Source organism: Heloderma suspectum, chromosome 2, assembly GCF_057233095.1.
Source record: "Heloderma suspectum isolate Gila_16-S chromosome 2, 16-S_ref, whole genome shotgun sequence".
NCBI lineage: Eukaryota > Metazoa > Chordata > Lepidosauria > Squamata > Helodermatidae > Heloderma > Heloderma suspectum.
In genome coordinates, this window is record NC_139459.1 from 147704991 (window position 1) to 147848645 (window position 143655).

A 143655-nucleotide genomic window follows, 5' to 3' on the forward strand; every position below is an offset into this window, starting at 1 on the left:
GTTTCACCAAGCTCGGCTTCACAGAGGGTCTGGTTCCCTCCAGGGAAGCCTAGCCTCCCCAACCTTAACCCTAACTAGAGACTTGGCCCTAATTTTGTTGTGCAACTGAAACATTCCCCCGTCCAAACGGTGTACAAAAAGAAAGTAGGCAAGCTATCCCGATGGCCCACTCAGTCTTTTTCACCAAGCTGGGCTGCACCGAAGCCCAGGATTACGTTTGGGATCCGCAGTCTCCCCAACCCTAACCCTAACTTGAGTTTTTACACAAATTTTCTTGTGCAACTGAAACGATACCGCGTCCTCACAGTGCACAGAAAGCCAGAAGGAAAGCTATCCCGATGGCCCACTCAGTCTGTTTCACCAAGCTAGGCTACACCGAAGCCCAGGATCCCGCCTGGGAAGCCCAGTCTCCCCAACCCTAACCCTAACTTGAGTCTTAACCCTAATTTTCTTGTGCAAGTGAAACATCCCCCCGTCCATACGGTTTAGAAAAAGTCAGTAGGCAAGCCATCCCGATTGCCAACTCAATCTGTTCCACCAAGCTATCCTTCACAGAGGCCCTGCTTCCTGCCTGGGAAGCCCAGTCTCACCAACCCTAACCCTAACTTGCGTCTTCTTAACCCTAATTTTCTTGTGCAAGTGAAACATCCCCCCGTCCATACGGTTTAGAAAAAGTCAGTAGGCAAGCCATCCCGATTGCCAACTCAATCTGTTCCACCAAGCTAGCCTTCACAGAGGACCTGGTTGCTGCCTGGGAAGCACAGTCTCCCCAACCCAGTCCTACCTTGGGTATTAATCCTAATTTTCCTGTGCAACTGAAACATCCCCTCGTCCATACAGCGTACAAAAAGACAGTAGGCAAGCAATCCTGATGGCCCACTCAGTCTGTTTCACCAGGCTCGGCTTCATCGAGGCCGTAGTTCCTGCCTGGGAAGCCCAGCCTCCATAACCCTAACCCTAATTTGGGTCTTAATGCTAATGTTCTTCTGCATTGGAAACATCCCCCCATGGATACGGTGTACTAAAACGGAGTAGGGAAGCCATCGTGGTGGCCCACTCAAGTCTGTTTCACCAAGCTAGGCTTCACAGAGGGTCTGGTTCCCTCCAGGGAAGCCTAGCCTCCCCAACCTTACCCCTAACTAGAGTCTTGGCCCTAATTTTCTTGTGCGACTGAAACATTCCCCCGTCCAAACGGTGTACAAAAAGAAAGTAGGCAAGCTATCCCGATGGCCCACTCAGTCTTTTTCACCAAGCTAGGCTGCACCGAAGCCCAGGATCACGCTTGGGATCCGCAGTCTCCCCAACCCTAACCCTAACTTGAGTTTTAACACAAATTTTCTTGTGCAACTGAAACGATACCCCGTCCTTACAGTGCACAGAAAGCCAGTAGGAAAGCTATCCCGATGGCCCACTCAGTCTGTTTCACCAAGCTAGGCTACACCGAAGCCCAGGATCCCACCTGGGAAGCCCAGTCTCCCCAACCCTAACCCTAACTTGAGTCTTAACCCTAATTTTCTTGAGTAAGTGAAACATCCTCCCGTCCTTACGGTTTAGAAAAAGTCAGTAGGCAAGCCATCCCGATTGCCAACTCAATCTGTTCCACCAAGCTAGCCTTCACAGAGGCCCTGGTTGCTGCCTGGGAAGCACAGTCTCCCCAACCCTAACCCTCACTTGAGTTTTAACACAAATTTCCTTGTGCAACTGAAACAATACCCCGTCCTTACAGTGCACAGAAAGCCAGTAGGAAAGCTATCCCGATGGCCCACTCAGTCTGTTTCACCAAGCTAGGCTACACTGAAGCCCAGGATCCCGCCTGGGAAGCCCAGCCTCCATAACCCTAACCCTAATTTGGGTCTTAATGCTAATGTACTTCTGCAACGGGAACATCCCCCCATGGACACGATGTACTAAAACGGAGTAGGGAAGCCATCCTGGTGGCCCACTCAAGTCTGTTTCACCAAGCTAGGCTTCACAGAGGGTCTGGTTCCCTCCAGGGAAGCCTAGCCTCCCCAACCTTAACCCTAACTAGAGTCTTGGCCCTAATTTTCTTGTGCAACTGAAACATTCCCCCGTCCAAACGGTGTACAAAAGGAAAGTAGGCAAGCTATCCCGATGGCCCACTCAGTCTTTTTCACCAAGCTGGGCTGCACCGAAGCCCAGGATTACGCTTGGGATCCGCAGTCTCCCCAACCCTAACCCTAACTTGAGTTTTTACACAAATTTTCTTGTGCAACTGAAATGATACCCTTTCCTTACAGTGCACAGAAAGCCAGAAGGAAAGCTATCCCGATGGCCCACTCAGTCTGTTTCACCAAGCTAGGCTACACCGAAAGCCAGGATCCCGCCTGGGAAGCCCAGTCTCCCCAACCCTAAACCTAACTTGAGTCTTAACCCTAATTTTCTTGTGTAAGTGAAACATCCTCCCGTCCTTACGGTTTAGAAAAAGGCAGTAGGCAAGCCATCCTGATTGCCAACTCAATCTGTTCCACCAAGCTAGCCTTCACAGAGGCCCTGGTTCCTGCCTGGGAAGCCCGGTCTCACCAACCCTAACCCTAACTTGAGTCTTCTTAACCCTAATTTTCTTGTGCAAGTGAAACATCCCCCCGTCCATACGGTTTAGAAAAATTCAGTAGGCAAGCGAACCCGATTGCCAACTCAATCTGTTCCACCAAGCTAGCCTTCACAGAGGCCCTGGTTCCTGCCTGGGAAGCACAGTCTCCCCAACCCAGCCCTCACTTGGGTATTAATCCTAATTTTTCTGTGCAACTGAAACATCCCCTCGTCCATACAGCGTACAAAAAGACAGTAGGCAAGCAATCCTGATGGCTCACTCAGTCTGTTTCACCAGGCTCGGCTTCATCGAGGAGGTAGTTCCTGCCTGGGAAGCCCAGCCTCCATAACCCTAACCCTAATTTGGGTCTTAATGCTAATGTAATTCTGCAACGGGATCATCCCCCCATGGACACGATGTACTAAAACGGAGAAGGGAAGCCATCCTGGTGGCCCACAAAAGTCTGTTTCACCAAGCTAGGCTTCACAGAGGGTCTGGTTCCCTCCAGGGAAGCCTAGCCTCCCCAACCTTACCCCTAACTAGAGTCTTGGCCCTAATTTTCTTGTGCAACTGAAACATTCCCCCGTCCAAACGGTGTACAAAAAGAAAGTAGGCAAGCTATCCCGATGGCCCACTCAGTCTTTTTCACCAAGCTGGGCTGCACCGAAGCCCAGGATTACGCTTGGGATCCGCAGTCTCCCCAACCCTAACCCTAACTTGAGTTTTACACAAATTTTCTTGTGCAACTGAAATGATACCCTTTCCTTACAGTGCACAGAAAGCCAGAAGGAAAGCTATCCCGATGGCCCACTCAGTCTGTTTCACCAAGCTAGGCTACACCGAAGGCCAGGATCCCGCCTGGGAAGCCCAGTCTCCCCAACCCTAACCCTAACTTGAGTCTTAACCCTAATTTTCTTGTGCAAGTGAAACATCCCCCCGTCCATACGGTTTAGAAAAAGTCAGTAGGCAAGCCATCCCGATTGCCAACTCAATCTGTTCCACCAAGCTATCCTTCACAGAGGCCCTGCTTCCTGCCTGGGAAGCCCAGTCTCACCAACCCTAACCCTAACTTGAGTCTTCTTAACCCTAATTTTCTTGTGCAAGTGAAACATCCCCCCGTCCATACGGTTTAGAAAAAGTCAGTAGGCAAGCCATCCCGATTGCCAACTCAATCTGTTCCACCAAGCTAGCCTTCACAGAGGACCTGGTTGCTGCCTGGGAAGCACAGTCTCCCCAACCCAGTCCTACCTTGGGTATTAATCCTAATTTTCCTGTGCAACTGAAACATCCCCTCGTCCATACAGCGTACAAAAAGACAGTAGGCAAGCAATCCTGATGGCCCACTCAGTCTGTTTCACCAGGCTCGGCTTCATCGAGGCCGTAGTTCCTGCCTGGGAAGCCCAGCCTCCATAACCCTAACCCTAATTTGGGTCTTAATGCTAATGTTCTTCTGCATTGGAAACATCCCCCCATGGATACGGTGTACTAAAACGGAGTAGGGAAGCCATCCTGGTGGCCCACTCAAGTCTGTTTCACCAAGCTAGGCTTCACAGAGGGTCTGGTTCCCTCCAGGGAAGCCTAGCCTCCCCAACCTTACCCCTAACTAGAGTCTTGGCCCTAATTTTCTTGTGCAACTGAAACATTCCCCCGTCCAAACGGTGTACAAAAAGAAAATAGGCAAGCTATCCCGATGGCCCACTCAGTCTTTTTCACCAAGCTAGGCTGCACCGAAGCCCAGGATCACGCTTGGGATCCGCAGTCTCCCCAACCCTAACCCTAACTTGAGTTTTAACACAAATTTTCTTGTGCAACTGAAACGATACCCCGTCCTTACAGTGCACAGAAAGCCAGTAGGAAAGCTATCCCGATGGCCCACTCAGTCTGTTTCACCAAGCTAGGCTACACCGAAGCCCAGGATCCCGCCTGGGAAGCCCAGTCTCCCCAACCCTAACCCTAACTTGAGTCTTAACCCTAATTTTCTTGAGTAAGTGAAACATCCTCCCGTCCTTACGGTTTAGAAAAAGTCAGTAGGCAAGCCATCCCGATTGCCAACTCAATCTGTTCCACCAAGCTAGCCTTCACAGAGGCCCTGGTTGCTGCCTGGGAAGCACAGTCTCCCCAACCCAGTCCTACCTTGGGTATTAATCCTAATTTTCCTGTGCAACTGAAACATCCCCTCGTCCATACAGCGTACAAAAAGACAGTAGGCAAGCAATCCTGATGGCCCACTCAGTCTGTTTCACCAAGCTAGGCTACACCGAAGCCCAGGATCCCGCCTGGGAAGCCCAGCCTCGATAACCCTAACCCTAATTTGGGTCTTAATGCTAATGTACTTCTGCAACGGGAACATCCCCCCATGGACACGATGTACTAAAACGGAGTAGGGAAGCCATCCTGGTGGCCCATTCAAGTCTGTTTCACCAAGCTAGGCTTCACAGAGGGTCTGGTTCCCTCCAGGGAAGCCTAGCCTCCCCAACCTTAACCCTAACTAGAGTCTTGGCCCTAATTTTCTTGTGCAACTGAAAAATTCCCCCGTCCAAACGGTGTACAAAAGGAAAGTAGGCAAGCTATCCCGATGGCCCACTCAGTCTTTTTCACCAAGCTGGGCTGCACCGAAGCCCAGGATTACGCTTGGGATCCGCAGTCTCCCCAACCCTAACCCTAACTTGAGTTTTTACACAAATTTTCTTGTGCAACTGAAATGATACCCTTTCCTTACAGTGCACAGAAAGCCAGAAGGAAAGCTATCCCGATGGCCCACTCATTCTGTTTCACCAAGCTAGGCTACACCGAAGGCCAGGATCCCGCCTGGGAAGCCCAGTCTCCCCAACCCTAACCCTAACTTGAGTCTTAACCCTAATTTTCTTGTGTAAGTGAAACATCCTCCCGTCCTTACGGTTTAGAAAAAGGCAGTAGGCAAGCCATCCTGATTGCCAACTCAATCTGTTCCACCAAGCTAGCCTTCACAGAGGCCCTGGTTCCTGCCTGGGAAGCCCGGTCTCACCAACCCTAACCCTAACTTGAGTCTTCTTAACCCTAATTTTCTTGTGCAAGTGAAACATCCCCCCGTCCATACGGTTTAGAAAAATTCAGTAGGCAAGCGAACCCGATTGCCAACTCAATCTGTTCCACCAAGCTAGCCTTCACAGAGGCCCTGGTTCCTGCCTGGGAAGCACAGTCTCCCCAACCCAGCCCTCACTTGGGTATTTATCCTAATTTTCCTGTGCAACTGAAACATCCCCTCGTCCATACAGCGTACAAAAAGACAGTAGGCAAGCAATCCTGATGGCTCACTCAGTCTGTTTCACCAGGCTCGGCTTCATCGAGGAGGTAGTTCCTGCCTGGGAAGCCCAGCCTCCATAACCCTAACCCTAATTTGGGTCTTAATGCTAATGTACTTCTGCAACGGGAACATCCCCCCATGGATACGGTGTACTAAAACGGAGTAGGGAAGCCATCCTGGTGGCCCACTCAAGTCTGTTTCACCAAGCTAGGCTTCACAGAGGGTCTGGTTCCCTCCAGGGAAGCCTAGCCTCCCCAACCATACCCCTAACTAGAGTCTTGGCCCTAATTTTCTTGTGCAACTGAAACATTCCCCCGTCCAAACGGTGTACAAAAAGAAAGTAGGCAAGCTATCCCGATGGCCCACTCAGTCTTTTTCACCAAGCTAGGCTGCACCGAAGCCCAGAATCACGCTTGGGATCCGCAGTCTCCCCAACCCTAACCCTAACTTGAGTTTTAACACAAATTTTCTTGTGCAACTGAAGCGATACCGCGTCCTCACAGTGCACAGAAAGCCAGTAGGAAAGCTATCCCGATGGCCCACTCAGTCTGTTTCATTAAGCTAGGCTACACCGAAGCCCAGGATCCTGCCTGGGAAGCCCGGTCTCACCAACCCTAACCCTAACTTGAGTCTTCTTAACCCTAATTTTCTTGTGCAAGTGAAACATCCCCCCGTCCATACGGTTTAGAAAAAGTCAGTAGGCAAGCGAACCCGATTGCCAACTCAATCTGTTCCAACAAGCTAGCCTTCACAGAGGCCCTGGTTCCTGCCTGGGAAGCACAGTCTCCCCAACCCAGCCCTCACTTGGGTATTAATCCTAATTTTCCTGTGTAAGGAAACATCCCCTCGTCCATACGGCATACAAAAAGACAGTAGGCAAGCAATCCTGATGGCCCACTCAGTCTGTTTCACCAGGCTCGGATTCATAGAGGCCGTAGTTCCTGCCTGGGAAGCCCCGCCTCCATAACCCTAACCCTAATTTGGGTCTTAATGCTAATGTACTTCTGCAACGGAAACATCCCCCATGGACACGATGTACTAAAACGGAGTAGGGAAGCCATCCTGGTGGCCCACTCAAGTCTGTTTCACCAAGCTAGGCTTCACAGAGGGTCTGGTTCCCTGCAGGGAAGCCTAGCCTCCCCAACCTTACCCCTAACTAGAGTCTTGGCCCTAATTTTCTTGTGCAACTGAAACATTCCCCCGTCCAAACGGTGTACAAAAAGAAAGTAGGCAAGCTATCCCGATGGCCCACTCAGTATTTTTCACCAAGCTGGGCTGCGCCGAAGCCCAGGATCCCGCCTGGGAAGCCCAGTCTCCCCAACCCTAACCCTAACTTGAGTCTTAACCCTAATTTTCTTGTGCAAGTGAAACATCCCCCCGTCCATACGGTTTAGAAAAAGTCAGTAGGCAAGCCATCCCGATTGCCAACTCAATCTGTTCCACCAAGCTAGCCTTCACAGAGGCCCTGCTTCCTGCCTGGGAAGCCCGGTCTCACCAACCCTAACCCTAACTTGAGTCTTTTTAACCCTAATTTTCTTGTGCAAGTGAAACCTCCCCCCGTCCATACGGTTTAGAAAAAGTCAGTAGGCAAGCCATCCCGATTGCCAACTCAATCTGTTCCACCAAGCTAGCCTTCACAGAGGCCCTGGTTGCTACCTGTGAAGCACAGTCTCCCCAACCCAGCCCTCACTTGGGTATTAATCCTAATTTTCCTGTGCAACTGAAACATCCCCTCATCCATACAGCGTACAAAAAGACAGTAGGCAAGCAATCCTGATGGCTCACTCAGTCTGTTTCACCAGGCTCGGCTTCATCGAGGCCGTAGTTCCTGCCTGGGAAGCCCAGCCTCCATAACCCTAACCCTAATTTGGGTCTTAATGCTAATGTTCTTCTGCATTGGAAACATCCCCCCATGGATACGGTGTACTAAACCGGAGTAGGGAAGCCATCCTGGTGGCCCACTCAAGTCTGTTTCACCAAGCTAGGCTTCACAGAGGGTCTGGTTCCCTCCAGGGAAGCCTAGCCTCCCCAACCTTACCCCTAACTAGAGTCTTGGCCCTAATTTTCCTGTGCAACTGAAACATTCCCCCGTCCAAACGGTGTACAAAAAGAAAGTAGGCAAGCTATCCCGATGGCCCACTCAGTCTTTTTCACCAAGCTAGGCTGCACCGAAGCCCAGGATCACGCTTGGGATCCGCAGTCTCCCCAACCCTAACCCTAACTTGAGTTTTAACACAAATTTTCTTGTGCAACTGAAACGATACCCCGTCCTTACAGTGCACAGAAAGCCAGTAGGAAAGCTATCCCGATGGCCCACTCAGTCTGTTTCACCAAGCTAGGCTACACCGAAGCCCAGGATCCCGCCTGGGAAGCCCAGTCTCCCCAACCCTAACCCTAACTTGAGTCTTAACCCTAATTTTCTTGTGTAAGTGAAACATCCTCCCGTCCTTACGGTTTAGAAAAAGTCAGTAGACAAGCCATCCCGATTGCCAACTCAATCTGTTCCACCAAGCTAGCCTTCACAGAGGCCCTGGTTGCTACCTGGGAAGCACAGTCTCCCCAACCCAGCCCTCACTTGGTTATTAATCCTAATTTTCCTGTGCAACTGAAACATCCCCTCATCCATACAGCGTACAAAAAGACAGTAGGCAAGCAATCCTGATGGCCCACTCAGTCTGTTTCACCAGGCTCGGCTTCATCGAGGCCGTAGTTCCTGCCTGGGAAGCCCAGCCTCCATAACCCTAACCCTAATTTGGGTCTTAATGCTAACGTTCTTCTGCAATGGAAACATCCCCCCATGGATACGGTGTACTAAAACGGAGTAGGGAAGCCATCCTGGTGGCCCACTCAAGTCTGTTTCACCAAGCTAGGCTTCACAGAGGGTCTGGTTCCCTCCAGGGAAGCCTAGCCTCCCCAACCTTTCCCCTAACTAGAGTCTTGGCCCTAATTTTCTTGTGCAACTGAAACATTCCCCCGTCCAAACGGTGTACAAAAAGAAAGTAGGCAAGCTATCCCGATGGCCCACTCAGTCGTTTTCACCAAGCTAGGCTGCACCGAAGCCCAGGATCACGCTTGGGATCCGCAGTCTCCCCAACCCTAACCCTAACTTGAGTTTTAACATAAATTTTCTTGTGCAACTGAAACGATACCGCGTCCTCACAGTGCACAGAAAGCCAGTAGGAAAGCTATCCCGATGGCCCACTCAGTCTGTTTCACCAAGCTAGGCTACACCGAAGCCCAGGATCCCGCCTGGGAAGCCCAGCCTCCATAACCCTAACCCTAATTTGGGTCTTAATGCTAATGTACTTCTGCAACGGGAACATCCCCCCATGGACACGATGTAATAAAACGGAGTAGGGAAGCCATCCTGGTGGCCAACTCAAGTCTGTTTCACCAAGCTAGGCTTCACAGAGGGTCTGGTTCCCTCCAGGGAAGCCTAGCCTCCCCAACCTTAACCCTAACTGGAGTCTTGGCCCTAATTTTCTTGTGCAACTGAAACATTCCCCCGTCCAAACGGTGTACAAAAAGAAAGTAGGCAAGCTATCCCGATGGCCCACTCAGTCTTTTTCACCAAGCTGGGCTGCACCGAAGCCCAGGATTACGCTTGGGATCCGCAGTCTCCCCAATCCTAACCCTAACTTGAGTTTTTACACAAATTTTCTTGTGCAACTGAAATGATACCCTTTCCTTACAGTGCACAGAAAGCCAGAAGGAAAGCTATCCCGATGGCCCACTCAGTCTGTTTCACCAAGCTAGGCTACACCGAATGCCAGGATCCCGCCTGGGAAGCCCAGTCTCCCCAACCCTAACCCTAACTTGAATCTTAACCCTAATTTTCTTGTGTAAGTGAAACATCCTCCCGTCCTTACGGTTTAGAAAAAGGCAGTAGGCAAGCCATCCCGATTGCCAACTCAATCTGTTCCACCAAGCTAGCCATCACAGAGGCCCTGATTCCTGCCTGGGAAGCCCGGTCTCACCAACCCTAACCCTAACTTGAGTCTTCTTAACCCTAATTTTCTTGTGCAAGTGAAACATCCCCCCGTCCATACGGTTTAGAAAAAGTCAGTAGGCAAGCCATCCCGATTGCCAACTCAATCTGTTCCACCAAGCTAGCATTCACAGAGGCCCTGGTTGCTGCCTGGGAACCACAGTCCCCCCAACCCAGCCCTCACTTGGGTATTAATCCTAATTTTCCTGTGCGACTGAAACATCCCCTCGTCCATACAGCATACAAAAAGACAGTAGGCAAGCAATCCTGATGGCCCACTCAGTCTGTTTCACCAGGCTCGGCTTCATCGAGGCCGTAGTTCCTGCCTGGGAAGCCCTGCCTCCATAACCCTAACCCTAATTTGGGTTTTAATGCTAATGTTCTTCTGCAATGGAAACATCCCCCCATGGATACGGTGTATTAAAACGGAGTAGGGAAGCCATCCTGGTGGCCCACTCAAGTCTGTTTCACCAAGCTAGGCTTCACAGAGTGTCTGGTTCCCTCCAGGAAAGCCTAGCCTCCCCAACCTTACCCCTAACTAGAGTCTTGGCCCTAATTTTCTTGTGCAACTGAAACATTCCCCCGTCCAAACGGTGTACAAAAAGAAAGTAGGCAAGCTATCCCGATGGCCCACTCAGTATTTTTCACCAAGCTGGGCTGCACCGAAGCCCAGGATCCCGCCTGGGAAGCCCAGTCTCCCCAACCCTAACCCTAACTTGAGTCTTAACCCTAATTTTCTTGTGCAAGTGAAACATCCCCCCGTCCGTACGGTTTAGAAAAAGTCAGTAGGCAAGCCATCCCGATTGCCAACTCAATCTGTTCCACCAAGCTATCCTTCACAGAGGCCCTGCTTCCTGCCTGGGAAGCCCGGTCTCACCAACCCTAACCCTAACTTGAGTCTTTTTAACCCTAATTTTCTTGTGCAAGTGAAACATCCCCCCGTCCATACGGTGTAGAAAAAGTCAGTAGGCAAGCCATCCCGATTGCCAACTCAATCTGTTCCACCAAGCTAGCCTTCACAGAGGCCCTGGTTGCTACCTGTGAAGCACAGTCTCCCCAACCCAGCCCTACCTTGGGTATTAATCCTAATTTTCCTGTGCAACTGAAACATCCCCTCATCCATACAGCGTACAAAAAGACAGTAGGCAAGCAATCCTGATGGCTCACTCAGTCTGTTTCACCAGGCTCGGCTTCATCGAGGCCGTAGTTCCTGCCTGGGTAGCCCAGCCTCCATAACCCTAACCCTAATTTGGGTCTTAATGCTAATGTTCTTCTGCATTGGAAACATCCCCCCATGGATACGGTGTACTAAAACGGAGTAGGGAAGCCATCCTGGTGGCCCACTCAAGTCTGTTTCACCAAGCTAGGCTTCACAGAGGGTCTGGTTCCCTCCAGGGAAGCCTAGCCTCCCCAACCTTACCCCTAACTAGAGTCTTGGCCCTAATTTTCTTGTGCAACTGAAACATTCCCCCGTCCAAACGGTGTACAAAAAGAAAGTAGGCAAGCTATCCCGATGGCCCACTCAGTCTTTTTCACCAAGCTAGGCTGCACCGAAGCCCAGGATCACGCTTGGGATCCGCAGTCTCCCCAACCCTAACCCTAACTTGAGTTTTAACACAAATTTTCTTGTGCAACTGAAACGATACCGCCTCCTCACAGTGCACAGAAAGCCAGTAGGAAAGCTATCCCGATGGCCCACTCAGTCTGTTTCACCAAGCTAGGCTACACCGAAGCCCAGGATCCCGCCTGGGAAGCCCAGCCTCCCCAACCCAGCCCTCACTTGGGTATTAATCCTAATTTTCCTGTGCAACTGAAACATCCCCTCGTCCATACAGCGTACAAAAAGACAGTAGGCAAGCAATCCTGATGGCCCACTCAGTCTGTTTCACCAGGCTCGGCTTCATCGAGGCCGTAGTTCCTGCCTGGGGAGCCCAGTCTCCCCAACGCTAACCCTAACTTGAGTCTTAACCCTAATTTTCTTGTGCAAGTGAAACATCCCCCCGTCCATATGGTTTAGAAAAAGTCAGTAGGCAAGCCATCCCGATTGCCAACTCAATCTGTTCCACCAAGCTAGCATTCACAGCGGCCCTGGTTGCTGCCTGGGAAGCACAGTCTCCCCAACCCAGCCCTCACTTGGGTATTAATCCTAATTTTCCTGTGCGACTGAAACATCCCTTCGTCCATACAGCATACAAAAAGACAGTAGGCAAGCAATCCTGATGGCCCACTCAGTCTGTTTCACCAGGCTCGGCTTCATCGAGGCCGTAGTTCCTGCCTGGGAAGCCCAGCCTCCATAACCCTAACCCTAATTTGGGTCTTAATGCTAATGTACTTCTGCAACGGAAACATCCCCCCATGGACACGATGTACTAAAACGGAGAAGGGAAGCCATCCTGGTGGCCCACAAAAGTCTGTTTCACCAAGCTAGGCTTCACACAGGGTCTGGTTCCCTCCAGGGAAGCCTAGCCTCCCCAACCTTAACCCTAACTAGAGTCTTGGCCCTAATTTTCTTGTGCAACTGAAACATTCCCCCGTCCAAACGGTGTACAAAAAGAAAGTAGGCAAGCTATCCCGATGGCCCACTCAGTCTTTTTCACCAAGCTGGGCTGCACCGAAGCCCAGGATTACGCTTGGGATCCGCAGTCTCCCCAACCCTAACCCTAACTTGAGTTTTTACACAAATTTTCTTGTGCAACTGAAATGATACCCTTTCCTTACAGTGCACAGAAAGCCAGAAGGAAAGCTATCCCGATGGCCCACTCAGTCTGTTTCACCAAGCTAGGCTACAGCGAAGCCCAGGATCCCGCCTGGGAAGCCCAGTCTCCCCAACCCTAACCCTAACTTGAGTCTTAACCCTAATTTTCTTGTGCAAGTGAAACATCCCCCCGTCCATACGGTTTAGAAAAAGTCAGTAGGCAAGCCATCCCGATTGCCAACTCAATCTGTTCCACCAAGCTATCCTTCACAGAGGCCCTGCTTCCTGCCTGGGAAGCCCGGTCTCACCAACCCTAACCCTAACTTGAGTCTTCTTAACCCTAATTTTCTTGTGCAAGTGAAACATCCCCCCGTCCATACGGTTTAGAAAAAGTCAGTAGGCAAGCCATCCCGATTGCCAACTCAATCTGTTCCACCATGCTAGCCTTCACAGAGGACCTGGTTGCTGCCCGGGAAGCACAGTCTCCCCAACCCAGCCCTACCTTGGGTATTAATCCTAATTTTCCTGTGCAACTGAAACATCCCCTCGTCCATACAGCGTACAAAAAGACAGTAGGCAAGCAATCCTGATGGCCCACTCAGTCTGTTTCACCAGGCTCGGCTTCATCGAGGCCGTAGTTCCTGCCTGGGAAGCCCTGCCTCCATAACCCTAACCCTAATTTGGGTTTTAATGCTAATGTTCTTCTGCAATGGAAACATCCCCCCATGGATACGGTGTATTAAAACGGAGTAGGGAAGCCATCCTGGTGGCCCACTCAAGTCTGTTTCACCAAGCTAGGCTTCACAGAGTGTCTGGTTCCCTCCAGGAAAGCCTAGCCTCCCCAACCTTACCCCTAACTAGAGTCTTGGCCCTAATTTTCTTGTGCAACTGAAACATTCCCCCGTCCAAACGGTGTACAAAAAGAAAGTAGGCAAGCTATCCCGATGGCCCACTCAGTATTTTTCACCAAGCTGGGCTGCACCGAAGCCCAGGATCCCGCCTGGGAAGCCCAGTCTCCCCAACCCTAACCCTAACTTGAGTCTTAACCCTAATTTTCTTGTGCAAGTGAAACATCCCCCCGTCCGTAAGGTTTAGAAAAAGTCAGTAGGCAAGCCATCCCGATTGCCAACTCAATCTGTTCCACCAAGCTATCCTTCACAGAGGCCCTGCTTCCTGCCTGGGAAGCCCGGTCTCACCAACCCTAACCCTAACTTGAGTCTTTTTAACCCTAATTTTCTTGTGCAAGTGAAACATCCCCCCGTCCATACGGTGTAGAAAAAGTCAGTAGGCAAGCCATCCCGATTGCCAACTCAATCTGTTCCACCAAGCTAGCCTTCACAGAGGCCCTGGTTGCTACCTGTGAAGCACAGTCTCCCCAACCCAGCCCTACCTTGGGTATTAATCCTAATTTTCCTGTGCAACTGAAACATCCCCTCATCCATACAGCGTACAAAAAGACAGTAGGCAAGCAATCCTGATGGCTCACTCAGTCTGTTTCACCAGGCTCGGCTTCATCGAGGCCGTAGTTCCTGCCTGGGTAGCCCAGCCTCCATAACCCTAACCCTAATTTGGGTCTTAATGCTAATGTTCTTCTGCATTGGAAACATCCCCCCATGGATACGGTGTACTAAAACGGAGTAGGGAAGCCATCCTGGTGGCCCACTCAAGTCTGTTTCACCAAGCTAGGCTTCACAGAGGGTCTGGTTCCCTCCAGGGAAGCCTAGCCTCCCCAACCTTACCCCTAACTAGAGTCTTGGCCCTAATTTTCTTGTGCAACTGAAACATTCCCCCGTCCAAACGGTGTACAAAAAGAAAGTAGGCAAGCTATCCCGATGGCCCACTCAGTCTTTTTCACCAAGCTAGGCTGCACCGAAGCCCAGGATCACGCTTGGGATCCGCAGTCTCCCCAACCCTAACCCTAACTTGAGTTTTAACACAAATTTTCTTGTGCAACTGAAACGATACCGCCTCCTCACAGTGCACAGAAAGCCAGTAGGAAAGCTATCCCGATGGCCCACTCAGTCTGTTTCACCAAGCTAGGCTACACCGAAGCCCAGGATCCCGCCTGGGAAGCCCAGCCTCCCCAACCCAGCCCTCACTTGGGTATTAATCCTAATTTTCCTGTGCAACTGAAACATCCCCTCGTCCATACAGCGTACAAAAAGACAGTAGGCAAGCAATCCTGATGGCCCACTCAGTCTGTTTCACCAGGCTCGGCTTCATCGAGGCCGTAGTTCCTGCCTGGGGAGCCCAGTCTCCCCAACGCTAACCCTACCTTGAGTCTTAACCCTAATTTTCTTGTGCAAGTGAAACATCCCCCCGTCCATACGGTTTAGAAAAAGTCAGTAGGCAAGCCATCCCGATTGCCAACTCAATCTGTTCCACCAAGCTAGCATTCACAGCGGCCCTGGTTGCTGCCTGGGAAGCACAGTCTCCCCAACCCAGCCCTCACTTGGGTATTAATCCTAATTTTCCTGTGCGACTGAAACATCCCTTCGTCCATACAGCATACAAAAAGACAGTAGGCAAGCAATCCTGATGGCCCACTCAGTCTGTTTCACCAGGCTCGGCTTCATCGAGGCCGTAGTTCCTGCCTGGGAAGCCCAGCCTCCATAACCCTAACCCTAATTTGGGTCTTAATGCTAATGTACTTCTGCAACGGAAACATCCCCCCATGGACACGATGTACTAAAACGGAGAAGGGAAGCCATCCTGGTGGCCCACAAAAGTCTGTTTCACCAAGCTAGGCTTCACACAGGGTCTGGTTCCCTCCAGGGAAGCCTAGCCTCCCCAACCTTAACCCTAACTAGAGTCTTGGCCCTAATTTTCTTGTGCAACTGAAACATTCCCCCGTCCAAACGGTGTACAAAAAGAAAGTAGGCAAGCTATCCCGATGGCCCACTCAGTCTTTTTCACCAAGCTGGGCTGCACCGAAGCCCAGGATTACGCTTGGGATCCGCAGTCTCCCCAACCCTAACCCTAACTTGAGTTTTTACACAAATTTTCTTGTGCAACTGAAATGATACCCTTTCCTTACAGTGCACAGAAAGCCAGAAGGAAAGCTATCCCGATGGCCCACTCAGTCTGTTTCACCAAGCTAGGCTACAGCGAAGCCCAGGATCCCGCCTGGGAAGCCCAGTCTCCCCAACCCTAACCCTAACTTGAGTCTTAACCCTAATTTTCTTGTGCAAGTGAAACATCCCCCCGTCCATACGGTTTAGAAAAAGTCAGTAGGCAAGCCATCCCGATTGCCAACTCAATCTGTTCCACCAAGCTATCCTTCACAGAGGCCCTGCTTCCTGCCTGGGAAGCCCGGTCTCACCAACCCTAACCCTAACTTGAGTCTTCTTAACCCTAATTTTCTTGTGCAAGTGAAACATCCCCCCGTCCATACGGTTTAGAAAAAGTCAGTAGGCAAGCCATCCCGATTGCCAACTCAATCTGTTCCACCATGCTAGCCTTCACAGAGGACCTGGTTGCTGCCCGGGAAGCACAGTCTCCCCAACCCAGCCCTACCTTGGGTATTAATCCTAATTTTCCTGTGCAACTGAAACATCCCCTCGTCCATACAGCGTACAAAAAGACAGTAGGCAAGCAATCCTGATGGCCCACTCAGTCTGTTTCACCAGGCTCGGCTTCATCAAGGCCGTAGTTCCTGCCTGGGAAGCCCAGCCTCCATAACCCTAACCCTAATTTGGGTTTTAATGCTAATGTTCTTCTGCAATGGAAACATCCCCCCATGGATACGGTGTATTAAAACGGAGTAGGGAAGCCATCCTGGTGGCCCACTCAAGTCTGTTTCACCAAGCTAGGCTTCACAGAGTGTCTGGTTCCCTCCAGGAAAGCCTAGCCTCCCCAAACTTACCCCTAACTAGAGTCTTGGCCCTAATTTTCTTGTGCAACTGAAACATTCCCCCGTCCAAACGGTGTACAAAAAGAAAGTAGGCAAGCTATCCCGATGGCCCACTCAGTCTGTTTCACCAAGCTAGGCTGCACCGAAGCCCAGGATCACGCTTGGGATCCGCAGTCTCCCCAACCCTAACCCTAACTTGAGTTTTTACACAAATTTTCTTGTGCAACTGAAACGATACCGCGTCCTCACAGTGCACAGAAAGCCAGTAGGAAAGCTATCCCAATGGCCCACTCAGTCTGTTTCACCAAGCTAGGCTACACCGAAGCCCAGGATCCCGCCTGGGAAGCCCAGCCTCCATAACCCTAACCCTAATTTGGGTCTTAATGCTAATGTACTTCTGCAACGGGAACATCCCCCCATGGACACGATGTAATAAAACGGAGTAGGGAAGCCATCCTGGTGGCCAACTCAAGTCTGTTTCACCAAGCTAGGCTTCACAGAGGGTCTGGTTCCCTCCAGGGAAGCCTAGCCTCCCCAACCTTAACCCTAACTGGAGACTTGGCCCTAATTTTCTTGTGCAACTGAAACATTCCCCCGTCCAAACGGTGTACAAAAAGAAAGTAGGCAAGCTATCCCGATGGCCCACTCAGTCTTTTTCACCAAGCTGGGCTGCACCGAAGCCCAGGATTACGCTTGGGATCCGCAGTCTCCCCAACCCTAACCATAACTTGAGTTTTTACACAAATTTTCTTGTGCAACTGAAATGATACCCTTTCCTTACAGTGCACAGAAAGCCAGAAGGAAAGCTATCCCGATGGCCCACTCAGTCTGTTTCACCAAGCTAGGCTACACCGAATGCCAGGATCCCGCCTGGGAAGCCCAGTCTCCCTAACCCTAACCCTAACTTGAATCTTAACCCTAATTTTCTTGTGTAAGTGAAACATCCTCCCGTCCTTACGGTTTAGAAAAAGTCAGTAGGCAAGCCATCCCGATTGCTAACTCAATCTGTTCCACCAAGCTAGCATTCACAGAGTCCCTTGTTGCTGCCTGGGAACCACAGTCCCCCCAACCCAGCCCTCACTTGGGTATTAATCCTAATTTTCCTGTGCGACTGCAACATCCCCTCGTCCATACAGCATACAAAAAGACAGTAGGCAAGCAATCCTGATGGCCCACTCAGTCTGTTTCACCAGGCTCGGCTTCATCGAGGCCGTAGTTCCTGCCTGGGAAGCCCAGGCTCCATAACCCTAACCCTAATTAGGGTCTTAATGCTAATGTACTTCTGCAACGGAAACATCCCCCCATGGACACGATGTACTAAAACGGAGAAGGGAAGCCATCCTGGTGGCCCACAAAAGTCTGTTTCACCAAGCTAGGCTTCACAGAGGGTCTGGTTCCCTCCAGGGAAGCCTAGCCTCCCCAACCTTACCCCTAACTAGAGTCTTGGCCCTAATTTTCTTGTGCAACTGAAACATTCCCCCGTCCAAACGGTGTACAAAAAGAAAGTAGGCAAGCTATCCCGATGGCCCACTCAGTCTTTTTCACCAAGCTGGGCTGCACCGAAGCCCAGGATTACGCTTGGGATCCGCAGTCTCCCCAACCCTAACCCTAACTTGAGTTTTACACAAATTTTCTTGTGCAACTGAAATGATACCCTTTCCTTACAATGCACAGAAAGCCAGAAGGAAAGCTATCCCGATGGCCCACTCAGTCTGTTTCACCAAGCTAGGCTACACCGAAGGCCAGGATCCCGCCTGGGAAGCCCAGTCTCCCCAACCCTAACCCTAACTTGAGTCTTAACCCTAATTTTCTTGTGCAAGTGAAACATCCCCCCGTCCATACGGTTTAGAAAAAGTCAGTAGGCAAGCCATCCCGATTGCCAACTCAATCTGTTCCACCAAGCTATCCTTCACAGAGGCCCTGCTTCCTGCCTGGGAAGCCCGGTCTCACCAACCCTAACCCTAACTTGAGTCTTCTTAACCCTAATTTTCTTGTGCAAGTGAAACATCCCCCCGTCCATACGGTTTAGAAAAAGTCAGTAGGCAAGCCATCCCGATTGCCAACTCAATCTGTTCCACCAAGCTAGCCTTCACAGAGGACCTGGTTGCTGCCTGGGAAGCACAGTCTCCCCAACCCAGTCCTACCTTGGGTATTAATCCTAATTTTCCTGTGCAACTGAAACATCCCCTCGTCCATACAGCGTACAAAAAGACAGTAGGCAAGCAATCCTGATGGCCCACTCAGTCTGTTTCACCAGGCTCGGCTTCATCGAGGCCGTAGTTCCTGCCTGGGAAGCCCAGCCTCCATAACCCTAACCCTAATTTGGGTTTTAATGCTAATGTTCTTCTGCAATGGAAACATCCCTCCATGGATACGGTGTATTAAAACGGAGTAGGGAAGCCATCCTGGTGGCCCACTCAAGTCTGTTTCACCAAGCTAGGCTTCACAGAGTGTCTGGTTCCCTCCAGGAAAGCCTAGCCTCCCCAAACTTACCCCTAACTAGAGTCTTGGCCCTAATTTTCTTGTGCAACTGAAACATTCCCCCGTCCAAACGGTGTACAAAAAGAAAGTAGGCAAGCTATCCCGATGGCCCACTCAGTCTGTTTCACCAAGCTAGGCTGCACCGAAGCCCAGGATCACGCTTGGGATCCGCAGTCTCCCCAACCCTAACCCTAACTTGAGTTTTTACACAAATTTTCTTGTGCAACTGAAACGATACCGCGTCCTCACAGTGCACAGAAAGCCAGTAGGAAAGCTATCCCGATGGCCCACTCAGTCTGTTTCACCAAGCTAGGCTACACCGAAGCCCAGGATCCCGCCTGGGAAGCCCAGCCTCCATAACCCTAACCCTAATTTGGGTCTTAATGCTAATGTACTTCTGCAACGGGAACATCCCCCCATGGACACGATGTAATAAAACGGAGTAGGGAAGCCATCCTGGTGGCCAACTCAAGTCTGTTTCACCAAGCTAGGCTTCACAGAGGGTCTGGTTCCCTCCAGGGAAGCCTAGCCTCCCCAACCTTAACCCTAACTGGAGTCTTGGCCCTAATTTTCTTGTGCAACTGAAACATTCCCCCGTCCAAACGGTGTACAAAAAGAAAGTAGGCAAGCTATCCCGATGGCCCACTCAGTCTTTTTCACCAAGCTGGGCTGCACCGAAGCCCAGGATTACGCTTGGGATCCGCAGTCTCCCCAATCCTAACCCTAACTTGAGTTTTTACACAAATTTTCTTGTGCAACTGAAATGATACCCTTTCCTTACAGTGCACAGAAAGCCAGAAGGAAAGCTATCCCGATGGCCCACTCAGTCTGTTTCACCAAGCTAGGCTACACCGAATGCCAGGATCCCGCCTGGGAAGCCCAGTCTCCCCAACCCTAACCCTAACTTGAATCTTAACCCTAATTTTCTTGTGTAAGTGAAACATCCTCCCGTCCTTACGGTTTAGAAAAAGGCAGTAGGCAAGCCATCCCGATTGCCAACTCAATCTGTTCCACCAAGCTAGCCATCACAGAGGCCCTGATTCCTGCCTGGGAAGCCCGGTCTCACCAACCCTAACCCTAACTTGAGTCTTCTTAACCCTAATTTTCTTGTGCAAGTGAAACATCCCCCCGTCCATACGGTTTAGAAAAAGTCAGTAGGCAAGCCATCCCGATTGCCAACTCAATCTGTTCCACCAAGCTAGCATTCACAGAGGCCCTGGTTGCTGCCTGGGAACCACAGTCCCCCCAACCCAGCCCTCACTTGGGTATTAATCCTAATTTTCCTGTGCGACTGAAACATCCCCTCGTCCATACAGCATACAAAAAGACAGTAGGCAAGCAATCCTGATGGCCCACTCAGTCTGTTTCACCAGGCTCGGCTTCATCGAGGCCGTAGTTCCTGCCTGGGAAGCCCTGCCTCCATAACCCTAACCCTAATTTGGGTTTTAATGCTAATGTTCTTCTGCAATGGAAACATCCCCCCATGGATACGGTGTATTAAAACGGAGTAGGGAAGCCATCCTGGTGGCCCACTCAAGTCTGTTTCACCAAGCTAGGCTTCACAGAGTGTCTGGTTCCCTCCAGGAAAGCCTAGCCTCCCCAACCTTACCCCTAACTAGAGTCTTGGCCCTAATTTTCTTGTGCAACTGAAACATTCCCCCGTCCAAACGGTGTACAAAAAGAAAGTAGGCAAGCTATCCCGATGGCCCACTCAGTATTTTTCACCAAGCTGGGCTGCACCGAAGCCCAGGATCCCGCCTGGGAAGCCCAGTCTCCCCAACCCTAACCCTAACTTGAGTCTTAACCCTAATTTTCTTGTGCAAGTGAAACATCCCCCCGTCCATACGGTTTAGAAAAAGTCAGTAGGCAAGCCATCCCGATTGCCAACTCAATCTGTTCCACCAAGCTATCCTTCACAGAGGCCCTGCTTCCTGCCTGGGAAGCCCGGTCTCACCAACCCTAACCCTAACTTGAGTCTTTTCAACCCTAATTTTCTTGTGCAAGTGAAACATCCCCCCGTCCATACGGTGTAGAAAAAGTCAGTAGGCAAGCCATCCCGATTGCCAACTCAATCTGTTCCACCAAGCTAGCCTTCACAGAGGCCCTGGTTGCTACCTGTGAAGCACAGTCTCCCCAACCCAGCCCTACCTTGGGTATTAATCCTAATTTTCCTGTGCAACTGAAACATCCCCTCATCCATACAGCGTACAAAAAGACAGTAGGCAAGCAATCCTGATGGCTCACTCAGTCTGTTTCACCAGGCTCGGCTTCATCGAGGCCGTAGTTCCTGCCTGGGTAGCCCAGCCTCCATAACCCTAACCCTAATTTGGGTCTTAATGCTAATGTTCTTCTGCATTGGAAACATCCCCCCATGGATACGGTGTACTAAAACAGAGTAGGGAAGCCATCCTGGTGGCCCACTCAAGTCTGTTTCACCAAGCTAGGCTTCACAGAGGGTCTGGTTCCCTCCAGGGAAGCCTAGCCTCCCCAACCTTACCCCTAACTAGAGTCTTGGCCCTAATTTTCTTGTGCAACTGAAACATTACCCCGTCCAAACGGTGTACAAAAAGAAAGTAGGCAAGCTATCCCGATGGCCCACTCAGTCTTTTTCACCAAGCTAGGCTGCACCGAAGCCCAGGATCACGCTTGGGATCCGCAGTCTCCCCAACCCTAACCCTAACTTGAGTTTTAACACAAATTTTCTTGTGCAACTGAAACGATACCGCCTCCTCACAGTGCACAGAAAGCCAGTAGGAAAGCTATCCCGATGGCCCACTCAGTCTGTTTCACCAAGCTAGGCTACACCGAAGCCCAGGATCCCGCCTGGGAAGCCCAGCCTCCCCAACCCAGCCCTCACTTGGGTATTAATCCTAATTTTCCTGTGCAACTGAAACATCCCCTCGTCCATACAGCGTACAAAAAGACAGTAGGCAAGCAATCCTGATGGCCCACTCAGTCTGTTTCACCAGGCTCGGCTTCATCGAGGCCGTAGTTCCTGCCTGGGGAGCCCAGTCTCCCCAACGCTAACCCTAACTTGAGTCTTAACCCTAATTTTCTTGTGCAAGTGAAACATCCCCCCGTCCATACGGTTTAGAAAAAGTCAGTAGGCAAGCCATCCCGATTGCCAACTCAATCTGTTCCACCAAGCTAGCATTCACAGCGGCCCTGGTTGCTGCCTGGGAAGCACAGTCTCCCCAACCCAGCCCTCACTTGGGTATTAATCCTAATTTTCCTGTGCGACTGAAACATCCCTTCGTCCATACAGCATACAAAAAGACAGTAGGCAAGCAATCCTGATGGCCCACTCAGTCTGTTTCACCAGGCTCGGCTTCATCGAGGCCGTAGTTCCTGCCTGGGAAGCCCAGCCTCCATAACCCTAACCCTAATTTGGGTCTTAATGCTAATGTACTTCTGCAACGGAAACATCCCCCCATGGACACGATGTACTAAAACGGAGAAGGGAAGCCATCCTGGTGGCCCACAAAAGTCTGTTTCACCAAGCTAGGCTTCACACAGGGTCTGGTTCCCTCCAGGGAAGCCTAGCCTCCCCAACCTTAACCCTAACTAGAGTCTTGGCCCTAATTTTCTTGTGCAACTGAAACATTCCCCCGTCCAAACGGTGTACAAAAAGAAAGTAGGCAAGCTATCCCGATGGCCCACTCAGTCTTTTTCACCAAGCTGGGCTGCACCGAAGCCCAGGATTACGCTTGGGATCCGCAGTCTCCCCAACCCTAACCCTAACTTGAGTTTTTACACAAATTTTCTTGTGCAACTGAAATGATACCCTTTCCTTACAGTGCACAGAAAGCCAGAAGGAAAGCTATCCCGATGGCCCACTCAGTCTGTTTCACCAAGCTAGGCTACACCGAAGGCCAGGATCCCGCCTGGGAAGCCCAGTCTCCCCAACCCTAACCCTAACTTGAGTCTTAACCCTAATTTTCTTGTGCAAGTGAAACATCCCCCCGTCCATACGGTTTAGAAAAAGTCAGTAGGCGAGCCATCCCGATTGCCAACTCAATCTGTTCCACCAAGCTATCCTTCACAGAGGCCCTGCTTCCTGCCTGGGAAGCCCGGTCTCACCAACCCTAACCCTAACTTGAGTCTTCTTAACCCTAATTTTCTTGTGCAAGTGAAACATCCCCCCGTCCATACGGTTTAGAAAAAGTCAGTAGGCAAGCCATCCCGATTGCCAACTCAATCTGTTCCACCATGCTAGCCTTCACAGAGGACCTGGTTGCTGCCCGGGAAGCACAGTCTCCCCAACCCAGCCCTACCTTGGGTATTAATCCTAATTTTCCTGTGCAACTGAAACATCCCCTCGTCCATACAGCGTACAAAAAGACAGTAGGCAAGCAATCCTGATGGCCCACTCAGTCTGTTTCACCAGGCTCGGCTTCATCGAGGCCGTAGTTCCTGCCTGGGAAGCCCAGGCTCCATAACCCTAACCCTAATTAGGGTCTTAATGCTAATGTACTTCTGCAACGGAAACATCCCCCCATGGACACGATGTACTAAAACGGAGAAGGGAAGCCATCCTGGTGGCCCACAAAAGTCTGTTTCACCAAGCTAGGCTTCACAGAGGGTCTGGTTCCCTCCAGGGAAGCCTAGCCTCCCCAACCTTACCCCTAACTAGAGTCTTGGCCCTAATTTTCTTGTGCAACTGAAACATTCCCCCGTCCAAACGGTGTACAAAAAGAAAGTAGGCAAGCTATCCCGATGGCCCACTCAGTCTTTTTCACCAAGCTGGGCTGCACCGAAGCCCAGGATTACGCTTGGGATCCGCAGTCTCCCCAACCCTAACCCTAACTTGAGTTTTACACAAATTTTCTTGTGCAACTGAAATGATACCCTTTCCTTACAATGCACAGAAAGCCAGAAGGAAAGCTATCCCGATGGCCCACTCAGTCTGTTTCACCAAGCTAGGCTACACCGAAGGCCAGGATCCCGCCTGGGAAGCCCAGTCTCCCCAACCCTAACCCTAACTTGAGTCTTAACCCTAATTTTCTTGTGCAAGTGAAACATCCCCCCGTCCATACGGTTTAGAAAAAGTCAGTAGGCAAGCCATCCCGATTGCCAACTCAATCTGTTCCACCAAGCTATCCTTCACAGAGGCCCTGCTTCCTGCCTGGGAAGCCCGGTCTCACCAACCCTAACCCTAACTTGAGTCTTCTTAACCCTAATTTTCTTGTGCAAGTGAAACATCCCCCCGTCCATACGGTTTAGAAAAAGTCAGTAGGCAAGCCATCCCGATTGCCAACTCAATCTGTTCCACCAAGCTAGCCTTCACAGAGGACCTGGTTGCTGCCTGGGAAGCACAGTCTCCCCAACCCAGTCCTACCTTGGGTATTAATCCTAATTTTCCTGTGCAACTGAAACATCCCCTCGTCCATACAGCGTACAAAAAGAGAGTAGGCAAGCAATCCTGATGGCCCACTCAGTCTGTTTCACCAGGCTCGGCTTCATCGAGGCCGTACTTCCTGCCTGGGAAGCCCAGCCTCCATAACCCTAACCCTAATTTGGGTTTTAATGCTAATGTTCTTCTGCAATGGAAACATCCCCCCATGGATACGGTGTATTAAAACGGAGTAGGGAAGCCATCCTGGTGGCCCACTCAAGTCTGTTTCACCAAGCTAGGCTTCACAGAGTGTCTGGTTCCCTCCAGGAAAGCCTAGCCTCCCCAAACTTACCCCTAACTAGAGTCTTGGCCCTAATTTTCTTGTGCAACTGAAACATTCCCCCGTCCAAACGGTGTACAAAAAGAAAGTAGGCAAGCTATCCCGATGGCCCACTCAGTCTGTTTCACCAAGCTAGGCTGCACCGAAGCCCAGGATTACACTTGGGATCCGCAGTCTCCCCAACCCTAACCCTAACTTGAGTTTTTACACAAATTTTCTTGTGCAACTGAAACGATACCGCGTCCTCACAGTACACAGAAAGCCAGTAGGAAAGCTATCCCGATGGCCCACTCAGTCTGTTTCACCAAGCTAGGCTACACCGAAGGCCAGGATCCCGCCTGGGAAGCCCAGTCTCCCCAACCCTAACCCTAACTTGAGTTTTTACACAAATTTTCTTGTGCAACTGAAACGATACCGCGTCCTCACAGTGCACAGAAAGCCAGAAGGAAAGCTATCCCGATGGCCCACTCAGTCTGTTTCACCAAGCTAGGCTACACCGAAGCCCAGGATCCCGCCTGGGAAGCCCAGTCTCCCCAACCCTAACCCTAACTTGAGTCTTAACCCTAATTTTCTTGTGCAAGTGAAACATCCCCCCGTCCATACGGTTTAGAAAAAGTCAGTAGGCAAGCCATCCCGATTGCCAACTCAATCTGTTCCACCAAGCTATCCTTCACAGAGGCCCTGCTTCCTGCCTGGGAAGCCCGGTCTCACCAACCCTAACCCTAACTTGCGTCTTCTTAACCCTAATTTTCTTGTGCAAGTGAAACATCCCCCCGTCCATACGGTTTAGAAAAAGTCAGTAGGCAAGCCATCCCGATTGCCAACTCAATCTGTTCCACCAAGCTAGCCTTCACAGAGGACCTGGTTGCTGCCTGGGAAGCACAGTCTCCCCAACCCAGTCCTACCTTGGGTATTAATCCTAATTTTCCTGTGCAACTGAAACATCCCCTCGTCCATACAGCGTACAAAAAGACAGTAGGCAAGCAATCCTGATGGCCCACTCAGTCTGTTTCACCAGGCTCGGCTTCATCGAGGCCGTAGTTCCTGCCTGGGAAGCCCAGCCTCCATAACCCTAACCCTAATTTGGGTCTTAATGCTAATGTTCTTCTGCATTGGAAACATCCCCCCATGGATACGGTGTACTAAAACGGAGTAGGGAAGCCATCCTGGTGGCCCACTCAAGTCTGTTTCACCAAGCTAGGCTTCACAGAGGGTCTGGTTCCCTCCAGGGAAGCCTAGCCTCCCCAACCTTACCCCTAACTAGAGTCTTGGCCCTAATTTTCTTGTGCAACTGAAACATTCCCCCGTCCAAACGGTGTACAAAAAGAAAGTAGGCAAGCTATCCCGATGGCCCACTCAGTCTTTTTCACCAAGCTAGGCTGCACCGAAGCCCAGGATCACGCTTGGGATCCGCAGTCTCCCCAACCCTAACCCTAACTTGAGTTTTAACACAAATTTTCTTGTGCAACTGAAACGATACCCCGTCCTTACAGTGCACAGAAAGCCAGTAGGAAAGCTATCCCGATGGCCCACTCAGTCTGTTTCACCAAGCTAGGCTACACCGAAGCCCAGGATCCCACCTGGGAAGCCCAGTCTCCCCAACCCTAACCCTAACTTGAGTCTTAACCCTAATTTTCTTGAGTAAGTGAAACATCCTCCCGTCCTTACGGTTTAGAAAAAGTCAGTAGGCAAGCCATCCCGATTGCCAACTCAATCTGTTCCACCAAGCTAGCCTTCACAGAGGCCCTGGTTGCTGCCTGGGAAGCACAGTCTCCCCAACCCAGCCCTCACTTGGGTATTAATCCTAATTTTCCTGTGCAACTGAAACATCCCCTCATCCATACAGCGTACAAAAAGACAGTAGGCAAGCAATCCTGATGGCCCACTCAGTCTGTTTCACCAGGCTCGGCTTCATCGAGGCCGTAGTTCCTGCCTGGGAAGCCCAGCCTCCATAACCCTAACCCTAATTTGGGTCTTAATGCTAACATTCTTCTGCAATGGAAACATCCCCCCATGGATACGGTGTACTAAAACGGAGTAGGGAAGCCATCCTGGTGGCCCACTCAAGTCTGTTTCACCAAGCTAGGCTTCACAGAGGGTCTGGTTCCCTCCAGGGAAGCCTAGCCTCCCCAACCTTTCCCCTAACTAGAGTCTTGGCCCTAATTTTCTTGTGCAACTGAAACATTCCCCCGTCCAAACGGTGTACAAAAAGAAAGTAGGCAAGCTATCCCGATGGCCCACTCATCGTTATCACCAAGCTAGGCTGCACCGAAGCCCAGGATCACGCTTGGGATCCGCAGTCTCCCCAACCCTAACCCTCACTTGAGTTTTAACACAAATTTCCTTGTGCAACTGAAACAATACCCCGTCCTTACAGTGCACAGAAAGCCAGTAGGAAAGCTATCCCGATGGCCCACTCAGTCTGTTTCACCAAGCTAGGCTACACTGAAGCCCAGGATCCCGCCTGGGAAGCCCAGCCTCCATAACCCTAACCCTAATTTGGGTCTTAATGCTAATGTACTTCTGCAACGGGAACATCCCCCCATGGACACGATGTACTAAAACGGAGTAGGGAAGCCATCCTGGTGGCCCACTCAAGTCTGTTTCACCAAGCTAGGCTTCACAGAGGGTCTGGTTCCCTCCAGGGAAGCCTAGCCTCCCCAACCTTAACCCTAACTAGAGTCTTGGCCCTAATTTTCTTGTGCAACTGAAACATTCCCCCGTCCAAACGGTGTACAAAAGGAAAGTAGGCAAGCTATCCCGATGGCCCACTCAGTCTTTTTCACCAAGCTGGGCTGCACCGAAGCCCAGGATTACGCTTGGGATCCGCAGTCTCCCCAACCCTAACCCTAACTTGAGTTTTTACACAAATTTTCTTGTGCAACTGAAATGATACCCTTTCCTTACAGTGCACAGAAAGCCAGAAGGAAAGCTATCCCGATGGCCCACTCAGTCTGTTTCACCAAGCTAGGCTACACCGAAAGCCAGGATCCCGCCTGGGAAGCCCAGTCTCCCCAACCCTAACCCTAACTTGAGTCTTAACCCTAATTTTCTTGTGTAAGTGAAACATCCTCCCGTCCTTACGGTTTAGAAAAAGGCAGTAGGCAAGCCATCCTGATTGCCAACTCAATCTGTTCCACCAAGCTAGCCTTCACAGAGGCCCTGGTTCCTGCCTGGGAAGCCCGGTCTCACCAACCCTAACCCTAACTTGAGTCTTCTTAACCCTAATTTTCTTGTGCAAGTGAAACATCCCCCCGTCCATACGGTTTAGAAAAATTCAGTAGGCAAGCGAACCCGATTGCCAACTCAATCTGTTCCACCAAGCTAGCCTTCACAGAGGCCCTGGTTCCTGCCTGGGAAGCACAGTCTCCCCAACCCAGCCCTCACTTGGGTATTAATCCTAATTTTCCTGTGCAACTGAAACATCCCCTCGTCCATACAGCGTACAAAAAGACAGTAGGCAAGCAATCCTGATGGCTCACTCAGTCTGTTTCACCAGGCTCGGCTTCATCGAGGAGGTAGTTCCTGCCTGGGAAGCCCAGCCTCCATAACCCTAACCCTAATTTGGGTCTTAATGCTAATGTAATTCTGCAACGGGATCATCCCCCCATGGACACGATGTACTAAAACGGAGAAGGGAAGCCATCCTGGTGGCCCACAAAAGTCTGTTTCACCAAGCTAGGCTTCACAGAGGGTCTGGTTCCCTCCAGGGAAGCCTAGCCTCCCCAACCTTACCCCTAACTAGAGTCTTGGCCCTAATTTTCTTGTGCAACTGAAACATTCCCCCGTCCAAACGGTGTACAAAAAGAAAGTAGGCAAGCTATCCCGATGGCCCACTCAGTCTTTTTCACCAAGCTGGGCTGCACCGAAGCCCAGGATTACGCTTGGGATCCGCAGTCTCCCCAACCCTAACCCTAACTTGAGTTTTACACAAATTTTCTTGTGCAACTGAAATGATACCCTTTCCTTACAGTGCACAGAAAGCCAGAAGGAAAGCTATCCCGATGGCCCACTCAGTCTGTTTCACCAAGCTAGGCTACACCGAAGGCCAGGATCCCGCCTGGGAAGCCCAGTCTCCCCAACCCTAACCCTAACTTGAGTCTTAACCCTAATTTTCTTGTGCAAGTGAAACATCCCCCCGTCCATACGGTTTAGAAAAAGTCAGTAGGCAAGCCATCCCGATTGCCAACTCAATCTGTTCCACCAAGCTATCCTTCACAGAGGCCCTGCTTCCTGCCTGGGAAGCCCAGTCTCACCAACCCTAACCCTAACTTGAGTCTTCTTAACCCTAATTTTCTTGTGCAAGTGAAACATCCCCCCGTCCATACGGTTTAGAAAAAGTCAGTAGGCAAGCCATCCCGATTGCCAACTCAATCTGTTCCACCAAGCTAGCCTTCACAGAGGACCTGGTTGCTGCCTGGGAAGCACAGTCTCCCCAACCCAGTCCTACCTTGGGTATTAATCCTAATTTTCCTGTGCAACTGAAACATCCCCTCGTCCATACAGCGTACAAAAAGACAGTAGGCAAGCAATCCTGATGGCCCACTCAGTCTGTTTCACCAGGCTCGGCTTCATCGAGGCCGTAGTTCCTGCCTGGGAAGCCCAGCCTCCATAACCCTAACCCTAATTTGGGTCTTAATGCTAATGTTCTTCTGCATTGGAAACATCCCCCCATGGATACGGTGTACTAAAACGGAGTAGGGAAGCCATCCTGGTGGCCCACTCAAGTCTGTTTCACCAAGCTAGGCTTCACAGAGGGTCTGGTTCCCTCCAGGGAAGCCTAGCCTCCCCAACCTTACCCCTAACTAGAGTCTTGGCCCTAATTTTCTTGTGCAACTGAAACATTCCCCCGTCCAAACGGTGTACAAAAAGAAAATAGGCAAGCTATCCCGATGGCCCACTCAGTCTTTTTCACCAAGCTAGGCTGCACCGAAGCCCAGGATCACGCTTGGGATCCGCAGTCTCCCCAACCCTAACCCTAACTTGAGTTTTAACACAAATTTTCTTGTGCAACTGAAACGATACCCCGTCCTTACAGTGCACAGAAAGCCAGTAGGAAAGCTATCCCGATGGCCCACTCAGTCTGTTTCACCAAGCTAGGCTACACCGAAGCCCAGGATCCCGCCTGGGAAGCCCAGTCTCCCCAACCCTAACCCTAACTTGAGTCTTAACCCTAATTTTCTTGTGCAAGTGAAACATCCTCCCGTCCTTACGGTTTAGAAAAAGTCAGTAGGCAAGCCATCCCGATTGCCAACTCAATCTGTTCCACCAAGCTAGCCTTCACAGAGGCCCTGGTTGCTGCCTGGGAAGCACAGTCTCCCCAACCCAGCCCTCACTTGGGTATTAATCCTAATTTTCCTGTGCAACTGAAGCATCCCCTCATCCATACAGCGTACAAAAAGACAGTAGGCAAGCAATCCTGATGGCCCACTCAGTCTGTTTCACCAGGCTCGGCTTCATCGAGGCCGTAGTTCCTGCCTGGGAAGCCCAGCCTCCATAACCCTAACCCTAATTTGGGTCTTAATGCTAACATTCTTCTGCAATGGAAACATCCCCCCATGGATACGGTGTACTAAAACGGAGTAGGGAAGCCATCCTGGTGGCCCACTCAAGTCTGTTTCACCAAGCTAGGCTTCACAGAGGGTCTGGTTCCCTCCAGGGAAGCCTAGCCTCCCCAACCTTTCCCCTAACTAGAGTCTTGGCCCTAATTTTCTTGTGCAACTGAAACATTCCCCCGTCCAAACGGTGTACAAAAAGAAAGTAGGCAAGCTATCCCGATGGCCCACTCAGTCGTTATCACCAAGCTAGGCTGCACCGAAGCCCAGGATCACGCTTGGGATCCGCAGTCTCCCCAACCCTAACCCTCACTTGAGTTTTAACACAAATTTCCTTGTGCAACTGAAACAATACCCCGTCCTTACAGTGCACAGAAAGACAGTAGGAAAGCTATCCCGATGGCCCACTCAGTCTGTTTCACCAAGCTAGGCTACACCGAAGCCCAGGATCCCGCCTGGGAAGCCCAGCCTCGATAACCCTAACCCTAATTTGGGTCTTAATGCTAATGTACTTCTGCAACGGGAACATCCCCCCATGGACACGATGTACTAAAACGGAGTAGGGAAGCCATCCTGGTGGCCCATTCAAGTCTGTTTCACCAAGCTAGGCTTCACAGAGGGTCTGGTTCCCTCCAGGGAAGCCTAGCCTTCCCAACCTTAACCCTAACTAGAGTCTTGGCCCTAATTTTCTTGTGCAACTGAAAAATTCCCCCGTCCAAACGGTGTACAAAAGGAAAGTAGGCAAGCTATCCCGATGGCCCACTCAGTCTTTTTCACCAAGCTGGGCTGCACCGAAGCCCAGGATTACGCTTGGGATCCGCAGTCTCCCCAACCCTAACCCTAACTTGAGTTTTTACACAAATTTTCTTGTGCAACTGAAATGATACCCTTTCCTTACAGTGCACAGAAAGCCAGAAGGAAAGCTATCCCGATGGCCCACTCAGTCTGTTTCACCAAGCTAGGCTGCACCGAAGCCCAGGATTACACTTGGGATCCGCAGTCTCCCCAACCCTAACCCTAACTTGAGTTTTTACACAAATTTTCTTGTGCAACTGAAACGATACCGCGTCCTCACAGTACACAGAAAGCCAGTAGGAAAGCTATCCCGATGGCCCACTCAGTCTGTTTCACCAAGCTAGGCTACACCGAAGCCCAGGATCCCGCCTGGGAAGCCCAGCCTCCATAACCCTAACCCTAATTTGGGTCTTAATGCTAATGTACTTCTGCAACGGGAACATCCCCCCATGGACACGATGTAATAAAACGGAGTAGGGAAGCCATCCTGGTGGCCCACTCAAGTCTGTTTCACCAAGCTAGGCTTCACAGAGGGTCTGGTTCCCTCCAGGGAAGCCTAGCCTCCCCAACCTTAACCCTAACTAGAGTCTTGGCCCTAATTTTCTTGTGCAACTGAAACATTCCCCCGTCCAAACGGTGTACAAAAAGTAAGTAGGCAAGCTATCCCGATGGCCCACTCAGTCTTTTTCACCAAGCTGGGCTGCACCGAAGCCCAGGATTACGCTTGGGATCCGCAGTCTCCCCAACCCTAACCCTAACTTGAGTTTTTACACAAATTTTCTTGTGCAACTGAAATGATACCCTTTCCTTACAGTGCACAGAAAGCCAGAAGGAAAGCTATCCCGATGGCCCACTCAGTCTGTTTCACCAAGCTAGGCTACACCGAAGGCCAGGATCCCGCCTGGGAAGCCCAGTCTCCCCAACTCTAACCCTAACTTGAGTCTTAACCCTAATTTTCTTGTGTAAGTGAAACATCCTCCCGTCCTTACGGTTTAGAAAAAGGCAGTAGGCAAGCCATCCCGATTGCCAACTCAATCTGTTCCACCAAGCTAGCCTTCACAGAGGCCCTGATTCCTGCCTGGGAAGCCCGGTCTCACCAACCCTAACCCTAACTTGAGTCTTAACCCTAATTTTCTTGTGCAAGTGAAACCTCCCCCCGTCCATACGGTTTAGAAAAAGTCAGCAGGCAAGCCATCCCGATTGCCAACTCAATCTGTTCCACCAAGCTAGCCTTCACAGAGGCCCTGGTTGCTGCCTGGGAACCACAGTCCCCCCAACCCAGCCCTCACTTGGGTATTAATCCTAATTTTCCTGTGCGACTGAAACATCCCCTCGTCCATACAGCGTACAAAAAGACAGTAGGCAAGCAATCCTGATGGCCCACTCAGTCTGTTTCACCAGGCTCGGCTTCATCGAGGCCGTAGTTCCTGCCTGGGAAGCCCAGCCTCCATAACCCTAACCCTAATTTGGGTCTTAATGCTAATGTACTTCTGCAACGGAAACATCCCCCCATGGACACGATGTACTAAAACGGAGAAGGGAAGCCATCCTGGTGGCCCACTCAAGTCTGTTTCACCAAGCTAGGCTTCACAGAGGGTCTGGTTCCCTGCAGGGAAGCCTAGCCTCCCCAAACTTAACCCTAACTAGAGTCTTGGCCCTAATTTTCTTGTGCAACTGAAACATTCCCCCGTCCAAACGGTGTACAAAAAGAAAGTAGGCAAGCTATCCCGATGGCCCACTCAGTCTTTTTCACCAAGCTGGGCTGCACCGAAGCCCAGGATTACGCTTGGGATCCGCAGTCTCTCCAACCCTAACCCTAACTTCAGTTTTTACACAAATTTTCATGTGCAACTGAAATGATACCCTTTCCTTACAGTGCACAGAAAGCCAGAAGGAAAGCTATCCCGATGGCCCACTCAGTCTGTTTCACCAAGCTAGGCTACAGCGAAGCCCAGGATCCCGCCTGGGAAGCCCAGTCTCCCCAACCCTAACCCTAACTTGAGTCTTAACCCTAATTTTCTTGTGCAAGTGAAACATCCCCCCATCCATACGGTTTAGAAAAAGTCAGTAGGCAAGCCATCCCGATTGCCAACTCAATCTGTTCCACCAAGCTATCGTTCACAGAGGCCCTGGTTCCTGCCTGGGAAGCCCGGTCTCACCAACCCTAACCCTAACTTGAGTCTTCTTAACCCTAATTTTCTTGTGCAAGTGAAACATCCCCCCGTCCATACGGTTTAGAAAAAGTCTGTAGGCAAGCGAACCCGATTGCCAACTCAATCTGTTCCAACAAGCTAGCCTTCACAGAGGCCCTGGTTCCTGCCTGGGAAGCGCAGTCTCCCCAACCCAGCCCTCACTTGGGTATTAATCCTAATTTTCCTGTGCAACTGAAACATCCCCTCGTCCATACAGCGTACAAAAAGACAGTAGGCAAGCAATCCTGATGGCCCACTCAGTCTGTTTCACCAGGCTCGGCTTCATCGAGGCCGTAGTTCCTGCCTGGAAAGCCCAGCCTCCATAACCCTAACCCTAATTTGGGTCTTAATGCTAATGTACTTCTGCAACGGAAACATCCCCCCATGGACACGATGTACTAAAACGGAGAAGGGAAGCCATCCTGGTGGCCCACTCAAGTCTGTTTCACCAAGCTAGGCTTCACAGAGGGTCTGGTTCCCTGCAGGGAAGCCTAGCCTCCCCAACCTTACCCCTAACTAGAGTCTTGGCCCTAATTTTCTTGTGCAACTGAAATATTCCCCCTTCCAAACGGTGTACAAAAAGAAAGTAGGCAAGCTATCCCGATGGCCCACTCAGTCATTTCACCAAGCTGGGCTGCACCGAAGCCCAGGATTACGCTTGGGATCCGCAGTCTCCCCAACCCTAACCCTAACTTGAGTTTTTACACAAATTTTCTTGTGCAACTGAAATGATACCCTTTCCTTACAGTGCAAAGAAAGCCAGAAGGAAAGCTATCCCGATGGCCCACTCAGTCTGTTTCACCAAGCTAGGCTACACCGAAGGCCAGGATCCCGCCTGGGAAGCCCAGTCTCCCCAACCCTAACCCTAACTTGAGTTTTTACACAAATTTTCTTGTGCAACTGAAACGATACCGCGTCCTCACAGTGCACAGAAAGCCAGTAGGAAAGCTATCCCGATGGCCCACTCAGTCTGTTTCACCAAGCTAGGCTACACCGAAGCCCAGGATCCCGCCTGGGAAGCCCAGCCTCCATAACCCTAACCCTAATTTGGGTCTTAATGCTAATGTACTTCTGCAACGGGAACATCCCCCCATGGACACGATGTAATAAAACGGAGTAGGGAAGCCATCCTGGTGGCCAACTCAAGTCTGTTTCACCAAGCTAGGCTTCACAGAGGGTCTGGTTCCCTCTAGGGAAGCCTAGCCTCCCCAACCTTAACCCTAACTAGAGTCTTGGCCCTAATTTTCTTGTGCAACTGAAACATTCCCCCGTCCAAACGGTGTACAAAAAGAAAGTAGGCAAGCTATCCCGATGGCCCACTCAGTCTTTTTCACCAAGCTGGGCTTCACCGAAGCCCAGGATTACGCTTGGGATCCGCAGTCTCCCCAACCCTAACCCTAACTTGAGTTTTTACACAAATTTTCTTGTGCAACTGAAATGATACCCTTTCCTTACAGTGCACAGAAAGCCAGAAGGAAAGCTATCCCGATGGCCCACTCAGTCTGTTTCACCAAGCTAGGCTACACCGAAGGCCAGGATCCCGCCTGGGAAGCCCAGTCTCCCCAACCCTAACCCTAACTTGAGTCTTAACCCTAATTTTCTTGTGTAAGTGAAACATCCTCCCGTCCTTACGGTTTAGAAAAAGTCAGCAGGCAAGCCATCCCGATTGCCAACTCAATCTGTTCCACCAAACTATCATTCACAGAGGCCCTGGTTCCTGCCTGGGAAGCCCGGTCTCACCAACCCTAACCCTAACTTGAGTCTTTTTAACCCTAATTTTCTTGAGCAAGTGAAACATCCCCCCGTCCATACGGTTTAGAAAAAGTCAGTAGGCAAGCGAACCCGATTGCCAACTCAATCTGTTCCACCAAGCTAGCCTTCACAGAGGCCCTGGTTCCTGCCTGGGAAGCGCAGTCTCCCCAACCCAGCCCTCACTTGGGTATTAATCCTAATTTTCCTGTGCAACTGAAACATCCCCTCATCCATACAGCGTACAAAAAGACAGTAGGCAAGCAATCCTGATGGCCCACTCAGTCTGTTTCACCAGGCTCGGCTTCATCGAGGCCGTAGTTCCTGCATGGGAAGCCCAGGCTCCATAACCCTAACCCTAATTTGGGTCTTAATGCTAATGTACTTCTGCATTGGAAACATCCCCCCATGGTCACGATGTACTAAAACGGAGAAGGGAAGCCATCCTGGTGGCCCACTCAAGTCTGTTTCACCAAGCTCGGCTTCACAGAGGGTCTGGTTCCCTCCAGGGAAGCCTAGCCTCCCCAACCTTAACCCTAACTAGAGACTTGGCCCTAATTTTGTTGTGCAACTGAAACATTCCCCCGTCCAAACGGTGTACAAAAAGAAAGTAGGCAAGCTATCCCGATGGCCCACTCAGTCTTTTTCACCAAGCTGGGCTGCACCGAAGCCCAGGATTACGTTTGGGATCCGCAGTCTCCCCAACCCTAACCCTAACTTGAGTTTTTACACAAATTTTCTTGTGCAACTGAAATGATACCCTTTCCTTACAGTGCACAGAAAGCCAGAAGGAAAGCTATCCCGATGGCCCACTCAGTCTGTTTCACCAAGCTAGACTACACCGAAGCCCAGGATCCCGCCTGGGAAGCCCAGTCTCCCCAACCCTAACCCTAACTTGAGTCTTAACCCTAATTTTCTTGTGCAAGTGAAACATCCCCCCGTCCATACGGTTTAGAAAAAGTCAGCAGGCAAGCCATCCCGATTGCCAACTCAATCTGTTACACCAAGCTTGCCTTCACAGAGGACCTGGTTGCTGCCTGGGAAGCACAGTCTCCCCAACCCAGCCCTACCTTGGGTATTAATCCTAATTTTCTTGTGCAACTGAAACATCCCCTCGTCCATACAGCGTACAAAAAGACAGTAGGCAAGCAATCCTGATGGCCCACTCAGTCTGTTTCACCAGGCTCGGCTTCATCGAGGCCGTAGTTCCTGCCTGGGAAGCCCAGCCTCCATAACCCTAACCCTAATTTGGGTCTTAATGCTAATGTTCTTCTGCAACGGAAACATCCCCCCATGGACACGATGTACTAAAACGGAGTAGGGAAGCCATCCTGGTGGCCCACTCAAGTCTGTTTCACCAAGCTAGGCTTCACAGAGGGTCTGGTTCCCTCCAAGGAAGCCTAGCCTCCCCAACCTTAACCCAAACTAGAGTCTCGGCCCTAATTTTCTTGTGCAACTGAAACACTCCCCCGTCCAAACGGTGTAGAAAAAGAAAGTAGGCAAGCTATCCCGATGGCCCACTCAGTATTTTTCACCAAGCTGGGCTGCACCGAAGCCCAGGATCACGCTTGGGATCCGCAGTCTCCCCAACCCTAACCCTAACTTGAGTTTTTACACAAATTTTCTTGTGCAACTGAAACGATACCCCGTCCTTACAGTGCACAGAAAGCCAGTAGGAAAGCTATCCCGATGGCCCACTCAGTCTGTTTCACCAAGCTAGGCTACACCGAAGCCCAGGATCCCGCCTGGGAAGCCCAGTCTCCCCAACCCTAACCCTAACTTGAGTCTTAACCCTAATTTTCTTGTGTAAGTGAAACATCCTCCCGTCCTTACGGTTTAGAAAAAGTCAGTAGGCAAGCCATCCCGATTGCCAACTCAATCTGTTCCACCAAGCTAGCCTTCACAGACGCCCTGGTTGCTGCCTGGGAACCACAGTCTCCCCAACCCAGCCCTAACTTGGGTATTAATCCTAATTTTCCTGTGCAACTGAAACATCCCCTCGTCCATACAGCATACAAAAAGACAGTAGGCAAGCAATCCTGATGGCCGACTCAGTCTGTTTCACCAGGCTCGGCTTCATCGAGGCCGTAGTTCCTGCCTGGGAAGCCCAGCCTCCATAACCCTAACCCTAATTTGGGTCTTAATGCTAATGTTCTTCTGCAACGGAAACATCCCCCCATGGACACGATGTACTAAAACGGAGTAGGGAAGCCATCCTGGTGGCCCACTCAAGTCTGTTTCACCAAGCTAGGCTTCACAGAGGGTCTGGTTCCCTCCAGGGAAGCCTAGCCTCCCCAACCTTACCCCTAACTAGAGTCTTGGCCCTAATTTTCTTGTGCAACTGAAACATTCCCCCGTCCAAACGGTGTACAAAAAGAAAGTAGGCAAGCTATCCCGATGGCCCACTCAGTATTTTTCACCAAGCTGGGCTGCACCGAAGCCCAGGATCCCGCCTGGGAAGCCCAGTCTCCCCAACCCTAACCCTAACTTGAGTCTTAACCCTAATTTTCTTGTGCAAGTGAAACATCCCCCCGTCCATACGGTTTAGAAAAAGTCAGTAGGCAAGCCATCCCGATTGCCAACTCAATCTGTTCCACCAAGCTATCCTTCACAGAGGCCCTGGTTACTGCCTGGGAAGCCCGGTCTCACCAACCCTAACCCTAACTTGAGTCTTTTTAACCCTAATTTTCTTGTGCAAGTGAAACCTCCCCCCGTCCATACGGTTTAGAAAAAGTCAGTAGGCAAGCCATCCCGATTGCCAACTCAATCTGTTCCACCAAGCTAGCCTTCACAGAGGCCCTGGTTGCTGCCTGGGTAGCACAGTCTCCCCAACCCAGCCCTACCTTGGGTATTAATCCTAATTTTCCTGTGCAACTGAAACATCCCCTCGTCCATACAGCGTACAAAAAGACAGTAGGCAAGCAATCCTGATGGTTCACTCAGTCTGTTTCACCAGGCTCGGCTTCATCGAGGCCGTAGTTCCTGCATGGGAAGCCCAGCCTCCATAACCCTAACCCTAATTTGGGTCTTAATGCTAATGTTCTTCTGCATTGGAAACATCCCCCCATGGATACGGTGTACTAAAACGGAGTAGGGAAGCCATCCTGGTGGCCCACTCAAGTCTGTTTCACCAAGCTCGGCTTCACAGAGGGTCTGGTTCCCTCCAGGGAAGCCTAGCCTCCCCAACCTTACCCCTAACTAGAGTCTTGGCCCTAATTTTCTTGTGCAACTTAAACATTCCCCCGTCCAAACGGTGTACAAAAAGAAAGTAGGCAAGCTATCCCGATGGCCCACACAGTCTTTTTCACCAAGCTAGGCTGCACCGAAGCCCAGGATCACGCTTGGGATCCGCAGTCTCCCCAACCCTAACCCTAACTTGAGTTTTAACACAAATTTTCTTGTGCAACTGAAACGATACCCCGTCCTTACAGTGCACAGAAAGCCAGTAGGAAAGCTATCCCGATGGCCCACTCAGTCTGTTTCACCAAGCTAGGCTACACCGAAGCCCAGGATCCCTCCTGGGAAGCCCAGTCTCCCCAACCCTAACCCTAACTTGAGTCTTAACCCTAATTTTCTTGTGCTAGTGAAACATCCCCCCGTCCATACGGTTTAGAAAAAGTCAGTAGGCAAGCCATCCCGATTGCCAACTCAATCTGTTCCACCAAGCTAGCATTCACAGAGGCCCTGGTTGCTGCCTGGGAAGCACAGTCTCCCCAACCCAGCCCTCACTTGGGTATTAATCCTAATTTTCCTGTGCGACTGAAACATCCCCTCATCCATACAGCGTACAAAAAGACAGTAGGCAAGCAATCCTGATGGCCCACTCAGTCTGTTTCACCAGGCTCGGCTTCATCGAGGCCGTAGTTCCTGCCTGGGAAGCCCAGCCTCCATAACCCTAACCCTAATTTGGGTCTTAATGCTAATGTACTTCTGCAACGGAAACATCCCCCCATGGACACGATGTACTAAAACAGAGAAGGGAAGCCATCCTGGTGGCCCACTCAAGTCTGTTTCACCAAGCTAGGCTTCACAGAGGGTCTGGTTCCCTGCAGGGAATCCTAGCCTCCCCAACCTTAACCCTAACTAGAGTCTTGGCCCAAATTTTCTTGTGCAACTGAAACATTCCCCCGTCCAAACGGTGTACAAAAAGAAAGTAGGCAAGCTATCCCGATGGCCCACTCAGTCTTTTTCACCAAGGTGGCTGTACCGAAGCCCAGGATTACGCTTGGGATCCGCAGTCTCCCCAACCCTAACCCTAACTTGAGTTTTTACACAAATTTCTTGTGCAACTGAAATGATACCCTTTCCTTACAGTGCACAGAAAGCCAGAAGGAAAGCTATCCCGATGGCCCTCTCAGTCTGTTTCACCAAGCTAGGCTACAGCGAAGCCCAGTATCCCGCCTGGGAAGCCCAGTCTCCCCAACCCTAACCCTAACTTGAGTCTTAACCCTAATTTTCTTGTGCAAGTGAAACATCCCCCCGTCCATACGGTTTAGAAAAAGTCAGTAGGCAAGCCATCCCGATTGCCAACTCAATCTGTTCCACCAAGCTATCATTCACAGAGGCCCTGGTTCCTGCCTGGGAAGCCCGGTCTCACCAACCCTAACCCTAACTTGAGTCTTCTTAACCCTAATTTTCTTGTGCAAGTGAAACATCCCCCCGTCCATACGGTTTAGAAAAAGTCAGTAGGCAAGCGAACCCGATTGCCAACTCAATCTGTTCCACCAAGCTAGCCTTCACAGAGGCCCTGGTTCCTGCCTGGGAAGCACAGTCTCCCCAACCCAGCCCTCACTTGGGTATTAATCCTAATTTTCCTGTGCAACTGAAACATCCCCTCATCCATACAGCGTACAAAAAGACAGTAGGCAAGCAATCCTGATGGCCCACTCAGTCTGTTTCACCATGCTCGGCTTCATCGAGGCCGTAGTTCCTGCATGGGAAGCCCAGCCTCCATAACCCTAACCCTAATTTGGGTCTTAATGCTAATGTTCTTCTGCATTGGAAACATCCCCCCATGGATACGGTGTACTAAAACGGAGTAGGGAAGCCATCCTGGTGGCCCACAAAAGTCTGTTTCACCAAGCTAGGCTTCACAGAGGGTCTGGTTCCCTCCAGGGAAGCCTAGCCTCCCCAACCTTACCCCTAACTAGAGTCTTGGCCCTAATTTTCTTGTGCAACTGAAACATTCCCCCGTCCAAACGGTGTACAAAAAGAAAGTAGGCAAGCTATCCCGATGGCCCACTCAGTATTTTTCACCAAGCTGGGCTGCACCGAAGCCCAGGATCCCGCCTGGGAAGCCCAGTCTCCCCAACCCTAACCCTAACTTGAGTCTTAACCCTAATTTTCTTGTGCAAGTGAAACATCCCCCCGTCCATACGGTTTAGAAAAAGTCAGTAGGCAAGCCATCCCGATTGCCAACTCAATCTGTTCCACCAAGCTATCCTTCACAGAGGTCCTGCTTCCTGCCTGGGAAGCCCGGTCTCACCAACCCTAACCCTAACTTGAGTCTTTTTAACCCTAATTTTCTTGTGCAAGTGAAACATCCCCCCGTCCATACGGTGTAGAAAAAGTCAGTAGGCAAGCCATCCCGATTGCCAACTCAATCTGTTCCACCAAGCTAGCCTTCACAGAGGCCCTGGTTGCTACCTGTGAAGCACAGTCTCCCCAACCCAGCCCTACCTTGGGTATTAATCCTAATTTTCCTGTGCAACTGAAACATCCCCTCATCCATACAGCGTACAAAAAGACAGTAGGCAAGCAATCCTGATGGCTCACTCAGTCTGTTTCACCAGGCTCGGCTTCATCGAGGCCGTAGTTCCTGCCTGGGTAGCCCAGCCTCCATAACCCTAACCCTAATTTGGGTCTTAATGCTAATGTTCTTCTGCATTGGAAACATCCCCCCATTGATACGGTGTACTAAAACGGAGTAGGGAAGCCATCCTGGTGGCCCACTCAAGTCTGTTTCACCAAGCTAGGCTTCACAGAGGGTCTGGTTCCCTCCAGGGAAGCCTAGCCTCCCCAACCTTACCCCTAACTAGAGTCTTGGCCCTAATTTTCTTGTGCAACTGAAACATTACCCCGTCCAAACGGTGTACAAAAAGAAAGTAGGCAAGCTATCCCGATGGCCCACTCAGTCTTTTTCACCAAGCTAGGCTGCACCGAAGCCCAGGATCACGCTTGGGATCCGCAGTCTCCCCAACCCTAACCCTAACTTGAGTTTTAACACAAATTTTCTTGTGCAACTGAAACGATACCGCCTCCTCACAGTGCACAGAAAGCCAGTAGGAAAGCTATCCCGATGGCCCACTCAGTCTGTTTCACCAAGCTAGGCTACACCGAAGCCCAGGATCCCGCCTGGGAAGCCCAGCCTCCCCAACCCAGCCCTCACTTGGGTATTAATCCTAATTTTCCTGTGCAACTGAAACATCCCCTCGTCCATACAGCGTACAAAAAGACAGTAGGCAAGCAATCCTGATGGCCCACTCAGTCTGTTTCACCAGGCTCGGCTTCATCGAGGCCGTAGTTCCTGCCTGGGGAGCCCAGTCTCCCCAACGCTAACCCTAACTTGAGTCTTAACCCTAATTTTCTTGTGCAAGTGAAACATCCCCCCGTCCATACGGTTTAGAAAAAGTCAGTAGGCAAGCCATCCCGATTGCCAACTCAATCTGTTCCACCAAGCTAGCATTCACAGCGGCCCTGGTTGCTGCCTGGGAAGCACAGTCTCCCCAACCCAGCCCTCACTTGGGTATTAATCCTAATTTTCCTGTGCGACTGAAACATCCCTTCGTCCATACAGCATACAAAAAGACAGTAGGCAAGCAATCCTGATGGCCCACTCAGTCTGTTTCACCAGGCTCGGCTTCATCGAGGCCGTAGTTCCTGCCTGGGAAGCCCAGCCTCCATAACCCTAACCCTAATTTGGGTTTTAATGCTAATGTTCTTCTGCAATGGAAACATCCCCCCATGGATACGGTGTATTAAAACGGAGTAGGGAAGCCATCCTGGTGGCCCACTCAAGTCTGTTTCACCAAGCTAGGCTTCACAGAGTGTCTGGTTCCCTCCAGGAAAGCCTAGCCTCCCCAACCTTACCCCTAACTAGAGTCTTGGCCCTAATTTTCTTGTGCAACTGAAACATTCCCCCGTCCAAACGGTGTACAAAAAGAAAGTAGGCAAGCTATCCCGATGGCCCACTCAGTATTTTTCACCAAGCTGGGCTGCACCGAAGCCCAGGATCCCGCCTGGGAAGCCCAGTCTCCCCAACCCTAACCCTAACTTGAGTCTTAACCCTAATTTTCTTGTGCAAGTGAAACATCCCCCCGTCCATACGGTTTAGAAAAAGTCAGTAGGCAAGCCATCCCGATTGCCAACTCAATCTGTTCCACCAAGCTATCCTTCACAGAGGTCCTGCTTCCTGCCTGGGAAGCCCGGTCTCACCAACCCTAACCCTAACTTGAGTCTTTTTAACCCTAATTTTCTTGTGCAAGTGAAACATCCCCCCGTCCATACGGTGTAGAAAAAGTCAGTAGGCAAGCCATCCCGATTGCCAACTCAATCTGTTCCACCAAGCTAGCCTTCACAGAGGCCCTGGTTGCTACCTGTGAAGCACAGTCTCCCCAACCCAGCCCTACCTTGGGTATTAATCCTAATTTTCCTGTGCAACTGAAACATCCCCTCATCCATACAGCGTACAAAAAGACAGTAGGCAAGCAATCCTGATGGCTCACTCAGTCTGTTTCACCAGGCTCGGCTTCATCGAGGCCGTAGTTCCTGCCTGGGTAGCCCAGCCTCCATAACCCTAACCCTAATTTGGGTCTTAATGCTAATGTTCTTCTGCATTGGAAACATCCCCCCATGGATACGGTGTACTAAAACGGAGTAGGGAAGCCATCCTGGTGGCCCACTCAAGTCTGTTTCACCAAGCTAGGCTTCACAGAGGGTCTGGTTCCCTGCAGGGAAGCCTAGCCTCCCCAACCTTACCCCTAACTAGAGTCTTGGCCCTAATTTTCTTGTGCAACTGAAACATTACCCCGTCCAAACGGTGTACAAAAAGAAAGTAGGCAAGCTATCCCGATGGCCCACTCAGTCTTTTTCACCAAGCTAGGCTGCACCGAAGCCCAGGATCACGCTTGGGATCCGCAGTCTCCCCAACCCTAACCCTAACTTGAGTTTTAACACAAATTTTCTTGTGCAACTGAAACGATACCGCCTCCTCACAGTGCACAGAAAGCCAGTAGGAAAGCTATCCCGATGGCCCACTCAGTCTGTTTCACCAAGCTAGGCTACACCGAAGCCCAGGATCCCGCCTGGGAAGCCCAGCCTCCCCAACCCAGCCCTCACTTGGGTATTAATCCTAATTTTCCTGTGCAACTGAAACATCCCCTCGTCCATACAGCGTACAAAAAGACAGTAGGCAAGCAATCCTGATGGCCCACTCAGTCTGTTTCACCAGGCTCGGCTTCATCGAGGCCGTAGTTCCTGCCTGGGGAGCCCAGTCTCCCCAACGCTAACCCTAACTTGAGTCTTAACCCTAATTTTCTTGTGCAAGTGAAACATCCCCCCGTCCATACGGTTTAGAAAAAGTCAGTAGGCAAGCCATCCCGATTGCCAACTCAATCTGTTCCACCAAGCTAGCATTCACAGCGGCCCTGGTTGCTGCCTGGGAAGCACAGTCTCCCCAACCCAGCCCTCACTTGGGTATTAATCCTAATTTTCCTGTGCGACTGAAACATCCCTTCGTCCATACAGCATACAAAAAGACAGTAGGCAAGCAATCCTGATGGCCCACTCAGTCTGTTTCACCAAGCTAGGCTTCACACAGGGTCTGGTTCCCTCCAGGGAAGCCTAGCCTCCCCAACCTTAACCCTAACTAGAGTCTTGGCCCTAATTTTCTTGTGCAACTGAAACATTCCCCCGTCCAAACGGTGTACAAAAAGAAAGTAGGCAAGCTATCCCGATGGCCCACTCAGTCTTTTTCACCAAGCTGGGCTGCACCGAAGCCCAGGATTACGCTTGGGATCCGCAGTCTCCCCAACCCTAACCCTAACTTGAGTTTTTACACAAATTTTCTTGTGCAACTGAAATGATACCCTTTCCTTACAGTGCACAGAAAGCCAGAAGGAAAGCTATCCCGATGGCCCACTCAGTCTGTTTCACCAAGCTAGGCTACAGCGAAGCCCAGGATCCCGCCTGGGAAGCCCAGTCTCCCCAACCCTAACCCTAACTTGAGTCTTAACCCTAATTTTCTTGTGCAAGTGAAACATCCCCCCGTCCATACGGTTTAGAAAAAGTCAGTAGGCAAGCCATCCCGATTGCCAACTCAATCTGTTCCACCAAGCTATCCTTCACAGAGGCCCTGCTTCCTGCCTGGGAAGCCCGGTCTCACCAACCCTAACCCTAACTTGAGTCTTCTTAACCCTAATTTTCTTGTGCAAGTGAAACATCCCCCCATCCATACGGTTTAGAAAAAGTCAGTAGGCAAGCCATCCCGATTGCCAACTCAATCTGTTCCACCATGCTAGCCTTCACAGAGGACCTGGTTGCTGCCCGGGAAGCACAGTCTCCCCAACCCAGCCCTACCTTGGGTATTAATCCTAATTTTCCTGTGCAACTGAAACATCCCCTCGTCCATACAGCGTACAAAAAGACAGTAGGCAAGCAATCCTGATGGCCCACTCAGTCTGTTTCACCAGGCTCGGCTTCATCAAGGCCGTAGTTCCTGCCTGGGAAGCCCAGCCTCCATAACCCTAACCCTAATTTGGGTTTTAATGCTAATGTTCTTCTGCAATGGAAACATCCCCCCATGGATACGGTGTATTAAAACGGAGTAGGGAAGCCATCCTGGTGGCCCACTCAAGTCTGTTTCACCAAGCTAGGCTTCACAGAGTGTCTGGTTCCCTCCAGGAAAGCCTAGCCTCCCCAAACTTACCCCTAACTAGAGTCTTGGCCCTAATTTTCTTGTGCAACTGAAACATTCCCCCGTCCAAACGGTGTACAAAAAGAAAGTAGGCAAGCTATCCCGATGGCCCACTCAGTCTGTTTCACCAAGCTAGGCTGCACCGAAGCCCAGGATCACGCTTGGGATCCGCAGTCTCCCCAACCCTAACCCTAACTTGAGTTTTTACACAAATTTTCTTGTGCAACTGAAACGATACCGCGTCCTCACAGTGCACAGAAAGCCAGTAGGAAAGCTATCCCGATGGCCCACTCAGTCTGTTTCACCAAGCTAGGCTACACCGAAGCCCAGGATCCCGCCTGGGAAGCCCAGCCTCCATAACCCTAACCCTAATTTGGGTCTTAATGCTAATGTACTTCTGCAACGGGAACATCCCCCCATGGACACGATGTAATAAAACGGAGTAGGGAAGCCATCCTGGTGGCCAACTCAAGTCTGTTCCACCAAGCTAGGCTTCACAGAGGGTCTGGTTCCCTCCAGGGAAGCCTAGCCTCCCCAACCTTAACCCTAACTGGAGACTTGGCCCTAATTTTCTTGTGCAACTGAAACATTCCCCCGTCCAAACGGTGTACAAAAAGAAAGTAGGCAAGCTATCCCGATGGCCCACTCAGTCTTTTTCACCAAGCTGGGCTGCACCGAAGCCCAGGATTACGCTTGGGATCCGCAGTCTCCCCAACCCTAACCCTAACTTGAGTTTTTACACAAATTTTCTTGTGCAACTGAAATGATACCCTTTCCTTACAGTGCACAGAAAGCCAGAAGGAAAGCTATCCCGATGGCCCACTCAGTCTGTTTCACCAAGCTAGGCTACACCGAATGCCAGGATCCCGCCTGGGAAGCCCAGTCTCCCTAACCCTAACCCTAACTTGAATCTTAACCCTAATTTTCTTGTGTAAGTGAAACATCCTCCCGTCCTTACGGTTTAGAAAAAGTCAGTAGGCAAGCCATCCCGATTGCTAACTCAATCTGTTCCACCAAGCTAGCATTCACAGAGGCCCTTGTTGCTGCCTGGGAACCACAGTCCCCCCAACCCAGCCCTCACTTGGGTATTAATCCTAATTTTCCTGTGCGACTGCAACATCCCCTCGTCCATACAGCATACAAAAAGACAGTAGGCAAGCAATCCTGATGGCCCACTCAGTCTGTTTCACCAGGCTCGGCTTCATCGAGGCCGTAGTTCCTGCCTGGGAAGCCCAGGCTCCATAACCCTAACCCTAATTAGGGTCTTAATGCTAATGTACTTCTGCAACGGAAACATCCCCCCATGGACACGATGTACTAAAACGGAGAAGGGAAGCCATCCTGGTGGCCCACAAAAGTCTGTTTCACCAAGCTAGGCTTCACAGAGGGTCTGGTTCCCTCCAGGGAAGCCTAGCCTCCCCAACCTTACCCCTAACTAGAGTCTTGGCCCTAATTTTCTTGTGCAACTGAAACATTCCCCCGTCCAAACGGTGTACAAAAAGAAAGTAGGCAAGCTATCCCGATGGCCCACTCAGTCTTTTTCACCAAGCTGGGCTGCACCGAAGCCCAGGGTTACGCTTGGGATCCGCAGTCTCCCCAACCCTAACCCTAACTTGAGTTTTACACAAATTTTCTTGTGCAACTGAAATGATACCCTTTCCTTACAATGCACAGAAAGCCAGAAGGAAAGCTATCCCGATGGCCCACTCAGTCTGTTTCACCAAGCTAGGCTACACCGAAGGCCAGGATCCCGCCTGGGAAGCCCAGTCTCCCCAACCCTAACCCTAACTTGAGTCTTAACCCTAATTTTCTTGTGCAAGTGAAACATCCCCCCGTCCATACGGTTTAGAAAAAGTCAGTAGGCAAGCCATCCCGATTGCCAACTCAATCTGTTCCACCAAGCTATCCTTCACAGAGGCCCTGCTTCCTGCCTGGGAAGCCCGGTCTCACCAACCCTAACCCTAACTTGAGTCTTCTTAACCCTAATTTTCTTGTGCAAGTGAAACATCCCCCCGTCCATACGGTTTAGAAAAAGTCAGTAGGCAAGCCATCCCGATTGCCAACTCAATCTGTTCCACCAAGCTAGCCTTCACAGAGGACCTGGTTGCTGCCTGGGAAGCACAGTCTCCCCAACCCAGTCCTACCTTGGGTATTAATCCTAATTTTCCTGTGCAACTGAAACATCCCCTCGTCCATACAGCGTACAAAAAGAGAGTAGGCAAGCAATCCTGATGGCCCACTCAGTCTGTTTCACCAGGCTCGGCTTCATCGAGGCCGTACTTCCTGCCTGGGAAGCCCAGCCTCCATAACCCTAACCCTAATTTGGGTTTTAATGCTAATGTTCTTCTGCAATGGAAACATCCCCCCATGGATACGGTGTATTAAAACGGAGTAGGGAAGCCATCCTGGTGGCCCACTCAAGTCTGTTTCACCAAGCTAGGCTTCACAGAGTGTCTGGTTCCCTCCAGGAAAGCCTAGCCTCCCCAAACTTACCCCTAACTAGAGTCTTGGCCCTAATTTTCTTGTGCAACTGAAACATTCCCCCGTCCAAACGGTGTACAAAAAGAAAGTAGGCAAGCTATCCCGATGGCCCACTCAGTCTGTTTCACCAAGCTAGGCTGCACCGAAGCCCAGGATTACACTTGGGATCCGCAGTCTCCCCAACCCTAACCCTAACTTGAGTTTTTACACAAATTTTCTTGTGCAACTGAAACGATACCGCGTCCTCACAGTACACAGAAAGCCAGTAGGAAAGCTATCCCGATGGCCCACTCAGTCTGTTTCACCAAGCTAGGCTACACCGAAGCCCAGGATCCCGCCTGGGAAGCCCAGCCTCCATAACCCTAACCCTAATTTGGGTCTTAATGCTAATGTACTTCTGCAACGGGAACATCCCCCCATGGACACGATGTAATAAAACGGAGTAGGGAAGCCATCCTGGTGGCCCACTCAAGTCTGTTTCACCAAGCTAGGCTTCACAGAGGGTCTGGTTCCCTCCAGGGAAGCCTAGCCTCCCCAACCTTAACCCTAACTAGAGTCTTGGCCCTAATTTTCTTGTGCAACTGAAACATTCCCCCGTCCAAACGGTGTACAAAAAGTAAGTAGGCAAGCTATCCCGATGGCCCACTCAGTCTTTTTCACCAAGCTGGGCTGCACCGAAGCCCAGGATTACGCTTGGGATCCGCAGTCTCCCCAACCCTAACCCTAACTTGAGTTTTTACACAAATTTTCTTGTGCAACTGAAATGATACCCTTTCCTTACAGTGCACAGAAAGCCAGAAGGAAAGCTATCCCGATGGCCCACTCAGTCTGTTTCACCAAGCTAGGCTACACCGAAGGCCAGGATCCCGCCTGGGAAGCCCAGTCTCCCCAACCCTAACCCTAACTTGAGTCTTAACCCTAATTTTCTTGTGCAAGTGAAACATCCTCCCGTCCTTACGGTTTAGAAAAAGTCAGTAGGCAAGCCATCCCGATTGCCAACTCAATCTGTTCCACCAAGCTATCGTTCACAGAGGCCCTGGTTCCTGCCTGGGAAGCCCGGTCTCACCAACCCTAACCCTAACTTGAGTCTTCTTAACCCTAATTTTCTTGTGCAAGTGAAACATCCCCCCGTCCATACGGTTTAGAAAAAGTCTGTAGGCAAGCGAACCCGATTGCCAACTCAATCTGTTCCAACAAGCTAGCCTTCACAGAGGCCCTGGTTCCTGCCTGGGAAGCGCAGTCTCCCCAACCCAGCCCTCACTTGGGTATTAATCCTAATTTTCCTGTGCAACTGAAACATCCCCTCGTCCATACAGCGTACAAAAAGACAGTAGGCAAGCAATCCTGATGGCCCACTCAGTCTGTTTCACCAGGCTCGGCTTCATCGAGGCCGTAGTTCCTGCCTGGAAAGCCCAGCCTCCATAACCCTAACCCTAATTTGGGTCTTAATGCTAATGTACTTCTGCAACGGAAACATCCCCCCATGGACACGATGTACTAAAACGGAGAAGGGAAGCCATCCTGGTGGCCCACTCAAGTCTGTTTCACCAAGCTAGGCTTCACAGAGGGTCTGGTTCCCTGCAGGGAAGCCTAGCCTCCCCAACCTTACCCCTAACTAGAGTCTTGGCCCTAATTTTCTTGTGCAACTGAAATATTCCCCCTTCCAAACGGTGTACAAAAAGAAAGTAGGCAAGCTATCCCGATGGCCCACTCAGTCATTTCACCAAGCTGGGCTGCACCGAAGCCCAGGATTACGCTTGGGATCCGCAGTCTCCCCAACCCTAACCCTAACTTGAGTTTTTACACAAATTTTCTTGTGCAACTGAAATGATACCCTTTCCTTACAGTGCAAAGAAAGCCAGAAGGAAAGCTATCCCGATGGCCCACTCAGTCTGTTTCACCAAGCTAGGCTACACCGAAGGCCAGGATCCCGCCTGGGAAGCCCAGTCTCCCCAACCCTAACCCTAACTTGAGTTTTTACACAAATTTTCTTGTGCAACTGAAACGATACCGCGTCCTCACAGTGCACAGAAAGCCAGTAGGAAAGCTATCCCGATGGCCCACTCAGTCTGTTTCACCAAGCTAGGCTACACCGAAGCCCAGGATCCCGCCTGGGAAGCCCAGCCTCCATAACCCTAACCCTAATTTGGGTCTTAATGCTAATGTACTTCTGCAACGGGAACATCCCCCCATGGACACGATGTAATAAAACGGAGTAGGGAAGCCATCCTGGTGGCCAACTCAAGTCTGTTTCACCAAGCTAGGCTTCACAGAGGGTCTGGTTCCCTCCAGGGAAGCCTAGCCTCCCCAACCTTAACCCTAACTAGAGTCTTGGCCCTAATTTTCTTGTGCAACTGAAACATTCCCCCGTCCAAACGGTGTACAAAAAGAAAGTAGGCAAGCTATCCCGATGGCCCACTCAGTCTTTTTCACCAAGCTGGGCTTCACCGAAGCCCAGGATTACGCTTGGGATCCGCAGTCTCCCCAACCCTAACCCTAACTTGAGTTTTTACACAAATTTTCTTGTGCAACTGAAATGATACCCTTTCCTTACAGTGCACAGAAAGCCAGAAGGAAAGCTATCCCGATGGCCCACTCAGTCTGTTTCACCAAGCTAGGCTACACCGAAGGCCAGGATCCCGCCTGGGAAGCCCAGTCTCCCCAACCCTAACCCTAACTTGAGTCTTAACCCTAATTTTCTTGTGTAAGTGAAACATCCTCCCGTCCTTACGGTTTAGAAAAAGTCAGCAGGCAAGCCATCCCGATTGCCAACTCAATCTGTTCCACCAAGCTATCATTCACAGAGGCCCTGGTTCCTGCCTGGGAAGCCCGGTCTCACCAACCCTAACCCTAACTTGAGTCTTTTTAACCCTAATTTTCTTGTGCAAGTGAAACATCCCCCCGTCCATACGGTTTAGAAAAAGTCAGTAGGCAAGCGAACCCGATTGCCAACTCAATCTGTTCCACCAAGCTAGCCTTCACAGAGGCCCTGGTTCCTGCCTGGGAAGCGCAGTCTCCCCAACCCAGCCCTCACTTGGGTATTAATCCTAATTTTCCTGTGCAACTGAAACATCCCCTCATCCATACAGCGTACAAAAAGACAGTAGGCAAGCAATCCTGATGGCCCACTCAGTCTGTTTCACCAGGCTCGGCTTCATCGAGGCCGTAGTTCCTGCATGGGAAGCCCAGGCTCCATAACCCTAACCCTAATTTGGGTCTTAATGCTAATGTACTTCTGCAACGGAAACATCCCCCCATGGTCACGATGTACTAAAACGGAGAAGGGAAGCCATCCTGGTGGCCCACTCAAGTCTGTTTCACCAAGCTCGGCTTCACAGAGGGTCTGGTTCCCTCCAGGGAAGCCTAGCCTCCCCAACCTTAACCCTAACTAGAGACTTGGCCCTAATTTTGTTGTGCAACTGAAACATTCCCCCGTCCAAACGGTGTACAAAAAGAAAGTAGGCAAGCTATCCCGATGGCCCACTCAGTCTTTTTCACCAAGCTGGGCTGCACCGAAGCCCAGGATTACGTTTGGGATCCGCAGTCTCCCCAACCCTAACCCTAACTTGAGTTTTTACACAAATTTTCTTGTGCAACTGAAATGATACCCTTTCCTTACAGTGCACAGAAAGCCAGAAGGAAAGCTATCCCGATGGCCCACTCAGTCTGTTTCACCAAGCTAGACTACACCGAAGCCCAGGATCCCGCCTGGGAAGCCCAGTCTCCCCAACCCTAACCCTAACTTGAGTCTTAACCCTAATTTTCTTGTGCAAGTGAAACATCCCCCCGTCCATACGGTTTAGAAAAAGTCAGCAGGCAAGCCATCCCGATTGCCAACTCAATCTGTTACACCAAGCTTGCCTTCACAGAGGACCTGGTTGCTGCCTGGGAAGCACAGTCTCCCCAACCCAGCCCTACCTTGGGTATTAATCCTAATTTTCTTGTGCAACTGAAACATCCCCTCGTCCATACAGCGTACAAAAAGACAGTAGGCAAGCAATCCTGATGGCCCACTCAGTCTGTTTCACCAGGCTCGGCTTCATCGAGGCCGTAGTTCCTGCCTGGGAAGCCCAGCCTCCATAACCCTAACCCTAATTTGGGTCTTAATGCTAATGTTCTTCTGCAACGGAAACATCCCCCCATGGACACGATGTACTAAAACGGAGTAGGGAAGCCATCCTGGTGGCCCACTCAAGTCTGTTTCACCAAGCTAGGCTTCACAGAGGGTCTGGTTCCCTCCAAGGAAGCCTAGCCTCCCCAACCTTAACCCAAACTAGAGTCTCGGCCCTAATTTTCTTGTGCAACTGAAACACTCCCCCGTCCAAACGGTGTAGAAAAAGAAAGTAGGCAAGCTATCCCGATGGCCCACTCAGTATTTTTCACCAAGCTGGGCTGCACCGAAGCCCAGGATCACGCTTGGGATCCGCAGTCTCCCCAACCCTAACCCTAACTTGAGTTTTTACACAAATTTTCTTGTGCAACTGAAACGATACCCCGTCCTTACAGTGCACAGAAAGCCAGTAGGAAAGCTATCCCGATGGCCCACTCAGTCTGTTTCACCAAGCTAGGCTACACCGAAGCCCAGGATCCCGCCTGGGAAGCCCAGTCTCCCCAACCCTAACCCTAACTTGAGTCTTAACCCTAATTTTCTTGTGTAAGTGAAACATCCTCCCGTCCTTACGGTTTAGAAAAAGTCAGTAGGCAAGCCATCCCGATTGCCAACTCAATCTGTTCCACCAAGCTAGCCTTCACAGACGCCCTGGTTGCTGCCTGGGAACCACAGTCTCCCCAACCCAGCCCTAACTTGGGTATTAATCCTAATTTTCCTGTGCAACTGAAACATCCCCTCGTCCATACAGCATACAAAAAGACAGTAGGCAAGCAATCCTGATGGCCGACTCAGTCTGTTTCACCAGGCTCGGCTTCATCGAGGCCGTAGTTCCTGCCTGGGAAGCCCAGCCTCCATAACCCTAACCCTAATTTGGGTCTTAATGCTAATGTTCTTCTGCAACGGAAACATCCCCCCATGGACACGATGTACTAAAACGGAGTAGGGAAGCCATCCTGGTGGCCCACTCAAGTCTGTTTCACCAAGCTAGGCTTCACAGAGGGTCTGGTTCCCTCCAGGGAAGCCTAGCCTCCCCAACCTTACCCCTAACTAGAGTCTTGGCCCTAATTTTCTTGTGCAACTGAAACATTCCCCCGTCCAAACGGTGTACAAAAAGAAAGTAGGCAAACTATCCCGATGGCCCACTCAGTATTTTTCACCAAGCTGGGCTGCACCGAAGCCCAGGATCCCGCCTGGGAAGCCCAGTCTCCCCAACCCTAACCCTAACTTGAGTCTTAACCCTAATTTTCTTGTGCAAGTGAAACATCCCCCCGTCCATACGGTTTAGAAAAAGTCAGTAGGCAAGCCATCCCGATTGCCAACTCAATCTGTTCCACCAAGCTATCCTTCACAGAGGCCCTGGTTACTGCCTGGGAAGCCCGGTCTCACCAACCCTAACCCTAACTTGAGTCTTTTTAACCCTAATTTTCTTGTGCAAGTGAAACCTCCCCCCGTCCATACGGTTTAGAAAAAGTCAGTAGGCAAGCCATCCCGATTGCCAACTCAATCTGTTCCACCAAGCTAGCCTTCACAGAGGCCCTGGTTGCTGCCTGGGTAGCACAGTCTCCCCAACCCAGCCCTACCTTGGGTATTAATCCTAATTTTCCTGTGCAAATGAAACATCCCCTCGTCCATACAGCGTACAAAAAGACAGTAGGCAAGCAATCCTGATGGTTCACTCAGTCTGTTTCACCAGGCTCGGCTTCATCGAGGCCGTAGTTCCTGCATGGGAAGCCCAGCCTCCATAACCCTAACCCTAATTTGGGTCTTAATGCTAATGTTCTTCTGCATTGGAAACATCCCCCCATGGATACGGTGTACTAAAACGGAGTAGGGAAGCCATCCTGGTGGCCCACTCAAGTCTGTTTCACCAAGCTAGGCTTCACAGAGGGTCTGGTTCCCTCCAGGGAAGCCTAGCCTCCCCAACCTTACCCCTAACTAGAGTCTTGGCCCTAATTTTCTTGTGCAACTTAAACATTCCCCCGTCCAAACGGTGTACAAAAAGAAAGTAGGCAAGCTATCCCGATGGCCCACACAGTCTTTTTCACCAAGCTAGGCTGCACCGAAGCCCAGGATCACGCTTGGGATCCGCAGTCTCCCCAACCCTAACCCTAACTTGAGTTTTAACACAAATTTCCTTGTGCAACTGAAACGATACCCCGTCCTCACAGTGCACAGAAAGCCAGTAGGAAAGCTATCCCGATGGCCCACTCAGTCTGTTTCACCAAGCTAGGCTACACCGAAGCCCAGGATCCCTCCTGGGAAGCCCAGTCTCCCCAACCCTAACCCTAACTTGAGTCTTAACCCTAATTTTCTTGTGCTAGTGAAACATCCCCCCGTCCATACGGTTTAGAAAAAGTCAGTAGGCAAGCCATCCCGATTGCCAACTCAATCTGTTCCACCAAGCTATCATTCACAGAGGCCCTGGTTCCTGCCTGGGAAGCCCGGTCTCACCAACCCTAACCCTAACTTGAGTCTTCTTAACCCTAATTTTCTTGTGCAAGTGAAACATCCCCCCGTCCATACGGTTTAGAAAAAGTCAGTAGGCAAGCCATCCCGATTGCCAACTCAATCTGTTCCACCAAGCTAGCCTTCACAGAGGCCCTGGTTCCTGCCTGGGAAGCACAGTCTCCCCAACCCAGCCCTCACTTGGGTATTAATCCTAATTTTCCTGTGCAACTGAAACATCCCCTCATCCATACAGCGTACAAAAAGACAGTAGGCAAGCAATCCTGATGGCCCACTCAGTCTGTTTCACCATGCTCGGCTTCATCGAGGCCGTAGTTCCTGCATGGGAAGCCCAGCCTCCATAACCCTAACCCTAATTTGGGTCTTAATGCTAATGTTCTTCTGCATTGGAAACATCCCCCCATGGATACGGTGAACTAAAACGGAGTAGGGAAGCCATCCTGGTGGCCCACAAAAGTCTGTTTCACCAAGCTAGGCTTCACAGAGGGTCTGGTTCCCTCCAGGGAAGCCTAGCCTCCCCAACCTTACCCCTAACTAGAGTCTTGGCCCTAATTTTCTTGTGCAACTGAAACATTCCCCCGTCCAAACGGTGTACAAAAAGAAAGTAGGCAAGCTATCCCGATGGCCCACACAGTCTTTTTCACCAAGCTAGGCTGCACCGAAGCCCAGGATCACGCTTGGGATCCGCAGTCTCCCCAACCCTAACCCTAACTTGAGTTTTAACACAAATTTTCTTGTGCAACTGAAACGATACCCCGTCCTCACAGTGCACAGAAAGCCAGTAGGAAAGCTATCCCGATGGCCCACTCAGTCTGTTTCACCAAGCTAGGCTACACCGAAGCCCAGGATCCCTCCTGGGAAGCCCAGTCTCCCCAACCCTAACCCTAACTTGAGTCTTAACCCTAATTTTCTTGTGCTAGTGAAACATCCCCCCGTCCATACGGTTTAGAAAAAGTCAGTAGGCAAGACATCCCGATTGCCAACTCAATCTGTTCCACCAAGCTAGCATTCACAGAGGCCCTGGTTGCTGCCTGGGAACCACAGTCTCCCCAACCCAGCCCTCACTTGGGTATTAATCCTAATTTTCCTGTGCGACTGAAACATCCCCTCATCCATACAGCGTACAAAAAGACAGTAGGCAAGCAATCCTGATGGCCCACTCAGTCTGTTTCACCAGGCTCGGCTTCATCGAGGCCGTAGTTCCTGCCTGGGAAGCCCAGCCTCCATAACCCTAACCCTAATTTGGGTCTTAATGCTAATGTACTTCTGCAACGGAAACATCCCCCCATGGACACGATGTACTAAAACAGAGAAGGGAAGCCATCCTGGTGGCCCACTCAAGTCTGTTTCACCAAGCTAGGCTTCACAGAGGGTCTGGTTCCCTGCAGGGAAGCCTAGCCTCCCCAACCTTAACCCTAACTAGAGTCTTGGCCCTAATTTTCTTGTGCAACTGAAACATTCCCCCGTCCAAACGGTGTACAAAAAGAAAGTAGGCAAGCTATCCCGATGGCCCACTCAGTCTTTTTCACCAAGGTGGCTGTACCGAAGCCCAGGATTACGCTTGGGATCCGCAGTCTCCCCAACCCTAACCCTAACTTGAGTTTTTACACAAATTTCTTGTGCAACTGAAATGATACCCTTTCCTTACAGTGCACAGAAAGCCAGAAGGAAAGCTATCCCGATGGCCCTCTCAGTCTGTTTCACCAAGCTAGGCTACAGCGAAGCCCAGTATCCCGCCTGGGAAGCCCAGTCTCCCCAACCCTAACCCTAACTTGAGTCTTAACCCTAATTTTCTTGTGCAAGTGAAACATCCCCCCGTCCATACGGTTTAGAAAAAGTCAGTAGGCAAGCCATCCCGATTGCCAACTCAATCTGTTCCACCAAGCTATCATTCACAGAGGCCCTGGTTCCTGCCTGGGAAGCCCGGTCTCACCAACCCTAACCCTAACTTGAGTCTTCTTAACCCTAATTTTCTTGTGCAAGTGAAACATCCCCCCGTCCATACGGTTTAGAAAAAGTCAGTAGGCAAGCGAACCCGATTGCCAACTCAATCTGTTCCACCAAGCTAGCCTTCACAGAGGCCCTGGTTCCTGCCTGGGAAGCACAGTCTCCCCAACCCAGCCCTCACTTGGGTATTAATCCTAATTTTCCTGTGCAACTGAAACATCCCCTCATCCATACAGCGTACAAAAAGACAGTAGGCAAGCAATCCTGATGGCCCACTCAGTCTGTTTCACCATGCTCGGCTTCATCGAGGCCGTAGTTCCTGCATGGGAAGCCCAGCCTCCATAACCCTAACCCTAATTTGGGTCTTAATGCTAATGTTCTTCTGCATTGGAAACATCCCCCCATGGATACGGTGTACTAAAACGGAGTAGGGAAGCCATCCTGGTGGCCCACAAAAGTCTGTTTCACCAAGCTAGGCTTCACAGAGGGTCTGGTTCCCTCCAGGGAAGCCTAGCCTCCCCAACCTTACCCCTAACTAGAGTCTTGGCCCTAATTTTCTTGTGCAACTGAAACATTCCCCCGTCCAAACGGTGTACAAAAAGAAAGTAGGCAAGCTATCTCGATGGTCCACTCAGTCTTTTTCACCAAGCTAGGCTGCACCGAAGCCCAGGATCACGCTTGGGATCCGCAGTCTCCCCAACCCTAACCCTAACTTGAGTTTTAACACAAATTTTCTTGTGCAACTGAAACGATACCCCGTCCTTACAGTGCACAGAAAGCCAGTAGGAAAGCTATCCCGATGGCCCACTCAGTCTGTTTCACCAAGCTAGGCTACACCGAAGCCCAGGATCACGCCTGGGAAGCCCAGTCTCCCCAACCCTAACCCTAACTTGAGTCTTAACCCTAATTTTCTTGTGCAAGTGAAACATCCCCCCGTCCATACGGTTTAGAAAAAGTCAGTAGGCAAGCCATCCCGATTGCCAACTCAATCTGTTCCACCAAGCTATCCTTCACAGAGGCCCTGGTTACTGCCGGGGAAGCCCGGTCTCACCAACCCTAACCCTAACTTGAGTCTTTTTAACCCTAATTTTCTTGTGCAAGTGAAACCTCCCCCCGTCCATACGGTTTAGAAAAAGTCAGTAGGCAAGCCATCCCGATTGCCAACTCAATCTGTTCCACCAAGCTAGCCTTCACAGAGGCCCTGGTTGCTGCCTGGGAAGCACAGTCTCCCCAACCCAGCCCTACCTTGGGTATTAATCCTAATTTTCCTGTGCAACTGAAACATCCCCTCGTCCATACAGCGTACAAAAAGACAGTAGGCAAGCAATTCTGATGGTTCACTCAGTCTGTTTCACCAGGCTCGGCTTCATCGAGGCCGTAGTTCCTGCATGGGAAGCCCAGCCTCCATAACCCTAACCCTAATTTGGGTCTTAATGCTAATGTTCTTCTGCATTGGAAACATCCCCCCATGGATACGGTGTACTAAAACGGAGTAGGGAAGCCATCCTGGTGGCCCACTAAAGTCTGTTTCACCAAGCTAGGCTTCACAGAGGGTCTGGTTCCCTCCAGGGAAGCCTAGCCTCCCCAACCTTACCCCTAACTAGAGTCTTGGCCCTAATTTTCTTGTGCAACTGAAACATTCCCCCGTCCAAACGGTGTACAAAAAGAAAGTAGGCAAGCTATCCCGATGGCCCACACAGTCTTTTTCACCAAGCTAGGCTGCACCGAAGCCCAGGATCACGCTTGGGATCCGCAGTCTCCCCAACCCTAACCCTAACTTGAGTTTTAACACAAATTTTCTTGTGCAACTGAAACGATACCCCGTCCTTACAGTGCACAGAAAGCCAGTAGGAAAGCTATCCCGATGGCCCACTCAGTCTGTTTCACCAAGCTAGGCTACACCGAAGCCCAGGATCCCGCCTGGGAAGCCCAGTCTCCCCAACCCTAACCCTAACTTGAGTCTTAACCCTAATTTTCTTGTGTCAGTGAAACATCCCCCCGTCCATACGGTTTAGAAAAAGTCAGTAGGCAAGCCATCCCGATTGCCAACTCAATCTGTTCCACCAAGCTAGCATTCACAGAGGCCCTGGTTGCTGCCTGGGAACCACAGTCTCCCCAACCCAGCCCTCACTTGGGTATTAATCCTAATTTTCCTGTGCGACTGAAACATCCCCTCGTCCATACAGCGTACAAAAAGACAGTAGGCAAGCAATCCTAATGGCCCAATCAGTCTGTTTCACCAGGCTCGGCTTCATCGAGGCCGTAGTTCCTGCCTGGGAAGCCCAGCCTTCATAACCCTAACCCTAATTTGGGTCTTAATGCTAATGTACTTCTGCAACGGAAACATCCCCCCATGGTCACGATGTACTAAAACGGAGAAGGGAAGCCATCCTGGTGGCCCACTCAAGTCTGTTTCACCAAGCTCGGCTTCACAGAGGGTCTGGTTCCCTCCAGGGAAGCCTAGCCTCCCCAACCTTAACCCTAACTAGAGACTTGGCCCTAATTTTGTTGTGCAACTGAAACATTCCCCCGTCCAAACGGTGTACAAAAAGAAAGTAGGCAAGCTATCCCGATGGCCCACTCAGTCTTTTTCACCAAGCTGGGCTGCACCGAAGCCCAGGATTACGTTTGGGATCCGCAGTCTCCCCAACCCTAACCCTAACTTGAGTTTTTACACAAATTTTCTTGTGCAACTGAAATGATACCCTTTCCTTACAGTGCACAGAAAGCCAGAAGGAAAGCTATCCCGATGGCCCACTCAGTCTGTTTCACCAAGCTAGGCTACACCGAAGCCCAGGATCCCGCCTGGGAAGCCCAGTCTCCCCAACCCTAACCCTAACTTGAGTCTTAACCCTAATTTTCTTGTGCAAGTGAAACATCCCCCCGTCCATACGGTTTAGAAAAAGTCAGCAGGCAAGCCATCCCGATTGCCAACTCAATCTGTTACACCAAGCTTGCCTTCACAGAGGACCTGGTTGCTGCCTGGGAAGCACAGTCTCCCCAACCCAGCCCTACCTTGGGTATTAATCCTAATTTTCTTGTGCAACTGAAACATCCCCTCGTCCATACAGCGTACAAAAAGACAGTAGGCAAGCAATCCTGATGGACCACTCAGTCTGTTTCACCAGGCTCGGCTTCATCGAGGCCGTAGTTCCTGCCTGGGAAGCCCAGCCTCCATAACCCTAACCCTAATTTGCGTCTTAATGCTAATGTTCTTCTGCAACGGAAACATCCCCCCATGGACACGATGTACTAAAACGGAGTAGGGAAGCCATCCTGGTGGCCCACTCAAGTCTGTTTCACCAAGCTAGGCTTCACAGAGGGTCTGGTTCCCTCCAGGGAAGACTAGCCTCCCCAACCTTAACCCAAACTAGAGTCTCGGCCCTAATTTTCTTGTGCAACTGAAACACTCCCCCGTCCAAACGGTGTACAAAAAGAAAGTAGGCAAGCTATCCCGATGGCCCACTCAGTATTTTTCACCAAGCTGGGCTGCACCGAAGCCCAGGATCACGCTTGGGATCCGCAGTCTCCCCAACCCTAACCCTAACTTGAGTTTTTACACAAATTTTCTTGTGCAACTGAAACGATACCCCGTCCTTACAGTGCACAGAAAGCCAGTAGGAAAGCTATCCCGATGGCCCACTCAGTCTGTTTCACCAAGCTAGGCTACACCGAAGCCCAGGATCCCGCCTGGGAAGCCCAGTCTCCCCAACCCTAACCCTAACTTGAGTCTTAACCCTAATTTTCTTGTGTAAGTGAAACATCCTCCCGTCCTTACGGTTTAGAAAAAGTCAGTAGGCAAGCCATCCCGATTGCCAACTCAATCTGTTCCACCAAGCTAGCCTTCACAGACGCCCTGGTTGCTGCCTGGGAACCACAGTCTCCCCAACCCAGCCCTAACTTGGGTATTAATCCTAATTTTCCTGTGCAACTGAAACATCCCCTCGTCCATACAGCATACAAAAAGACAGTAGGCAAGCAATCCTGATGGCCGACTCAGTCTGTTTCACCAGGCTCGGCTTCATCGAGGCCGTAGTTCCTGCCTGGGAAGCCCAGCCTCCATAACCCTAACCCTAATTTGGGTCTTAATGCTAATGTTCTTCTGCAACGGAAACATCCCCCCATGGACACGATGTACTAAAACGGAGTAGGGAAGCCATCCTGGTGGCCCACTCAAGTCTGTTTCACCAAGCTAGGCTTCACAGAGGGTCTGGTTCCCTCCAGGGAAGCCTAGCCTCCCCAACCTTACCCCTAACTAGAGTCTTGGCCCTAATTTTCTTGTGCAACTTAAACATTCCCCCGTCCAAACGGTGTACAAAAAGAAAGTAGGCAAGCTATCCCGATGGCCCACTCAGTCTTTTTCACCAAGGTGGCTGTACCGAAGCCCAGGATTACGCTTGGGATCCGCAGTCTCCCCAACCCTAACCCTAACTTGAGTTTTTACACAAATTTCTTGTGCAACTGAAATGATACCCTTTCCTTACAGTGCACAGAAAGCCAGAAGGAAAGCTATCCCGATGGCCCACTCAGTCTGTTTCACCAAGCTAGGCTACACCGAAGCCCAGGATCCCGCCTGGGAAGCCCAGTCTCCCCAACCCTAACCCTAACTTGAGTCTTAACCCTAATTTTCTTGTGCAAGTGAAACATCCCCCCGTCCATACGGTTTAGAAAAAGTCAGTAGGCAAGCCATCCCGATTGCCAACTCAATCTGTTCCACCAAGCTATCATTCACAGAGGCCCTGGTTACTGCCGGGGAAGCCCGGTCTCACCAACCCTAACCCTAACTTGAGTCTTTTTAACCCTAATTTTCTTGTGCAAGTGAAACCTCCCCCCGTCCATACGGTTTAGAAAAAGTCAGTAGGCAAGCCATCCCGATTGCCAACTCAATCTGTTCCACCAAGCTAGCCTTCACAGAGGCCCTGGTTGCTGCCTGGGAAGTACAGTCTCCCCAACCCAGCCCTACCTTGGGTATTAATCCTAATTTTCCTGTGCAACTGAAACATCCCCTCGTCCATACAGCGTACAAAAAGACAGTAGGCAAGCAATTCTGATGGTTCACTCAGTCTGTTTCACCAGGCTCGGCTTCATCGAGGCCGTAGTTCCTGCATGGGAAGCCCAGCCTCCATAACCCTAACCCTAATTTGGGTCTTAATGCTAATGTTCTTCTGCATTGGAAACATCCCCCCATGGATACGGTGTACTAAAACGGAGTAGGGAAGCCATCCTGGTGGCCCACTAAAGTCTGTTTCACCAAGCTAGGCTTCACACAGGGTCTGGTTCCCTCCAGGGAAGCCTAGCCTCCCCAACCTTACCCCTAACTAGAGTCTTGGCCCTAATTTTCTTGTGCAACTGAAACATTCCCCCGTCCAAACGGTGTACAAAAAGAAAGTAGGCAAGCTATCCCGATGGCCCACACAGTCTTTTTCACCAAGCTAGGCTGCACCGAAGCCCAGGATCACGCTTGGGATCCGCAGTCTCCCCAACCCTAACCCTAACTTGAGTTTTAACACAAATTTTCTTGTGCAACTGAAACGATACCCCGTCCTTACAGTGCACAGAAAGCCAGTAGGAAAGCTATCCCGATGGCCCACTCAGTCTGTTTCACCAAGCTAGGCTACACAGAAGCCCAGGATCCCGCCTGGGAAGCCCAGTCTCCCCAACCCTAACCCTAACTTGAGTCTTAACCCTAATTTTCTTGTGTCAGTGAAACATCCCCCCGTCCATACGGTTTAGAAAAAGTCAGTAGGCAAGCCATCCCGATTGCCAACTCAATCTGTTCCACCAAGCTAGCATTCACAGAGGCCCTGGTTGCTGCCTGGGAACCACAGTCTCCCCAACCCAGCCCTCACTTGGGTATTAATCCTAATTTTCCTGTGCGACTGAAACATCCCCTCGTCCATACAGCGTACAAAAAGACAGTAGGCAAGCAATCCTAATGGCCCAATCAGTCTGTTTCACCAGGCTCGGCTTCATCGAGGCCGTAGTTCCTGCCTGGGAAGCCCAGCCTCCATAACCCTAACCCTAATTTGGGTCTTAATGCTAATGTACTTCTGCAACGGAAACATCCCCCCATGGACACGATGTACTAAAACGGAGAAGGGAAGCCATCCTGGTGGCCCACTCAAGTCTGTTTCACCAAGCTAGGCTTCACAGAGGGTCTGGTTCCCTGCAGGGAAGCCTAGCCTCCCCAACCTTAACCCTAACTAGAGTCTTGGCCCTAATTTTCTTGTGCAACTGAAACATTCCCCCGTCTAAACGGTGTACAAAAAGAAAGTAGGCAAGCTATCCCGATGGCCCACTCAGTCTTTTTCACCAAGCTGGGCTGCACCGAAGCCCAGGATTACGCTTGGGATCCGCAGTCTCCCCAACCCTAACCCTAACTTGAGTTTTAACACAAATTTTCTTGTGCAACTGAAATGATACCCTTTCCTTACAGTGCAAAGAAAGCCAGAAGGAAAGCTATCCCGATGGCCCACTCAGTCTGTTTCACCAAGCTAGGCTACACCGAAGCCCAGGATCCCGCCTGGGAAGCCCAGTCTCCCCAACCCTAACCCTAACTTGAGTCTTAACCCTAATTTTCTTGTGTAAGTGAAACATCCTCCCGTCCTTACGGTTTAGAAAAAGGCAGTAGGCAAGCCATCCCGATTGCCAACTCAATCTGTTCCACCAAGCTAGCCTTCACAGAGGCCCTGGTTCCTTCCTGGGAAGCACAGTCTCCCCAACCCAGCCCTACCTTGGGTATTAATCCTAATTTTCCTGTGCAACTGAAACATCCCCTCGTCCATACAGCGTACAAAAAGACAGTAGGCAAGCAATCCTGATGGCCCACTCAGTTTGTTTCACCAGGCTCGGCTTCATCGAGGCCGTAGTTCCTGCCTGGGAAGCCCTGCCTCCATAACCCTAACCCTAATTGGGTTTTAATGCTAATGTTCTTCTGCAATGGAAACATCCCCCCATGGATACGGTGTACTAAAACGGAGTAGGAAAGCCATCCTGGTGGCCCACTCAAGTCTGTTTCACCAAGCTAGGCTTCACAGAGAGTCTGGTTCCCTCCAGGGAAGCCTAGCCTCCCCAACCTTACCCCTAACTAGAGTATTGGCCCTAATTTTCTTGTGCAACTGAAACATTCCGCCGTCCAAACGGTGTACAAAAAGAAAGTAGGCAACCTATCCCGATGGCCCACTCAGTCTGTTTCACCAAGCTAGGCTGCACCGAAGCCCAGGATCACGCTTGGGATCCGCAGTCTCCCCAACCCTAACCCTAACTTGAGTTTTTACACAAATTTTCTTGTGCAACTGAAACGATACCCTGTCCTTACAGTGCACAGAAAGCCAGAAGGAAAGCTATCCCGATGGCCCACTCAGTCTGTTTCACCAAGTTAGGCTACACCGAAGCCCAGGATCCCGCCTGGGAAGCCCATTCTCCCCAACCCTAACCCTAACTTGAGTCTTAACCCTAATTTTCTTGTGCAAGTGAAACTTCCCCCGTCCATACGGTTTAGAAAAAGTCAGTAGGCAAGCCATCCCGATTGCCAACTCAATCTGTTCCACCAAGCTATCCTTCACAGAGGCCCTGGTTCCTGCCTGGGAAGCCCGGTCTCACCAACCCTAACCCTAACTTGAGTCTTCTTAACCCTAATTTTCTTGTGCAAGTGAAACCTCCCCCCGTCCATACGGTTTAGAAAAAGTCAGTAGGCAAGCCATCCCGATTGCCAACTCAATCTGTTCCACCAAGCTATCCTTCACAGAGGCCCTGGTTGCTGCCTGGGAAGCACAGTCTCCCCAACCCAGCCCTACCTTGGGTATTAATCCTAATTTTCCTGTGCAACTGAAACATCCCCTCGTCCATACAGCGTACAAAAAGACAGTAGGCAAGCAATCCTGATGGCCCACTCAGTCTGTTTCACCAGGCTCGGCTTCATCGAGGCCGTAGTTCCTGCCTGGGAAGCCCAGCCTCCATAACCCTAACCCTAATATGGGTTTTAATGCTAATGTTCTTCTGCAATGGAAACATCCCCCCATGGATACGGTGCACTAAAACGGAGTAGGGAAGCCATCCTGGTGGCCCACTCAAGTCTGTTTCACCAAGCTAGGCTTCACAGAGGGTCTGGTTCCCTCCAGGGAAGCCTAGCCTGCCCAACCTTACCCCTAACTAGAGTCTTGGCCCTAATTTTCTTGTGCAACTGAAACATTCCCCCGTCCAAACGGTGTACAAAAAGAAAGTAGGCAAGCTATCCCGATGGCCCACTCAGTCTTTTTCACCAAGCTAGGCTGCACCGAAGCCCAGGATCACGCTTGGGATCCGCAGTCTCCCCAACCCTAACCCTAACTTGAGTTTAAACCCTAATTTTCTTGTGTAAGTGAAACATCCTCCCGTCCTTACGGTTTAGAAAAAGTCAGTAGGCAAGCCATCCCGATTGCCAACTCAATCTGTTCCACCAAGCTAGCCTTCACAGAGGCCCTGGTTCCTGCCTGGGAAGCCCGGTCTCACCAACCCTAACCCTAACTTGAGTCTTCTTAACCCTAATTTTCTTGTGCAAGTGAAACATCCCCCCGTCCATACGGTTTAGAAAAAGTCAGTAGGCAAGCCATCCCGATTGCCAACTCAATCTGTTCCACCAAGCTAGCATTCACAGAGGCCCTGGTTGCTGCCTGGGAACCACAGTCTCCCCAACCCAGCCCTCACTTGGGTATTAATCCTAATATTCCTGTGCAACTGAAACATCCCCTCGTCCATACAGCATACAAAAAGACAGTAGGCAAGCAATCCTGATGGCCCACTCAGTCTGTTTCACCAGGCTCGGCTTCATCGAGGCCGTGGTTCCTGCCTGGGAAGCCCTGCCTCCATAACCCTAACCCTAATTTGGGTTTTAATGCTAATGTTCTTCTGCAATGGAAACATCCCCCCATGGATAGGGTGTACTAAAACGGAGTAGGAAAGCCATCCTGGTGGCCCACTCAAGTCTGTTTCACCAAGCTAGGCTTCACAGAGTGTCTGGTTCCCTGCAGGGAAGCCTAGCCTCCCCAACCTTAACCCTAACTAGAGTCTTGGCACTAATTTTCTTGTGCAACTGAAACATTCCCCCGTCCAAACGGTGTACAAAAAGAAAGTAGGCAAGCTATCCCGATGGCCCACTCAGTCTTTTTCACCAAGCTGGCCTGCACCGAAGCCCAGGATCACGCTTGGGATCCGCAGTCTCCCCAACCCTAACCCTAACTTGAGTTTTTACACAAATTTTCTTGTGCAACTGAAACGATACCCTGTCCTTACAGTGCACAAAAAGCCAGAAGGAAAGCTATCCCGATTGCCAACTCAGTCTGTTCCACCAAGCTAGGCTACACCGAAGCCCAGGATCCCGCCTGGGAAGCCCGGTCTCACCAACCCTAACCCTAACTTCAGTCTTCTTAACCCTAATTTTCTTGTGCAAGTGAAACCTCCCCCCGTCCATACGGTTTAGAAAAAGTCAGTAGGCAAGCCATCCCGATTGCCAACTCAATCTGTTCCACCAAGCTAGCCTTCACAGAGGCCCTGGTTCCTTCCTGGGAAGCACAGTCTCCCCAACCCAGCCCTACCTTGGGTATTAATCCTAATTTTCCTGTGCAACTGAAACATCCCCTCGTCCATACAGCGTACAAAAAGACAGTAGGCAAGCAATCCTGATGGCCCACTCAGTTTGTTTCACCAGGCTCGGCTTCATCGAGGCCGAAGTTCCTGCCTGGGAAGCCCTGCCTCCATAACCCTAACCCTAATTGGGTTTTAATGCTAATGTTCTTCTGCAATGGAAACATCCCCCCATGGATACGGTGTACTAAAACGGAGTAGGAAAGCCATCCTGGTGGCCCACTCAAGTCTGTTCCACCAAGCTAGGCTTCACAGACAGTCTGGTTCCCTCCAGGGAAGCCTAGCCTCCCCAACCTTACCCCTAACTAGAGTATTGGCCCTAATTTTCTTGTGCAACTGAAACATTCCGCCGTCCAAACGGTATACAAAAAGAAAGTAGGCAAGCTATCCCGATGGCCCACTCAGTCTGTTTCACCAAGCTAGGCTGCACCGAAGCCCAGGATCACGCTTGGGATCCGCAGTCTCCCCAACCCTAACCCTAACTTGAGTTTTTACACAAATTTTCTTGTGCAACTGAAACGATACCCTGTCCTTACAGTGCACAGAAAGCCAGAAGGAAAGCTATCCCGATGGCCCACTCAGTCTGTTTCACCAAGCTAGGCTACACCGAAGCCCAGGATCCCGCCTGGGAAGCCCATTCTCCCCAACCCTAACCCTAACTTGAGTCTTAACCCTATTTTTCTTGTGCAAGTGAAACTTCCCCCGTCCATACGGTTTAGAAAAAGTCAGTAGGCAAGCCATCCCGATTGCCAACTCAATCTGTTCCACCAAGCTATCCTTCACAGAGGCCCTGGTTCCTGCCTGGGAAGCCCGGTCTCACCAACCCTAACCCTAACTTGAGTCTTCTTAACCCTAATTTTCTTGTGCAAGTGAAACCTCCCCCCGTCCATACGGTTTAGAAAAAGTCAGTAGGCAAGCCATCCCGATTGCCAACTCAATCTGTTCCACCAAGCTAGCATTCACAGAGGCCCTGGTTGCTGCCTGGGAAGCACAGTCTCCCCAACCCAGCCCTACCTTGGGTATTAATCCTAATTTTCCTGTGCAACTGAAACATCCCCTCGTCCATACAGCGTACAAAAAGACAGTAGGCAAGCAATCCTGATGGCCCACTCAGTCTGTTTCACCAGGCTCGGCTTCATCGAGGCCGTAGTTCCTGCCTGGGAAGCCCTGCCTCAATAACCCTAACCCTAATTTGGGTTTTAATGCTAATGTTCTTCTGCAATGGAAACATCCCCCCATGGATAGGGTGTACTAAAACGGAGTAGGAAAGCCATCCTGGTGGCCCACTCAAGTCTGTTTCACCAAGCTAGGCTTCACAGAGGGTCTGGTTCCCTGCAGGGAAGCCTAGCCTCCCCAACCTTAACCCTAACTAGAGTCTTGGCACTAATTTTCTTGTGCAACTGAAACATTCCCCCGTCCAAACGGTGTACAAAAAGAAAGTAGGCAAGCTATCCCGATGGCCCACTCAGTCTTTTTCACCAAGCTGGCCTGCACCGAAGCCCAGGATCACGCTTGGGATCCGCAGTCTCCCCAACCCTAACCCTAACTTGAGTTTTTACACAAATTTTCTTGTGCAACTGAAACGATACCCTGTCTTTACAGTGCACAAAAAGCCAGAAGGAAAGCTATCCCGATTGCCAACTCAGTCTGTTCCACCAAGCTAGGCTACACCGAAGCCCAGGATCCCGCCTGGGAAGCCCGGTCTCACCAACCCTAACCCTAACTTCAGTCTTCTTAACCCTAATTTTCTTGTGCAAGTGAAACCTCCCCCCGTCCATACGGTTTAGAAAAAGTCAGTAGGCAAGCCATCCCGATTGCCAACTCAATCTGTTCCACCAAGCTAGCCTTCACAGAGGCCCTGGTTCCTTCCTGGGAAGCACAGTCTCCCCAACCCAGCCCTACCTTGGGTATTAATCCTAATTTTCCTGTGCAACTGAAACATCCCCTCGTCCATACAGCGTACAAAAAGACAGTAGGCAAGCAATCCTGATGGCCCACTCAGTTTGTTTCACCAGGCTCGGCTTCATCGAGGCCGTAGTTCCTGCCTGGGAAGCCCTGCCTCCATAACCCTAACCCTAATTGGGTTTTAATGCTAATGTTCTTCTGCAATGGAAACATCCCCCCATGGATACGGTGTACTAAAACGGAGTAGGAAAGCCATCCTGGTGGCCCACTCAAGTCTGTTTCACCAAGCTAGGCTTCACAGAGAGTCTGGTTCCCTCCATGGAAGCCGAGCCTCCCCAACCTTACCCCTAACTAGAGTATTGGCCCTAATTTTCTTGTGCAACTGAAACATTCCGCCGTCCAAACGGTATACAAAAAGAAAGTAGGCAACCTATCCCGATGGCCCACTCAGTCTGTTTCACCAAGCTAGGCTGCACCGAAGCCCAGGATCACGCTTGTGATCCGCAGTCTCCCCAACCCTAACCCTAACTTGAGTTTTTACACAAATTTTCTTGTGCAACTGAAACGATACCCTGTCCTTACAGTGCACAGAAAGCCAGAAGGAAAGCTATCCCGATGGCCCACTCAGTCTGTTTCACCAAGCTAGGCTACACCGAAGCCCAGGATCCCGCCTGGGAAGCCCATTCTCCCCAACCCTAACCCTAACTTGAGTCTTAACCCTAATTTTCTTGTGCAAGTGAAACTTCCCCCGTCCATACGGTTTAGAAAAAGTCAGTAGGCAAGCCATCCCGATTGCCAACTCAATCTGTTCCACCAAGCTATCCTTCACAGAGGCCCTGGTTCCTGCCTGGGAAGCCCGGTCTCACCAACCCTAACCCTAACTTGAGTCTTCTTAACCCTAATTTTCTTGTGGAAGTGAAACCTCCCCCCGTCCATACGGTTTAGAAAAAGTCAGTAGGCAAGCCATCCCGATTGCCAACTCAATCTGTTCCACCAAGCTAGCATTCACAGAGGCCCTGGTTGCTGCCTGGGAACCACAGTCTCCCCAACCCAGCCCTACCTTGGGTATTAATCCTAATTTTCCTGTGCAACTGAAACATCCCCTCGTCCATACAGCGTACAAAAAGACAGTAGGCAAGCAATCCTGATGGCCCACTCAGTCTGTTTCACCAGGCTCGGCTTCATCGAGGCCGTAGTTCCTGCCTGGGAAGCCCAGCCTCCATAACCCTAACCCTAATTTGGGTTTTAATGCTAATGTTCTTCTGCAATGGAAACATCCCCCCATGGATACGGTGCACTAAAACGGAGTAGGGAAGCCATCCTGGTGGCCCACTCAAGTCTGTTTCACCAAGCTAGGCTTCACAGAGGGTCTGGTTCCCTCCAGGGAAGCCTAGCCTCCCCAACCTTACCCCTAACTAGAGTCTTGGCCCTAATTTTCTTGTGCAACTGAAACATTCCCCCGTCCAAACGGTGTACAAAAAGAAAGTAGGCAAGCTATCCCGATGGCCCACTCAGTCTTTTTCACCAAGCTAGGCTGCACCGAAGCCCAGGATCACGCTTGGGATCCGCAGTCTCCCCAACCCTAACCCTAACTTGAGTTTTTACACAAATTTTCTTGTGCAACTGAACCGATACCCCGTCCTCACAGTGCACAGAAAGCCAGTAGGAAAGCTATCCCGATGGCCCACTCAGTCTGTTTCACCAAGCTAGGCTACACCGAAGCCCAGGATCCCGCCTGGGAAGCCCATTCTCCCCAACCCTAACCCTAACTTGAGTCTTAACCCTAATTTTCTTGTGCAAGTGAAACTTCCCCCGTCCATACGGTTTAGAAAAAGTCAGTAGGCAAGCCATCCCGATTGCCAACTCAATCTGTTCCACCAAGCTAGCCTTCACAGAGGCCCTGGTTCCTGCCTGGGAAGCCCGGTCTCACCAACCCTAACCCTTACTTGAGTCTTCTTAACCCTAATTTTCTTGTGCAAGTGAAACATCCCCCCGTCCATACGGTTTAGAAAAAGTCAGGAGGCAAGCGAACCCGATTGCCAACTCAATCTGTTCCACCAAGCTAGCCTTCACAGAGGCCCTGGTTCCTGCCTGGGAAGCACAGTCTCCCCAACCCAGCCCTCACTTGGGTATTAATCCTAATTTTCCTGTGCGACTGAAACATCCCCTCGTCCATACAGCATACAAAAAGACAGTAGGCAAGCAATCCTGATGGCCCACTCAGTCTGTTTCACCAGGCTCGGCTTCATCGAGGACGTAGTTCCTGCCTGGGAAGCCCAGCCTCCATAACCCTAACCCTAATTTGGGTCTTAAGGCTAATGTTCTTCTGCAACGGAAACATCCCCCCATGGACACGATGTACTAAAACGGAGTAGGGAAGCCATCCTGGTGGCCCATTCAAGTCTGTTTCACCAAGCTAGGCTTCACAGAGGGTCTGGTTCCCTGCAGGGAAGCCTAGCCTCCCCAACCTTAACCCTAACTAGAGTCTTGGCACTAATTTTCTTGTGCAACTGAAACATTCCCCCGTCCAAACGGTGTACAAAAAGAAAGTAGGCAAGCTATCCCGATGGCCCACTCAGTCTTTTTCACCAAGCTGGCCTGCACCGAAGCCCAGGATCACGCTTGGGATCCGCAGTCTCCCCAACCCTAACCCTAACTTGAGATTTTACACAAATTTTCTTGTGCAACTGAAACGATACCCTGTCCTTACAGTGCACAAAAAGCCAGAAGGAAAGCTATCCCGATTGCCAACTCAGTCTGTTCCACCAAGCTAGGCTACACCGAAGCCCAGGATCCCGCCTGGGAAGCCCGGTCTCACCAACCCTAACCCTAACTTCAGTCTTCTTAACCCTAATTTTCTTGTGCAAGTGAAACCTCCCCCCGTCCATACGGTTTAGAAAAAGTCAGTAGGCAAGCCATCCCGATTGCCAACTCAATCTGTTCCACCAAGCTAGCCTTCACAGAGGCCCTGGTTCCTTCCTGGGAAGCACAGTCTCCCCAACCCAGCCCTACCTTGGGTATTAATCCTAATTTTCCTGTGCAACTGAAACATCCCCTCGTCCATACAGCGTACAAAAAGACAGTAGGCAAGCAATCCTGATGGCCCACTCAGTTTGTTTCACCAGGCTCGGCTTCATCGAGGCCGTAGTTCCTGCCTGGGAAGCCCTGCCTCCATAACCCTAACCCTAATTGGGTTTTAATGCTAATGTTCTTCTGCAATGGAAACATCCCCCCATGGATACGGTGTACTAAAACGGAGTAGGAAAGCCATCCTGGTGGCCCACTCAAGTCTGTTTCACCAAGCTAGGCTTCACAGAGAGTCTGGTTCCCTCCAGGGAAGCCTAGCCTCCCCAACCTTACCCCTAACTAGAGTATTGGCCCTAATTTTCTTGTGCAACTGAAACATTCCCCCGTCCAAACGGTGTACAAAAAGAAAGTAGGCAACCTATCCCGATGGCCCACTCAGTCTGTTTCACCAAGCTAGGCTGCACCGAAGCCCAGGATCACGCTTGGGATCCGCAGTCTCCCCAACCCTAACCCTAACTTGAGTTTTTACACAAATTTTCTTGTGCAACTGAAACGATACCCTGTCCTTACAGTGCACAGAAAGCCAGAAGGAAAGCTATCCCGATGGCCCACTCAGTCTGTTTCACCAAGTTAGGCTACACCGAAGCCCAGGATCCCGCCTGGGAAGCCCATTCTCCCCAACCCTAACCCTAACTTGAGTCTTAACCCTAATTTTCTTGTGCAAGTGAAACTTCCCCCGTCCATACGGTTTAGAAAAAGTCAGTAGGCAAGCCATCCCGATTGCCAACTCAATCTGTTCCACCAAGCTATCCTTCACAGAGGCCCTGGTTCCTGCCTGGGAAGCCCGGTCTCACCAACCCTAACCCTAACTTGAGTCTTCTTAACCCTAATTTTCTTGTGCAAGTGAAACCTCCCCCCGTCCATACGGTTTAGAAAAAGTCAGTAGGCAAGCCATCCCGATTGCCAACTCAATCTGTTCCACCAAGCTAGCATTCACAGAGGCCCTGGTTGCTGCCTGGGAAGCACAGTCTCCCCAACCCAGCCCTACCTTGGGTATTAATCCTAATTTTCCTGTGCAACTGAAACATCCCCTCGTCCATACAGCGTACAAAAAGACAGTAGGCAAGCAATCCTGATGGCCCACTCAGTCTGTTTCACCAGGCTCGGCTTCATCGAGGCCGTAGTTCCTGCCTGGGAAGCCCAGCCTCCATAACCCTAACCCTAATATGGGTTTTAATGCTAATGTTCTTCTGCAATGGAAACATCCCCCCATGGATACGGTGCACTAAAACGGAGTAGGGAAGCCATCCTGGTGGCCCACTCAAGTCTGTTTCACCAAGCTAGGCTTCACAGAGGGTCTGGTTCCCTGCAGGGAAGCCTAGCCTCCCCAACCTTACCCCTAACTAGAGTCTTGGCCCTAATTTTCTTGTGCAACTGAAACATTCCCCCGTCCAAACGGTGTACAAAAAGAAAGTAGGCAAGCTATCCCGATGGCCCACTCAGTCTTTTTCACCAAGCTGGCCTGCACCGAAGCCCAGGATCACGCTTGGGATCCGCAGTCTCCCCAACCCTAACCCTAACTTGAGTTTTTACACAAATTTTCTTGTGCAACTGAAAAGATACCCTGTCCTTACAGTGCACAGAAAGACAGAAGGAAAGCTATCCCGATGGCCCACTCAGTCTGTTTCACCAAGCTAGGCTACACCGAAGCCCAGGATCCCGCCTGGGAAGCCCAGTCTCCCCAACCCTAACCCTAACTTGAGTCTTAACCCTAATTTTCTTGTGCAAGTGAAACATCCCCCCATCCATACGGTTTAGAAAAAGTCAGTAGGCAAGCCATCCCGATTGCCAACTCAATCTGTTCCACCAAGCTAGCATTCACGGAGGCCCTGGTTCCTGCCTGGGAAGCCCGGTCTCACCAACCCTAACCCTAACTTGAGTCTTCTTAACCCTAATTTTCTTGTGCAAGTGAAACATCCCCCCGTCCATACGGTTTAGAAAAAGTCAGTAGGCAAGCCATCCCGATTGCCAACTCAATCTGTTCCACCAAGCTAGCATTCACAGAGGCCCTGGTTGCTGCCTGGGAACCACAGTCTCCCCAACCCAGCCCTACCTTGGGTATTAATCCTAATATTCCTGTGCAACTGAAACATCCCCTCGTCCATACAGCATACAAAAAGACAGTAGGCAAGCAATCCTGATGGCCCACTCAGTCTGTTTCACCAGGCTCGGCTTCATCGAGGCCGTAGTTCCTGCCTGGGAAGCCCTGCCTCCATAACCCTAACCCTAATTTGGGTTTTAATGCTAATGTTCTTCTGCAATGGAAACATCCCCCCATGGATAGGGTGTACTAAAACGGAGTAGGAAAGTTATCCTGGTGGCCCACTCAAGTCTGTTTCACCAAGCTAGGCTTCACAGAGTGTCTGGTTCCCTGCAGGGAAGCCTAGCCTCCCCAACCTTAACCCTAACTAGAGTCTTGGCACTAATTTTCTTGTGCAACTGAAACATTCCCCCGTCCAAACGGTGTACAAAAAGAAAGTAGGCAAGCTATCCCGATGGCCCACTCAGTCTTTTTCACCAAGCTGGCCTGCACCGAAGCCCAGGATCACGCTTGGGATCCGCAGTCTCCCCAACCCTAACCCTAACTTGAGTTTTTACACAAATTTTCTTGTGCAACTGAAACGATACCCTGTCCTTACAGTGCACAAAAAGCCAGAAGGAAAGCTATCCCGATTGCCAACTCAGTCTGTTCCACCAAGCTAGGCTACACCGAAGCCCAGGATCCCGCCTGGGAAGCCCGGTCTCATCAACCCTAACCCTAACTTCAGTCTTCTTAACCCTAATTTTCTTGTGCAAGTGAAACCTCCCCCCGTCCATACGGTTTAGAAAAAGTCAGTAGGCAAGCCATCCCGATTGCCAACTCAATCTGTTCCACCAAGCTAGCCTTCACAGAGGCCCTGGTTCCTTCCTGGGAAGCACAGTCTCCCCAACCCAGCCCTACCTTGGGTATTAATCCTAATTTTCCTGTGCAACTGAAACATCCCCTCGTCCATACAGCGTACAAAAAGACAGTAGGCAAGCAATCCTGATGGCCCACTCAGTTTGTTTCACCAGGCTCGGCTTCATCGAGGCCGTAGTTCCTGCCTGGGAAGCCCTGCCTCCATAACCCTAACCCTAATTGGGTTTTAATGCTAATGTTCTTCTGCAATGGAAACATCCCCCCATGGATACGGTGTACTAAAACGGAGTAGGAAAGCCATCCTGGTGGCCCACTCAAGTCTGTTTCACCAAGCTAGGCTTCACAGAGAGTCTGGTTCCCTCCAGGGAAGCCTAGCCTCCCCAACCTTACCCCTAACTAGAGTATTGGCCCTAATTTTCTTGTGCAACTGAAACATTCCGCCGTCCAAACGGTGTACAAAAAGAAAGTAGGCAACCTATCCCGATGGCCCACTCAGTCTGTTTCACCAAGCTAGGCTGCACCGAAGCCCAGGATCACGCTTGGGATCCGCAGTCTCCCCAACCCTAACCCTAACTTGAGTTTTTACACAAATTTTCTTGTGCAACTGAAACGATACCCTGTCCGTACAGTGCACAGAAAGCCAGAAGGAAAGCTATCCCGATGGCCCACTCAGTCTGTTTCACCAAGTTAGGCTACACCGAAGCCCAGGATCCCGCCTGGGAAGCCCATTCTCCCCAACCCTAACCCTAACTTGAGTCTTAACCCTAATTTTCTTGTGCAAGTGAAACTTCCCCCGTCCATACGGTTTAGAAAAAGTCAGTAGGCAAGCCATCCCGATTGCCAACTCAATCTGTTCCACCAAGCTATCCTTCACAGAGGCCCTGGTTCCTGCCTGGGAAGCCCGGTCTCACCAACCCTAACCCTAACTTCAGTCTTCTTAACCCTAATTTTCTTGTGCAAGTGAAACCTCCCCCCGTCCATACGGTTTAGAAAAAGTCAGTAGGCAAGCCATCCCGATTGCCAACTCAATCTGTTCCACCAAGCTAGCATTCACAGAGGCCCTGGTTGCTGCCTGGGAAGCACAGTCTCCCCAACCCAGCCCTACCTTGGGTATTAATCCTAATTTTCCTGTGCAACTGAAACATCCCCTCGTCCATACAGCGTACAAAAAGACAGTAGGCAAGCAATCCTGATGGCCCACTCAGTCTGTTTCAACAGGCTCGGCTTCATCGAGGCCGTAGTTCCTGCCTGGGAAGCCCAGCCTCCATAACCCTAACCCTAATCTGGGTTTTAATGCTAATGTTCTTCTGCAATGGAAACATCCCCCCATGGATACGGTGCACTAAAACGGAGTAGGGAAGCCATCCTGGTGGCCCACTCAAGTCTGTTTCACCAAGCTAGGCTTCACAGAGGGTCTGGTTCCCTGCAGGGAAGCCTAGCCTCCCCAACCTTACCCCTAACTAGAGTCTTGGCCCTAATTTTCTTGTGCAACTGAAACATTCCCCCGTCCAAACGGTGTACAAAAAGAAAGTAGGCAAGCTATCCCGATGGCCCACTCAGTCTTTTTCACCAAGCTGGCCTGCACCGAAGCCCAGGATCACGCTTGGGATCCGCAGTCTCCCCAACCCTAACCCTAACTTGAGTTTTTACACAAATTTTCTTGTGCAACTGAAAAGATACCCTGTCCTTACAGTGCACAGAAAGCCAGAAGGAAAGCTATCCCGATGCCCCACTCAGTCTGTTTCACCAAGCTAGGCTACACCGAAGCCCAGGATCCCGCCTGGGAAGCCCAGTCTCCCCAACCCTAACCCTAACTTGAGTCTTAACCCTAATTTTCTTGTGCAAGTGAAACATCCCCCCGTCCATACGGTTTAGAAAAAGTCAGTAGGCAAGCCATCCCGATTGCCAACTCAATCTGTTCCACCAAGCTAGCATTCACGGAGGCCCTGGTTCCTGCCTGGGAAGCCCGGTCTCACCAACCCTAACCCTAACTTGAGTCTTCTTAACCCTAATTTTCTTGTGCAAGTGAAACATCCCCCCGTCCATACGGTTTAGAAAAAGTCAGTAGGCAAGCCATCCCGATTGCCAACTCAATCTGTTCCACCAAGCTAGCATTCACAGAGGCCCTGGTTGCTGCCTGGGAACCACAGTCTCCCCAACCCAGCCCTCACTTGGGTATTAATCCTAATTTTCCTGTGCAACTGAAACATCCCCTCGTCCATACAGCATACAAAAAGACAGTAGGCAAGCAATCCTGATGGCCCACTCAGTCTGTTTCACCAGGCTCGGCTTCATCGAGGACGTAGTTCCTGCCTGGGAAGCCCAGCCTCCATAACCCTAACCCTAATATGGGTTTTAATGCTAATGTTCTTCTGCAATGGAAACATCCCCCCATGGATACGGTGCACTAAAACGGAGTAGGGAAGCCATCCTGGTGGCCCACTCAAGTCTGTTTCACCAAGCTAGGCTTCACAGAGGGTCTGGTTCCCTCCAGGGAAGCCTAGCCTGCCCAACCTTACCCCTAACTAGAGTCTTGGCCCTAATTTTCTTGTGCAACTGAAACATTCCCCCGTCCAAACGGTGTACAAAAAGAAAGTAGGCAAGCTATCCCGATGGCCCACTCAGTCTTTTTCACCAAGCTAGGCTGCACCGAAGCCCAGGATCACGCTTGGGATCCGCAGTCTCCCCAACCCTAACCCTAACTTGAGTTTTAACACAAATTTTCTTGTGCAACTGAAACGATACCCCGTCCTCACAGTGCACAGAAAGCCAGTAGGAAAGCTATCCCGATGGCCCACTCAGTCTGTTTCACCAAGCTAGGCTACACCGAAGCCCAGGATCCCGCCTGGGAAGCCCAGTCTCCCCAACCTAACACTAACTTGAGTCTTAACCCTAATTTTCTTGTGTAAGTGAAACATCCTCCCGTCCTTACGGTTTAGAAAAAGTCAGTAGGCAAGCCATCCCGATTGCCAACTCAATCTGTTCCACCAAGCTAGCCTTCACAGAGGCCCTGGTTCCTGCCTGGGAAGCCCGGTCTCACCAACCCTAACCCTAACTTGAGTCTTCTTAACCCTAATTTTCTTGTGCAAGTGAAACATCCCCCCGTCCATACGGTTTAGAAAAAGTCAGTAGGCAAGCCATCCCGATTGCCAACTCAATCTGTTCCACCAAGCTAGCATTCACAGAGGCCCTGGTTGCTGCCTGGGAACCACAGTCTCCCCAACCCAGCCCTCACTTGGGTATTAATCCTAATATTCCTGTGCAACTGAAACATCCCCTCGTCCATACAGCATACAAAAAGACAGTAGGCAAGCAATCCTGATGGCCCACTCAGTCTGTTTCACCAGGCTCGGCTTCATCGAGGCCGTAGTTCCTGCCTGGGAAGCCCTGCCTCCATAACCCTAACCCTAATTTGGGTTTTAATGCTAATGTTCTTCTGCAATGGAAACATCCCCCCATGGATAGGGTGTACTAAAACGGAGTAGGAAAGCCATCCTGGTGGCCCACTCAAGTCTGTTTCACCAAGCTAGGCTTCACAGAGTGTCTGGTTCCCTGCAGGGAAGCCTAGCCTCCCCAACCTTACCCCTAACTAGAGTCTTGGCCCTAATTTTCTTGTGCAACTGAAACATTCCCCCGTCCAAACGGTGTACAAAAAGAAAGTAGGCAAGCTATCCCGATGGCCCACTCAGTCTTTTTCACCAAGCTGGCCTGCACCGAAGCCCAGGATCACGCTTGGGATCCGCAGTCTCCCCAACCCTAACCCTAACTTGAGTTTTTACACAAATTTTCTTGTGCAACTGAAACGATACCCTGTCCTTACAGTGCACAGAAAGCCAGAAGGAAAGCTATCCCAATGGCCCACTCAGTCTGTTTCACCAAGCTAGGCTACACCGAAGCCCAGGATCCCGCCTGGGAAGCCCATTCTCCCCAACCCTAACCCTAACTTGAGTCTTAACCCTAATTTTCTTGTGCAAGTGAAACATCCCCCCGTCCATACGGTTTAGAAAAAGTCAGTAGGCAAGCCATCCCGATTGCCAACTCAATCTGTTCCACGAAGCTAGCCTTCACAGAGGCCCTGGTTCCTGCCTGGGAAGCCCGGTCTCACCAACCCTAACCCTAACTTCAGTCTTCTTAACCCTAATTTTCTTGTGCAAGTGAAACATCCCCCCGTCCATACGGTTTAGAAAAAGTCAGTAGGCAAGCCATCCCGATTGCCAACTCAATCTGTTCCACCAAGCTAGCATTCACAGAGGCCCTGGTTGCTGCCTGGGAACCACAGTCTCCCCAACCCAGCCCTACCTTGGGTATTAATCCTAATTTTCCTGTGCAACTGAAACATCCCCTCGTCCATACAGCGTACAAAAAGACAGTAGGCAAGCAATCCTGATGGCCCACTCAGTCTGTTTCACCAGGCTCGGCTTCATCGAGGACGTAGTTCCTGCCTGGGAAGCCCAGCCTCCATAACCCTAACCCTAATTTGGGTTTTAATGCTAATGTTCTTCTGCAATGGAAACATCCCCCCATGGATACGGTGCACTAAAACGGAGTAGGGAAGCCATCCTGGTGGCCCACTCAAGTCTGTTTCACCAAGCTAGGCTTCACAGAGGGTCTGGTTCCCTCCAGGGAAGCCTAGCCTCCCCAACCTTACCCCTAACTAGAGTCTTGGCCCTAATTTTCTTGTGCAACTGAAACATTCCCCCGTCCAAACGGTGTACAAAAAGAAAGTAGGCAAGCTATCCCGATGGCCCACTCAGTCTTTTTCACCAAGCTGGCCTGCACCGAAGCCCAGGATCACGCTTGGGATCCGCAGTCTCCCCAACCCTAACCCTAACTTGAGTTTTTACACAAATTTTCTTGTGCAACTGAAACGATACCCTGTCCTTACAGTGCACAGAAAGCCAGAAGGAAAGCTATCCCAATGGCCCACTCAGTCTGTTTCACCAAGCTAGGCTACACCGAAGCCCAGGATCCCGCCTGGGAAGCCCATTCTCCCCAACCCTAACCCTAACTTGAGTCTTAACCCTAATTTTCTTGTGCAAGTGAAACATCCCCCCGTCCATACGGTTTAGAAAAAGTCAGTAGGCAAGCCATCCCGATTGCCAACTCAATCTGTTCCACCAAGCTAGCCTTCACAGAGGCCCTGGTTCCTGCCTGGGAAGCCCGGTCTCACCAACCCTAACCCTAACTTCAGTCTTCTTAACCCTAATTTTCTTGTGCAAGTGAAACATCCCCCCGTCCATACGGTTTAGAAAAAGTCAGTAGGCAAGCCATCCCGATTGCCAACTCAATCTGTTCCACCAAGCTAGCATTCACAGAGGCCCTGGTTGCTGCCTGGGAACCACAGTCTCCCCAACCCAGCCCTCACTTGGGTAGTAATCCTAATTTTCCTGTGCAACTGAAACATCCCCTCGTCCATACAGCATACAAAAAGACAGTAGGCAAGCAATCCTGATGGCCCACTCAGTCTGTTTCACCAGGCTCGGCTTCATCGAGGACGTAGTTCCTGCCTGGGAAGCCCAGCCTCCATAACCCTAACCCTAATTTGGGTCTTAAGGCTAATGTACTTCTGCAATGGAAACATCCCCCCATGGACACGATGTACTAAAACGGAGTAGGGAAGCCATCCTGGTGGCCCACTCAAGTCTGTTTCACCAAGCTAGGCTTCACAGAGTGTCTGGTTCCCTGCAGGGAAGCCTAGCCTCCCCAACCTTAACCCTAACTAGAGTCTTGGCCCTAATTTTCTTGTGCAACTGAAACATTCCCCCGTCCAAACGGTGTACAAAAAGAAAGTAGGCAAGCTATCCCGATGGCCTACTCAGGCTTTTTCACCAAGCTGGCCTGCACCGAAGCCCAGGATCACGCTTGGGATCCGCAGTCTCCCCAACCCTAACCCTAACTTGAGTTTTTACACAAATTTTCTTGTGCAACTGAAACGATACCCTGTCCTTACAGTGCACAGAAAGCCAGAAGGAAAGCTATCCCGATGGCCCACTCAGTCTGTTTCACCAAGTTAGGCTACACCGAAGCCCAGGATCCCGCAAGGGAAGCCCATTCTCCCCAACCCTAACCCTAACTTGAGTCTTAACCCTAATTTTCTTGTGCAATTGAAACTTCCCCCGTCCATACGGTTTAGAAAAAGTCAGTAGGCAAGCCATCCCGATTGCCAACTCAATCTGTTCCACCAAGCTATCCTTCACAGAGGCCCTGGTTCCTGCCTGGGAAGCCCGGTCTCACCAACCTTAACCCTAACTTGAGTCTTCTTAACCCTAATTTTCTTGTGCAAGTGAAACCTCCCCCCGTCCATACGGTTTAGAAAAAGTCAGTAGGCAAGCCATCCCGATTGCCAACTCAATCTGTTCCACCAAGCTAGCATTCACAGAGGCCCTGGTTGCTGCCTGGGAAGCACAGTCTCCCCAACCCAGCCCTACCTTGGGTATTAATCCTAATTTTCCTGTGCAACTGAAACATCCCCTCGTCCATACAGCGTACAAAAAGACAGTAGGCAAGCAATCCTGATGGCCCACTCAGTCTGTTTCACCAGGCTCGGCTTCATCGAGGCCGTAGTTCCTGCCTGGGAAGCCCAGCCTCCATAACCCTAACCCTAATTTGGGTCTTAAGGCTAATGTACTTCTGCAATGGAAACATCCCCCCATTGACACGATGTACTAAAACGGAGTAGGGAAGCCATCCTGGTGGCCCACTCAAGTCTGTTTCACCAAGCTAGGCTTCACAGAGGGTCTGGTTCCCTGCAGGGAAGCCTAGCCTCCCCAACCTTAACCCTAACTAGAGTCTTGGCACTAATTTTCTTGTGCAACTGAAACATTCCCCCGTCCAAACGGTGTACAAAAAGAAAGTAGGCAAGCTATCCCGATGGCCCACTCAGTCTTTTTCACCAAGCTGGCCTGCACCGAAGCCCAGGATCACGCTTGGGATCCGCAGTCTCCCCAACCCTAACCCTAACTTGAGTTTTTACACAAATTTTCTTGTGCAACTGAAACGATACCCTGTCCTTACAGTGCACAAAAAGCCAGAAGGAAAGCTATCCCGATTGCCAACTCAGTCTGTTCCACCAAGCTAGGCTACACCGAAGCCCAGGATCCCGCCTGGGAAGCCCGGTCTCACCAACCCTAACCCTAACTTCAGTCTTCTTAACCCTAATTTTCTTGTGCAAGTGAAACCTCCCCCCGTCCATACGGTTTAGAAAAAGTCAGTAGGCAAGCCATCCCGATTGCCAACTCAATCTGTTCCACCAAGCTAGCCTTCACAGAGGCCCTGGTTCCTTCCTGGGAAGCACAGTCTCCCCAACCCAGCCCTACCTTGGGTATTAATCCTAATTTTCCTGTGCAACTGAAACATCCCCTCGTCCATACAGCATACAAAAAGACAGTAGGCAAGCAATCCTGATGGCCCACTCAGTTTGTTTCACCAGGCTCGGCTTCATCGAGGCCGTAGTTCCTGCCTGGGAAGCCCTGCCTCCATAACCCTAACCCTAATTGGGTTTTAATGCTAATGTTCTTCTGCAATGGAAACATCCCCCCATGGATACGGTGTACTAAAACGGAGTAGGAAAGCCATCCTGGTGTCCCACTCAAGTCTGTTTCACCAAGCTAGGCTTCACAGAGAGTCTGGTTCCCTCCAGGGAAGCCTAGCCTCCCCAACCTTACCCCTAACTAGAGTATTGGCCCTAATTTTCTTGTGCAACTGAAACATTCCGCCGTCCAAACGGTGTACAAAAAGAAAGTAGGCAACCTATCCCGATGGCCCACTCAGTCTGTTTCACCAAGCTAGGCTGCACCGAAGCCCAGGATCACGCTTGGGATCCGCAGTCTCCCCAACCCTAACCCTAACTTGAGTTTTTACACAAATTTTCTTGTGCAACTGAAACGATACCCTGTCCTTACAGTGCACAGAAAGCCAGAAGGAAAGCTATCCCGATGGCCCACTCAGTCTGTTTCACCAAGTTAGGCTACACCGAAGCCCAGGATCCCGCCTGGGAAGCCCATTCTCCCCAACCCTAACCCTAACTTGAGTCTTAACCCTAATTTTCTTGTGTAAGTGAAACATCCTCCCGTCCTTACGGTTTAGAAAAAGTCAGTAGGCAAGCCATCCCGATTGCCAACTCAATCTGTTCCACCAAGCTATCCTTCACAGAGGCCCTGGTTCCTGCCTGGGAAGCCCGGTCTCACCAACCCTAACCCTAACTTGAGTCTTCTTAACCCTAATTTTCTTGTGCAAGTGAAACCTCCCCCCGTCCATACGGTTTAGAAAAAGTCAGTAGGCAAGCCATCCCGATTGCCAACTCAATCTGTTCCACCAAGCTAGCATTCACAGAGGCCCTGGTTGCTGCCTGGGAAGCACAGTCTCCCCAACCCAGCCCTACCTTGGGTATTAATCCTAATTTTCCTGTGCAACTGAAACATCCCCTCGTCCATACAGCGTACAAAAAGACAGTAGGCAAGCAATCCTGATGGCCCACTCAGTCTGTTTCACCAGGCTCGGCTTCATCGAGGCCGTAGTTCCTGCCTGGGAAGCCCAGCCTCCATAACCCTAACCCTAATTTGGGTTTTAATGCTAATGTTCTTCTGCAATGGAAACATCCCCCCATGGACACGATGTACTAAAACGGAGTAGGGAAGCCATCCTGGTGGCCCACTCAAGTCTGTTTCACCAAGCTAGGCTTCACAGAGGGTCTGGTTCCCTCCAGGGAAGCCTAGCCTCCCCAACCTTACCCCTAACTAGAGTCTTGGCCCTAATTTTCTTGTGCAACTGAAACATTCCCCCGTCCAAACGGTGTACAAAAAGAAAGTAGGCAAGCTATCCCGATGGCCCACTCAGTCTTTTTCACCAAGCTAGGCTGCACCGAAGCCCAGGATCACGCTTGGGATCCGCAGTCTCCCCAACCCTAACCCTAACTTGAGTTTTAACACAAATTTTCTTGTGCAACTGAAACGATACCCCCTCCTCAGAGTGCACAGAAAGCCAGTAGGAAAGCTATCCCGATGGCACACTCAGTCTGTTTCACCAAGCTAGGCTACACCGAAGCCCAGGATCCCGCCTGGGAAGCCCAGTCTCCCCAACCCTAACACTAACTTGAGTCTTAACCCTAATTTTCTTGTGTAAGTGAAACATCCTCCCGTCCTTACGGTTTAGAAAAAGTCAGTAGGCAAGCCATCCCGATTGCCAACTCAATCTGTTCCACCAAGCTAGCCTTCACAGAGGCCCTGGTTCCTGCCTGGGAAGCCCGGTCTCACCAACCCTAACCCTTACTTGAGTCTTCTTAACCCTAATTTTCTTGTGCAAGTGAAACATCCCCCCGTCCATACGGTTTAGAAAAAGTCAGGAGGCAAGCGAACCCGATTGCCAACTCAATCTGTTCCACCAAGCTAGCCTTCACAGAGGCCCTGGTTCCTGCCTGGGAAGCACAGTCTCCCCAACCCAGCCCTCACTTGGGTATTAATCCTAATTTTCCTGTGCAACTGAAACATCCCCTCGTCCATACAGCGTACAAAAAGACAGTAGGCAAGCAATCCTGATGGCCCACTCAGTCTGTTTCACCAGGCTCGGCTTCATCGAGGCCGTAGTTCCTGCCTGGGAAGCCCTGCCTCCATAACCCTAACCCTAATTGGGTTTTAATGCTAATGTTCTTCTGCAATGGAAACATCCCCCCATGGACACGATGTACTAAAACGGAGTAGGGAAGCCATCCTGGTGGCCCACTCAAGTCTGTTTCACCAAGCTAGGCTTCACAGAGTGTCTGGTTCCCTGCAGGGAAGCCTAGCCTCCCCAACCTTAACCCTAACTAGAGTCTTGGCCCTAATTTTCTTGTGCAACTGAAACATTCCCCCGTCCAAACGGTGTACAAAAAGAAAGTAGGCAAGCTATCCCGATGGCCTACTCAGGCTTTTTCACCAAGCTGGCCTGCACCGAAGCCCAGGATCACGCTTGGGATCCGCAGTCTCCCCAACCCTAACCCTAACTTGAGTTTTTACACAAATTTTCTTGTGCAACTGAAACGATACCCTGTCCTTACAGTGCACAGAAAGCCAGAAGGAAAGCTATCCCGATGGCCCACTCAGTCTGTTTCACCAAGTTAGGCTACACCGAAGCCCAGGATCCCGCAAGGGAAGCCCATTCTCCCCAACCCTAACCCTAACTTGAGTCTTAACCCTAATTTTCTTGTGCAATTGAAACTTCCCCCGTCCATACGGTTTAGAAAAAGTCAGTAGGCAAGCCATCCCGATTGCCAACTCAATCTGTTCCACCAAGCTATCCTTCACAGAGGCCCTGGTTCCTGCCTGGGAAGCCCGGTCTCACCAACCTTAACCCTAACTTGAGTCTTCTTAACCCTAATTTTCTTGTGCAAGTGAAACCTCCCCCCGTCCATACGGTTTAGAAAAAGTCAGTAGGCAAGCCATCCCGATTGCCAACTCAATCTGTTCCACCAAGCTAGCATTCACAGAGGCCCTGGTTGCTGCCTGGGAAGCACAGTCTCCCCAACCCAGCCCTACCTTGGGTATTAATCCTAATTTTCCTGTGCAACTGAAACATCCCCTCGTCCATACAGCGTACAAAAAGACAGTAGGCAAGCAATCCTGATGGCCCACTCAGTCTGTTTCACCAGGCTCGGCTTCATCGAGGCCGTAGTTCCTGCCTGGGAAGCCCAGCCTCCATAACCCTAACCCTAATTTGGGTCTTAAGGCTAATGTACTTCTGCAATGGAAACATCCCCCCATTGACACGATGTACTAAAACGGAGTAGGGAAGCCATCCTGGTGGCCCACTCAAGTCTGTTTCACCAAGCTAGGCTTCACAGAGGGTCTGGTTCCCTGCAGGGAAGCCTAGCCTCCCCAACCTTAACCCTAACTAGAGTCTTGGCACTAATTTTCTTGTGCAACTGAAACATTCCCCCGTCCAAACGGTGTACAAAAAGAAAGTAGGCAAGCTATCCCGATGGCCCACTCAGTCTTTTTCACCAAGCTGGCCTGCACCGAAGCCCAGGATCACGCTTGGGATCCGCAGTCTCCCCAACCCTAACCCTAACTTGAGTTTTTACACAAATTTTCTTGTGCAACTGAAACGATACCCTGTCCTTACAGTGCACAAAAAGCCAGAAGGAAAGCTATCCCGATTGCCAACTCAGTCTGTTCCACCAAGCTAGGCTACACCGAAGCCCAGGATCCCGCCTGGGAAGCCCGGTCTCACCAACCCTAACCCTAACTTCAGTCTTCTTAACCCTAATTTTCTTGTGCAAGTGAAACCTCCCCCCGTCCATACGGTTTAGAAAAAGTCAGTAGGCAAGCCATCCCGATTGCCAACTCAATCTGTTCCACCAAGCTAGCCTTCACAGAGGCCCTGGTTCCTTCCTGGGAAGCACAGTCTCCCCAACCCAGCCCTACCTTGGGTATTAATCCTAATTTTCCTGTGCAACTGAAACATCCCCTCGTCCATACAGCATACAAAAAGACAGTAGGCAAGCAATCCTGATGGCCCACTCAGTTTGTTTCACCAGGCTCGGCTTCATCGAGGCCGTAGTTCCTGCCTGGGAAGCCCTGCCTCCATAACCCTAACCCTAATTGGGTTTTAATGCTAATGTTCTTCTGCAATGGAAACATCCCCCCATGGATACGGTGTACTAAAACGGAGTAGGAAAGCCATCCTGGTGTCCCACTCAAGTCTGTTTCACCAAGCTAGGCTTCACAGAGAGTCTGGTTCCCTCCAGGGAAGCCTAGCCTCCCCAACCTTACCCCTAACTAGAGTATTGGCCCTAATTTTCTTGTGCAACTGAAACATTCCGCCGTCCAAACGGTGTACAAAAAGAAAGTAGGCAACCTATCCCGATGGCCCACTCAGTCTGTTTCACCAAGCTAGGCTGCACCGAAGCCCAGGATCACGCTTGGGATCCGCAGTCTCCCCAACCCTAACCCTAACTTGAGTTTTTACACAAATTTTCTTGTGCAACTGAAACGATACCCTGTCCTTACAGTGCACAGAAAGCCAGAAGGAAAGCTATCCCGATGGCCCACTCAGTCTGTTTCACCAAGTTAGGCTACACCGAAGCCCAGGATCCCGCCTGGGAAGCCCATTCTCCCCAACCCTAACCCTAACTTGAGTCTTAACCCTAATTTTCTTGTGTAAGTGAAACATCCTCCCGTCCTTACGGTTTAGAAAAAGTCAGTAGGCAAGCCATCCCGATTGCCAACTCAATCTGTTCCACCAAGCTATCCTTCACAGAGGCCCTGGTTCCTGCCTGGGAAGCCCGGTCTCACCAACCCTAACCCTAACTTGAGTCTTCTTAACCCTAATTTTCTTGTGCAAGTGAAACCTCCCCCCGTCCATACGGTTTAGAAAAAGTCAGTAGGCAAGCCATCCCGATTGCCAACTCAATCTGTTCCACCAAGCTAGCATTCACAGAGGCCCTGGTTGCTGCCTGGGAAGCACAGTCTCCCCAACCCAGCCCTACCTTGGGTATTAATCCTAATTTTCCTGTGCAACTGAAACATCCCCTCGTCCATACAGCGTACAAAAAGACAGTAGGCAAGCAATCCTGATGGCCCACTCAGTCTGTTTCACCAGGCTCGGCTTCATCGAGGCCGTAGTTCCTGCCTGGGAAGCCCAGCCTCCATAACCCTAACCCTAATTTGGGTTTTAATGCTAATGTTCTTCTGCAATGGAAACATCCCCCCATGGACACGATGTACTAAAACGGAGTAGGGAAGCCATCCTGGTGGCCCACTCAAGTCTGTTTCACCAAGCTAGGCTTCACAGAGGGTCTGGTTCCCTCCAGGGAAGCCTAGCCTCCCCAACCTTACCCCTAACTAGAGTCTTGGCCCTAATTTTCTTGTGCAACTGAAACATTCCCCCGTCCAAACGGTGTACAAAAAGAAAGTAGGCAAGCTATCCCGATGGCCCACTCAGTCTTTTTCACCAAGCTAGGCTGCACCGAAGCCCAGGATCACGCTTGGGATCCGCAGTCTCCCCAACCCTAACCCTAACTTGAGTTTTAACACAAATTTTCTTGTGCAACTGAAACGATACCCCCTCCTCAGAGTGCACAGAAAGCCAGTAGGAAAGCTATCCCGATGGCACACTCAGTCTGTTTCACCAAGCTAGGCTACACCGAAGCCCAGGATCCCGCCTGGGAAGCCCAGTCTCCCCAACCCTAACACTAACTTGAGTCTTAACCCTAATTTTCTTGTGTAAGTGAAACATCCTCCCGTCCTTACGGTTTAGAAAAAGTCAGTAGGCAAGCCATCCCGATTGCCAACTCAATCTGTTCCACCAAGCTAGCCTTCACAGAGGCCCTGGTTCCTGCCTGGGAAGCCCGGTCTCACCAACCCTAACCCTTACTTGAGTCTTCTTAACCCTAATTTTCTTGTGCAAGTGAAACATCCCCCCGTCCATACGGTTTAGAAAAAGTCAGGAGGCAAGCGAACCCGATTGCCAACTCAATCTGTTCCACCAAGCTAGCCTTCACAGAGGCCCTGGTTCCTGCCTGGGAAGCACAGTCTCCCCAACCCAGCCCTCACTTGGGTATTAATCCTAATTTTCCTGTGCAACTGAAACATCCCCTCGTCCATACAGCGTACAAAAAGACAGTAGGCAAGCAATCCTGATGGCCCACTCAGTCTGTTTCACCAGGCTCGGCTTCATCGAGGCCGTAGTTCCTGCCTGGGAAGCCCTGCCTCCATAACCCTAACCCTAATTGGGTTTTAATGCTAATGTTCTTCTGCAATGGAAACATCCCCCCATGGATACGGTGTACTAAAACGGAGTAGGAAAGCCATCCTGGTGGCCCACTCAAGTCTGTTTCACCAAGCTAGGCTTCACAGAGAGTCTGGTTCCCTCCAGGGAAGCCTAGCCTCCCCAACCTTACCCCTAACTAGAGTATTGGCCCTAATTTTCTTGTGCAACTGAAACATTCCGCCGTCCAAACGGTGTACAAAAAGAAAGTAGGCAACCTATCCCGATGGCCCACTCAGTCTGTTTCACCAAGCTAGGCTGCACCGAAGCCCAGGATCACGCTTGGGATCCGCAGTCTCCCCAACCCTAACCCTAACTTGAGTTTTTACACAAATTTTCTTGTGCAACTGAAACGATACCCTGTCCTTACAGTGCACAGAAAGCCAGAAGGAAAGCTATCCCGATGGCCCACTCAGTCTGTTTCACCAAGTTAGGCTACACCGAAGCCCAGGATCCCGCCTGGGAAGCCCATTCTCCCCAACCCTAACCCTAACTTGAGTCTTAACCCTAATTTTCTTGTGCAAGTGAAACTTCCCCCGTCCATACGGTTTAGAAAAAGTCAGTAGGCAAGCCATCCCGATTGCCAACTCAATCTGTTCCACCAAGCTATCCTTCACAGAGGCCCTGGTTCCTGCCTGGGAAGCCCGGTCTCACCAACCCTAACCCTAACTTGAGTCTTCTTAACCCTAATTTTCTTGTGCAAGTGAAACCTCCCCCCGTCCATACGGTTTAGAAAAAGTCAGTAGGCAAGCCATCCCGATTGCCAACTCAATCTGTTCCACCAAGCTAGCATTCACAGAGGCCCTGGTTGCTGCCTGGGAAGCACAGTCTCCCCAACCCAGCCCTACCTTGGGTATTAATCCTAATTTTCCTGTGCAACTGAAACATCCTCTCGTCCATACAGCGTACAAAAAGACAGTAGGCAAGCAATCCTGATGGCCCACTCAGTCTGTTTCACCAGGCTCGGCTTCATCGAGGACGTAGTTCCTGCCTGGGAAGCCCAGCCTCCATAACCCTAACCCTAATCTGGGTTTTAATGCTAATGTTCTTCTGCAATGGAAACATCCCCCCATGGATACGGTGCACTAAAACGGAGTAGGGAAGCCATCCTGGTGGCCCACTCAAGTCTGTTTCACCAAGCTAGGCTTCACAGAGGGTCTGGTTCCCTCCAGGGAAGCCTAGCCTGCCCAACCTTACCCCTAACTAGAGTCTTGGCCCTAATTTTCTTGTGCAACTGAAACATTCCCCCGTCCAAACGGTGTACAAAAAGAAAGTAGGCAAGCTATCCCGATGGCCCACTCAGTCTTTTTCACCAAGCTAGGCTGCACCGAAGCCCAGGATCACGCTTGGGATCCGCAGTCTCCCCAACCCTAACCCTAACTTGAGTTTTAACACAAATTTTCTTGTGCAACTGAAACGATACCCCGTCCTCACAGTGCACAGAAAGCCAGTAGGAAAGCTATCCCGATGGCCCACTCAGTCTGTTTCACCAAGCTAGGCTACACCGAAGCCCAGGATCCCGCCTGGGAAGCCCAGTCTCCCCAACCCTAACACTAACTTGAGTCTTAACCCTAATTTTCTTGTGTAAGTGAAACATCCTCCCGTCCTTACGGTTTAGAAAAGGTCAGTAGGCAAGCCATCCCGATTGCCAACTCAATCTGTTCCACCAAGCTAGCCTTCACAGAGGCCCTGGTTCCTGCCTGGGAAGCCCGGTCTCACCAACCCTAACCCTTACTTGAGTCTTCTTAACCCTAATTTTCTTGTGCAAGTGAAACATCCCCCCGTCCATACGGTTTAGAAAAAGTCAGGAGGCAAGCGAACCCGATTGCCAACTCAATCTGTTCCACCAAGCTAGCCTTCACAGAGGCCCTGGTTCCTGCCTGGGAAGCACAGTCTCCCCAACCCAGCCCTCACTTGGGTATTAATCCTAATTTTCCTGTGCAACTGAAACATCCCCTCGTCCATACAGCGTACAAAAAGACAGTAGGCAAGCAATCCTGATGGCCCACTCAGTTTGTTTCACCAGGCTCGGCTTCATCGAGGCCGTAGTTCCTGCCTGGGAAGCCCTGCCTCCATAACCCTAACCCTAATTGGGTTTTAATGCTAATGTTCTTCTGCAATGGAAACATCCCCCCATGGATACGGTGTACTAAAACGGAGTAGGAAAGCCATCCTGGTGGCCCACTCAAGTCTGTTTCACCAAGCTAGGCTTCACAGAGAGTCTGGTTCCCTCCAGGGAAGCCTAGCCTCCCCAACCTTACCCCTAACTAGAGTATTGGCCCTAATTTTCTTGTGCAACTGAAACATTCCGCCGTCCAAACGGTGTACAAAAAGAAAGTAGGCAACCTATCCCGATGGCCCACTCAGTCTGTTTCACCAAGCTAGGCTGCACCGAAGCCCAGGATCACGCTTGGGATCCGCAGTCTCCCTAACCCTAACCCTAACTTGAGTTTTTACACAAATTTTCTTGTGCAACTGAAACGATACCCTGTCCTTACAGTGCACAGAAAGCCAGAAGGAAAGCTATCCCGATGGCCCACTCAGTCTGTTTCACCAAGTTAGGCTACACCGAAGCCCAGGATCCCGCCTGGGAAGCCCATTCTCCCCAACCCTAACCCTAACTTGAGTCTTAACCCTAATTTTCTTGTGCAAGTGAAACTTCCCCCGTCCATACGGTTTAGAAAAAGTCAGTAGGCAAGCCATCCCGATTGCCAACTCAATCTGTTCCACCAAGCTATCCTTCACAGAGGCCCTGGTTCCTGCCTGGGAAGCCCGGTCTCACCAACCCTAACCCTAACTTGAGTCTTCTTAACCCTAATTTTCTTGTGCAAGTGAAACCTCCCCCCGTCCATACGGTTTAGAAAAAGTCAGTAGGCAAGCCATCCCGATTGCCAACTCAATCTGTTCCACCAAGCTAGCATTCACAGAGGCCCTGGTTGCTGCCTGGGAAGCACAGTCTCCCCAACCCAGCCCTACCTTGGGTATTAATCCTAATTTTCCTGTGCAACTGAAACATCCCCTCGTCCATACAGCGTACAAAAAGACAGTAGGCAAGCAATCCTGATGGCCCACTCAGTCTGTTTCACCAGGCTCGGCTTCATCGAGGCCGTAGTTCCTGCCTGGGAAGCCCAGCCTCCATAACCCTAACCCTAATTTGGGTTTTAATGCTAATGTTCTTCTGCAATGGAAACATCCCCCCATGGATACGGTGCACTAAAACGGAGTAGGGAAGCCATCCTGGTGGCCCACTCAAGTCTGTTTCACCAAGCTAGGCTTCACAGAGGGTCTGGTTCCCTCCAGGGAAGCCTAGCCTCCCCAACCTTACCCCTAACTAGAGTCTTGGCCCTAATTTTCTTGTGCAACTGAAACATTCCCCCGTCCAAACGGTGTACAAAAAGAAAGTAGGCAAGCTATCCCGATGGCCCACTCAGTCTTTTTCACCAAGCTAGGCTGCACCGAAGCCCAGGATCACGCTTGGGATCCGCAGTCTCCCCAACCCTAACCCTAACTTGAGTTTTTACACAAATTTTCTTGTGCAACTGAAACGATACCCTGTCCTCACAGTGCACAGAAAGCCAGTAGGAAAGCTATCCCGATGGCCCACTCAGTCTGTTTCACCAAGCTAGGCTACACCGAAGCCCAGGATCCCGCCTGGGAAGCCCATTCTCCCCAACCCTAACCCTAACTTGAGTCTTAACCCTAATTTTCTTGTGCAAGTGAAACTTCCCCCGTCCATACGGTTTAGAAAAAGTCAGTAGGCAAGCCATCCCGATTGCCAACTCAATCTGTTCCACCAAGCTAGCATTCACAGAGGCCCTGGTTCCTGCCTGGGAAGCCCGGTCTCACCAACCCTAACCCTAACTTGAGTCTTCTTAACCCTAATTTTCTTGTGCAAGTGAAACCTCCCCCCGTCCATACGGTTTAGAAAAAGTCAGTAGGCAAGCCATCCCGATTGCCAACTCAATCTGTTCCACCAAGCTAGCATTCACAGAGGCCCTGGTTGCTGCCTGGGAAGCACAGTCTCCCCAACCCAGCCCTACCTTGGGTATTAATCCTAATTTTCCTGTGCAACTGAAACATCCCCTCGTCCATACAGCGTACAAAAAGACAGTAGGCAAGCAATCCTGATGGCCCACTCAGTCTGTTTCACCAGGCTCGGCTTCATCGAGGCCGTAGTTCCTGCCTGGGAAGCCCAGCCTCCATAACCCTAACCCTAATTTGGGTTTTAATGCTAATGTTCTTCTGCAATGGAAACATCCCCCCATGGATACGGTGCACTAAAACGGAGTAGGGAAGCCATCCTGGTGGCCACTCAAGTCTGTTTCACCAAGCTAGGCTTCACAGAGTGTCTGGTTCCCTCCAGGGAAGCCTAGCCTCCCCAACCTTACCCCTAACTAGAGTCTTGGCCCTAATTTTCTTGTGCAACTGAAACATTCCCCCGTCCAAACGGTGTACAAAAAGAAAGTAGGCAAGCTATCCCGATGGCCCACTCAGTCTTTTTCACCAAGCTAGGCTGCACCGAAGCCCAGGATCACGCTTGGGATCCGCAGTCTCCCCAACCCTAACCCTAACTTGAGTTTTAACACAAATTTTCTTGTGCAACTGAAACGATACCCCGTCCTCACAGTGCACAGAAAGCCAGTAGGAAAGCTATCCCGATGGCCCACTCAGTCTGTTTCACCAAGCTAGGCTACACCGAAGCCCAGGATCCCGCCTGGGAAGCCCAGTCTCCCCAACCCTAACACTAACTTGAGTCTTAACCCTAATTTTCTTGTGTAAGTGAAACATCCTCCCGTCCTTACGGTTTAGAAAAAGTCAGTAGGCAAGCCATCCCGATTGCCAACTCAATCTGTTCCACCAAGCTAGCCTTCACAGAGGCCCTGGTTCCTGCCTGGGAAGCCCGGTCTCACCAACCCTAACCCTTACTTGAGTCTTCTTAACCCTAATTTTCTTGTGCAAGTGAAACATCCCCACGTCCATACGGTTTAGAAAAAGTCAGGAGGCAAGCGAACCCGATTACCAACTCAATCTGTTCCACCAAGCTAGCCTTCACAGAGGCCCTGGTTCCTGCCTGGGAAGCACAGTCTCCCCAACCCAGCCCTCACTTGGGTATTAATCCTAATTTTCCTGTGCAACTGAAACATCCCCTCGTCCATACAGCGTACAAAAAGACAGTAGGCAAGCAATCCTGATGGCCCACTCAGTCTGTTTCACCAGGCTCGGCTTCATCGAGGCCGTAGTTCCTGCCTGGGAAGCCCAGCCTCCATAACCCTAACCCTAATTTGGGTTTTAATGCTAATGTTCTTCTGCAATGGAAACATCCCCCCATGGATACGGTGCACTAAAACGGAGTAGGGAAGCCATCCTGGTGGCCCACTCAAGTCTGTTTCACAAAGCTAGGCTTCACAGAGGGTCTGGTTCCCTCCAGGGAAGCCTAGCCTGCCCAACCTTACCCCTAACTAGAGTCTTGGCCCTAATTTTCTTGTGCAACTGAAACATTCCCCCGTCCAAACGGTGTACAAAAAGAAAGTAGGCAAGCTATCCCGATGGCCCACTCAGTCTTTTTCACCAAGCTAGGCTGCACCGAAGCCCAGGATCACGCTTGGGATCCGCAGTCTCCCCAACCCTAACCCTAACTTGAGTTTTAACACAAATTTTCTTGTGCAACTGAAACGATACCCCGTCCTCACAGTGCACAGAAAGCCAGTAGGAAAGCTATCCCGATGGCCCACTCAGTCTGTTTCACCAAGCTAGGCTACACCGAAGCCCAGGATCCCGCCTGGGAAGCCCAGTCTCCCCAACCCTAACACTAACTTGAGTCTTAACCCTAATTTTCTTGTGTAAGTGAAACATCCTCCCGTCCTTACGGTTTAGAAAAAGTCAGTAGGCAAGCCATCCCGATTGCCAACTCAATCTGTTCCACCAAGCTAGCCTTCACAGAGGCCCTGGTTCCTGCCTGGGAAGCCCGGTCTCACCAACCCTAACCCTAACTTGAGTCTTCTTAACCCTAATTTTCTTGTGCAAGTGAAACATCCCCCCGTCCATACGGTTTAGAAAAAGTCAGTAGGCAAGCCATCCCGATTGCCAACTCAATCTGTTCCACCAAGCTAGCATTCACAGAGGCCCTGGTTGCTGCCTGGGAACCACAGTCTCCCCAACCCAGCCCTCACTTGGGTATTAATCCTAATATTCCTGTGCAACTGAAACATCCCCTCGTCCATACAGCATACAAAAAGACAGTAGGCAAGCAATCCTGATGGCCCACTCAGTCTGTTTCACCAGGCTCGGCTTCATCGAGGCCGTAGTTCCTGCCTGGGAAGCCCTGCCTCCATAACCCTAACCCTAATTTGGGTTTTAATGCTAATGTTCTTCTGCAATGGAAACATCCCCCCATGGATAGGGTGTACTAAAACGGAGTAGGAAAGCCATCCTGGTGGCCCACTCAAGTCTGTTTCACCAAGCTAGGCTTCACAGAGTGTCTGGTTCCCTGCAGGGAAGCCTAGCCTCCCCAACCTTACCCCTAACTAGAGTCTTGGCCCTAATTTTCTTGTGCAACTGAAACATTCCCCCGTCCAAACGGTGTACAAAAAGAAAGTAGGCAAGCTATCCCGATGGCCCACTCAGTCTTTTTCACCAAGCTGGCCTGCACCGAAGCCCAGGATCACGCTTGGGATCCGCAGTCTCCCCAACCGTAACCCTAACTTGAGTTTTTACACAAATTTTCTTGTGCAACTGAAACGATACCCTGTCCTTACAGTGCACAGAAAGCCAGAAGGAAAGCTATCCCAATGGCCCACTCAGTCTGTTTCACCAAGTTAGGCTACACCGAAGCCCAGGATCCCGCCTGGGAAGCCCATTCTCCCCAACCCTAACCCTAACTTGAGTCTTAACCCTAATTTTCTTGTGCAAGTGAAACTTCCCCCGTCCATACGGTTTAGAAAAAGTCAGTAGGCAAGCCATCCCGATTGCCAACTCAATCTGTTCCACCAAGCTATCCTTCACAGAGGCCCTGGTTCCTGCCTGGGAAGCCCGGTCTCACCAACCCTAACCCTAACTTGAGTCTTCTTAACCCTAATTTTCTTGTGCAAGTGAAACCTCCCCCCGTCCATACGGTTTAGAAAAAGTCAGTAGGCAAGCCATCCCGATTGCCAACTCAATCTGTTCCACCAAGCTAGCATTCACAGAGGCCCTGGTTGCTGCCTGGGAAGCACAGTCTCCCCAACCCAGCCCTACCTTGGGTATTAATCCTAATTTTCCTGTGCAACTGAAACATCCCCTCGTCCATACAGCGTACAAAAAGACAGTAGGCAAGCAATCCTGATGGCCCACTCAGTCTGTTTCACCAGGCTCGGCTTCATCGAGGACGTAGTTCCTGCCTGGGAAGCCCAGCCTCCATAACCCTAACCCTAATTTGGGTTTTAATGCTAATGTTCTTCTGCAATGGAAACATCCCCCCATGGATACGGTGCACTAAAACGGAGTAGGGAAGCCATCCTGGTGGCCCACTCAAGTCTGTTTCACCAAGCTAGGCTTCACAGAGGGTCTGGTTCCCTCCAGGGAAGCCTAGCCTCCCCAACCTTACCCCTAACTAGAGTCTTGGCCCTAATTTTCTTGTGCAACTGAAACATTCCCCCGTCCAAACGGTGTACAAAAAGAAAGTAGGCAAGCTATCCCGATGGCCCACTCAGTCTTTTTCACCAAGCTAGGCTGCACCGAAGCCCAGGATCACGCTTGGGATCCGCAGTCTCCCCAACCCTAACCCTAACTTGAGTTTTTACACAAATTTTCTTGTGCAACTGAAACGATACCCTGTCCTCACAGTGCACAGAAAGCCAGTAGGAAAGCTATCCCGATGGCCCACTCAGTCTGTTTCACCAAGCTAGGCTACACCGAAGCCCAGGATCCCGCCTGGGAAGCCCATTCTCCCCAACCCTAACCCTAACTTGAGTCTTAACCCTAATTTTCTTGTGCAAGTGAAACTTCCCCCGTCCATACGGTTTAGAAAAAGTCAGTAGGCAAGCCATCCCGATTGCCAACTCAATCTGTTCCACCAAGCTAGCATTCACAGAGGCCCTGGTTCCTGCCTGGGAAGCCCGGTCTCACCAACCCTAACCCTAACTTGAGTCTTCTTAACCCTAATTTTCTTGTGCAAGTGAAACCTCCCCCCGTCCATACGGTTTAGAAAAAGTCAGTAGGCAAGCCATCCCGATTGCCAACTCAATCTGTTCCACCAAGCTAGCATTCACAGAGGCCCTGGTTGCTGCCTGGGAAGCACAGTCTCCCCAACCCAGCCCTACCTTGGGTATTAATCCTAATTTTCCTGTGCAACTGAAACATCCCCTCGTCCATACAGCGTACAAAAAGACAGTAGGCAAGCAATCCTGATGGCCCACTCAGTCTGTTTCACCAGGCTCGGCTTCATCGAGGCCGTAGTTCCTGCCTGGGAAGCCCAGCCTCCATAACCCTAACCCTAATTTGGGTTTTAATGCTAATGTTCTTCTGCAATGGAAACATCCCCCCATGGATACGGTGCACTAAAACGGAGTAGGGAAGCCATCCTGGTGGCCACTCAAGTCTGTTTCACCAAGCTAGGCTTCACAGAGTGTCTGGTTCCCTCCAGGGAAGCCTAGCCTCCCCAACCTTACCCCTAACTAGAGTCTTGGCCCTAATTTTCTTGTGCAACTGAAACATTCCCCCGTCCAAACGGTGTACAAAAAGAAAGTAGGCAAGCTATCCCGATGGCCCACTCAGTCTTTTTCACCAAGCTAGGCTGCACCGAAGCCCAGGATCACGCTTGGGATCCGCAGTCTCCCCAACCCTAACCCTAACTTGAGTTTTAACACAAATTTTCTTGTGCAACTGAAACGATACCCCGTCCTCACAGTGCACAGAAAGCCAGTAGGAAAGCTATCCCGATGGCCCACTCAGTCTGTTTCACCAAGCTAGGCTACACCGAAGCCCAGGATCCCGCCTGGGAAGCCCAGTCTCCCCAACCCTAACACTAACTTGAGTCTTAACCCTAATTTTCTTGTGTAAGTGAAACATCCTCCCGTCCTTACGGTTTAGAAAAAGTCAGTAGGCAAGCCATCCCGATTGCCAACTCAATCTGTTCCACCAAGCTAGCCTTCACAGAGGCCCTGGTTCCTGCCTGGGAAGCCCGGTCTCACCAACCCTAACCCTTACTTGAGTCTTCTTAACCCTAATTTTCTTGTGCAAGTGAAACATCCCCACGTCCATACGGTTTAGAAAAAGTCAGGAGGCAAGCGAACCCGATTACCAACTCAATCTGTTCCACCAAGCTAGCCTTCACAGAGGCCCTGGTTCCTGCCTGGGAAGCACAGTCTCCCCAACCCAGCCCTCACTTGGGTATTAATCCTAATTTTCCTGTGCAACTGAAACATCCCCTCGTCCATACAGCGTACAAAAAGACAGTAGGCAAGCAATCCTGATGGCCCACTCAGTCTGTTTCACCAGGCTCGGCTTCATCGAGGCCGTAGTTCCTGCCTGGGAAGCCCAGCCTCCATAACCCTAACCCTAATTTGGGTTTTAATGCTAATGTTCTTCTGCAATGGAAACATCCCCCCATGGATACGGTGCACTAAAACGGAGTAGGGAAGCCATCCTGGTGGCCCACTCAAGTCTGTTTCACAAAGCTAGGCTTCACAGAGGGTCTGGTTCCCTCCAGGGAAGCCTAGCCTGCCCAACCTTACCCCTAACTAGAGTCTTGGCCCTAATTTTCTTGTGCAACTGAAACATTCCCCCGTCCAAACGGTGTACAAAAAGAAAGTAGGCAAGCTATCCCGATGGCCCACTCAGTCTTTTTCACCAAGCTAGGCTGCACCGAAGCCCAGGATCACGCTTGGGATCCGCAGTCTCCCCAACCCTAACCCTAACTTGAGTTTTAACACAAATTTTCTTGTGCAACTGAAACGATACCCCGTCCTCACAGTGCACAGAAAGCCAGTAGGAAAGCTATCCCGATGGCCCACTCAGTCTGTTTCACCAAGCTAGGCTACACCGAAGCCCAGGATCCCGCCTGGGAAGCCCAGTCTCCCCAACCCTAACACTAACTTGAGTCTTAACCCTAATTTTCTTGTGTAAGTGAAACATCCTCCCGTCCTTACGGTTTAGAAAAAGTCAGTAGGCAAGCCATCCCGATTGCCAACTCAATCTGTTCCACCAAGCTAGCCTTCACAGAGGCCCTGGTTGCTGCCTGGGAACCACAGTCTCCCCAACCCAGCCCTCACTTGGGTATTAATCCTAATATTCCTGTGCAACTGAAACATCCCCTCGTCCATACAGCATACAAAAAGACAGTAGGCAAGCAATCCTGATGGCCCACTCAGTCTGTTTCACCAGGCTCGGCTTCATCGAGGCCGTAGTTCCTGCCTGGGAAGCCCTGCCTCCATAACCCTAACCCTAATTTGGGTTTTAATGCTAATGTTCTTCTGCAATGGAAACATCCCCCCATGGATAGGGTGTACTAAAACGGAGTAGGAAAGCCATCCTGGTGGCCCACTCAAGTCTGTTTCACCAAGCTAGGCTTCACAGAGTGTCTGGTTCCCTGCAGGGAAGCCTAGCCTCCCCAACCTTACCCCTAACTAGAGTCTTGGCCCTAATTTTCTTGTGCAACTGAAACATTCCCCCGTCCAAACGGTGTACAAAAAGAAAGTAGGCAAGCTATCCCGATGGCCCACTCAGTCTTTTTCACCAAGCTGGCCTGCACCGAAGCCCAGGATCACGCTTGGGATCCGCAGTCTCCCCAACCGTAACCCTAACTTGAGTTTTTACACAAATTTTCTTGTGCAACTGAAACGATACCCTGTCCTTACAGTGCACAGAAAGCCAGAAGGAAAGCTATCCCAATGGCCCACTCAGTCTGTTTCACCAAGCTAGGCTACACCGAAGCCCAGGATCCCGCCTGGGAAGCCCATTCTCCCCAACCCTAACCCTAACTTGAGTCTTAACCCTAATTTTCTTGTGCAAGTGAAACATCCCCCCGTCCATACGGTTTAGAAAAAGTCAGTAGGCAAGCCATCCCGATTGCCAACTCAATCTGTTCCACGAAGCTAGCCTTCACAGAGGCCCTGGTTCCTGCCTGGGAAGCCCGGTCTCACCAACCCTAACCCTAACTTCAGTCTTCTTAACCCTAATTTTCTTGTGCAAGTGAAACATCCCCCCGTCCATACGGTTTAGAAAAAGTCAGTAGGCAAGCCATCCCGATTGCCAACTCAATCTGTTCCACCAAGCTAGCATTCACAGAGGCCCTGGTTGCTGCCTGGGAACCACAGTCTCCCCAACCCAGCCCTACCTTGGGTATTAATCCTAATTTTCCTGTGCAACTGAAACATCCCCTCGTCCATACAGCGTACAAAAAGACAGTAGGCAAGCAATCCTGATGGCCCACTCAGTCTGTTTCACCAGGCTCGGCTTCATCGAGGACGTAGTTCCTGCCTGGGAAGCCCAGCCTCCATAACCCTAACCCTAATTTGGGTTTTAATGCTAATGTTCTTCTGCAATGGAAACATCCCCCCATGGATACGGTGCACTAAAACGGAGTAGGGAAGCCATCCTGGTGGCCCACTCAAGTCTGTTTCACCAAGCTAGGCTTCACAGAGGGTCTGGTTCCCTCCAGGGAAGCCTAGCCTCCCCAACCTTACCCCTAACTAGAGTCTTGGCCCTAATTTTCTTGTGCAACTGAAACATTCCCCCGTCCAAACGGTGTACAAAAAGAAAGTAGGCAAGCTATCCCGATGGCCCACTCAGTCTTTTTCACCAAGCTGGCCTGCACCGAAGCCCAGGATCACGCTTGGGATCCGCAGTCTCCCCAACCCTAACCCTAACTTGAGTTTTTACACAAATTTTCTTGTGCAACTGAAACGATACCCTGTCCTTACAGTGCACAGAAAGCCAGAAGGAAAGCTATCCCAATGGCCCACTCAGTCTGTTTCACCAAGCTAGGCTACACCGAAGCCCAGGATCCCGCCTGGGAAGCCCAGTCTCCCCAACCCTAACACTAACTTGAGTCTTAACCCTAATTTTCTTGTGTAAGTGAAACATCCTCCCGTCCTTACGGTTTAGAAAAAGTCAGTAGGCAAGCCATCCCGATTGCCAACTCAATCTGTTCCACCAAGCTAGCCTTCACAGAGGCCCTGGTTCCTGCCTGGGAAGCCCGGTCTCACCAACCCTAACCCTTACTTGAGTCTTCTTAACCCTAATTTTCTTGTGCAAGTGAAACATCCCCACGTCCATACGGTTTAGAAAAAGTCAGGAGGCAAGCGAACCCGATTACCAACTCAATCTGTTCCACCAAGCTAGCCTTCACAGAGGCCCTGGTTCCTGCCTGGGAAGCACAGTCTCCCCAACCCAGCCCTCACTTGGGTATTAATCCTAATTTTCCTGTGCAACTGAAACATCCCCTCGTCCATACAGCGTACAAAAAGACAGTAGGCAAGCAATCCTGATGGCCCACTCAGTCTGTTTCACCAGGCTCGGCTTCATCGAGGCCGTAGTTCCTGCCTGGGAAGCCCAGCCTCCATAACCCTAACCCTAATTTGGGTTTTAATGCTAATGTTCTTCTGCAATGGAAACATCCCCCCATGGATACGGTGCACTAAAACGGAGTAGGGAAGCCATCCTGGTGGCCCACTCAAGTCTGTTTCACAAAGCTAGGCTTCACAGAGGGTCTGGTTCCCTCCAGGGAAGCCTAGCCTGCCCAACCTTACCCCTAACTAGAGTCTTGGCCCTAATTTTCTTGTGCAACTGAAACATTCCCCCGTCCAAACGGTGTACAAAAAGAAAGTAGGCAAGCTATCCCGATGGCCCACTCAGTCTTTTTCACCAAGCTAGGCTGCACCGAAGCCCAGGATCACGCTTGGGATCCGCAGTCTCCCCAACCCTAACCCTAACTTGAGTTTTAACACAAATTTTCTTGTGCAACTGAAACGATACCCCGTCCTCACAGTGCACAGAAAGCCAGTAGGAAAGCTATCCCGATGGCCCACTCAGTCTGTTTCACCAAGCTAGGCTACACCGAAGCCCAGGATCCCGCCTGGGAAGCCCAGTCTCCCCAACCCTAACACTAACTTGAGTCTTAACCCTAATTTTCTTGTGTAAGTGAAACATCCTCCCGTCCTTACGGTTTAGAAAAAGTCAGTAGGCAAGCCATCCCGATTGCCAACTCAATCTGTTCCACCAAGCTAGCCTTCACAGAGGCCCTGGTTCCTGCCTGGGAAGCCCGGTCTCACCAACCCTAACCCTAACTTGAGTCTTCTTAACCCTAATTTTCTTGTGCAAGTGAAACATCCCCCCGTCCATACGGTTTAGAAAAAGTCAGTAGGCAAGCCATCCCGATTGCCAACTCAATCTGTTCCACCAAGCTAGCATTCACAGAGGCCCTGGTTGCTGCCTGGGAACCACAGTCTCCCCAACCCAGCCCTCACTTGGGTATTAATCCTAATATTCCTGTGCAACTGAAACATCCCCTCGTCCATACAGCATACAAAAAGACAGTAGGCAAGCAATCCTGATGGCCCACTCAGTCTGTTTCACCAGGCTCGGCTTCATCGAGGCCGTAGTTCCTGCCTGGGAAGCCCTGCCTCCATAACCCTAACCCTAATTTGGGTTTTAATGCTAATGTTCTTCTGCAATGGAAACATCCCCCCATGGATAGGGTGTACTAAAACGGAGTAGGAAAGCCATCCTGGTGGCCCACTCAAGTCTGTTTCACCAAGCTAGGCTTCACAGAGTGTCTGGTTCCCTGCAGGGAAGCCTAGCCTCCCCAACCTTACCCCTAACTAGAGTCTTGGCCCTAATTTTCTTGTGCAACTGAAACATTCCCCCGTCCAAACGGTGTACAAAAAGAAAGTAGGCAAGCTATCCCGATGGCCCACTCAGTCTTTTTCACCAAGCTGGCCTGCACCGAAGCCCAGGATCACGCTTGGGATCCGCAGTCTCCCCAACCGTAACCCTAACTTGAGTTTTTACACAAATTTTCTTGTGCAACTGAAACGATACCCTGTCCTTACAGTGCACAGAAAGCCAGAAGGAAAGCTATCCCAATGGCCCACTCAGTCTGTTTCACCAAGCTAGGCTACACCGAAGCCCAGGATCCCGCCTGGGAAGCCCATTCTCCCCAACCCTAACCCTAACTTGAGTCTTAACCCTAATTTTCTTGTGCAAGTGAAACATCCCCCCGTCCATACGGTTTAGAAAAAGTCAGTAGGCAAGCCATCCCGATTGCCAACTCAATCTGTTCCACGAAGCTAGCCTTCACAGAGGCCCTGGTTCCTGCCTGGGAAGCCCGGTCTCACCAACCCTAACCCTAACTTCAGTCTTCTTAACCCTAATTTTCTTGTGCAAGTGAAACATCCCCCCGTCCATACGGTTTAGAAAAAGTCAGTAGGCAAGCCATCCCGATTGCCAACTCAATCTGTTCCACCAAGCTAGCATTCACAGAGGCCCTGGTTGCTGCCTGGGAACCACAGTCTCCCCAACCCAGCCCTACCTTGGGTATTAATCCTAATTTTCCTGTGCAACTGAAACATCCCCTCGTCCATACAGCGTACAAAAAGACAGTAGGCAAGCAATCCTGATGGCCCACTCAGTCTGTTTCACCAGGCTCGGCTTCATCGAGGACGTAGTTCCTGCCTGGGAAGCCCAGCCTCCATAACCCTAACCCTAATTTGGGTTTTAATGCTAATGTTCTTCTGCAATGGAAACATCCCCCCATGGATACGGTGCACTAAAACGGAGTAGGGAAGCCATCCTGGTGGCCCACTCAAGTCTGTTTCACCAAGCTAGGCTTCACAGAGGGTCTGGTTCCCTCCAGGGAAGCCTAGCCTCCCCAACCTTACCCCTAACTAGAGTCTTGGCCCTAATTTTCTTGTGCAACTGAAACATTCCCCCGTCCAAACGGTGTACAAAAAGAAAGTAGGCAAGCTATCCCGATGGCCCACTCAGTCTTTTTCACCAAGCTGGCCTGCACCGAAGCCCAGGATCACGCTTGGGATCCGCAGTCTCCCCAACCCTAACCCTAACTTGAGTTTTTACACAAATTTTCTTGTGCAACTGAAACGATACCCTGTCCTTACAGTGCACAGAAAGCCAGAAGGAAAGCTATCCCAATGGCCCACTCAGTCTGTTTCACCAAGCTAGGCTACACCGAAGCCCAGGATCCCGCCTGGGAAGCCCATTCTCCCCAACCCTAACCCTAACTTGAGTCTTAACCCTAATTTTCTTGTGCAAGTGAAACATCCCCCCGTCCATACGGTTTAGAAAAAGTCAGTAGGCAAGCCATCCCGATTGCCAACTCAATCTGTTCCACCAAGCTAGCCTTCACAGAGGCCCTGGTTCCTGCCTGGGAAGCCCGGTCTCACCAACCCTAACCCTAACTTCAGTCTTCTTAACCCTAATTTTCTTGTGCAAGTGAAACATCCCCCCGTCCATACGGTTTAGAAAAAGTCAGTAGGCAAGCCATCCCGATTGCCAACTCAATCTGTTCCACCAAGCTAGCATTCACAGAGGCCCTGGTTGCTGCCTGGGAACCACAGTCTCCCCAACCCAGCCCTCACTTGGGTAGTAATCCTAATTTTCCTGTGCAACTGAAACATCCCCTCGTCCATACAGCATACAAAAAGACAGTAGGCAAGCAATCCTGATGGCCCACTCAGTCTGTTTCACCAGGCTCGGCTTCATCGAGGACGTAGTTCCTGCCTGGGAAGCCCAGCCTCCATAACCCTAACCCTAATTTGGGTCTTAAGGCTAATGTACTTCTGCAATGGAAACATCCCCCCATGGACACGATGTACTAAAACGGAGTAGGGAAGCCATCCTGGTGGCCCACTCAAGTCTGTTTCACCAAGCTAGGCTTCACAGAGTGTCTGGTTCCCTGCAGGGAAGCCTAGCCTCCCCAACCTTAACCCTAACTAGAGTCTTGGCCCTAATTTTCTTGTGCAACTGAAACATTCCCCCGTCCAAACGGTGTACAAAAAGAAAGTAGGCAAGCTATCCCGATGGCCTACTCAGGCTTTTTCACCAAGCTGGCCTGCACCGAAGCCCAGGATCACGCTTGGGATCCGCAGTCTCCCCAACCCTAACCCTAACTTGAGTTTTTACACAAATTTTCTTGTGCAACTGAAACGATACCCTGTCCTTACAGTGCACAGAAAGCCAGAAGGAAAGCTATCCCGATGGCCCACTCAGTCTGTTTCACCAAGTTAGGCTACACCGAAGCCCAGGATCCCGCAAGGGAAGCCCATTCTCCCCAACCCTAACCCTAACTTGAGTCTTAACCCTAATTTTCTTGTGCAATTGAAACTTCCCCCGTCCATACGGTTTAGAAAAAGTCAGTAGGCAAGCCATCCCGATTGCCAACTCAATCTGTTCCACCAAGCTATCCTTCACAGAGGCCCTGGTTCCTGCCTGGGAAGCCCGGTCTCACCAACCTTAACCCTAACTTGAGTCTTCTTAACCCTAATTTTCTTGTGCAAGTGAAACCTCCCCCCGTCCATACGGTTTAGAAAAAGTCAGTAGGCAAGCCATCCCGATTGCCAACTCAATCTGTTCCACCAAGCTAGCATTCACAGAGGCCCTGGTTGCTGCCTGGGAAGCACAGTCTCCCCAACCCAGCCCTACCTTGGGTATTAATCCTAATTTTCCTGTGCAACTGAAACATCCCCTCGTCCATACAGCGTACAAAAAGACAGTAGGCAAGCAATCCTGATGGCCCACTCAGTCTGTTTCACCAGGCTCGGCTTCATCGAGGCCGTAGTTCCTGCCTGGGAAGCCCAGCCTCCATAACCCTAACCCTAATTTGGGTCTTAAGGCTAATGTACTTCTGCAATGGAAACATCCCCCCATTGACACGATGTACTAAAACGGAGTAGGGAAGCCATCCTGGTGGCCCACTCAAGTCTGTTTCACCAAGCTAGGCTTCACAGAGGGTCTGGTTCCCTGCAGGGAAGCCTAGCCTCCCCAACCTTAACCCTAACTAGAGTCTTGGCACTAATTTTCTTGTGCAACTGAAACATTCCCCCGTCCAAACGGTGTACAAAAAGAAAGTAGGCAAGCTATCCCGATGGCCCACTCAGTCTTTTTCACCAAGCTGGCCTGCACCGAAGCCCAGGATCACGCTTGGGATCCGCAGTCTCCCCAACCCTAACCCTAACTTGAGTTTTTACACAAATTTTCTTGTGCAACTGAAACGATACCCTGTCCTTACAGTGCACAAAAAGCCAGAAGGAAAGCTATCCCGATTGCCAACTCAGTCTGTTCCACCAAGCTAGGCTACACCGAAGCCCAGGATCCCGCCTGGGAAGCCCGGTCTCACCAACCCTAACCCTAACTTCAGTCTTCTTAACCCTAATTTTCTTGTGCAAGTGAAACCTCCCCCCGTCCATACGGTTTAGAAAAAGTCAGTAGGCAAGCCATCCCGATTGCCAACTCAATCTGTTCCACCAAGCTAGCCTTCACAGAGGCCCTGGTTCCTTCCTGGGAAGCACAGTCTCCCCAACCCAGCCCTACCTTGGGTATTAATCCTAATTTTCCTGTGCAACTGAAACATCCCCTCGTCCATACAGCATACAAAAAGACAGTAGGCAAGCAATCCTGATGGCCCACTCAGTTTGTTTCACCAGGCTCGGCTTCATCGAGGCCGTAGTTCCTGCCTGGGAAGCCCTGCCTCCATAACCCTAACCCTAATTGGGTTTTAATGCTAATGTTCTTCTGCAATGGAAACATCCCCCCATGGATACGGTGTACTAAAACGGAGTAGGAAAGCCATCCTGGTGTCCCACTCAAGTCTGTTTCACCAAGCTAGGCTTCACAGAGAGTCTGGTTCCCTCCAGGGAAGCCTAGCCTCCCCAACCTTACCCCTAACTAGAGTATTGGCCCTAATTTTCTTGTGCAACTGAAACATTCCGCCGTCCAAACGGTGTACAAAAAGAAAGTAGGCAACCTATCCCGATGGCCCACTCAGTCTGTTTCACCAAGCTAGGCTGCACCGAAGCCCAGGATCACGCTTGGGATCCGCAGTCTCCCCAACCCTAACCCTAACTTGAGTTTTTACACAAATTTTCTTGTGCAACTGAAACGATACCCTGTCCTTACAGTGCACAGAAAGCCAGAAGGAAAGCTATCCCGATGGCCCACTCAGTCTGTTTCACCAAGTTAGGCTACACCGAAGCCCAGGATCCCGCCTGGGAAGCCCATTCTCCCCAACCCTAACCCTAACTTGAGTCTTAACCCTAATTTTCTTGTGTAAGTGAAACATCCTCCCGTCCTTACGGTTTAGAAAAAGTCAGTAGGCAAGCCATCCCGATTGCCAACTCAATCTGTTCCACCAAGCTATCCTTCACAGAGGCCCTGGTTCCTGCCTGGGAAGCCCGGTCTCACCAACCCTAACCCTAACTTCAGTCTTCTTAACCCTAATTTTCTTGTGCAAGTGAAACCTCCCCCCGTCCATACGGTTTAGAAAAAGTCAGTAGGCAAGCCATCCCGATTGCCAACTCAATCTGTTCCACCAAGCTAGCATTCACAGAGGCCCTGGTTGCTGCCTGGGAAGCACAGTCTCCCCAACCCAGCCCTACCTTGGGTATTAATCCTAATTTTCCTGTGCAACTGAAACATCCCCTCGTCCATACAGCGTACAAAAAGACAGTAGGCAAGCAATCCTGATGGCCCACTCAGTCTGTTTCACCAGGCTCGGCTTCATCGAGGCCGTAGTTCCTGCCTGGGAAGCCCAGCCTCCATAACCCTAACCCTAATTTGGGTTTTAATGCTAATGTTCTTCTGCAATGGAAACATCCCCCCATGGACACGATGTACTAAAACGGAGTAGGGAAGCCATCCTGGTGGCCCACTCAAGTCTGTTTCACCAAGCTAGGCTTCACAGAGGGTCTGGTTCCCTCCAGGGAAGCCTAGCCTCCCCAACCTTACCCCTAACTAGAGTCTTGGCCCTAATTTTCTTGTGCAACTGAAACATTCCCCCGTCCAAACGGTGAACAAAAAGAAAGTAGGCAAGCTATCCCGATGGCCCACTCAGTCTTTTTCACCAAGCTAGGCTGCACCGAAGCCCAGGATCACGCTTGGGATCCGCAGTCTCCCCAACCCTAACCCTAACTTGAGTTTTAACACAAATTTTCTTGTGCAACTGAAACGATACCCCCTCCTCAGAGTGCACAGAAAGCCAGTAGGAAAGCTATCCCGATGGCACACTCAGTCTGTTTCACCAAGCTAGGCTACACCGAAGCCCAGGATCCCGCCTGGGAAGCCCAGTCTCCCCAACCCTAACACTAACTTGAGTCTTAACCCTAATTTTCTTGTGTAAGTGAAACATCCTCCCGTCCTTACGGTTTAGAAAAAGTCAGTAGGCAAGCCATCCCGATTGCCAACTCAATCTGTTCCACCAAGCTAGCCTTCACAGAGGCCCTGGTTCCTGCCTGGGAAGCCCGGTCTCACCAACCCTAACCCTTACTTGAGTCTTCTTAACCCTAATTTTCTTGTGCAAGTGAAACATCCCCCCGTCCATACGGTTTAGAAAAAGTCAGGAGGCAAGCGAACCCGATTGCCAACTCAATCTGTTCCACCAAGCTAGCCTTCACAGAGGCCCTGGTTCCTGCCTGGGAAGCACAGTCTCCCCAACCCAGCCCTCACTTGGGTATTAATCCTAATTTTCCTGTGCAACTGAAACATCCCCTCGTCCATACAGCGTACAAAAAGACAGTAGGCAAGCAATCCTGATGGCCCACTCAGTCTGTTTCACCAGGCTCGGCTTCATCGAGGCCGTAGTTCCTGCCTGGGAAGCCCTGCCTCCATAACCCTAACCCTAATTGGGTTTTAATGCTAATGTTCTTCTGCAATGGAAACATCCCCCCATGGATACGGTGTACTAAAACGGAGTAGGAAAGCCATCCTGGTGGCCCACTCAAGTCTGTTTCACCAAGCTAGGCTTCACAGAGAGTCTGGTTCCCTCCAGGGAAGCCTAGCCTCCCCAACCTTACCCCTAACTAGAGTATTGGCCCTAATTTTCTTGTGCAACTGAAACATTCCGCCGTCCAAACGGTGTACAAAAAGAAAGTAGGCAACCTATCCCGATGGCCCACTCAGTCTGTTTCACCAAGCTAGGCTGCACCGAAGCCCAGGATCACGCTTGGGATCCGCAGTCTCCCCAACCCTAACCCTAACTTGAGTTTTTACACAAATTTTCTTGTGCAACTGAAACGATACCCTGTCCTTACAGTGCACAGAAAGCCAGAAGGAAAGCTATCCCGATGGCCCACTCAGTCTGTTTCACCAAGTTAGGCTACACCGAAGCCCAGGATCCCGCCTGGGAAGCCCATTCTCCCCAACCCTAACCCTAACTTGAGTCTTAACCCTAATTTTCTTGTGCAAGTGAAACTTCCCCCGTCCATACGGTTTAGAAAAAGTCAGTAGGCAAGCCATCCCGATTGCCAACTCAATCTGTTCCACCAAGCTATCCTTCACAGAGGCCCTGGTTCCTGCCTGGGAAGCCCGGTCTCACCAACCCTAACCCTAACTTGAGTCTTCTTAACCCTAATTTTCTTGTGCAAGTGAAACCTCCCCCCGTCCATACGGTTTAGAAAAAGTCAGTAGGCAAGCCATCCCGATTGCCAACTCAATCTGTTCCACCAAGCTAGCATTCACAGAGGCCCTGGTTGCTGCCTGGGAAGCACAGTCTCCCCAACCCAGCCCTACCTTGGGTATTAATCCTAATTTTCCTGTGCAACTGAAACATCCTCTCGTCCATACAGCGTACAAAAAGACAGTAGGCAAGCAATCCTGATGGCCCACTCAGTCTGTTTCACCAGGCTCGGCTTCATCGAGGACGTAGTTCCTGCCTGGGAAGCCCAGCCTCCATAACCCTAACCCTAATCTGGGTTTTAATGCTAATGTTCTTCTGCAATGGAAACATCCCCCCATGGATACGGTGCACTAAAACGGAGTAGGGAAGCCATCCTGGTGGCCCACTCAAGTCTGTTTCACCAAGCTAGGCTTCACAGAGGTTCTGGTTCCCTCCAGGGAAGCCTAGCCTCCCCAACCTTACCCCTAACTAGAGTCTTGGCCCTAATTTTCTTGTGCAACTGAAACATTCCCCCGTCCAAACGGTGTACAAAAAGAAAGTAGGCAAGCTATCCCGATGGCCCACTCAGTCTTTTTCACCAAGCTAGGCTGCACCGAAGCCCAGGATCACGCTTGGGATCCGCAGTCTCCCCAACCCTAACCCTAACTTGAGTTTTAACACAAATTTTCTTGTGCAACTGAAACGATACCCCGTCCTCACAGTGCACAGAAAGCCAGTAGGAAAGCTATCCCGATGGCCCACTCAGTCTGTTTCACCAAGCTAGGCTACACCGAAGCCCAGGATCCCGCCTGGGAAGCCCAGTCTCCCCAACCCTAACACTAACTTGAGTCTTAACCCTAATTTTCTTGTGTAAGTGAAACATCCTCCCGTCCTTACGGTTTAGAAAAGGTCAGTAGGCAAGCCATCCCGATTGCCAACTCAATCTGTTCCACCAAGCTAGCCTTCACAGAGGCCCTGGTTCCTGCCTGGGAAGCCCGGTCTCACCAACCCTAACCCTTACTTGAGTCTTCTTAACCCTAATTTTCTTGTGCAAGTGAAACATCCCCCCGTCCATACGGTTTAGAAAAAGTCAGGAGGCAAGCGAACCCGATTGCCAACTCAATCTGTTCCACCAAGCTAGCCTTCACAGAGGCCCTGGTTCCTGCCTGGGAAGCACAGTCTCCCCAACCCAGCCCTCACTTGGGTATTAATCCTAATTTTCCTGTGCAACTGAAACATCCCCTCGTCCATACAGCGTACAAAAAGACAGTAGGCAAGCAATCCTGATGGCCCACTCAGTTTGTTTCACCAGGCTCGGCTTCATCGAGGCCGTAGTTCCTGCCTGGGAAGCCCTGCCTCCATAACCCTAACCCTAATTGGGTTTTAATGCTAATGTTCTTCTGCAATGGAAACATCCCCCCATGGATACGGTGTACTAAAACGGAGTAGGAAAGCCATCCTGGTGGCCCACTCAAGTCTGTTTCACCAAGCTAGGCTTCACAGAGAGTCTGGTTCCCTCCAGGGAAGCCTAGCCTCCCCAACCTTACCCCTAACTAGAGTATTGGCCCTAATTTTCTTGTGCAACTGAAACATTCCGCCGTCCAAACGGTGTACAAAAAGAAAGTAGGCAACCTATCCCGATGGCCCACTCAGTCTGTTTCACCAAGCTAGGCTGCACCGAAGCCCAGGATCACGCTTGGGATCCGCAGTCTCCCTAACCCTAACCCTAACTTGAGTTTTTACACAAATTTTCTTGTGCAACTGAAACGATACCCTGTCCTTACAGTGCACAGAAAGCCAGAAGGAAAGCTATCCCGATGGCCCACTCAGTCTGTTTCACCAAGTTAGGCTACACCGAAGCCCAGGATCCCGCCTGGGAAGCCCATTCTCCCCAACCCTAACCCTAACTTGAGTCTTAACCCTAATTTTCTTGTGCAAGTGAAACTTCCCCCGTCCATACGGTTTAGAAAAAGTCAGTAGGCAAGCCATCCCGATTGCCAACTCAATCTGTTCCACCAAGCTATCCTTCACAGAGGCCCTGGTTCCTGCCTGGGAAGCCCGGTCTCACCAACCCTAACCCTAACTTGAGTCTTCTTAACCCTAATTTTCTTGTGCAAGTGAAACCTCCCCCCGTCCATACGGTTTAGAAAAAGTCAGTAGGCAAGCCATCCCGATTGCCAACTCAATCTGTTCCACCAAGCTAGCATTCACAGAGGCCCTGGTTGCTGCCTGGGAAGCACAGTCTCCCCAACCCAGCCCTACCTTGGGTATTAATCCTAATTTTCCTGTGCAACTGAAACATCCCCTCGTCCATACAGCGTACAAAAAGACAGTAGGCAAGCAATCCTGATGGCCCACTCAGTCTGTTTCACCAGGCTCGGCTTCATCGAGGCCGTAGTTCCTGCCTGGGAAGCCCAGCCTCCATAACCCTAACCCTAATTTGGGTTTTAATGCTAATGTTCTTCTGCAATGGAAACATCCCCCCATGGATACGGTGCACTAAAACGGAGTAGGGAAGCCATCCTGGTGGCCCACTCAAGTCTGTTTCACCAAGCTAGGCTTCACAGAGGGTCTGGTTCCCTCCAGGGAAGCCTAGCCTCCCCAACCTTACCCCTAACTAGAGTCTTGGCCCTAATTTTCTTGTGCAACTGAAACATTCCCCCGTCCAAACGGTGTACAAAAAGAAAGTAGGCAAGCTATCCCGATGGCCCACTCAGTCTTTTTCACCAAGCTAGGCTGCACCGAAGCCCAGGATCACGCTTGGGATCCGCAGTCTCCCCAACCCTAACCCTAACTTGAGTTTTTACACAAATTTTCTTGTGCAACTGAAACGATACCCTGTCCTCACAGTGCACAGAAAGCCAGTAGGAAAGCTATCCCGATGGCCCACTCAGTCTGTTTCACCAAGCTAGGCTACACCGAAGCCCAGGATCCCGCCTGGGAAGCCCATTCTCCCCAACCCTAACCCTAACTTGAGTCTTAACCCTAATTTTCTTGTGCAAGTGAAACTTCCCCCGTCCATACGGTTTAGAAAAAGTCAGTAGGCAAGCCATCCCGATTGCCAACTCAATCTGTTCCACCAAGCTAGCATTCACAGAGGCCCTGGTTCCTGCCTGGGAAGCCCGGTCTCACCAACCCTAACCCTAACTTGAGTCTTCTTAACCCTAATTTTCTTGTGCAAGTGAAACCTCCCCCCGTCCATACGGTTTAGAAAAAGTCAGTAGGCAAGCCATCCCGATTGCCAACTCAATCTGTTCCACCAAGCTAGCATTCACAGAGGCCCTGGTTGCTGCCTGGGAAGCACAGTCTCCCCAACCCAGCCCTACCTTGGGTATTAATCCTAATTTTCCTGTGCAACTGAAACATCCCCTCGTCCATACAGCGTACAAAAAGACAGTAGGCAAGCAATCCTGATGGCCCACTCAGTCTGTTTCACCAGGCTCGGCTTCATCGAGGCCGTAGTTCCTGCCTGGGAAGCCCAGCCTCCATAACCCTAACCCTAATTTGGGTTTTAATGCTAATGTTCTTCTGCAATGGAAACATCCCCCCATGGATACGGTGCACTAAAACGGAGTAGGGAAGCCATCCTGGTGGCCACTCAAGTCTGTTTCACCAAGCTAGGCTTCACAGAGTGTCTGGTTCCCTCCAGGGAAGCCTAGCCTCCCCAACCTTACCCCTAACTAGAGTCTTGGCCCTAATTTTCTTGTGCAACTGAAACATTCCCCCGTCCAAACGGTGTACAAAAAGAAAGTAGGCAAGCTATCCCGATGGCCCACTCAGTCTTTTTCACCAAGCTAGGCTGCACCGAAGCCCAGGATCACGCTTGGGATCCGCAGTCTCCCCAACCCTAACCCTAACTTGAGTTTTAACACAAATTTTCTTGTGCAACTGAAACGATACCCCGTCCTCACAGTGCACAGAAAGCCAGTAGGAAAGCTATCCCGATGGCCCACTCAGTCTGTTTCACCAAGCTAGGCTACACCGAAGCCCAGGATCCCGCCTGGGAAGCCCAGTCTCCCCAACCCTAACACTAACTTGAGTCTTAACCCTAATTTTCTTGTGTAAGTGAAACATCCTCCCGTCCTTACGGTTTAGAAAAAGTCAGTAGGCAAGCCATCCCGATTGCCAACTCAATCTGTTCCACCAAGCTAGCCTTCACAGAGGCCCTGGTTCCTGCCTGGGAAGCCCGGTCTCACCAACCCTAACCCTTACTTGAGTCTTCTTAACCCTAATTTTCTTGTGCAAGTGAAACATCCCCACGTCCATACGGTTTAGAAAAAGTCAGGAGGCAAGCGAACCCGATTACCAACTCAATCTGTTCCACCAAGCTAGCCTTCACAGAGGCCCTGGTTCCTGCCTGGGAAGCACAGTCTCCCCAACCCAGCCCTCACTTGGGTATTAATCCTAATTTTCCTGTGCAACTGAAACATCCCCTCGTCCATACAGCGTACAAAAAGACAGTAGGCAAGCAATCCTGATGGCCCACTCAGTCTGTTTCACCAGGCTCGGCTTCATCGAGGCCGTAGTTCCTGCCTGGGAAGCCCAGCCTCCATAACCCTAACCCTAATTTGGGTTTTAATGCTAATGTTCTTCTGCAATGGAAACATCCCCCCATGGATACGGTGCACTAAAACGGAGTAGGGAAGCCATCCTGGTGGCCCACTCAAGTCTGTTTCACAAAGCTAGGCTTCACAGAGGGTCTGGTTCCCTCCAGGGAAGCCTAGCCTCCCCAACCTTACCCCTAACTAGAGTCTTGGCCCTAATTTTCTTGTGCAACTGAAACATTCCCCCGTCCAAACGGTGTACAAAAAGAAAGTAGGCAAGCTATCCCGATGGCCCACTCAGTCTTTTTCACCAAGCTAGGCTGCACCGAAGCCCAGGATCACGCTTGGGATCCGCAGTCTCCCCAACCCTAACCCTAACTTGAGTTTTTACACAAATTTTCTTGTGCAACTGAAACGATACCCTGTCCTTACAGTGCACAGAAAGCCAGAAGGAAAGCTATCCCGATGGACCACTCAGTCTGTTTCACCAAGTTAGGCTACACCGAAGCCCAGGATCCCGCCTGGGAAGCCCATTCTCCCCAACCCTAACCCTAACTTGAGTCTTAACCCTAATTTTTTGTGCAAGTGAAACATCCCCCCGTCCATACGGTTTAGAAAAAGTCAGGAGGCAAGCGAACCCGATTGCCAACTCAATCTGTTCCACCAAGCTAGCCTTCACAGAGGCCCTGGTTCCTGCCTGGGAAGCACAGTCTCCCCAACCCAGCCCTCACTTGGGTATTAATCCTAATTTTCCTGTGCAACTGAAACATCCCCTCGTCCATACAGCGTACAAAAAGACAGTAGGCAAGCAATCCTGATGGCCCACTCAGTTTGTTTCACCAGGCTCGGCTTCATCGAGGCCGTAGTTCCTGCCTGGGAAGCCCTGCCTCCATAACCCTAACCCTAATTGGGTTTTAATGCTAATGTTCTTCTGCAATGGAAACATCCCCCCATGGATAGGGTGTACTAAAACGGAGTAGGAAAGCCATCCTGGTGGCCCACTCAAGTCTGTTTCACCAAGCTAGGCTTCACAGAGAGTCTGGTTCCCTCCAGGGAAGCCTAGCCTCCCCAACCTTACCCCTAACTAGAGTATTGGCCCTAATTTTCTTGTGCAACTGAAACATTCCGCCGTCCAAACGGTGTACAAAAAGAAAGTTGGCAACCTATCCCGATGGCCCACTCAGTCTGTTTCACCAAGCTAGGCTGCACCGAAGCCCAGGATCACGCTTGGGATCCGCAGTCTCCCCAACCCTAACCCTAACTTGAGTTTTTACACAAATTTTCTTGTGCAACTGAAACGATACCCTGTCCTTACAGTGCACAGAAAGCCAGAAGGAAAGCTATCCCGATGGACCACTCAGTCTGTTTCACCAAGTTAGGCTACACCGAAGCCCAGGATCCCGCCTGGGAAGCCCATTCTCCCCAACCCTAACCCTAACTTGAGTCTTAACCCTAATTTTCTTGTGCAAGTGAAACTTCCCCCGTCCATACGGTTTAGAAAAAGTCAGTAGGCAAGCCATCCCGATTGCCAACTCAATCTGTTCCACCAAGCTAGCATTCACAGAGGCCCTGGTTGCTGCCTGGGAAGCACAGTCTCCCCAACCCAGCCCTACCTTGGGTATTAATCCTAATTTTCCTGTGCAACTGAAACATCCCCTCGTCCATACAGCGTACAAAAAGACAGTAGGCAAGCAATCCTGATGGCCCACTCAGTCTGTTTCACCAGGCTCGGCTTCATCGAGGCCGTAGTTCCTGCCTGGGAAGCCCAGCCTTCATAACCCTAACCCTAATTTGGGTTTTAATGCTAATGTTCTTCTGCAATGGAAACATCCCCCCATGGATACGGTGTACTAAAACGGAGTAGGAAAGCCATCCTGGTGGCCCACTCAAGTCTGTTTCACCAAGCTAGGCTTCACAGAGGGTCTGGTTCCCTCCAGGGAAGCCTAGCCTCCCCAACCTTACCCCTAACTAGAGTCTTGGCCCTAATTTTCTTGTGCAACTGAAACATTCCCCCGTCCAAACGGTGTACAAAAAGAAAGTAGGCAAGCTATCCCGATGGCCCACTCAGTCTTTTTCACCAAGCTGGCCTGCACCGAAGCCCAGGATCACGCTTGGGATCCGCAGTCTCCCCAACCCTAACCCTAACTTGAGTTTTTACACAAATTTTCTTGTGCAACTGAAACGATACCCTGTCCTTACAGTGCACAGAAAGCCAGTAGGAAAGCTATCCCAATGGCCCACTCAGTCTGTTTCACCAAGCTAGGCTACACCGAAGCCCAGGATCCCGCCTGGGAAGCCCATTCTCCCCAACCCTAACCCTAACTTGAGTCTTAACCCTAATTTTCTTGTGCAAGTGAAACTTCCCCCGTCCATACGGTTTAGAAAAAGTCAGTAGGCAAGCCATCCCGATTGCCAACTCAATCTGTTCCACCAAGCTATCCTTCACAGAGGCCCTGGTTCCTGCCTGGGAAGCCCGGTCTCACCAACCCTAACCCTAACTTGAGTCTTCTTAACCCTAATTTTCTTGTGCAAGTGAAACCTCCCCCCGTCCATACGGTTTAGAAAAAGTCAGTAGGCAAGCCATCCCGATTGCCAACTCAATCTGTTCCACCAAGCTAGCATTCACAGAGGCCCTGGTTGCTGCCTGGGAAGCACAGTCTCCCCAACCCAGCCCTACCTTGGGTATTAATCCTAATTTTCCTGTGCAACTGAAACATCCCCTCGTCCATACAGCGTACAAAAAGACAGTAGGCAAGCAATCCTGATGGCCCACTCAGTCTGTTTCACCAGGCTCGGCTTCATCGAGGACGTAGTTCCTGCCTGGGAAGCCCAGCCTCCATAACCCTAACCCTAATTTGGGTTTTAATGCTAATGTTCTTCTGCAATGGAAACATCCCCCCATGGATACGGTGCACTAAAACGGAGTAGGGAAGCCATCCTGGTGGCCCACTCAAGTCTGTTTCACCAAGCTAGGCTTCACAGAGGGTCTGGTTCCCTCCAGGGAAGCCTAGCCTCCCCAACCTTACCCCTAACTAGAGTCTTGGCCCTAATTTTCTTGTGCAACTGAAACATTCCCCCGTCCAAACGGTGTACAAAAAGAAAGTAGGCAAGCTATCCCGATGGCCCACTCAGTCTTTTTCACCAAGCTAGGCTGCACCGAAGCCCAGGATCACGCTTGGGATCCGCAGTCTCCCCAACCCTAACCCTAACTTGAGTTTTAACACAAATTTTCTTGTGCAACTGAAACGATACCCCGTCCTCACAGTGCACAGAAAGCCAGTAGGAAAGCTATCCCGATGGCCCACTCAGTCTGTTTCACCAAGCTAGGCTACACCGAAGCCCAGGATCCCGCCTGGGAAGCCCAGTCTCCCCAACCCTAACACTAACTTGAGTCTTAACCCTAATTTTCTTGTGTAAGTGAAACATCCTCCCGTCCTTACGGTTTAGAAAAAGTCAGTAGGCAAGCCATCCCGATTGCCAACTCAATCTGTTCCACCAAGCTAGCCTTCACAGAGGCCCTGGTTCCTGCCTGGGAAGCCCGGTCTCACCAACCCTAACCCTTACTTGAGTCTTCTTAACCCTAATTTTCTTGTGCAAGTGAAACATCCCCCCGTCCATACGGTTTAGAAAAAGTCAGGAGGCAAGCGAACCCGATTGCCAACTCAATCTGTTCCACCAAGCTAGCCTTCACAGAGGCCCTGGTTCCTGCCTGGGAAGCACAGTCTCCCCAACCCAGCCCTCACTTGGGTATTAATCCTAATTTTCCTGTGCGACTGAAACATCCCCTCGTCCATACAGCATACAAAAAGACAGTAGGCAAGCAATCCTGATGGCCCACTCAGTCTGTTTCACCAGGCTCGGCTTCATCGAGGACGTAGTTCCTGCCTGGGAAGCCCAGCCTCCATAACCCTAACCCTAATTTGGGTCTTAAGGCTAATGTACTTCTGCAACGGAAACATCCCCCCATGGACATGATGTACTAAAACGGAGTAGGGAAGCCATCCTGGTGGCCCATTCAAGTCTGTTTCACCAAGCTAGGCTTCACAGAGGGTCTGGTTCCCTGCAGGGAAGCCTAGCCTCCCCAACCTTAACCCTAACTAGAGTCTTGGCACTAATTTTCTTGTGCAACTGAAACATTCCCCCGTCCAAACGGTGTACAAAAAGAAAGTAGGCAAGCTATCCCGATGGCCCACTCAGTCTTTTTCACCAAGCTGGCCTGCACCGAAGCCCAGGATCACGCTTGGGATCCGCAGTCTCCCCAACCCTAACCCTAACTTGAGTTTTTACACAAATTTTCTTGTGCAACTGAAACGATACCCTGTCCTTACAGTGCACAAAAAGCCAGAAGGAAAGCTATCCCGATTGCCAACTCAGTCTGTTCCACCAAGCTAGGCTACACCGAAGCCCAGGATCCCGCCTGGGAAGCCCGGTCTAACCAACCCTAACCCTAACTTCAGTCTTCTTAACCCTAATTTTCTTGTGCAAGTGAAACCTCCCCCCGTCCATACGGTTTAGAAAAAGTCAGTAGGCAAGCCATCCCGATTGCCAACTCAATCTGTTCCACCAAGCTAGCCTTCACAGAGGCCCTGGTTCCTTCCTGGGAAGCACAGTCTCCCCAACCCAGCCCTACCTTGGGTATTAATCCTAATTTTCCTGTGCAACTGAAACATCCCCTCGTCCATACAGCGTACAAAAAGACAGTAGGCAAGCAATCCTGATGGCCCACTCAGTTTGTTTCACCAGGCTCGGCTTCATCGAGGCCGTAGTTCCTGCCTGGGAAGCCCAGCCTCCATAACCCTAACCCTAATTGGGTTTTAATGCTAATGTTCTTCTGCAATGGAAACATCCCCCCATGGATACGGTGTACTAAAACGGAGTAGGAAAGCCATCCTGGTGGCCCACTCAAGTCTGTTTCACCAAGCTAGGCTTCACAGAGAGTCTGGTTCCCTCCAGGGAAGCCTAGCCTCCCCAACCTTACCCCTAACTAGAGTATTGGCCCTAATTTTCTTGTGCAACTGAAACATTCCGCCGTCCAAACGGTGTACAAAAAGAAAGTAGGCAAGCTATCCCGATGGCCCACTCAGTCTGTTTCACCAAGCTAGGCTGCACCGAAGCCCAGGATCACGCTTGGGATCCGCAGTCTCCCCAACCCTAACCCTAACTTGAGTTTTTACACAAATTTTCTTGTGCAACTGAAACGATACCCTGTCCTTACAGTGCACAGAAAGCCAGAAGGAAAGCTATCCCGATGGCCCACTCAGTCTGTTTCACCAAGTTAGGCTACACCGAAGCCCAGGATCCCGCCTGGGAAGCCCATTCTCCCCAACCCTAACCCTAACTTGAGTCTTAACCCTAATTTTCTTGTGCAAGTGAAACTTCCCCCGTCCATACGGTTTAGAAAAAGTCAGTAGGCAAGCCATCCCGATTGCCAACTCAATCTGTTCCACCAAGCTAGCCTTCACAGAGGCCCTGGTTCCTGCCTGGGAAGCCCGGTCTCACCAACCCTAACCCTTACTTGAGTCTTCTTAACCCTAATTTTCTTGTGCAAGTGAAACCTCCCCCCGTCCATACGGTTTAGAAAAAGTCAGGAGGCAAGCGAACCCGATTGCCAACTCAATCTGTTCCACCAAGCTAGCCTTCACAGAGGCCCTGGTTCCTGCCTGGGAAGCACAGTCTCCCCAACCCAGCCCTCACTTGGGTATTAATCCTAATTTTCCTGTGCAACTGAAACATCCCCTCGTCCATACAGCGTACAAAAAGACAGTAGGCAAGCAATCCTGATGGCCCACTCAGTTTGTTTCACCAGGCTCGGCTTCATCGAGGCCGTAGTTCCTGCCTGGGAAGCCCTGCCTCCATAACCCTAACCCTAATTGGGTTTTAATGCTAATGTTCTTCTGCAATGGAAACATCCCCCCATGGATACGGTGCACTAAAACGGAGTAGGGAAGCCATCCTGGTGGCCCACTCAAGTCTGTTTCACCAAGCTAGGCTTCACAGAGAGTCTGGTTCCCTCCAGGGAAGCCTAGCCTCCCCAACCTTACCCCTAACTAGAGTATTGGCCCTAATTTTCTTGTGCAACTGAAACATTCCGCCGTCCAAACGGTGTACAAAAAGAAAGTAGGCAACCTATCCCGATGGCCCACTCAGTCTGTTTCACCAAGCTAGGCTGCACCGAAGCCCAGGATCACGCTTGGGATCCGCAGTCTCCCCAACCCTAACCCTAACTTGAGTTTTTACACAAATTTTCTTGTGCAACTGAAACGATACCCTGTCCTTACAGTGCACAGAAAGCCAGAAGGAAAGCTATCCCGATGCCCCACTCAGTCTGTTTCACCAAGTTAGGCTACACCGAAGCCCAGGATCCCGCCTGGGAAGCCCATTCTCCCCAACCCTAACCCTAACTTGAGTCTTAACCCTAATTTTCTTGTGCAAGTGAAACTTCCCCCGTCCATACGGTTTAGAAAAAGTCAGTAGGCAAGCCATCCCGATTGCCAACTCAATCTGTTCCACCAAGCTATCCTTCACAGAGGCCCTGGTTCCTGCATGGGAAGCCCGGTCTCACCAACCCTAACCCTAACTTGAGTCTTCTTAACCCTAATTTTCTTGTGCAAGTGAAACCTCCCCCCGTCCATACGGTTTAGAAAAAGTCAGTAGGCAAGCCATCCCGATTGCCAACTCAATCTGTTCCACCAAGCTAGCATTCACAGAGGCCCTGGTTGCTGCCTGGGAAGCACAGTCTCCCCAACCCAGCCCTACCTTGGGTATTAATCCTAATTTTCCTGTGCAACTGAAACATCCCCTCGTCCATACAGCGTACAAAAAGACAGTAGGCAAGCAATCCTGATGGCCCACTCAGTCTGTTTCACCAGGCTCGGCTTCATCGAGGACGTAGTTCCTGCCTGGGAAGCCCAGCCTCCATAACCCTAACCCTAATTTGGGTTTTAATGCTAATGTTCTTCTGCAATGGAAACATCCCCCCATGGATACGGTGCACTAAAACGGAGTAGGGAAGCCATCCTGGTGGCCCACTCAAGTCTGTTTCACCAAGCTAGGCTTCACAGAGGGTCTGGTTCCCTCCAGGGAAGCCTAGCCTCCCCAACCTTACCCCTAACTAGAGTCTTGGCCCTAATTTTCTTGTGCAACTGAAACATTCCCCCGTCCAAACGGTGTACAAAAAGAAAGTAGGCAAGCTATCCCGATGGCCCACTCAGTCTTTTTCACCAAGCTGGCCTGCACCGAAGCCCAGGATCACGCTTGGGATCCGCAGTCTCCCCAACCCTAACCCTAACTTGAGTTTTTACACAAATTTTCTTGTGCAACTGAAACGATACCCTGTCCTTACAGTGCACAGAAAGCCAGAAGGAAAGCTATCCCAATGGCCCACTCAGTCTGTTTCACCAAGCTAGGCTACACCGAAGCCCAGGATCCCGCCTGGGAAGCCCAGTCTCCCCAACCCTAACCCTAACTTGAGTCTTAACCCTAATTTTCTTGTGCAAGTGAAACATCCCCCCGTCCATACGGTTTAGAAAAAGTCAGTAGGCAAGCCATCCCGATTGCCAACTCAATCTGTTCCACCAAGCTAGCATTCACAGAGGCCCTGGTTCCTGCCTGGGAAGCCCGGTCTCACCAACCCTAACCCTAACTTCAGTCTTCTTAACCCTAATTTTCTTGTGCAAGTGAAACATCCCCCCGTCCATACGGTTTAGAAAAAGTCAGTAGGCAAGCCATCCCGATTGCCAACTCAATCTGTTCCACCAAGCTAGCATTCACAGAGGCCCTGGTTGCTGCCTGGGAACCACAGTCTCCCCAACCCAGCCCTCACTTGGGTATTAATCCTAATTTTCCTGTGCGACTGAAACATCCCCTCGTCCATACAGCATACAAAAAGACAGTAGGCAAGCAATCCTGATGGCCCACTCAGTCTGTTTCACCAGGCTCGGCTTCATCGAGGACGTAGTTCCTGCCTGGGAAGCCCAGCCTCCATAACCCTAACCCTAATTTGGGTCTTAAGGCTAATGTACTTCTGCAATGGAAACATCCCCCCATGGACACGATGTACTAAAACGGAGTAGGGAAGCCATCCTGGTGGCCCACTCAAGTCTGTTTCACCAAGCTAGGCTTTACAGAGTGTCTGGTTCCCTGCAGGGAAGCCTAGCCTCCCCAACCTTAACCCTAACTAGAGTCTTGGCCCTAATTTTCTTGTGCAACTGAAACATTCCCCCATCCAAACGGTGTACAAAAAGAAAGTAGGCAAGCTATCCCGATGGCCCACTCAGTCTTTTTCACCAAGCTGGCCTGCACCGAAGCCCAGGATCACGCTTGGGATCCGCAGTCTCCCCAACCCTAACCCTAACTTGAGTTTTTACACAAATTTTCTTGTGCAACTGAAACGATACTCTGTCCTTACAGTGCACAGAAAGCCAGAAGGAAAGCTATCCCGATGGCCCACTCAGTCTGTTTCACCAAGTTAGGCTACACCGAAGCCCAGGATCCCGCCTGGGAAGCCCATTCTCCCCAACCCTAACCCTAACTTGAGTCTTAACCCTAATTTTCTTGTGCAAGTGAAACTTCCCCCGTCCATACGGTTTAGAAAAAGTCAGTAGGCAAGCCATCCCGATTGCCAACTCAATCTGTTCCACCAAGCTATCCTTCACAGAGGCCCTGGTTCCTGCCTGGGAAGCCCGGTCTCACCAACCCTAACCCTAACTTGAGTCTTCTTAACCCTAATTTTCTTGTGCAAGTGAAACCTCCCCCCGTCCATACGGTTTAGAAAAAGTCAGTAGGCAAGCCATCCCGATTGCCAACTCAATCTGTTCCACCAAGCTAGCATTCACAGAGGCCCTGGTTGCTGCCTGGGAAGCACAGTCTCCCCAACCCAGCCCTACCTTGGGTATTAATCCTAATTTTCCTGTGCAACTGAAACATCCCCTCGTCCATACAGCGTACAAAAAGACAGTAGGCAAGCAATCCTGATGGCCCACTCAGTCTGTTTCACCAGGCTCGGCTTCATCGAGGCCGTAGTTCCTGCCTGGGAAGCCCAGCCTCCATAACCCTAACCCTAATATGGGTTTTAATGCTAATGTTCTTCTGCAATGGAAACATCCCCCCATGGATACGGTGCACTAAAACGGAGTAGGGAAGCCATCCTGGTGGCCCACTCAAGTCTGTTTCACCAAGCTAGGCTTCACAGAGGGTCTGGTTCCCTCCAGGGAAGCCTAGCCTGCCCAACCTTACCCCTAACTAGAGTCTTGGCCCTAATTTTCTTGTGCAACTGAAACGATACCCCGTCCTCACAGTGCACAGAAAGCCAGTAGGAAAGCTATCCCGATGGCCCACTCAGTCTGTTTCACCAAGCTAGGCTACACCGAAGCCCAGGATCCCGCCTGGGAAGCCCAGTCTCCCCAACCCTAACACTAACTTGAGTCTTAACCCTAATTTTCTTGTGTAAGTGAAACATCCTCCCGTCCTTACGGTTTAGAAAAAGTCAGTAGGCAAGCCATCCCGATGGCCAACTCAATCTGTTCCACCAAGCTAGCCTTCACAGAGGCCCTGGTTCCTGCCTGGGAAGCCCGGTCTCACCAACCCTAACCCTTACTTGAGTCTTCTTAACCCTAATTTTCTTGTGCAAGTGAAACCTCCCCCCGTCCATACGGTTTAGAAAAAGTCAGGAGGCAAGCGAACCCGATTGCCAACTCAATCTGTTCCACCAAGCTAGCCTTCACAGAGGCCCTGGTTCCTGCCTGGGAAGCACAGTCTCCCCAACCCAGCCCTCACTTGGGTATTAATCCTAATTTTCCTGTGCAACTGAAACATCCCCTCGTCCATACAGCGTACAAAAAGACAGTAGGCAAGCAATCCTGATGGCCCACTCAGTTTGTTTCACCAGGCTCGGCTTCATCGAGGCCGTAGTTCCTGCCTGGGAAGCCCTGCCTCCATAACCCTAACCCTAATTGGGTTTTAATGCTAATGTTCTTCTGCAATGGAAACATCCCCCCATGGATACGGTGTACTAAAACGGAGTAGGAAAGCCATCCTGGTGGCCCACTCAAGTCTGTTTCACCAAGCTAGGCTTCACAGAGAGTCTGGTTCCCTCCAGGGAAGCCTAGCCTCCCCAACCTTACCCCTAACTAGAGTATTGGCCCTAATTTTCTTGTGCAACTGAAACATTCCGCCGTCCAAACGGTGTACAAAAAGAAAGTAGGCAAGCTATCCCGATGGCCCACTCAGTCTGTTTCACCAAGCTAGGCTGCACCGAAGCCCAGGATCACGCTTGGGATCCGCAGTCTCCCCAACCCTAACCCTAACTTGAGTTTTTACACAAATTTTCTTGTGCAACTGAAACGATACCCTGTCCTTACAGTGCACAGAAAGCCAGAAGGAAAGCTATCCCGATGCCCCACTCAGTCTGTTTCACCAAGTTAGGCTACACCGAAGCCCAGGATCCCGCCTGGGAAGCCCATTCTCCCCAACCCTAACCCTAACTTGAGTCTTAACCCTAATTTTCTTGTGCAAGTGAAACTTCCCCCGTCCATACGGTTTAGAAAAAGTCAGTAGGCAAGCCATCCCGATTGCCAACTCAATCTGTTCCACCAAGCTATCCTTCACAGAGGCCCTGGTTCCTGCATGGGAAGCCCGGTCTCACCAACCCTAACCCTAACTTGAGTCTTCTTAACCCTAATTTTCTTGTGCAAGTGAAACCTCCCCCCGTCCATACGGTTTAGAAAAAGTCAGTAGGCAAGCCATCCCGATTGCCAACTCAATCTGTTCCACCAAGCTAGCATTCACAGAGGCCCTGGTTGCTGCCTGGGAAGCACAGTCTCCCCAACCCAGCCCTACCTTGGGTATTAATCCTAATTTTCCTGTGCAACTGAAACATCCCCTCGTCCATACAGCGTACAAAAAGACAGTAGGCAAGCAATCCTGATGGCCCACTCAGTCTGTTTCACCAGGCTCGGCTTCATCGAGGACGTAGTTCCTGCCTGGGAAGCCCAGCCTCCATAACCCTAACCCTAATTTGGGTTTTAATGCTAATGTTCTTCTGCAATGGAAACATCCCCCCATGGATACGGTGCACTAAAACGGAGTAGGGAAGCCATCCTGGTGGCCCACTCAAGTCTGTTTCACCAAGCTAGGCTTCACAGAGGGTCTGGTTCCCTGCAGGGAAGCCTAGCCTCCCCAACCTTACCCCTAACTAGAGTCTTGGCCCTAATTTTCTTGTGCAACTGAAACATTCCCCCGTCCAAACGGTGTACAAAAAGAAAGTAGGCAAGCTATCCCGATGGCCCACTCAGTCTTTTTCACCAAGCTGGCCTGCACCGAAGCCCAGGATCACGCTTGGGATCCGCAGTCTCCCCAACCCTAACCCTAACTTGAGTTTTTACACAAATTTTCTTGTGCAACTGAAACGATACCCTGTCCTTACAGTGCACAGAAAGCCAGAAGGAAAGCTATCCCAATGGCCCACTCAGTCTGTTTCACCAAGCTAGGCTACACCGAAGCCCAGGATCCCGCCTGGGAAGCCCAGTCTCCCCAACCCTAACCCTAACTTGAGTCTTAACCCTAATTTTCTTGTGCAAGTGAAACATCCCCCCGTCCATACGGTTTAGAAAAAGTCAGTAGGCAAGCCATCCCGATTGCCAACTCAATCTGTTCCACCAAGCTAGCATTCACAGAGGCCCTGGTTCCTGCCTGGGAAGCCCGGTCTCACCAACCCTAACCCTAACTTCAGTCTTCTTAACCCTAATTTTCTTGTGCAAGTGAAACATCCCCCCGTCCATACGGTTTAGAAAAAGTCAGTAGGCAAGCCATCCCGATTGCCAACTCAATCTGTTCCACCAAGCTAGCATTCACAGAGGCCCTGGTTGCTGCCTGGGAACCACAGTCTCCCCAACCCAGCCCTCACTTGGGTATTAATCCTAATTTTCCTGTGCGACTGAAACATCCCCTCGTCCATACAGCATACAAAAAGACAGTAGGCAAGCAATCCTGATGGCCCACTCAGTCTGTTTCACCAGGCTCGGCTTCATCGAGGACGTAGTTCCTGCCTGGGAAGCCCAGCCTCCATAACCCTAACCCTAATTTGGGTCTTAAGGCTAATGTACTTCTGCAATGGAAACATCCCCCCATGGACACGATGTACTAAAACGGAGTAGGGAAGCCATCCTGGTGGCCCACTCAAGTCTGTTTCACCAAGCTAGGCTTTACAGAGTGTCTGGTTCCCTGCAGGGAAGCCTAGCCTCCCCAACCTTAACCCTAACTAGAGTCTTGGCCCTAATTTTCTTGTGCAACTGAAACATTCCCCCATCCAAACGGTGTACAAAAAGAAAGTAGGCAAGCTATCCCGATGGCCCACTCAGTCTTTTTCACCAAGCTGGCCTGCACCGAAGCCCAGGATCACGCTTGGGATCCGCAGTCTCCCCAACCCTAACCCTAACTTGAGTTTTTACACAAATTTTCTTGTGCAACTGAAACGATACTCTGTCCTTACAGTGCACAGAAAGCCAGAAGGAAAGCTATCCCGATGGCCCACTCAGTCTGTTTCACCAAGTTAGGCTACACCGAAGCCCAGGATCCCGCAAGGGAAGCCCATTCTCCCCAACCCTAACCCTAACTTGAGTCTTAACCCTAATTTTCTTGTGCAAGTGAAACTTCCCCCGTCCATACGGTTTAGAAAAAGTCAGTAGGCAAGCCATCCCGATTGCCAACTCAATCTGTTCCACCAAGCTATCCTTCACAGAGGCCCTGGTTCCTGCCTGGGAAGCCCGGTCTCACCAACCCTAACCCTAACTTGAGTCTTCTTAACCCTAATTTTCTTGTGCAAGTGAAACCTCCCCCCGTCCATACGGTTTAGAAAAAGTCAGTAGGCAAGCCATCCCGATTGCCAACTCAATCTGTTCCACCAAGCTAGCATTCACAGAGGCCCTGGTTGCTGCCTGGGAAGCACAGTCTCCCCAACCCAGCCCTACCTTGGGTATTAATCCTAATTTTCCTGTGCAACTGAAACATCCCCTCGTCCATACAGCGTACAAAAAGACAGTAGGCAAGCAATCCTGATGGCCCACTCAGTCTGTTTCACCAGGCTCGGCTTCATCGAGGCCGTAGTTCCTGCCTGGGAAGCCCAGCCTCCATAACCCTAACCCTAATTTGGGTTTTAATGCTAATGTTCTTCTGCAATGGAAACATCCCCCCATGGATACGGTGCACTAAAACGGAGTAGGGAAGCCATCCTGGTGGCCCACTCAAGTCTGTTTCACCAAGCTAGGCTTCACAGAGGGTCTGGTTCCCTCCAGGGAAGCCTAGCCTCCCCAACCTTACCCCTAACTAGAGTCTTGGCCCTAATTTTCTTGTGCAACTGAAACATTCCCCCGTCCAAACGGTGTACAAAAAGAAAGTAGGCAAGCTATCCCGATGGCCCACTCAGTCTTTTTCACCAAGCTGGCCTGCACCGAAGCCCAGGATCACGCTTGGGATCCGCAGTCTCCCCAACCCTAACCCTAACTTGAGTTTTTACACAAATTTTCTTGTGCAACTGAAACGATACCCTGTCCTTACAGTGCACAGAAAGCCAGAAGGAAAGCTATCCCAATGGCCCACTCAGTCTGTTTCACCAAGCTAGGCTACACCGAAGCCCAGGATCCCGCCTGGGAAGCCCAGTCTCCCCAACCCTAACCCTAACTTGAGTCTTAACCCTAATTTTCTTGTGCAAGTGAAACATCCCCCCGTCCATACGGTTTAGAAAAAGTCAGTAGGCAAGCCATCCCGATTGCCAACTCAATCTGTTCCACCAAGCTAGCATTCACAGAGGCCCTGGTTCCTGCCTGGGAAGCCCGGTCTCACCAACCCTAACCCTAACTTCAGTCTTCTTAACCCTAATTTTCCTGTGCAAGTGAAACATCCCCCCGTCCATACGGTTTAGAAAAAGTCAGTAGGCAAGCCATCCCGATTGCCAACTCAATCTGTTCCACCAAGCTAGCATTCACAGAGGCCCTGGTTGCTGCCTGGGAACCACAGTCTCCCCAACCCAGCCCTCACTTGGGTATTAATCCTAATTTTCCTGTGCGACTGAAACATCCCCTCGTCCATACAGCATACAAAAAGACAGTAGGCAAGCAATCCTGATGGCCCACTCAGTCTGTTTCACCAGGCTCGGCTTCATCGAGGACGTAGTTCCTGCCTGGGAAGCCCAGCCTCCATAACCCTAACCCTAATTTGGGTCTTAAGGCTAATGTACTTCTGCAATGGAAACATCCCCCCATGGACACGATGTACTAAAACGGAGTAGGGAAGCCATCCTGGTGGCCCACTCAAGTCTGTTTCACCAAGCTAGGCTTTACAGAGTGTCTGGTTCCCTGCAGGGAAGCCTAGCCTCCCCAACCTTAACCCTAACTAGAGTCTTGGCCCTAATTTTCTTGTGCAACTGAAACATTCCCCCATCCAAACGGTGTACAAAAAGAAAGTAGGCAAGCTATCCCGATGGCCCACTCAGTCTTTTTCACCAAGCTGGCCTGCACCGAAGCCCAGGATCACGCTTGGGATCCGCAGTCTCCCCAACCCTAACCCTAACTTGAGTTTTTACACAAATTTTCTTGTGCAACTGAAACGATACTCTGTCCTTACAGTGCACAGAAAGCCAGAAGGAAAGCTATCCCGATGGCCCACTCAGTCTGTTTCACCAAGTTAGGCTACACCGAAGCCCAGGATCCCGCCTGGGAAGCCCATTCTCCCCAACCCTAACCCTAACTTGAGTCTTAACCCTAATTTTCTTGTGCAAGTGAAACTTCCCCCGTCCATACGGTTTAGAAAAAGTCAGTAGGCAAGCCATCCCGATTGCCAACTCAATCTGTTCCACCAAGCTATCCTTCACAGAGGCCCTGGTTCCTGCCTGGGAAGCCCGGTCTCACCAACCCTAACCCTAACTTGAGTCTTCTTAACCCTAATTTTCTTGTGCAAGTGAAACCTCCCCCCGTCCATACGGTTTAGAAAAAGTCAGTAGGCAAGCCATCCCGATTGCCAACTCAATCTGTTCCACCAAGCTAGCATTCACAGAGGCCCTGGTTGCTGCCTGGGAAGCACAGTCTCCCCAACCCAGCCCTACCTTGGGTATTAATCCTAATTTTCCTGTGCAACTGAAACATCCCCTCGTCCATACAGCGTACAAAAAGACAGTAGGCAAGCAATCCTGATGGCCCACTCAGTCTGTTTCACCAGGCTCGGCTTCATCGAGGCCGTAGTTCCTGCCTGGGAAGCCCAGCCTCCATAACCCTAACCCTAATATGGGTTTTAATGCTAATGTTCTTCTGCAATGGAAACATCCCCCCATGGATACGGTGCACTAAAACGGAGTAGGGAAGCCATCCTGGTGGCCCACTCAAGTCTGTTTCACCAAGCTAGGCTTCACAGAGGGTCTGGTTCCCTCCAGGGAAGCCTAGCCTGCCCAACCTTACCCCTAACTAGAGTCTTGGCCCTAATTTTCTTGTGCAACTGAAACATTCCCCCATCCAAACGGTGTACAAAAAGAAAGTAGGCAAGCTATCCCGATGGCCCACTCAGTCTTTTTCACCAAGCTGGCCTGCACCGAAGCCCAGGATCACGCTTGGGATCCGCAGTCTCCCCAACCCTAACCCTAACTTGAGTTTTTACACAAATTTTCTTGTGCAACTGAAACGATACTCTGTCCTTACAGTGCACAGAAAGCCAGAAGGAAAGCTATCCCGATGGCCCACTCAGTCTGTTTCACCAAGTTAGGCTACACCGAAGCCCAGGATCCCGCCTGGGAAGCCCATTCTCCCCAACCCTAACCCTAACTTGAGTCTTAACCCTAATTTTCTTGTGCAAGTGAAACTTCCCCCGTCCATACGGTTTAGAAAAAGTCAGTAGGCAAGCCATCCCGATTGCCAACTCAATCTGTTCCACCAAGCTATCCTTCACAAAGGCCCTGGTTCCTGCCTGGGAAGCCCGGTCTCACCAACCCTAACCCTAACTTGAGTCTTCTTAACCCTAATTTTCTTGTGCAAGTGAAACCTCCCCCCGTCCATACGGTTTAGAAAAAGTCAGTAGGCAAGCCATCCCGATTGCCAACTCAATCTGTTCCACCAAGCTAGCATTCACAGAGGCCCTGGTTGCTGCCTGGGAAGCACAGTCTCCCCAACCCAGCCCTACCTTGGGTATTAATCCTAATTTTCCTGTGCAACTGAAACATCCCCTCGTCCATACAGCGTACAAAAAGACAGTAGGCAAGCAATCCTGATGGCCCACTCAGTCTGTTTCACCAGGCTCGGCTTCATCGAGGCCGTAGTTCCTGCCTGGGAAGCCCAGCCTCCATAACCCTAACCCTAATATGGGTTTTAATGCTAATGTTCTTCTGCAATGGAAACATCCCCCCATGGATACGGTGCACTAAAACGGAGTAGGGAAGCCATCCTGGTGGCCCACTCAAGTCTGTTTCACCAAGCTAGGCTTCACAGAGGGTCTGGTTCCCTCCAGGGAAGCCTAGCCTGCCCAACCTTACCCCTAACTAGAGTCTTGGCCCTAATTTTCTTGTGCAACTGAAACGATACCCCGTCCTCACAGTGCACAGAAAGCCAGTAGGAAAGCTATCCCGATGGCCCACTCAGTCTGTTTCACCAAGCTAGGCTACACCGAAGCCCAGGATCCCGCCTGGGAAGCCCAGTCTCCCCAACCCTAACACTAACTTGAGTCTTAACCCTAATTTTCTTGTGTAAGTGAAACATCCTCCCGTCCTTACGGTTTAGAAAAAGTCAGTAGGCAAGCCATCCCGATTGCCAACTCAATCTGTTCCACCAAGCTAGCCTTCACAGAGGCCCTGGTTCCTGCCTGGGAAGCCCGTTCTCACCAACCCTAACCCTTACTTGAGTCTTCTTAACCCTAATTTTCTTGTGCAAGTGAAACCTCCCCCCGTCCATACGGTTTAGAAAAAGTCAGGAGGCAAGCGAACCCGATTGCCAACTCAATCTGTTCCACCAAGCTAGCCTTCACAGAGGCCCTGGTTCCTGCCTGGGAAGCACAGTCTCCCCAACCCAGCCCTCACTTGGGTATTAATCCTAATTTTCCTGTGCAACTGAAACATCCCCTCGTCCATACAGCGTACAAAAAGACAGTAGGCAAGCAATCCTGATGGCCCACTCAGTTTGTTTCACCAGGCTCGGCTTCATCGAGGCCGTAGTTCCTGCCTGGGAAGCCCTGCCTCCATAACCCTAACCCTAATTGGGTTTTAATGCTAATGTTCTTCTGCAATGGAAACATCCCCCCATGGATACGGTGTACTAAAACGGAGTAGGAAAGCCATCCTGGTGGCCCACTCAAGTCTGTTTCACCAAGCTAGGCTTCACAGAGAGTCTGGTTCCCTCCAGGGAAGCCTAGCCTCCCCAACCTTACCCCTAACTAGAGTATTGGCCCTAATTTTCTTGTGCAACTGAAACATTCCGCCGTCCAAACGGTGTACAAAAAGAAAGTAGGCAACCTATCCCGATGGCCACTCAGTCTGTTTCACCAAGCTAGGCTGCACCGAAGCCCAGGATCACGCTTGGGATCCGCAGTCTCCCCAACCCTAACCCTAACTTGAGTTTTTACACAAATTTTCTTGTGCAACTGAAACGATACCCTGTCCTTACAGTGCACAGAAAGCCAGAAGGAAAGCTATCCCGATGCCCCACTCAGTCTGTTTCACCAAGTTAGGCTACACCGAAGCCCAGGATCCCGCCTGGGAAGCCCATTCTCCCCAACCCTAACCCTAACTTGAGTCTTAACCCTAATTTTCTTGTGCAAGTGAAACTTCCCCCGTCCATACGGTTTAGAAAAAGTCAGTAGGCAAGCCATCCCGATTGCCAACTCAATCTGTTCCACCAAGCTATCCTTCACAGAGGCCCTGGTTCCTGCATGGGAAGCCCGGTCTCACCAACCCTAACCCTAACTTGAGTCTTCTTAACCCTAATTTTCTTGTGCAAGTGAAACCTCCCCCCGTCCATACGGTTTAGAAAAAGTCAGTAGGCAAGCCATCCCGATTGCCAACTCAATCTGTTCCACCAAGCTAGCATTCACAGAGGCCCTGGTTGCTGCCTGGGAAGCACAGTCTCCCCAACCCAGCCCTACCTTGGGTATTAATCCTAATTTTCCTGTGCAACTGAAACATCCCCTCGTCCATACAGCGTACAAAAAGACAGTAGGCAAGCAATCCTGATGGCCCACTCAGTCTGTTTCACCAGGCTCGGCTTCATCGAGGACGTAGTTCCTGCCTGGGAAGCCCAGCCTCCATAACCCTAACCCTAATTTGGGTTTTAATGCTAATGTTCTTCTGCAATGGAAACATCCCCCCATGGATACGGTGCACTAAAACGGAGTAGGGAAGCCATCCTGGTGGCCCACTCAAGTCTGTTTCACCAAGCTAGGCTTCACAGAGGGTCTGGTTCCCTCCAGGGAAGCCTAGCCTCCCCAACCTTACCCCTAACTAGAGTCTTGGCCCTAATTTTCTTGTGCAACTGAAACATTCCCCCGTCCAAACGGTGTACAAAAAGAAAGTAGGCAAGCTATCCCGATGGCCCACTCAGTCTTTTTCACCAAGCTGGCCTGCACCGAAGCCCAGGATCACGCTTGGGATCCGCAGTCTCCCCAACCCTAACCCTAACTTGAGTTTTTACACAAATGTTCTTGTGCAACTGAAACGATACCCTGTCCTTACAGTGCACAGAAAGCCAGAAGGAAAGCTATCCCAATGGCCCACTCAGTCTGTTTCACCAAGCTAGGCTACACCGAAGCCCAGGATCCCGCCTGGGAAGCCCAGTCTCCCCAACCCTAACCCTAACTTGAGTCTTAACCCTAATTTTCTTGTGCAAGTGAAACATCCCCCCGTCCATACGGTTTAGAAAAAGTCAGTAGGCAAGCCATCCCGATTGCCAACTCAATCTGTTCCACCAAGCTAGCATTCACAGAGGCCCTGGTTCCTGCCTGGGAAGCCCGGTCTCACCAACCCTAACCCTAACTTCAGTCTTCTTAACCCTAATTTTCTTGTGCAAGTGAAACATCCCCCCGTCCATACGGTTTAGAAAAAGTCAGTAGGCAAGCCATCCCGATTGCCAACTCAATCTGTTCCACCAAGCTAGCATTCACAGAGGCCCTGGTTGCTGCCTGGGAACCACAGTCTCCCCAACCCAGCCCTCACTTGGGTATTAATCCTAATTTTCCTGTGCGACTGAAACATCCCCTCGTCCATACAGCATACAAAAAGACAGTAGGCAAGCAATCCTGATGGCCCACTCAGTCTGTTTCACCAGGCTCGGCTTCATCGAGGACGTAGTTCCTGCCTGGGAAGCCCAGCCTCCATAACCCTAACCCTAATTTGGGTCTTAAGGCTAATGTACTTCTGCAATGGAAACATCCCCCCATGGACACGATGTACTAAAACGGAGTAGGGAAGCCATCCTGGTGGCCCACTCAAGTCTGTTTCACCAAGCTAGGCTTTACAGAGTGTCTGGTTCCCTGCAGGGAAGCCTAGCCTCCCCAACCTTAACCCTAACTAGAGTCTTGGCCCTAATTTTCTTGTGCAACTGAAACATTCCCCCATCCAAACGGTGTACAAAAAGAAAGTAGGCAAGCTATCCCGATGGCCCACTCAGTCTTTTTCACCAAGCTGGCCTGCACCGAAGCCCAGGATCACGCTTGGGATCCGCAGTCTCCCCAACCCTAACCCTAACTTGAGTTTTTACACAAATTTTCTTGTGCAACTGAAACGATACTCTGTCCTTACAGTGCACAGAAAGCCAGAAGGAAAGCTATCCCGATGGCCCACTCAGTCTGTTTCACCAAGTTAGGCTACACCGAAGCCCAGGATCCCGCCTGGGAAGCCCATTCTCCCCAACCCTAACCCTAACTTGAGTCTTAACCCTAATTTTCTTGTGCAAGTGAAACTTCCCCCGTCCATACGGTTTAGAAAAAGTCAGTAGGCAAGCCATCCCGATTGCCAACTCAATCTGTTCCACCAAGCTATCCTTCACAGAGGCCCTGGTTCCTGCCTGGGAAGCCCGGTCTCACCAACCCTAACCCTAACTTGAGTCTTCTTAACCCTAATTTTCTTGTGCAAGTGAAACCTCCCCCCGTCCATACGGTTTAGAAAAAGTCAGTAGGCAAGCCATCCCGATTGCCAACTCAATCTGTTCCACCAAGCTAGCATTCACAGAGGCCCTGGTTGCTGCCTGGGAAGCACAGTCTCCCCAACCCAGCCCTACCTTGGGTATTAATCCTAATTTTCCTGTGCAACTGAAACATCCCCTCGTCCATACAGCGTACAAAAAGACAGTAGGCAAGCAATCCTGATGGCCCACTCAGTCTGTTTCACCAGGCTCGGCTTCATCGAGGCCGTAGTTCCTGCCTGGGAAGCCCAGCCTCCATAACCCTAACCCTAATTTGGGTCTTAAGGCTAATGTACTTCTGCAATGGAAACATCCCCCCATTGACACGATGTACTAAAACGGAGTAGGGAAGCCATCCTGGTGGCCCACTCAAGTCTGTTTCACCAAGCTAGGCTTCACAGAGGGTCTGGTTCCCTCCAGGGAAGCCTAGCCTCCCCAACCTTACCCCTAACTAGAGTATTGGCCCTAATTTTCTTGTGCAACTGAAACATTCCGCCGTCCAAACGGTGTACAAAAAGAAAGTAGGCAACCTATCCCGATGGCCCACTCAGTCTGTTTCACCAAGCTAGGCTGCACCGAAGCCCAGGATCACGCTTGGGATCCGCAGTCTCCCCAACCCTAACCCTAACTTGAGTTTTTACACAAATTTTCTTGTGCAACTGAAACGATACCCTGTCCTTACAGTGCACAGAAAGCCAGAAGGAAAGCTATCCCGATGGACCACTCAGTCTGTTTCACCAAGTTAGGCTACACCGAAGCCCAGGATCCCGCCTGGGAAGCCCATTCTCCCCAACCCTAACCCTAACTTGAGTCTTAACCCTAATTTTCTTGTGCAAGTGAAACTTCCCCCGTCCATACGGTTTAGAAAAAGTCAGTAGGCAAGCCATCCCGATTGCCAACTCAATCTGTTCCACCAAGCTAGCATTCACAGAGGCCCTGGTTGCTGCCTGGGAAGCACAGTCTCCCCAACCCAGCCCTACCTTGGGTATTAATCCTAATTTTCCTGTGCAACTGAAACATCCCCTCGTCCATACAGCGTACAAAAAGACAGTAGGCAAGCAATCCTGATGGCCCACTCAGTCTGTTTCACCAGGCTCGGCTTCATCGAGGCCGTAGTTCCTGCCTGGGAAGCCCAGCCTTCATAACCCTAACCCTAATTTGGGTTTTAATGCTAATGTTCTTCTGCAATGGAAACATCCCCCCATGGATACGGTGTACTAAAACGGAGTAGGAAAGCCATCCTGGTGGCCCACTCAAGTCTGTTTCACCAAGCTAGGCTTCACAGAGGGTCTGGTTCCCTCCAGGGAAGCCTAGCCTCCCCAACCTTACCCCTAACTAGAGTCTTGGCCCTAATTTTCTTGTGCAACTGAAACATTCCCCCGTCCAAACGGTGTACAAAAAGAAAGTAGGCAAGCTATCCCGATGGCCCACTCAGTCTTTTTCACCAAGCTGGCCTGCACCGAAGCCCAGGATCACGCTTGGGATCCGCAGTCTCCCCAACCCTAACCCTAACTTGAGTTTTTACACAAATTTTCTTGTGCAACTGAAACGATACCCTGTCCTTACAGTGCACAGAAAGCCAGAAGGAAAGCTATCCCAATGGCCCACTCAGTCTGTTTCACCAAGCTAGGCTACACCGAAGCCCAGGATCCCGCCTGGGAAGCCCATTCTCCCCAACCCTAACCCTAACTTGAGTCTTAACCCTAATTTTCTTGTGCAAGTGAAACTTCCCCCGTCCATACGGTTTAGAAAAAGTCAGTAGGCAAGCCATCCCGATTGCCAACTCAATCTGTTCCACCAAGCTATCCTTCACAGAGGCCCTGGTTCCTGCCTGGGAAGCCCGGTCTCACCAACCCTAACCCTAACTTGAGTCTTCTTAACCCTAATTTTCTTGTGCAAGTGAAACCTCCCCCCGTCCATACGGTTTAGAAAAAGTCAGTAGGCAAGCCATCCCGATTGCCAACTCAATCTGTTCCACAAAGCTAGCATTCACAGAGGCCCTGGTTGCTGCCTGGGAAGCACAGTCTCCCCAACCCAGCCCTACCTTGGGTATTAATCCTAATTTTCCTGTGCAACTGAAACATCCCCTCGTCCATACAGCGTACAAAAAGACAGTAGGCAAGCAATCCTGATGGCCCACTCAGTCTGTTTCACCAGGCTCGGCTTCATCGAGGACGTAGTTCCTGCCTGGGAAGCCCAGCCTCCATAACCCTAACCCTAATTTGGGTTTTAATGCTAATGTTCTTCTGCAATGGAAACATCCCCCCATGGATACGGTGCACTAAAACGGAGTAGGGAAGCCATCCTGGTGGCCCACTCAAGTCTGTTTCACCAAGCTAGGCTTCACAGAGGGTCTGGTTCCCTCCAGGGAAGCCTAGCCTCCCCAACATAACCCCTAACTAGAGTCTTGGCCCTAATTTTCTTGTGCAACTGAAACATTCCCCCGTCCAAACGGTGTACAAAAAGAAAGTAGGCAAGCTATCCCGATGGCCCACTCAGTCTTTTTCACCAAGCTAGGCTGCACCGAAGCCCAGGATCACGCTTGGGATCCGCAGTCTCCCCAACCCTAACCCTAACTTGAGTTTTAACACAAATTTTCTTGTGCAACTGAAACGATACCCCGTCCTCACAGTGCACAGAAAGCCAGTAGGAAAGCTATCCCGATGGCCCACTCAGTCTGTTTCACCAAGCTAGGCTACACCGAAGCCCAGGATCCCGCCTGGGAAGCCCAGTCTCCCCAACCCTAACACTAACTTGAGTCTTAACCCTAATTTTCTTGTGTAAGTGAAACATCCCCCCGTCCATACGGTTTAGAAAAAGTCAGTAGGCAAGCCATCCCGATTGCCAACTCAATCTGTTCCACCAAGCTAGCCTTCACAGAGGCCCTGGTTCCTGCCTGGGAAGCCCGGTCTCACCAACCCTAACCCTTACTTGAGTCTTCTTAACCCTAATTTTCTTGTGCAAGTGAAACATCCCCCCGTCCATACGGTTTAGAAAAAGTCAGGAGGCAAGCGAACCCGATTGCCAACTCAATCTGTTCCACCAAGCTAGCCTTCACAGAGGCCCTGGTTCCTGCCTGGGAAGCACAGTCTCCCCAACCCAGCCCTCACTTGGGTATTAATCCTAATTTTCCTGTGCGACTGAAACATCCCCTCGTCCATACAGCATACAAAAAGACAGTAGGCAAGCAATCCTGATGGCCCACTCAGTCTGTTTCACCAGGCTCGGCTTCATCGAGGACGTAGTTCCTGCCTGGGAAGCCCAGCCTCCATAACCCTAACCCTAATTTGGGTCTTAAGGCTAATGTACTTCTGCAACGGAAACATCCCCCCATGGACACGATGTACTAAAACGGAGTAGGGAAGCCATCCTGGTGGCCCATTCAAGTCTGTTTCACCAAGCTAGGCTTCACAGAGGGTCTGGTTCCCTGCAGGGAAGCCTAGCCTCCCCAACCTTAACCCTAACTAGAGTCTTGGCACTAATTTTCTTGTGCAACTGAAACATTCCCCCGTCCAAACGGTGTACAAAAAGAAAGTAGGCAAGCTATCCCGATGGCCCACTCAGTCTTTTTCACCAAGCTGGCCTGCACCGAAGCCCAGGATCACGCTTGGGATCCGCAGTCTCCCCAACCCTAACCCTAACTTGAGTTTTTACACAAATTTTCTTGTGCAACTGAAACGATACCCTGTCCTTACAGTGCACAAAAAGCCAGAAGGAAAGCTATCCCGATTGCCAACTCAGTCTGTTCCACCAAGCTAGGCTACACCGAAGCCCAGGATCCCGCCTGGGAAGCCCGGTCTCACCAACCCTAACCCTAACTTCAGTCTTCTTAACCCTAATTTTCTTGTGCAAGTGAAACCTCCCCCCGTCCATACGGTTTAGAAAAAGTCAGTAGGCAAGCCATCCCGATTGCCAACTCAATCTGTTCCACCAAGCTAGCCTTCACAGAGGCCCTGGTTCCTGCCTGGGAAGCCCGGTCTCACCAACCCTAACCCTTACTTGAGTCTTCTTAACCCTAATTTTCTTGTGCAAGTGAAACCTCCCCCCGTCCATACGGTTTAGAAAAAGTCAGGAGGCAAGCGAACCCGATTGCCAACTCAATCTGTTCCACCAAGCTAGCCTTCACAGAGGCCCTGGTTCCTGCCTGGGAAGCACAGTCTCCCCAACCCAGCCCTACCTTGGGTATTAATCCTAATTTTCCTGTGCAACTGAAACATCCCCTCGTCCATACAGCGTACAAAAAGACAGTAGGCAAGCAATCCTGATGGCCCACTCAGTTTGTTTCACCAGGCTCGGCTTCATCGAGGCCGTAGTTCCTGCCTGGGAAGCCCTGCCTCCATAACCCTAACCCTAATTGGGTTTTAATGCTAATGTTCTTCTGCAATGGAAACATCCCCCCATGGATACGGTGTACTAAAACGGAGTAGGAAAGCCATCCTGGTGGCCCACTCAAGTCTGTTTCACCAAGCTAGGCTTCACAGAGAGTCTGGTTCCCTCCAGGGAAGCCTAGCCTCCCCAACCTTACCCCTAACTAGAGTATTGGCCCTAATTTTCTTGTGCAACTGAAACATTCCGCCGTCCAAACGGTGTACAAAAAGAAAGTAGGCAACCTATCCCGATGGCCCACTCAGTCTGTTTCACCAAGCTAGGCTGCACCGAAGCCCAGGATCACGCTTGGGATCCGCAGTCTCCCCAACCCTAACCCTAACTTGAGTTTTTACACAAATTTTCTTGTGCAACTGAAACGATACCCTGTCCTTACAGTGCACAGAAAGCCAGAAGGAAAGCTATCCCGATGGCCCACTCAGTCTGTTTCACCAAGTTAGGCTACACCGAAGCCCAGGATCCCGCCTGGGAAGCCCATTCTCCCCAACCCTAACCCTAACTTGAGTCTTAACCCTAATTTTCTTGTGCAAGTGAAACTTCCCCCGTCCATACGGTTTAGAAAAAGTCAGTAGGCAAGCCATCCCGATTGCCAACTCAATCTGTTCCACCAAGCTATCCTTCACAGAGGCCCTGGTTCCTGCCTGGGAAGCCCGGTCTCACCAACCCTAACCCTAACTTGAGTCTTCTTAACCCTAATTTTCTTGTGCAAGTGAAACCTCCCCCCGTCCATACGGTTTAGAAAAAGTCAGTAGGCAAGCCATCCCGATTGCCAACTCAATCTGTTCCACCAAGCTAGCATTCACAGAGGCCCTGGTTGCTGCCTGGGAAGCACAGTCTCCCCAACCCAGCCCTACCTTGGGTATTAATCCTAATTTTCCTGTGCAACTGAAACATCCCCTCGTCCATACAGCGTACAAAAAGACAGTAGGCAAGCAATCCTGATGGCCCACTCAGTCTGTTTCACCAGGCTCGGCTTCATCGAGGACGTAGTTCCTGCCTGGGAAGCCCAGCCTCCATAACCCTAACCCTAATTTGGGTTTTAATGCTAATGTTCTTCTGCAATGGAAACATCCCCCCATGGATACGGTGCACTAAAACGGAGTAGGGAAGCCATCCTGCTGGCCCACTCAAGTCTGTTTCACCAAGCTAGGCTTCACAGAGGGTCTGGTTCCCTCCAGGGAAGCCTAGCCTCCCCAACCTTACCCCTAACTAGAGTCTTGGCCCTAATTTTCTTGTGCAACTGAAACATTCCCCCGTCCAAACGGTGTACAAAAAGAAAGTAGGCAAGCTATCCCGATGGCCCACTCAGTCTTTTTCACCAAGCTGGCCTGCACCGAAGCCCAGGATCACGCTTGGGATCCGCAGTCTCCCCAACCCTAACCCTAACTTGAGTTTTTACACAAATTTTCTTGTGCAACTGAAACGATACCCTGTCCTTACAGTGCACAGAAAGCCAGAAGGAAAGCTATCCCAATGGCCCACTCAGTCTGTTTCACCAAGCTAGGCTACACCGAAGCCCAGGATCCCGCCTGGGAAGCCCATTCTCCCCAACCCTAACCCTAACTTGAGTCTTAACCCTAATTTTCTTGTGCAAGTGAAACTTCCCCCGTCCATACGGTTTAGAAAAAGTCAGTAGGCAAGCCATCCCGATTGCCAACTCAATCTGTTCCACCAAGCTATCCTTCACAGAGGCCCTGGTTCCTGCCTGGGAAGCCCGGTCTCACCAACCCTAACCCTAACTTGAGTCTTCTTAACCCTAATTTTCTTGTGCAAGTGAAACCTCCCCCCGTCCATACGGTTTAGAAAAAGTCAGTAGGCAAGCCATCCCGATTGCCAACTCAATCTGTTCCACAAAGCTAGCATTCACAGAGGCCCTGGTTGCTGCCTGGGAAGCACAGTCTCCCCAACCCAGCCCTACCTTGGGTATTAATCCTAATTTTCCTGTGCAACTGAAACATCCCCTCGTCCATACAGCGTACAAAAAGACAGTAGGCAAGCAATCCTGATGGCCCACTCAGTCTGTTTCACCAGGCTCGGCTTCATCGAGGACGTAGTTCCTGCCTGGGAAGCCCAGCCTCCATAACCCTAACCCTAATTTGGGTTTTAATGCTAATGTTCTTCTGCAATGGAAACATCCCCCCATGGATACGGTGCACTAAAACGGAGTAGGGAAGCCATCCTGGTGGCCCACTCAAGTCTGTTTCACCAAGCTAGGCTTCACAGAGGGTCTGGTTCCCTCCAGGGAAGCCTAGCCTCCCCAACATAACCCCTAACTAGAGTCTTGGCCCTAATTTTCTTGTGCAACTGAAACATTCCCCCGTCCAAACGGTGTACAAAAAGAAAGTAGGCAAGCTATCCCGATGGCCCACTCAGTCTTTTTCACCAAGCTAGGCTGCACCGAAGCCCAGGATCACGCTTGGGATCCGCAGTCTCCCCAACCCTAACCCTAACTTGAGTTTTAACACAAATTTTCTTGTGCAACTGAAACGATACCCCGTCCTCACAGTGCACAGAAAGCCAGTAGGAAAGCTATCCCGATGGCCCACTCAGTCTGTTTCACCAAGCTAGGCTACACCGAAGCCCAGGATCCCGCCTGGGAAGCCCAGTCTCCCCAACCCTAACACTAACTTGAGTCTTAACCCTAATTTTCTTGTGTAAGTGAAACATCCCCCCGTCCATACGGTTTAGAAAAAGTCAGTAGGCAAGCCATCCCGATTGCCAACTCAATCTGTTCCACCAAGCTAGCCTTCACAGAGGCCCTGGTTCCTGCCTGGGAAGCCCGGTCTCACCAACCCTAACCCTTACTTGAGTCTTCTTAACCCTAATTTTCTTGTGCAAGTGAAACATCCCCCCGTCCATACGGTTTAGAAAAAGTCAGGAGGCAAGCGAACCCGATTGCCAACTCAATCTGTTCCACCAAGCTAGCCTTCACAGAGGCCCTGGTTCCTGCCTGGGAAGCACAGTCTCCCCAACCCAGCCCTCACTTGGGTATTAATCCTAATTTTCCTGTGCGACTGAAACATCCCCTCGTCCATACAGCATACAAAAAGACAGTAGGCAAGCAATCCTGATGGCCCACTCAGTCTGTTTCACCAGGCTCGGCTTCATCGAGGACGTAGTTCCTGCCTGGGAAGCCCAGCCTCCATAACCCTAACCCTAATTTGGGTCTTAAGGCTAATGTACTTCTGCAACGGAAACATCCCCCCATGGACACGATGTACTAAAACGGAGTAGGGAAGCCATCCTGGTGGCCCATTCAAGTCTGTTTCACCAAGCTAGGCTTCACAGAGGGTCTGGTTCCCTGCAGGGAAGCCTAGCCTCCCCAACCTTAACCCTAACTAGAGTCTTGGCACTAATTTTCTTGTGCAACTGAAACATTCCCCCGTCCAAACGGTGTACAAAAAGAAAGTAGGCAAGCTATCCCGATGGCCCACTCAGTCTTTTTCACCAAGCTGGCCTGCACCGAAGCCCAGGATCACGCTTGGGATCCGCAGTCTCCCCAACCCTAACCCTAACTTGAGTTTTTACACAAATTTTCTTGTGCAACTGAAACGATACCCTGTCCTTACAGTGCACAAAAAGCCAGAAGGAAAGCTATCCCGATTGCCAACTCAGTCTGTTCCACCAAGCTAGGCTACACCGAAGCCCAGGATCCCGCCTGGGAAGCCCGGTCTCACCAACCCTAACCCTAACTTCAGTCTTCTTAACCCTAATTTTCTTGTGCAAGTGAAACCTCCCCCCGTCCATACGGTTTAGAAAAAGTCAGTAGGCAAGCCATCCCGATTGCCAACTCAATCTGTTCCACCAAGCTAGCCTTCACAGAGGCCCTGGTTCCTGCCTGGGAAGCCCGGTCTCACCAACCCTAACCCTTACTTGAGTCTTCTTAACCCTAATTTTCTTGTGCAAGTGAAACCTCCCCCCGTCCATACGGTTTAGAAAAAGTCAGGAGGCAAGCGAACCCGATTGCCAACTCAATCTGTTCCACCAAGCTAGCCTTCACAGAGGCCCTGGTTCCTGCCTGGGAAGCACAGTCTCCCCAACCCAGCCCTACCTTGGGTATTAATCCTAATTTTCCTGTGCAACTGAAACATCCCCTCGTCCATACAGCGTACAAAAAGACAGTAGGCAAGCAATCCTGATGGCCCACTCAGTTTGTTTCACCAGGCTCGGCTTCATCGAGGCCGTAGTTCCTGCCTGGGAAGCCCTGCCTCCATAACCCTAACCCTAATTGGGTTTTAATGCTAATGTTCTTCTGCAATGGAAACATCCCCCCATGGATACGGTGTACTAAAACGGAGTAGGAAAGCCATCCTGGTGGCCCACTCAAGTCTGTTTCACCAAGCTAGGCTTCACAGAGAGTCTGGTTCCCTCCAGGGAAGCCTAGCCTCCCCAACCTTACCCCTAACTAGAGTATTGGCCCTAATTTTCTTGTGCAACTGAAACATTCCGCCGTCCAAACGGTGTACAAAAAGAAAGTAGGCAACCTATCCCGATGGCCCACTCAGTCTGTTTCACCAAGCTAGGCTGCACCGAAGCCCAGGATCACGCTTGGGATCCGCAGTCTCCCCAACCCTAACCCTAACTTGAGTTTTTACACAAATTTTCTTGTGCAACTGAAACGATACCCTGTCCTTACAGTGCACAGAAAGCCAGAAGGAAAGCTATCCCGATGGCCCACTCAGTCTGTTTCACCAAGTTAGGCTACACCGAAGCCCAGGATCCCGCCTGGGAAGCCCATTCTCCCCAACCCTAACCCTAACTTGAGTCTTAACCCTAATTTTCTTGTGCAAGTGAAACTTCCCCCGTCCATACGGTTTAGAAAAAGTCAGTAGGCAAGCCATCCCGATTGCCAACTCAATCTGTTCCACCAAGCTATCCTTCACAGAGGCCCTGGTTCCTGCCTGGGAAGCCCGGTCTCACCAACCCTAACCCTAACTTGAGTCTTCTTAACCCTAATTTTCTTGTGCAAGTGAAACCTCCCCCCGTCCATACGGTTTAGAAAAAGTCAGTAGGCAAGCCATCCCGATTGCCAACTCAATCTGTTCCACCAAGCTAGCATTCACAGAGGCCCTGGTTGCTGCCTGGGAAGCACAGTCTCCCCAACCCAGCCCTACCTTGGGTATTAATCCTAATTTTCCTGTGCAACTGAAACATCCCCTCGTCCATACAGCGTACAAAAAGACAGTAGGCAAGCAATCCTGATGGCCCACTCAGTCTGTTTCACCAGGCTCGGCTTCATCGAGGACGTAGTTCCTGCCTGGGAAGCCCAGCCTCCATAACCCTAACCCTAATTTGGGTTTTAATGCTAATGTTCTTCTGCAATGGAAACATCCCCCCATGGATACGGTGCACTAAAACGGAGTAGGGAAGCCATCCTGCTGGCCCACTCAAGTCTGTTTCACCAAGCTAGGCTTCACAGAGGGTCTGGTTCCCTCCAGGGAAGCCTAGCCTCCCCAACCTTACCCCTAACTAGAGTCTTGGCCCTAATTTTCTTGTGCAACTGAAACATTCCCCCGTCCAAACGGTGTACAAAAAGAAAGTAGGCAAGCTATCCCGATGGCCCACTCAGTCTTTTTCACCAAGCTGGCCTGCACCGAAGCCCAGGATCACGCTTGGGATCCGCAGTCTCCCCAACCCTAACCCTAACTTGAGTTTTTACACAAATTTTCTTGTGCAACTGAAACGATACCCTGTCCTTACAGTGCACAGAAAGCCAGAAGGAAAGCTATCCCAATGGCCCACTCAGTCTGTTTCACCAAGCTAGGCTACACCGAAGCCCAGGATCCCGCCTGGGAAGCCCAGTCTCCCCAACCCTAACCCTAACTTGAGTCTTAACCCTAATTTTCTTGTGCAAGTGAAACATCCCCCCGTCCATACGGTTTAGAAAAAGTCAGTAGGCAAGCCATCCCGATTGCCAACTCAATCTGTTCCACCAAGCTAGCATTCACAGAGGCCCTGGTTCCTGCCTGGGAAGCCCGGTCTCACCAACCCTAACCCTAACTTCAGTCTTCTTAACCCTAATTTTCTTGTGCAAGTGAAACATCCCCCCGTCCATACGGTTTAGAAAAAGTCAGTAGGCAAGCCATCCCGATTGCCAACTCAATCTGTTCCACCAAGCTAGCATTCACAGAGGCCCTGGTTGCTGCCTGGGAACCACAGTCTCCCCAACCCAGCCCTCACTTGGGTATTAATCCTAATTTTCCTGTGCGACTGAAACATCCCCTCGTCCATACAGCATACAAAAAGACAGTAGGCAAGCAATCCTGATGGCCCACTCAGTCTGTTTCACCAGGCTCGGCTTCATCGAGGACGTAGTTCCTGCCTGGGAAGCCCAGCCTCCATAACCCTAACCCTAATTTGGGTCTTAAGGCTAATGTACTTCTGCAATGGAAACATCCCCCCATGGACACGATGTACTAAAACGGAGTAGGGAAGCCATCCTGGTGGCCCACTCAAGTCTGTTTCACCAAGCTAGGCTTTACAGAGTGTCTGGTTCCCTGCAGGGAAGCCTAGCCTCCCCAACCTTAACCCTAACTAGAGTCTTGGCCCTAATTTTCTTGTGCAACTGAAACATTCCCCCATCCAAACGGTGTACAAAAAGAAAGTAGGCAAGCTATCCCGATGGCCCACTCAGTCTTTTTCACCAAGCTGGCCTGCACCGAAGCCCAGGATCACGCTTGGGATCCGCAGTCTCCCCAACCCTAACCCTAACTTGAGTTTTTACACAAATTTTCTTGTGCAACTGAAACGATACTCTGTCCTTACAGTGCACAGAAAGCCAGAAGGAAAGCTATCCCGATGGCCCACTCAGTCTGTTTCACCAAGTTAGGCTACACCGAAGCCCAGGATCCCGCCTGGGAAGCCCATTCTCCCCAACCCTAACCCTAACTTGAGTCTTAACCCTAATTTTCTTGTGCAAGTGAAACTTCCCCCGTCCATACGGTTTAGAAAAAGTCAGTAGGCAAGCCATCCCGATTGCCAACTCAATCTGTTCCACCAAGCTATCCTTCACAGAG